This window comes from Tachypleus tridentatus, chromosome 7 (assembly GCF_004210375.1).
Source record: "Tachypleus tridentatus isolate NWPU-2018 chromosome 7, ASM421037v1, whole genome shotgun sequence".
Lineage (NCBI taxonomy): Eukaryota > Metazoa > Arthropoda > Merostomata > Xiphosura > Limulidae > Tachypleus > Tachypleus tridentatus.
In genome coordinates, this window is record NC_134831.1 from 4,741,215 (window position 1) to 4,862,789 (window position 121,575).

The 121,575-nt window shown below is 35.1% G+C and overlaps 1 protein-coding gene and 1 long non-coding RNA gene across 2 annotated transcripts; one reads left to right on the plus strand and one right to left on the minus strand.

Annotated features, from left to right (window-relative positions):
• Nucleotides 1-25,890: 25,890 nt before the first annotated feature.
• On the plus strand, nt 25,891-117,648 carry LOC143255029 (guanylate cyclase 32E-like). The gene is given in 23 exon segments (XM_076510042.1): nt 25,891-26,046; nt 33,268-34,162; nt 54,800-55,103; nt 59,848-60,000; nt 68,366-68,538; nt 70,154-70,289; nt 77,728-77,876; nt 78,608-78,701; nt 79,838-79,907; nt 80,880-80,997; nt 82,235-82,272; nt 82,274-82,388; nt 84,041-84,145; nt 90,617-90,688; nt 91,122-91,287; nt 96,484-96,633; nt 100,057-100,243; nt 104,029-104,169; nt 105,345-105,468; nt 106,440-106,683; nt 109,989-110,087; nt 110,773-110,864; nt 113,435-117,648. Coding segments are annotated over 22 exon segments (3,255 nt in total). The 5' UTR covers nt 25,891-26,046; nt 33,268-33,769; the 3' UTR covers nt 113,567-117,648.
• Nucleotides 72,423-110,299, minus strand: LOC143255030 (uncharacterized). The gene is made up of 3 exons (XR_013030415.1): nt 109,960-110,299; nt 86,132-86,328; nt 72,423-73,032 (listed from the first exon to the last, which is right to left on the minus strand). It is a non-coding gene; the product is annotated as an uncharacterized LOC143255030 (long non-coding RNA).
• Nucleotides 117,649-121,575: the final 3,927 nt, after the last annotated feature.

Genomic DNA, 121,575 nt, shown 5'->3' on the forward strand with positions numbered 1-121,575 from the left:
ATCCCAGATGATATCCAAGATGAATTTCTGGATCTAAGAAACGACTCCTCAGCTCGTGATCTCTTCAAGGTGAAATCCGTGACTCAGTTCTGGTGCGCTATGTATGAGTCATACTCTAAAGTCAGCATGATAGCTTTACGTGTCCTTGTTCCATTTGCTCCTACCTACTTGTGTGAGGCAGGATTTTCCACTCTTGTCAATATAAAAACAACGAATAAGAACAGATTGGATGTTGGAGATGACATGAGACTGGCTCTAATAAACGCTCGGCCACGAGTTTCAAAGCTTGCTGCTGAAATGCAACATCAGGCATCTCACTAGCTGGGTTGGATAGCTGTTCAAACCTATGTTAATATTATTTTAAGAAATATATGTTCTTTTTGTGAATTCAGGTTGGACCAATGTGATTTAATTTGCTAATAAATAATTACAGAATTTTTAAATATTTTTTAGATGTTTCTTTCCCTCTCCTTTACAGAAAATAAAAGAAAAATTAAGCTCCTGATAGTAAGCTTTAAGTAGGGGGTCACATGGGTTTCAAACTTTTAGGTAAGGGGTCGCGAGTGCCAAAAGGTTGGGAACCCCTGGTTTAGAGTATTCTATTTTTGTAAAAGTGAAGAGTATTAGTTCCTCCCATATCCCATAAAAATTATGCCCATGATATATCGTACAAAGTAATTATCCAGTTATATTGCTTTATTAACTCGTACAACCCTGCCTTTTACGTAATATGGTTTATTCTGAATTTCGCGCAAACTACACGAGGGCTATCCGCTCTACACCTCCATAATTTAGCAGTGTAAGACTAGAGGGAAGGCAGCTAGTCATCACCACCCACCACCAACTCTTGGGCTACTCTTTACCAACGAATAGTGGGATTAACCGTCATATTATAATGTGTATACAGCTAAAAGGGCGAGCATGCTTGGTGTGAGAAGGATTCGAACTCGCAACCCTCAGATTAAGAGTCGAGTGCCTTAACCATCTGGCCATGCCGGGCCTTTTAAGTAGTTATTTATCGTTTTATTAACATTTTCGCTCACCAGGTGGTGGGTTTATACCAAGAGAAACCTGGTATCGGTACCTGTGGTGGACATACTTTATACATTACACTTCTTGTTACACAATAATAATTGTTTTGTAAGAGATCTTTAGAAGAATATTTTTTATGTTAGATAAAAAAGTTAATATAAAAACTCAAAGATGAGACCCTGTGTAAAATTTATAAATCACAGGATAAGGCAGACCTTACATTATAAAACCTTGCTTAGCTGTTTATTTAACAGAAACTGTATTTTTCGTCTAATTTTGCTGACTAACGTTAAGCTCCTGCTTAACAATTACCGAACTATCTCGCTCCGGAAGTGACGTAGTGGCTAGCTGTGAATCTGAGGATTCGTGGTACACCTCTCGTTACCATAACAACGCGCCTCACACTTTATAAGAGTGACAATCAATAGTTCTCAGGTTTATAAGAAGTTTGTTTTTCTTGTACAGTGCCAATGTGTAAGTGGCGAATAATTAATTATTTTTAGGGATAATAGTAAAAGTAAGAATAAATAGTGCTGACAATCGAATGAGCGATATTATTTCCACTGTTTTAACTTTCAAATACACAATGTATCCCCTAAGTCAGATATATATCTACACCAAAGCTGAAAGGGTTTAGGTTTTTAAGAATCGAGTTTTTTAAAAGTACCTCTTTATTTACACTAACACGGGTCTCCATAATAAAATACTAAATGTTTCATCACTTTAACCCTTCTGTATGCTATTACTTTTAATCGCTTACACTAATGTTGTATGTAAACTTCAAAAGTGTACGTTATTTCAAAAGTTAATGAAAAGTTTGATCGCGTGATGGTAAGACTGGACGAACACGTATTTATAAAACACGGGTTGACTGGGTTGTGAAAAAACACGAAACGTAATTTGTCAGGCACATTTCTTTATTACTTTAGATAAGGCTTACTATAATTTATAGGTTCTATACAGTAACTTTATGATCTTACTATGTGTGCGAATCAAAGTATAAAAGAATTATGGGTTAATACGATTTTATGCTCTCATTTCTACCTGTAAGACTGCATTATACTAACCCATTACATGGCGTCAGTCGTTTTATATATATATCGGAAGTCTTGAGTCGTGCGAATGGCCCTAAGCTTTTCTTGTGGTTTCAGCTGTTGAAGAGGTTATCTTTTACGAAAGTCAGCTATTTAGGAGACTTTAGAGTCAGTAAGTTGTGAAAAAGAAGAATTACGGGCACTACATGAAATCTCACTAACCGCAACATCATATTTTCATATAAACGATGCCCATGATATGAAGTAATGACTCACACAGTGAAGGTAGAGTTTAAAAAAGATAGCTTCCGTATAATTATAACTGAATAATTAGGTAAGTAGATAAAATAACACGTACGGAAACACAAGTGCAGATAAAGACCTTAGCAATATAATTATTTATTTGGAGCATTTCTGATTGTCCGTTCGTAGGCCTAAAAGGTAATATAATTAATACAGTTTTCAGTGTGTATATTTTTTTTTCTTCTCACTGCACAGATTAATAAAAATAACCTAAATGTGACAAATAGCTCCTCTCGATAGAACTAACAAATCCAACAACTGCTATGACGCTAATAAAAATAAACGATAAAGCTCATAACAGAGTGAGTAACCTGTGAATATTACAATGATGAGAGTCCCAAGCGCCATTTTCTATCTTGAAACTGTGTTTTGAAATGCAGTGTAGATATATGTTCATGTAAATATTCGATTATAAACATTTCTGTAACATTTTAATCCATCTCGTATTTCAATCATTGTTTAAGATTTATTCATTAGAGAGAGTAATCATCTGAAATATTTGTTTGTAATTAAGCACAGAGCGACATAATGAATTATCTGTGCTCTGCCCATCACGGATATTAAAGCCTGGTTTATAGCGTTGTAAGTTCACAGGCACCCTCCTCTGCCACTGAGGGGCAAAGTAATAGTGCCCTCGTGAACCGGTATTCTCAGATGGCCACCCTTCGAAGTCTTAACCAGACCTGACTTTTGGCGTCTACGGAAACTCAAAAGAATTGTTTGACTTTCGCGCAAAGCTACACGAAGACTATGTGTACTAGTCGTCTCTAATTTAGCAGTGTAAGACCAGAGGAAAGGCAGCTAGTCATCACCACCACTGCCAACTCTTGGGCTATTCTTTTATGAACGAATAGTAGGACTGAGTATGTCATTATAACGCCCCCATGATTGAAAGGGCGAGCATGTATGGTGTGACGGGGATTCGAACCTCCGACCCTCAGAATACCAATCGGGCGCTCTAACTACCTGGCCACGCCGGGCCAATTTAAAAAAAAAACGATTTTTTTTAAATATTGTATTAATGATGGTATGAACGTATAACAATTGGTACAAATGTTATCTTTCAAAGTTGATGTCTCAGATGTTTATCATCACAATACCATTAAAGAAATTTTTAACATAAAGTTTTATACAGCATATTTGTCTTTAAAAATTAAATGAGTTTATTATTATTTTAAAAATCACATGAAGTACGTTTGTAAGTGTGTACGCTGTTTCTTATAGAAAAAACCTATTTAAGCTATCTGCTATGTTTACCGAGGAGAATCAAACCGCTGATTTTTAGCGTTGTAAATCACAATATTTACCGCTGTCCCAGAAAAGAAAAATAGATATTCATTCTGCAGTAAGTTGGGCGTGGCTCAGTAGTTATCGTGCTGAGTTGGGAATCTGAGACTAAACACTTCGGATCTGTTGCTTCAAAACTGTTTCGCTGTTATAGGCCCTGGTTTATACAGGTTTACTGTATAAAACTATGCAGGTGTTGTAGGAGTGAAGTGTTTCTTGATTGGGTGATTATTACCAAACTTTAAGGCTCTTAAATTCAGTTAAGCTACTTATAGGAGAAGTGAAGTGCTTTTTAACTGGGTGTTTATTTTTTAAATGTAAGATTCTAAAATCCAGTTAAAGAATTTATAGAAGATGCGAAGTGTTTTTAACTGGGTGTTTATTTTCGAAATTTAAGGTTCTTGTTTGTTTGATTGTTTTGAATTTCGCGCAAAGCTACTCGAGAGCTATCTGTGCTAGCCGTCCCTAATTTAACAGTGTAAGACTAGATAGAGGGAAGTCAGTTAGTCATCACCACACACCGCCAATGCTTGGGCTACTCTTTTACCAACGAATAGTGAGATTGACATTATAACGCCCCCACGGCTGAAATGGCGAACATGTTGGGTGCGACCGGGGTTCGAACCCGCGACCTTTAGATTAGTCGAACGCCTTAACCCACCTGGCCATGCTGGACCACCACAATTTGGTAATTATTAACTGAAAACATAACACGTTACTTTACATATAGGAATCAAATAGATTGTTTGTTAATTGAGATATCTACAAATTGTCTATTTTAGAATGTTCTCATACTGCATTTTTCTGGACTCAACATTTGAACCACATATAATAAAATCCTCTTTAAGTAATATAATATGAATTGCTCAACATTTTCGGATATTTCTTTCTTTACGGATTTACGATACTGGTGTACTCTAGTGGCAGTCATATGAACCAAATGAACTGTTCAGATAAGTTACTCTGGACGTCTCATAATACGAAAAACCTACTTGGTATTTTCTTACTACCTGGTGCTATTTATGTACCAAAGACACACAATTTTTGATTTAAATAGGCATTTTATTATCAAAGACTTGAAACAGTTACACACACAATAAAATTACTAATTATTTTCAACACACCTTTCTATTTTTAGCCTCATACGTACATCATATTTTTCATACGTACTGCCGACGATGCCTTTTGTTCAATACCAGAAATTGAGCACAGAGCTACACAGTGGGTTAGCTGTTCTCTGCCCACCGCAAGTATCGAAACCCGGATTCTAGCATTACAAGTACATAGAAATGACGCTATTCCACTGGGGAGGGCAGAATTACTGCTGAGTCACTTGAGAAGAGAGTGGGTTACGATAGGGCTTCAGTGGCTCAACAGTAAGTTGAAGGGAATACAGGGCTAAAATAATGGGCTTAGACATACGCGGTGGGAAACCCACAAATAATCCAGTGTAACTTTGCTCATAACAACAAACACTAAAATAAGTTTCGTCTGTTAAACAATGTAAGAAACAGAAGGTGGTTATAACTAGTTTTAATGTTCTACCAAGTTTAATGACAACTATTGTTTTAAATAGTTGGTTTATTAACTGTAAGTTAAATGCAGCAGTTATTATTTTCGTCGCTTGTTTATGTATCATGTTTGTCTTGTGAACAACGCTGTTTGTTAGCTGGTTAATGTTAGATAAGGTGTATTATACATCCAAAGAAGTAAAGTAATTATATAAGTCTAATAGAATAAGAAATTTAGTTTCAGTGAATTTCTATATGAGAATAAACTATTTAGAGTATATACCGTCTTCTAATATTCACGTCTTTCCAATAGCGGTTATAGTTGACGTATATCTAAATGTTCGTTCATTATTTGTTGTTGAAATTCGCCCAAAGCTACACGAGGGCTGTCTGCGCTAGCTGTCCCTAATTTAGCAGTGTAAGACTAGATAGAGGGAAGGCAGCTAGTCATCACCACCCACCGCCACCTCTTGGGCTACTCTTTTACCAACGAATAGTGGAAGTGACCGACACTTTATAACGCCCCCACGGCTGAAAGGGCGAGTATGTTAGGTGGAACAGAGATTTGAATCCGCGACTCTTAGAGTAAGAGTCAAGCTTTTTATTTCTCTTTATTAATCCACCCTCATAGAGAGGGTTATAAAGAAAAATACATTAATCATTCAAGACTTCTCATGATTGTGATTGTATTTATCTGGATAATAAAAACATATTAATTAAAGGTAATTACTTGGAATACACACACTGATAATTAGTAGTAACAATTATATATAAATATTTATTATATATATATATTATATTAAGAATAAGATGAACTATAATAAATTAAAAATCATTAAAAAAACAATAAAATTATCATACCAGATCACTGAGTAATATACAACTTTTTGTACCCTCACTTAACAAATTCCCAGAATCATGGTAAATTCTATAAATATCTGACAACAGGAGTCAAGCGTCAGGACGTGATCATGCCGAGCTACTCGTGGTTGATAAAGATAGAAAGAGCGTCATAAGAATTGGAGGTGGTGGGTACATCTATTAAAAATTAAGAACTCCTGACCAAATGAAATCATCTTTTCTTTATACATGCGAATGTTGAGTGTGACCCGTAGATTAGCGTGTCTGGACTGTGAATCCAAATGTCCGAGTTCCTTTTTTCGCAAACAAGGCGTTCTGCACTATGGGACCGTAGGAACACTAGAAGTATAAAGGCCAAGTCTCATTATTTGGTCATACAAGAGTAGTCTAACAGTTGGCGGTAGGTGTTTTTCCTTCTTCTCAATGATTTTAACGTTAGAAAAGACTATATAAAGATAGTTCGTAGTGTCGTTTTTTCAAAAACAATATAATAAATATATAAATCTTATACTGTGCATCAGAACAAACTGTTATTAGGGTAATCGACAAAATAAGCCATAAAACTCATTTACTAGTCTCAAGTGGAGATATTAAAAATATTACGTTATACACATACCATAATAGTTTTTAATATATTTCTACAGCATTGCTCTCAAACGCGGCAACAAATGTATTATTGTTTTGTTTGTTTTTAATTTCGCGCAAAGCTACTCGAGAGCTATCTGTGCTAGCTGTCCCTGATTTAGCAGTGTAAGACGAGAGGGAAGGCAGCTAGTCTTCACCACCCACCGCCAACTCTTGGGCTACTCTTTTACCAACGAATAGTGGGTTTGACGGTCACATTATAACACCCCCACGGCTGAAAGGGCGGGTATTTTTGGTGCGACCGGGATTCGAACCCGCAACCCTCGAATTACCTGCCGAACGCCTTTACACGCTTGTTATTGTATTATTAAACCAGCTTAAACTTAGGAAGATCAATGATATAAAATACCATATTTTGAATATAAGGCGACCCTCATTTTTCAGAAATCACAGGAAAGAAAGATAATGACGTTATTTCTAGGTCCGCAGAATTAATAGCCTAACTAAACAGTTTGCAGGCGAATTAGCTGCATGAACTAACTATGACTTTGAGCGAACACCTGGGGAGCAGACCGATGCTACATGAACATTGAGGAATACCACAGGCATGTGATTAACCACGATTATAAGGCAACTATAAATTTTTCAACCCAGTTATCTATCACAAACTTCGCATTGTAATTGGGCTAATATAAAATACATATTTTATCAAATACGTCCCTCATTTATAAAAAGAAATAATAATTTGTAAAGAACTCAGTTTTTGTCATTATAAGCTTTAAGATATGTATTTGTAACATAAAAAAGGAAAAAAATGGATGAGATTGCAATTTTCGTTGAATTCTGGTGTTTTTATATAGAAAGTCTATTTTCTTCGAGACGGAAGAAAACTGCATAAAGATACGCTCTATTTCTTACTTCAGCTCCAAGCTTTAAGTTTTTTGTGTGAGGAAATAGACAACTGTCGACACAGTGACAAGAATTATACTGCGGCATTGGTTACGAAGAACAAGAAATCTTATTTTTCTGTCAACTAGGCCTAAGAAGCTTGGCATCAACCGATATGTAACAACCATTTGTTCATCGATCATAGTTTTGTATGTAGTTCCCAGTTAAAAACCAGAAACTTTATATAGTGTTATTATAAATCATTTATTTTAATTTTCTTTATTTCTATAAAGAATTTAATACAATAGCGAGTCATCTTCTATACGAAAATTACAATGTGTGAGTCGCAGGTTCGAATACCGTCAGCATATTTTCTCGCCTTTCCAGGTTTTGAATGTATGACGCACCAAATATCCTCGCTTATTCCGCCGTAGGGGTTTTATAAAGTGACGGTCAATCCCACTATTCGTTTATAAAAGAGTAGCCTAAGAGTTGACGGTGAGTGGTGATGACTAGCTGCCTTCCCTCTAGCCTCACACTACTAAATTAGGGACTGCTAGAGCAAAAGCCCTCGTGTAGCTTTGAGTGATACTCAAAAACAAACAGAATGACTTTTTGTAAACCAGCTTCAATAAATTACTTCTGTTTTTTGCAAAGAAAAAAAATAGCTTAATGTTAAAGTAATCTATACGGTCTATATAGATATATCGGCTTTATTATACACGTTTCTTTAAACCATTTATGCACGTGACTTCTAACACGTGGTGTTGTGGTTATTGAAACTGACATCTACTTCCGGAAATATAACCGAACAGGACAAAATAACATCGAACATTAAAAAGTAGCTACATTAAAGTTGAATAAATGTTTCTTGCTTTATGTGCGTATTACTTGACTTAGGGGTGAGATAAACAGCACAGATAAGTCCATTGTGCAGTTGTGTGCTACAACAGAAAGAAATATTTAAAGTGATTATAAATTATTTATTTATCTGGAATTCACATACACGTATATATATACGTAACTGGTTAATATGTAGATGGGTGTACATGTATATGAGTTTCATAAATAATATATATATATATATATATAACTATACGTGTGTGTATACATAACTAGATTCATCAGGTAGATAGATATATATCTTAAGGATGTCACAAAGAACAACTATTAATCTAATGTTACAAAGTTATGAAACCAATATAATATATTTACCACATTTGTGATGCCTCATTTAAGGCCTTCTTATGAAAAATACATTAACTGAGTGTACGAACCAGAACTAACATGACAACAGTTCAGGTTTTGAACTAAGAAAATCAATTCTTCTTAACAGAATGACTGAAAAAGACCAGAATGCTAATTAGATTTGTTCTATTAAAGTTTGAAGCCATTTTGTAAACAGTTTTGTAAAGTCCTAGAGTCGATTCCCATGGTAGATAGAGAGGACTGATACCTAATTATGTAGACTTGGGCTGAAACAAACAAATGTGTTTCATACGTGGTGCAACCTAAGAGTGTAGATAACATTCCCATTAATATTAATTCAACCATAAGTTAAATGTCCTTCTCAACATGACCTACGTGACTTCACAACTGTCCAAAGAAATATTTTAGATTGAAGAAACTTAGATAACCAACTTCCTCGAGTTGAAGAAGTAATTTACGTTCAAGGAAAATACGTTTAATTGTTTTTTATGTAAGAATTGGACAGTAGTAAAATATCAATATATATCCATGTAGATAATCTAACAGTATTTATATGTAGCTAAGTATATAGCCACACAATAGGCTATTTTTGCTGTGCCCATAACAGGTATTGAGCAGGTTTACAGTTTTGTTTCTCTGTTACTATGAGGGGAGGCAAATGAAGAGTAGAACAGATTATTTAAATTACGTAATTACTGTTATTTGAGGTTTCCACACTCCCCTTTCAGTTACTTATCTGACATGTTTATTTTACTTTTTGAAACTTAAGGAAATTTGTATCTTAACTACAAACATAGTTGATTACTTTATTTAAACCTTGGATGTGTCTTAACAGCTATCAGTTTTTATAATTTACTCATACGATTGTTTGTTTATTTTTAATTTCGCGCAAAACTACCCGAGGGCTATCTACGTTAGTCGTCCCTAATTTAACAGTGTAAGACTAGAGGGAAGGCAGCTAGTCATCACCACCCACCGCCAACTCTTGGGCTACTCTTTTACCAACGAATGTGGGAATGTCCGTCACTTTATAACGCCCCCACGGCTGAAAGGGCAAACATGTTTGGTGTGAGAGGGATTTGAACCCTCGACCCTCAGATCACGAGTCGATACTCATAGGAAAATAGTCTCAATTTTTGGTTTTACTCTTCCAATTTAAACATTTCTGCCCGTTCAAAATGACAGATGAGAACGATATATGTGTGTGTGTATTACCTAAGAAAACAAAACTGAACTTTTAAGATTAGTACAAGAGAAAGCTTCAGATTATATAATGAAAATATTAAAAAAAAACATTAATTTTTTTTTCTTATTTAAATAAAACAAGAAGTTAAACTATGCCAGAGTAAACGTTCTTCTGCTTACCAAGTGCTAAAAGCTTTTTAATGCAAATTGTCTCTCAATAGTTATATATATATATATCAGAAATCTTTTATCTTAGGGAAAATCACGCGCTCGAAACGTGTGAGACCTCGCGCAAACTAGCATAACTTTTATTGCATTGCGTTTACACAGGAAATAATAATAGTTCACTAATATAAAATTATTTCTTTACATTATATTGGATTGAATAAGATACCTTACGATTAGAATTTTTAATTACAACAATGGTTATTAATGATAGCAACAAAAACACAAATATATGTATAATGTTTTGTAACAAAGAAATACAAAGGGGGAAAAAGACATTATAATGATAGTTTAAGTTATTAGATAATTATATAAAGTAATTATAACATTGTCTGTAATTGCATTAGTCCTATATAAATTTAATGTAAGCCCTGGAAGATTAACATTAATATAAGTGATAACAGAGTGAAAACTATAAGGTTTTAGACAGAAAGTTGAGCCTTAGATGAGTGTCGACAAAGAAAATACAGAACAAATACTGAAAATATAGTTGTATTAAACACTTTACACGCAATTATAAAATATTCTATATTTGTTTTGAATTAACACTGATGTATACATTTATATTTTTGCAGATAATACATTGAAAATGGAAGACGTTTATAATTACGTGTTCAGCATAAAGTTTTATAATATGATATTTATACCGTATTTATTACAGGGATAGAACTCTAAATTTTAGAGTTATGGGCTCTCAAGCTTATTGCTGAGACACTGAGAACTGCATATAATTTACACTCGACAATAAATGTAACATTTTAAAATATTTTCAAAAAATAATTTGAATTTCCGGCTGCCTCCTGTTCAAGTAAAGTGCGAAAGTACAGAAATCATCAAAGCAGTTTTTGCTACATTTATGGAAAATATATATTACACTATGTAAAAAAAAACTTTTTTTTGTTCCTAGGCAGAAAGTGTTATTTCTCAATTGCTTATGCCTAAAGTAAATGGAAAAGACCTAGCTTTCTCTTCAAACGTTGTTTTTGTGGCCTGGGAGCAGAAACGAAAACATGATGGGAGACTAGATTTGGAGGCTGATATGTCAAAGTGATTTATATTACAGTCGTAAATCTCGAGAAACCACTCACTTTTGAACATTTTTGTATAACTGTAGTATAAATACATGTAAATCTTGATTCATATGTTGTTTTATTCAAATCTTATGCAAATTAAAATATGCAAATTTGCCCGCTTTTCATAGAAAATAGGTTAATTTCTAAATTTCATTATCCAGGTCACAACATAAGCAATTAAGAAATAACACATACTATCCAGGAACAAAATTTGTGTTACATAGTGTTATAGTTTCACAAAGGAAAACATGACACACAAGGTAAAGGTAGTTTACTACCACTATCGTGGATGTAAACTTGACGGCAAAGAAAACATTGGGTTCCACATGTGTATTGCACAGTTTGCACATCTGGCTTAATACAGTGACTGAATAAGAAGAGAACAGTTTCACACGATATGGCGTGAACTTAAAGATCATCTAACTGACTTATTTTTGCACAGCTAATATTTCTGGATGTTTAAGGAAATTAAACAATACAATAAATATCCAGATGTTGCAATTCCAATGAAACCAGTACCTCATACCAGTGATCCTCCAGTACCACATCTACCAGTGAATTGAGAAATAGAAGACAATGAATCATTTTTACCATCTTCATCTAGTAATTCTATTCCTGTGGCACACAAGAAGAACTAATTTATCTTATTCGTGGCTTATCTCTATCAAAGCAGCGTGGGAAACTTCTTGGTTTTTGTTTACAGTAATGGTAAGTTTCAATTTACAAAGCCGCCATCAAAGTCTTGTTTGTCACTTCACTGTGCAAGACTATATGTGTATCTGTATAAATGTTGATTACTAAGAGAAGAATTGGGTAGTAAACTTTGTTCTCAAGAATAGTGAGTTGTATTAGCTCATATGAAGCTGGTCTAATAGCTGTACTTTTACACATTGCAAACACTAAACCATGGATTCCTGTTGTTCATACTGTGAACATGAAAGAAATCATCAAAGAATGCAGATTATATAGTTATATACACGTAAATGCAATTTTTAATAAATAAAGTTATTGAAGAAAAACTTGTGATTTTTGCGCTATATATGAAAATACTTTGACCAGATTTATCATGACTGGAAACTAAAAGTATCAGTAACTTTGAACAAGATTTTTAGAATCGTCAAATTACTCGAAAACAGTTGCAATTCTTTCTAGTAGCAACGAAACGTTTTTGTTGTTGCCAAGTTTTATTTGTTCTTCTGAACATTTTACCTTTCGGTAAACATAGTAGTTTTGGTATGTTCTGTTTCCCATCAAACTCTATATTTTGATGAGTTGAACATCCCTAGTTGGAGAAACTCATCAAACTGTAGGCTTCACGTTGCCAGATGACCCACTATATGAAATCGTTGGAAGTTTCATTATGAACCCACACGTGTAATTTCCATCTAGAAAACTTGTTTACCGTGCTGAACTGAAAAATTATTAAAACTCAAGATAATAATACGTAAAAATATAAATTCTAAATCAACACATGCGATATCTTCTGACTGAAGAAGTTAGCTTGGGTTGGATTTAGGTCTTACTTGTAGGTATAATAAACAACTGACAATGATCAAAATAAGGCACCTACGTAATCAGAATTAAAATTAATATTTTAAAGAATGAGTATAATTTAGTATATCAACGTATTCTTGAGTTACTTAGATTGGCCGGTGGTCATCCCGGAGAATGTGTCTAGCGGGTCACAAATCCTCTTCGCCTTGACCCTTTCAGTCAACAGGAGGTCGAGTGTACTTCTGCTAATGTTGCCGGTGATCAGCTGATTCCTGTGACATCTGTCCAGGCCTTTGCTGTTGCTGTCACGAGAGATGCCAAAAGGGGCATTGAGGCTGAGAATTCTATCTCCCTCTTCTGAGTGCATGATTGCTGGCACAACAGTGTTATATCTTGAAGAAAGAGTGACATCTGGTCTGTTGGTTCTGCTTCTGCTTCAAGTTGGTCAGCCTTCTCATTGTACTTGATACCAGCGTGGCCTGGGACTTACACAAAGGTGTGGTGACATCAGGCGATTTTTGGACAAGCCATCCAAGAGCTTGTTTGACTGCTTCAAGTTCCAATTTGGTACTACTTGTGCACAAGGAGAGTGATCTAGACTTCTCAATTATTATGGGTGTGCCATCCATAAAAACAACAAATTCCCAACCTGCTCTCATGATCTTTGGTGTGAACGAGCTATCTGTTACAATGAGGAGGTTTTCCTTCTGGCCAAGTTTCTGGAACACCCCTGGTATGCCGCTTCCGCTGCATCTTGAGGCCACTCTCTACAATCTCTGTTGAATCTGACAATCACTGCAGGTTAGCACAGCCATTCCTCTTCTGCAGTTAAAAGCCATGGATGCTGGTTGGAAAGAAAATATGAACTGTAGATCATCGTGCAAGCCAGTGCAGCTACTTCAAGCCACGACTTCCTCTTTAGGTAAGACCTAGGTACTACTTCAAATCTTGTGTGGCGTAAAGAACGTCTTCGTTGGTTGGATGGTTCAGCAGTGAAAGAGTATTTCCTTGTAAGGATGTGAAGTCCATGCCTTGGATTTTGCCAAGCCTTGGCAAACAGTATGGTTCTTTGTGACGTTTGCCTGTCCTTGATAGTTGGGAATCCAGTGAGATGATGGAGTATTGGCACTGGAGTTGATTTGTGCAACCTGTGATGATCCTGAGACATGCGTTCTGCAGCCTTTCCAGCCTTCCAAGTTGGTTTTCACTGAGTTGTGCCAGGAGCATTGCATAATTAACCGCTGAAAGTACGAGGCTTCTGTACAGCATGTTCAAGTGACATTCCTCAGCGCGCCTGCCTGCTGCAGCACAAAGAGCATTCACTCCTTTTGTAGCCCTGACAATGAGTTACATGCTTGGAGAAGTTCAGATGCCTGTCAAACACAAGATAGCACAATGAGCCCTCCTGCATAATTTCTGTGCCTCCGAAGGTTGTAATGGGAATATCTGATGTGTCAGCACGGTTGTTGAGAGTAAGAAACAGTGTTTTGGCTTTCTCTGAATTATCAGCATATCATCATCTTTACGCCAGTCTCTTATGTAGTCCAGCCTGGGTTAAATCCTACTTGTGATCATTTCTGTAGATTCTCACTGGTATGAACCAAGGTGTCATCAGCAGAGGTTTGATTCTGATGTCAGGTCCGTCCAGCCTTGCTAGATCAAGGATGTAAATGTTAAAAAGAACAGGTAGCAGAAATGAGCCCTGTGGGAAGCTAGTGCTTATGGTTGACTAGTCTGATTTCCATTCACCATATTTCATGATGACACGGCGTTGATTGACATAACACATCTGATATACAAAGTTGGGAGTCCCAAGCGCAACATTTTGTCAGCGAGGAGAGAAAGTCGAACCCTATTGCAGGCATCTTCAAGATCAAGGGCAACTGCTAGAGTTGCAAGGGCAACTCATTCTGTTTAAAACCAGACCACGTTTCTCTGGTGTTGAGGTTGGACTTATCATATAATCTATCCCATTGTGCTCTGATGGTTCTCGCTGCCGTTCTCTTGAACCTTGAGGTAGCATGGTAACGTACAATCCTTAACTTGTTGAAGACTTCCAAGTTAGTAGTGCTTCTGCACTGCCCAAACTCTCTTTTCTTTCTGTTCATTCTTTCCAGGATGTATCCGCGTCAGGATTCCACCAGTTCGGAGCATTCTTGCGTGTTATTATGGTCCTTGGAGGTTTCTCTTTTCTGATTCTGTCCTTGGTAGTAGCCCAAACTCCGGTTTTGTCCCTCTGCCTGTACAAGGCCTTCTTCTTTGAATGAGTGACACGATTGAGCTGGTAAAAGAAGCGTATCTCACACAGGAGGTGATCACTTTCAAATTGGTAGCTCCATCTCCAAACGGCCAAATCTTCGGCGTCTTTATTTATCAGAGCCAGGTCAATCACTGTGTCAGGGTTCCCATATCTCTCCGCAAGCCTTGTAGGTTTATCAGTGTTGAGGATGCAAAGATTTAACTCAGAAAGGGCCTCAAACAGTCTTAGGTCATTCCTGTTGCAGCCCGTGGAATCCCAGCTGGTGTGGTGTGAATTAAAGTCACCCACAATAAGAAATGAACTATAATGGAAGCTCAGGTCCTGAAAGAATTTCCACTCTTTACCTCTAGGTGCACTGTCACAGGCTATATAAAGGTTGGCCATGGTGAGTGGGCTGGGTAGTTTTGGGTCGAATACTCTCACTTCCTGTTGTGGGTGTTGTATGCTTGGTCATCCAAATGTTCCACTCTGATATTGCTATATATCCTGCTAGCGATGGCTAGTCCACTATTCTCTAATAGTCCATCCAAAGTCCATCTTTCCAGATCGAATTCAATATTGTCTTGAAGCTTGTTCTCTTACAGAAGTAACAGGTCGAATGCTCCGATTATCTTCTCCAATATAAGTTTGCTTTCTCTTATTTCCCTTATGTCGCAGTATGCAGCCATGAGATGTTTCCTTCTCAATATTTCACACTTTCCAATGAGTCGTCTCTTTCCAGCTCTTTTCCCAGGCCTCTTTTTCTTAGGGCCTCTTTTCATCCTCTTGCCCCTATCCACTCTTCTCCTGTTGACTATTTGGGTCACCAATCCAAGTACACGCACACCGTAGTGCCGACCAGCATCCTCATGGACGCTAATTGTCGAGTTTATCGTATCTGTAGGCGACAAGTTGCTGTCCATTTACTGGGGTACTGTCCCTAAGCGCCATACGCCCAATGAGGCGGGTAGACAGTTACAGGTCAATGCCTGTTGCCCAGGGGCTTCCTGGGTTAGGCGAGCGGAGACTGACCAATGGCACTAAATACCACTCCTACCGTCGTATACGACAACTGGCGTATATTCTTACGCGATATTCAAGTTGAGCCGTTGGTTGTCTGGAAGACTTCTCATCCGCCTGGGGGAGGGTCACTTGTCCTCCTTTCTGTCAGAGCCAGTTCTGTTAGCCTTTAGATAAAAATCCTAATCCGCAAAGCAGCAGAATTATTTAACCCATAGTTGAGTCTCGAATGATGGATGTCAGGGCGTGTCCACACACCAATGGGCCATGCACATCACACCTCTGGGGCTCAAGATGCTCCGAGTTCTCTTGTAATTTAGTGTGGAGCCGTGAGATGCCAAGTTACTGTGTGTTGATATGCAGAGGCACTGCAAGAGTCCTGGTGCAGGAGAGGCTCTGTTCTGGCAGAGGGAGACTTATACAGTCCTCTCCCTTTTCCATCTGTAAACTACCCAGCAGAGGCAGCTGAAAGCGAGAATGTAGAAGCACTACAATAAATTACACTACGACCACTACCCCGATAGTGGCATCACTACACCCTGTGGGTGCACCACCAGCACTATGTATACACGAGTTTAAAATATCAAAAAATAAAATATCGTGACAATTAGAATGTAATGGTTTAGGTTAAAGATGTTTTCGGTCATAATCCCAATAATATCTCATGAGGTTCGATCAGCTTAGAAGACTTAACCATAAAATCCACGTGAAAAATACCGTATGTTTTTATCGAAATATTTCTTTCTTTTTTGAAATTCCCGCAAAGCTACACGAGGGCTGTCTGCTCTAGCCGTCCCTAATTTAGCAGTGTAAGACTAGAGGGAAAGCAGCTAGTCATCGCCACCCACAGCCAGCTCTTGGGCTAATCTTGTGCCAACGAATAGTGGGATTGGCCGTAAAATTATAATGCCCTCAGGGCTGAAATGGCGAGCATGTTTGGTGTGACGAAGATTCGAACCCTCGACCCTCAGATTACAAATGGGGCGCCCTAACCACCTGGCCATTCCGGGCCTATGGACGTAGCACGTAACTCAATGTGACCTTGCTCTAAAAGAAACGAACATAAACATATCTGAATTTAGTTCGTATCTGGATGGTGATTGACTCTCGAATCAAATACATATTGTTTAGGTGTGAATGGTTTTTAATATTTAGCGAAGCATGATTATAATTAACCAATTATGTCACAAACCATTAGAATTAGATCAGCTATATTTATAACACTAAATGTATAGTAGTGTTTCAACAACATTATGTCCGCCATAACCGCTGCCCACGACGCGTTTCGCTCAGTACGGAGTGCATCAGGATAATATGATAAAGGTCGTTGTCGGTGGCTATGACGGACATAGTTTGGTTAAAATACAATTATGCACTCTTCTTCTCTTGGAAAACGAAACATTAAGAGACTGAATAAGAAATTCAGTGTTGGAAATAAAAAAAATGTCTGATAATAAACTTTTAAAAAGTGCAATTAATTATAATTTTGTTTTTATCACAGATGTACGAAACATTCATCAGTCAATTTTGGTTTTTTAAAACTGACGTTCCCGAACACAAATGTATGTGCAGTTTGGTTTGAAATTCGCGCAAAGCTACACGAGGGTTATCTGCGGTCGCCGTCCCTAATTTAGTAGTGTAAGACTAAAGGGAAGGCAGCTGGTCATCACCACATACCACGAACTTTTAGGTTACTCTTTTACCAATTAATAGTAGGATTGACCATAACATCATAACGTCCCCACGGCTGAAAGGGTGAGCATGTTTAGTGTGACAGAGATTCGAACCCGCGATTCTCAAATTACGAGCGGAGTGCCTTAACCACCTGGCCAATCTGGGCCTATGCATGTGTTTGTCACGTTGGATAAATTTAACGTAGATATAGTAGTAAATATTTATTTTTTAACAAATGTAAATCTAAGTTAAAAAAAAACTGTAAAAATATCTTGCGAGTATATTGAAGGCTTGAAATGTTACATTAAGTTAGAAAGTTTGGTAAATTGGTGTGATCAGTGAATGATATAGCGTCACAGCAACCTAAAACAAATTAAAAAGTAAAAATTAAGGAACATTTCTAAGATTTTTTTTTTACTTTACGGTGTGAACATTGCTAAGAATACTTAATGTTTAACTGATAAGTATAGTAAATTATTATGAGTTTTAAAATATTCGTATCCCTGTGGTATAGCCTGGTGGTTAAAGCGCTCCACTTGCACACTGAAGTTCGTAGCTTTGAATCTCGCTGATTGAACATTCTCGCACTTTCATAAATGAGAGCGTTCTAACGTGACGACCAATCTCACTGTTCTTTGGTAAAAGAGTATATTTGCGCAAAATTCAAAACACAAACACACACACATACAGTATCTCAGCGGTAATTCTGATGCCTTATAATATACAAACCGTTCCAGGTACAGCAAACATATCCACGTGTTAGGGTAAAAAGCCAACGGGAAATTTGAGCTATGCAGTTCACTGAAGTTGAAAAATGGAAACATTGAAAGTAAAAGCAACAATTTTATTGAGTTTCTCTTGGTTTTATTTTTAATTCATATTATCTCTGAACCAACGATTTACAATCAAAACTTTAAATATTTTTACCATGTCAAAATCATCTCGATAAACAAATATTGTGTTAAACACGGGCTCAAAATACGGAGTGCGCTTTTGCGGTTGAGGTACACAAATAACGAACCTTTGGATTCACAGTCTGGGTACGCCAATCACTAGGCCACGCTCGGATTGTCTCACATACGAGGACAGTAGATCTTCTGCTAAGTGTACAAGTATAGTACCTTCTACCAACGTAAAGTAGGCCTAACCGGTTTATTTTTCAAATTGAACATCCCTCTGGAAGTAAGGTTAAATTAATTTTATTTTTAATGATGTAAACAGTAGTATTGTTACGTTAAGCCTTAAATTGAATTGATGGATATTTAATAACTGTCACAAGTGAAACTACATTAAAAAGGTTTACGTTATCAAGGCAAAACGTGCTGATTGAACGTATATAAACAGTAATAGTAGACCAGTGGGGCATTAATATATTAATCAGAATTTTGCGTCAGGGTATCGACAGGTTAACAGATTCAGATCAAAAAGCACTCTCTAACGCCAAATAATCTGCAGTTTGGACTAATATTTCTTAACAATGTGCTTATAATACCTACCATCTTGCAACTAACAAACTCACATGTGATTTGACTGCCAAGTTGAACCACAGGCTTTAAGAAAATAAGTAAAGATAAGCAATGAATCTGTTCAACTGTACCTCAAAGTTTTATAGTTTAACACGTATAAACTCTACAGAAGTAGACACACATTTCACGGTATATAATGATCCTTAGTTTAACACGTGTAAACTCTACAGAAGCAGACACACATTTCACAGTATATAAAGATCCTTAGTTTAACACGTGTAAACTCTACAGAAGTAGACACACATTTCACGGTATATAATGATCCTTAGTTTAACACGTGTAAACTCTACAGAAGCAGACACACATTTCACAGTATATAAAGATCCTTAGTTTAACACGTGTAAACTCTACAGAAGTAGACACACATTTCACGGTATATAATGATCCTTAGTTTAACACGTGTAAACTCTACAGAAGTAGACACACATTTCACGGTATATAATGATCCTTAGTTTAACACGTGTAAACTCTACAGAAGTAGACACACATTTCACGGTACATAATGATCCTTAGTTTAACACCCCTGAGTATAACATAATTATAAACATGTCTTACAACATATAATTATCTATAGGTTAACACCTTTCATCTCCACAGGAATAAGAAAGTTTCTTATGGAACATACCGATCTTTGAACTGGATCAGTGTCCTAAGCAAGTGAGTACTGGACACGTATACGTGCATTCCTGCTGACAATAAGAATATTCTAAAGGCTAGGTGTTCTTGTCACATGATTAATGGTATCTGTTATTAATTAAAGGAAACTGGATCCTGGTTCATTCTCTGTAACCTAATCCTACACCTCACGAAGCTAGGTTCTGAGTTTTGATCTTTCATTAAGCTATGAAACTTCTCACTAGTGCCAAGCGTAAAATATTAAATACGCTGTACTCTAATAATCAATCATATTCATAACTTGTAAGCTTAAAAATCACACGCCAATTTAAAGAACTTGGGCTGTTTACAACATTTCCCAAGGTTACACAGTAGCAGTTACCCTGACGTTGATTAATGAAGCCACAGTTTTTGCATACGTTACTTATTGATTTTGTTCAACATAAGAGATACTTGTTTTATAGGACAAATGTAATAATGCTTCTAACATAGCACCTCAATAAAAACTAATTATAATTCAACTTAATAACTGTAGACTTGGTAAAAAGTATTTAAAAACATGATAAAACTGTGGTTATATTAGGTCATGACAATATTTCACAGCAGAGCTCCACAATGGACTTTGTAAATATGGCTGGAATCGACGTTATAAGATAGAGATATGAAGTAAAAAGGTTCATGAAATGTCTGATGATTGCTCAGTTGCAGTAAAAGTTATTATATCATAAACCTATGAGTCTGAGTTGCTATTCTGAATTTCTTGGAACGTAAGATAAACAGCTTTGATAATTTCTATTTGTAAAACTAAGTTAGCTGTAAAAAAATAGCTTTGCCACAATTTTTTATGAGTTTTAATTTTAATGCTACATTTGATGTGAAAATTATAAGTATAGTTTAACAGAGTGTTAGACCCTCAGAGCGCTCTAGCCACCTGGCCATGCGGGGCCTCAGGGAACCGAACCCAGGAGTTAAACGATATAAGTCCGTAAACTTATCGCTGACCCTCTAGCGTACACTTTTAAATTAAAAAAGAAATGAATCAGCTAATTACAAATTATTACCCAAAATTGCACCATCTGGAAATAAATGGTTCATTCCGACATGGTCTGGTGGTTAAGGCACTCGACTCGCAATCTAAGGGTCGCGGATTCGAATCCCCGTCATACCAAACATGCTCGCCTTTTCAACCGTAGGGACGTTATAATGTGACAGTCAATCTCACTATTCTTTGGTAAAAGAAAAGCCCACGAGTTGGCGGTGGGTGGTGATGACTAGTTGCCTTCCATCTACTCTCACAATGCTAATTTATGGACCGGTAACTTAGATAGCCCTCTTATAGCTTTGCGCGAAATTTGAAAACAGACACACATACACTATGTATAAAATGGAACATTAAGAAATACATTTTTAATAATAAATAATGGTTTGTTTGAATAATATTGAAGCTATTTTATGTTCGTGTGTGTTTGTATCGTAACTTTTTTTCCTGTATTCGTTTTTGGGAACAGCTCGGATCTCCAGAACACCTTGAAGCTCGATTTGGATTTTATAATGGAAAATGTTATGAGAACTATGAATAATACGTGTATGCAACACAACCATCTCCATAACGAAACTAAATGTCGCGTGCAGAGGGGGAAACTGCTGGTGGAACTAAGACTTATATTTTGTAAAACTTCTACTCCGTTTCAAAAGTTGTCATCGGAAGGCTTATGATGCTAATGTTAACGCCCGATGTTCAATAAGTCATACGCGATTCTAATGACTACGACTAGTATTTAAGGTAAAAGTTTGAGTATTTTGCTTAGGGATGTTAACCACAGGAAAGTTTAGCTGAATTTTGTTTGTTTGTTTTGAATTTCGCACAAAGCTACTCGAGGGCTATCTGTGCTAGCCTTCCCTAATTTAGCAGTGTAAGACTAGAGGGAAGGCAGCTAGTCATCACCACCCACCGCCAACTCTTGGACTACTCTCTTACTAACGAATAGTGGGATTGACCGTAACATTATAACGCCCCCACGGCTAAAAGGGCGAGCATGTTTGGTGCGATCGGGATTCAAACCCACAATTCTCAAATTACGAGTCGAACGCCTTAACCCACCTGGCCATGCTGGGGCTCCAAACAAACTGTAGCATGGCATATAAATTACATAGACTTTTTTTTCTTACCTTCTGGATTAGTATTTGTCGCAAATTTAAATGTATTAATATAATAATCTATTTTTCATTTATTTTTTCACTTAGATAAATTTATATCAACGTTCCACAACCAGAAAAACAAAAACTGTTCCTTGAAAGAAATAACAGAAATTTCCAAAACAAATATTATTGTAACGTGTGTGCGAGGACAAGTCAGTGTCAGCTGAGCAGTAATACTGAGACAGGAAGGTCAGGTGTTTTTGTGCCAGAGATTTTGCTATCTTTGTGTGTCTTCTCTACGTCCAGTGAACAAGACGTAAGTGGAATAGAACAAGTAATAAGATGGCAGTGATTTACGCCTGTGTCTGAACATCGCTTAGTTAACAAAGATTTTTATTAGAAAAGAACATAACTGGTAATCTTTACAACGTTATCACGTCTTCGGTAAACAGTGTGTAAATAACATATATCTCCATCAAGACAAAAGGAGTCATGAATATTCTGTGATTTCGGCGAAGATAATTCTCTTTGAAGTCAGTCAGTTCCTGAAACAGGTAGGTGAGTGTACGAAACATACTCTGGATAGCAATGGTAATCTTTCACAAAAACTTTACTATATCTCCTAGGTGGCGCTCGATGTCTACCTCAAAAAATCAGCTAAAACCGACAAATAAATGCTGGCACAAACAGTTAAAAATATTTTAGTACAAAAATAAACAAGGCTCTACAAAGATGAGGATAAGATGTAGATGGAATTCGGTCGCGTGTCAAAGAAATGTTTAATTGTGTAACGTTTCTCGAGTTTGTTATATTGGTCTTTCTCTTTTATCGGTTTTACAGAACAAGAAAATACTCTGTTTTTAAACAAAGAGAGAATTCTAGAAGCACCATATTATTTATAAGACATCACATTAAAAAGTGCATTTGTTTATGTAAGTTTTTCAAAACAGCCGATAGAGGTAAATAACGTGTAATTAATTGTATTCGTATTCTAACACAGGCACGAGTTAGTCGTAAAGTGAAGTTCTGGATTTAAAACCAAGCGATTTGGGGAAAATAGCTACCCAGTACAAACATATTATCACCATTTTAAATACGTTATAAGAGGGACAGTCGATCTCTGAGAGTGAAAGGTGGGTGGTGGTAACCGCTGTTGATTTGTTGTCTTTGCTCTGGTCAAGAGTTCAAATTTCCGATGGCGAAAGATCGCTCTAAAAATTGGTTTACCATAAAGACCGTTCAATGCTCGTAAATATAATAATGATACCAGTACATGAAAGTAACCAGTTTAATACTATATTTTGCAAATAACTCACATGAACGTAATCAGTTTAGTACTTATATTTTACAAGTAACTCATGTAAAAGTACCAGTTTAATACGTATATTCTACAAATAACTCACGTAAAATAAATCAGTTTAATGCGTATATTCTACAAATAACTCATGTAAAAGTACCAGTTTAATACGTATATTCTACAAATAACTCACGTAAAATAAATCAGTTTAATGCGTATATTCTACAAATAACTCATGTGGAAGCATCCAGTTAAATATCAATATTCTACAAATAACTCATGTGAAAGTACCAGTTTAATACGTATATTCTACAAATAACTCACGTAAAATAAATCAGTTTAATGCGTATATTCTACAAATAACTCATGTGGAAGCATCCAGTTAAATATCAATATTCTACAAATAACTCATGTGAAAGTAACCAGTTTAATATGTATATTCTACAAATAACTCATGTGGAAGTAACCAGTTTAATATGTATATTCTACAAATAACTCATGTGGAAGCATCCAGTTAAATATCAATATTCTACAAATAACTCATGTGAAAGTAACCAGTTTAATATGTATATTCTACAAATAACTCATGTGGAAGCATCCAGTTAAATATCAATATTCTACAAATAACTCATGTGAAAGTAACCAGTTTAATATGTATATTCTACAAATAACTCATGTGGAAGCATCCAGTTAAATATCAATATTCTACAAATAACTCATGTGGAAGTAACCAGTTTAATATGTATATTCTACAAATAACTCATGTGGAAGCATCCAGTTAAATATCAATATTCTACAAATAACTCATGTGAAAGTAACCAGTTTAATGCGAATATTCTACAAATAACTCATGTGGAAGCATCCAGTTAAATATCAATATTCTACAAATAACTCATGTGGAAGCATCCAGTTAAATATCAATATTCTACAAATAACACATGTGAAAGTAACCAGTTTAATGCGTATATTCTACAAATAACTCATGTGGAAGCATCCAGTTAAATATCAATATTCTACAAATAACTCATGTGAAAGTAACCAGTTTAATATGTATATTCTACAAATAACTAATGTAGCACTTATACATTGTGAAGAAAGCGTTAAATTATATATATTTATAAATCTGAGCGCTAGGTTACGACCATAATCAGGTGAGGAAGTTGATATATTTTTTAAACCATTAAAATTGGTGTTGTTTCCTAAGTGTATGGCAAACCTATTTGTTTGTAATTTAACATTGTTAAAAGAACATCACTCATTGATGTAAAGAGTAAAAAAAAAAGTAGCTAGAGACAAATATGCTCTTTATCTGTGTGATATTAATAAATATTCTTATGTTTATAGAAACTTTTTGCGGTGTTTTTGACATGCTGAAAGCTCATTTCCATCCATATAGATTATCAGATAATACTGTTTTAACTCAATATATATGATTAACTTGGTATATTGTGCTTAAGGAATTAGGTATGCAAACAAGATATAAATTATATTGACCTTTGGCTGTTATCAGAGTCAAACCCAATTGACGTGTTTTGTTATTGAAAGAACAAACCTTTTGGTAGTTATATGTAAAGGTTATTTGTTATTTTGAAATTTCGCGCAAAGCTAGCCGTCCCTAATTTAGTAGTGTCAGTCTAGTAGGAAAGCAGCTAGTCATTACCACCAACCGCCAACTCTTAGGCTACTTTTTTACCAACGAATTGTGGGATTGACCGTCACACAGTGAAGAAATGCACAGGCGACAACAAACATCTGTAGTATAGTGAGGTTTTTCCTTAATAGAATAATATATTTTGATTTATTCATGCATAAACACAATATATGTATAATTTTGCCTGTAAAAAGGCGTTTTGTTAGGTTTTTGCTTACTTTTAGTTTCCAAAACATTTATATGTTTGTTAATCGAAACTAGAAATGCAATAGAATGTACCTTAAATTACAGTAAATATTAAAAACGAACGATTAATATTAATATTCGTCGATTTTATTCTGAGGTATATTGTATGTTGTTTTTCTTGTTAAAATGATGTAATTTTCTTTTCGGAACACACATTTGAAACACAATATTATATCCTACTCTAACAGTTGTTCCAACCTATAATACTGAATAATAAATTTAACGCAATACCACGATATAATTCCAATACCTAAATCAATTTTGGTTATAAAATTGTAAATTAAAAGGATTTTCTAAAATAGATAGTTCAAATATAATTAATTATTATTGAAAATAAAAATGTAAAACTTTGTTTTTTCAATTAATTACGTTTCTAATGACTCGGCATGACCAGGTGGTTAAGGCATTTGACCGGTAATCTGAGGGTCGCGGGTTCACATCCCCATCGCGCCAAACATGCTCGCCCTTTCAGCCGTGGGGGAATTATAAAGTGACAGTCAATCCCACCATTCGTTGGTAAAAGAGTAGCCCAAGAGTTGGCGGTGGGTGTTGATGACTAGCTGCCTTCCCTCTAGTCTTACAATACTAAATTAGGGACGGCTAGCGCAGATAGCTCTCGTGTAGCTTTGCGCCAAATCCAAAACAAATCAGTCAGTTTCTGATAATATTACTTTAATTTGTTGTCACTAGATGTCGCAAATCATAGTGGCAATTCACACGTGAAAACTCGAGAAGCTAGTTGCTGTCGTTCGTAGTTGAAACGTGCGTACCTCATGCTCTAAGTTCCAATCAAACATATAAGTTCCAACGGCTTCTATGTACGAACATTCGCCAACAGAAACAATAATCCACAATTAGAATCGCGAGCTTTAGCGATATTTTAAAGTCAATTTGTTATTAAGTATTTGGAACAGAGACTTAATACCATAGAGGAAATACCTTCAGTAAGCAGGTAATTTCTAATTATTCGGCTGATTAATAATATTAAAAAGGACGAGTTTTATATGAAAAGCAGCAACTTGAAAATGTTATTACAAATTTCAATGTTAATGTCTGTTTGAACGAACATAGTGTTTAATCAATAATGTTCATATTAATATGAACTTTAATTGTAGTTTAAATCTCAGAAACAAATATTAATTTCATCAGTTCAGGTAAGAATAATTAAATATCGTCAACTACGAAGTCAGAATTGGTTTATCATTTTTAAATACGTATCTGTGTTAATTCTCCAAATCAGAACTTGTTTATCATTTCTAAATACGTATCTGTGTTAATTCTCCAAATCAGAACTTGTTTATCATTTCTAAATACGTATCTGTGTTAATTCTCCAAATAAGAACTAGTTTATAATTTCTAAATACGTATCTGTGTTAATTCTCCAAATCAGAACTTGTTTATCATTTCTAAATAGGTATCTGTGTTAATTCTCCAAGTCAAAATTGGTTCATAATTTCTAAATACGTATCTGTGTTAACTCTTCAAATCGGAAATGGTTCATAATTTCTAAATACGTATCTGTGTTAATTCTCCAAATCAGAACTTGTTTATCATTTCTAAATACGTATCTGTGTTAATTCTCCAAATCAGAACTTGTTTATCATTTCTAAATACGTATCTGTGTTAATTCTCCAAGGCAGAATTGGTTTATCATTTCTAAATACGTATCTGTGTTAATTCTTCAAGTCAAAATTGGTTCATAATTTCTAAATACGTATCTGTGTTAACTCTTCAAATCGGAAATGGTTCATAATTTCTAAATACGTATCTGTGTTAATTCTCCAAATAAGAACTGGTTTATCATTTTTAAACACCTATCTGTGTTAATTCTTCAAATCAGAAATGTTTCATAATTTATAAATACGTATCTGTGTTAATTCTCCAAATCTGAACTGGTTTATAATTTCTAAATACGTATCTGTGTTAATTCTCCAAATAAGAACTAGTTTATAATTTCTAAATACGTATTTGTGTTAATTCTCCAAATCAGAACTTGTTTATCATTTCTAAATATGTATCTGTGTTAATTCTCCAAGTCAGAATTGGTTTATCATTTCTATATACGTACCTGTGTTAATTCTCCAAATCTGAACTGGTTTATAATTTCTAAATACGTATCTGTGTTAATTCTCCAAATAAGAATTAGTTTATAATTTCTAAATACGTATCTGTGTTAATTCTCCAAGTCAGAATTGGTTTATCATTTCTAAATACGTATCTGTGTTAATTCTCCAAATCAAAATTGGTTCATAATTTCTAAATACGTATCTGTGTTAACTCTTCAAATCGGAAATGGTTCATAATTTCTAAATACGTATCTGTGTTAATTCTCCAAATCTGAACTGGTTTATCATTTCTAAATATGTATCTGTGTTAATTCTCCAAGTCAGAATTGGTTTATCATTTCTAAATACGTACCTGTGTTAATTCTCGAAATCTGAACTGGTTTATAATTTCTAAATACGTATCTGTGTTAATTCTCCAAGTCAGAAATTGTTTATCATTTTTAAATACGTATTTGTGTTAATTCTCCAAGTCAGAATTGGTGTATTGTTTCTAATTACGTAACTGTGTTATTTCTCCAAGTCAGAATTGGTGTATTGTTTCTAATTACGTAACTGTGTTAGTTCTCCAAGTCAGAACTGCTTTATTGTTTATAAATACGTATCTGTCTTAATTACCCAAGTGAGAACTGCTTTATTGTTTATAAATAGGTATCTATCTTAATTACCCAAGTGAGAACTGATTTATTGTTCAGTGTTAACATGTATCTGTGTTAATTCTTGTACCGTAATCATTTATAACAAAGTTTGTCAGCAAAAGATAATCTGTGAAAGATAATCAAAGTATTTGTTTCAGCAGGAATAGCTTGTCATGTTCATTTCTTAATACTGTTGGTAGAGTAGTACAATTAAAAATAATTTGACGTGTATGTTTACAGCCTCTTTTCGTCCTATTGCGTCTCTTTTCTGTTACTTCAGTTTCCTCGGACTTACTTTTACAGTCCAGTGCTTGTCTTTGTTTGTTTGACAGTTTACACGTGTCATAATTTATTGTTTGTTGAACCATAATAAACCTCGTGACCCACATCCGATGAAATGAAATGTTAGATTGAGTTTAGCTCAATATTAATAGCAGTAAATATTAGAAACACTACAGTCAAAATGATTAACAGTTTATGGATTCCTCAAAAGTAATTTTAGTTAAAATTAAATCAAAATTTTAATGTTCTTAAATAAGTACGTTTAACAATACCGTCAGTCGATTATTTTCGATATTCTTGAAATAAATCCATTGAAAATGCTGTAGTAGGATAATAATTTCCCACAATACACAAAGCGTTGAAGCCCGGCTTGGCGAGGTGTTTAAGGCACTTGACTTCGTAATCTGAGTGTCACAGGTTCGAATCCCCATAACACCAAACATGCTCGCCCTTTCAGCCATGGGGGCAGCTTTATAATGTGCGGTCAATCCCACTATTCGTTGGTTAAAGATAAGTCTAAGAGTTGGCGGTGGGTGGTGATAACTTGCTGCCTTTCCTTTAGTCTTACACTACTAAATTAGGGGCGGCTAGCGCAGATAGTCCATAAGTAGCTTTGCGCGAAATTCATAACAATCCAAATAAACAACAAAGCGTTGAAACGTATTAGCAATGTTACGTTGGCATTGTATCATATCTTCAAATCTGAAGGCTTCATATCGTTGGTTATACAATGGGTGGTTAAGTAGTCTTTGTTAATGTTTAAGTAAAGTTACGACTATTAATTGAAATTATTACGATTTAATATTAATTAAAAACAATATTAACATGCCTTTATCCGTTATCAGAGTGACTTATTAGATGGCTCCTGTCTTTACAATTATTATGTTTGTTTGTTCTGAATTTCGCGCAAATCTGCTCTAGGGCTATCTCCGCTAGCCGTCCCTAATTTTATAGTGTAAAATTAGAGAGAAGGAAGCTAGTCATCACACCAACCGCCAACTCTTGGGCTACTCTTTTACCATCGAATAGTGGAATCAATTGAGACATTATCACGTCCCCATAGTTGATATGGCAAGCATGTTTGGTGTGACAGGATTCGAACCCTCGACCCTTAGATTACGATACCCATACGAAGACATTCTCAATTGGCTTTACTCTTTTAATTAAAACATTTCTGCCCCTACGAACTTGCAGTAAACGTTTAAGATTAGTACAAGAGAAAGCTTTAGGTCGAGCGTCCCTAACCACCTGGATACGCCGAGCATGCTTTGTCGAACATTATCTGTATACTAGCAATTAGTTCATCAGGTGAAACCATCCTTTCTTGGTAAACATGGAGGCTTATAACGTTAAAGGTTGAGGTTTGCTTTAGCAGTAAAAAAAAGAAAAACCCAACAAGTATCGAACAAAAATCAATGTTTAATAATGAACAGACGAGCAACAACACCAGCAGCAAACGTTTACTGCTTGAACGTTTTGGAATTTATACGTTTCATATTCAGCAAGCTCCAGGATGTACTCTAAGTTTAAAGTTATAACACGTATTTATGGGGAATTTAGATAGAAAGTAAAGAATATAGACTAGAATTAAAGAGAGAGGGGTACAGCGTTAATTGCTTAGGTGCATTTACAGAACTGTTCACAAGTATGTAGAATAGGCAATAGATGTAATGCTACTTACATGGGTAAAATAATACGTCAATTACACTCAACCTTGAGAAACACAGAATTATAAAACAAAACTAGAAATTAATTTTCAAATTCTACAGATTTCGGAATTCGTACACAAATTGAAAGTAACAAACCCTGAATTTTGATTAGACTTCAAAGTGATTTCATTTGGATCACCAAATATCAATTTTTTAATTAATAACTGTCTAATTATAAAAAAACAACAACAAAAAACTAACCTCGAACTTTAAATAATAACACAATCGTACCCCTCAGTGGCTTGTTTGTTTGTTTGTTTTTTAATTTCGCACAAAGTTACTCGAGGGCTATCTGTGCTAGCCGTCCCTAATTTTGCATTGTAAGACTAGAGGGAAGGCAGCTAGTCATCACCACCCACCGCCAACTCTTGGGCTACTCTTTTACAAACGAATAGTGGAATTGACCGTCACATTATATCGCCTTAACACGATTGGTCATGCCGGGCCAACCCTCAGTGGCACAGCGGTATTTCTGGAGACTCACACTGATAGAAATCGGTTTCGATACCTATGGTGGGTAGAGAATAGATAGGCCATTGTGTATATTTATGCTCAATTTCAAACAATTAATCAAATGCAACCATTTATCAGTTAAGTCTATTCCAAACGACTGATGTAATTTCGCAAAAACTGTAAAATATATTTATATTGTAACGCTCTTTTAGAAATGTATACTGCTTTATACGCTTACCCTCGTTTATATATTTATATTAACATAATATATAGTGTTATACGCATATCTTTAATTCATGTATTTATACTTGTAACATACACTGCTGGCCAAAACTTTAAAGCCAATTAACATGAAGAAAAAATATGCATTTTGTGTTGTTAGACTCAACCACTTATTTAAGTAGAACTTCGAAAGGTGAATATAAGAAAAGGAAAAATAAAAGTAAAAAAAACGTTTTCCATTTAATAGGGAAAATGTGAACACTATGAAATTAACCTAAATACTAGCTGGTCAAAAGTTTAAGACCAAACTGAAACAAAGCGTTAATCGGTAAACATGTAACGAAATTCAGTCATTTGCGTTCAAGCATTAGCGTTGTCAACATCTTCCACCGACATCTTTTGTGTTACATTGGGTAAAAACATGGGAAAAGCTGAAACGTTAACAGAGTTTGAAAGTAACAGAATTGTCGAGCTGCAAAAGCAAGGTCTCTCTCAACGTGCCATCGCTGGTGAGATTAAGCGTAGTAAAACTGCTCTTGAAAATTTCTTAAAAGACCCTGAGGAATATGGAATGAAAATTTCAAGTGGTCGGCCCAAGAAATTTCGCCGGCGTTGAGCAAGAGGATTCTTCGACAGGTTGTCCGGCAAGACACCAACCTATCGTCGAACCAAATTAAGGTCCTTACGGACGCAGAATTCAGCTCAAGAACAATAAGACGGCATCTACGAGAGAAAGGCTTTAAAAAGCGTAAACGTCTTCAAAGGCCACACCTCCTTCCACACCACGAAACAGCTCGGTTAAACTTTGATGAGAAGCACCAAACATGGGACGTAGAAAAGTGGAAGAAGGCTTTGTTCTCTGATGAGAAAACACTTAATCTGGATGGTCCAGATGGCTTTCAACGTTACTGACACGATAAGGATATCCAACCGGAGACATTTTCTACACGACACAGTGCAGGATATTCCATCATGATCTGGGATGCTTTCTCCTTCCATGGAACAATGGAGATTCAGGTTATACAGGGGCGTCAAACAGTAGCTGGCTACATTGGCATGTTGGAGAGAACATCCTAATTGAGTGAAGGCCCTCGCTTGTGTGGAACTGACTGGATTTTTCAGGAGGACAACGCTGCAATTCACAATGTCCGCAGGACAAAGGCGTTTTTCATGGCGAATAACATGATTATTTTGGACCATCCAGCGTGTTCGCCCGAACTGAACACTATTGAAAATTTTTGGGGTTGGATGGCAAGGGAAGTCTATAGAAATGGACGTCCATTCCAAACAGTGCATGATCTTCGTCAAGCCATTTTCACCACTTGAAGTAACATTCCAGCCAGCCTTCGGTAAATGCTTATATCGACCATGCCAAAGCGAATGTTTACAATTATTCGCAATGACGGCCATGGAACTCATTGCTGAGACCTCTTATTAGGCATTTTCTACCCTGTTTAGGACTTGGTTTTGGTATGGTCTTAAACTTTTGACCAGCTAGTATTTAGGCTAATTCTATAGTGTTCACATTTTCCCTATTAAATGCTGAAAAAGTTTTTTATTTTTATTTTATTTTTTCTTATTTTCATCTTTCGAAGCTCTACTCAAATAAGTGGTTGAGTCTAACAACCAAAATGCATATTTTTTTCTTTATGTTCATTGGCCTTAAGATTTTGGCCAGCAGTGTATATATAGTGTAGTACACATATCCCTAATTTATACAAATTTATATTATAACATACATATATAGTGTTATTCACTTATCTTCACTTTTTCCTTAAATTTAAAAATCTTTATAATGTATTTTTACCTTGTATAACATATCTTGCTGAGCATGGAATGTACACGTTCCAAAGCCTTCAAGTATTAAATGTCTGTTGTCAAATATCTGCTGTCATCGTGTATAGTTTCCATAGCAACAAGATGTGTGAAACAGACACGAAAAATGGACGCTTCTTTTTTTAGTACCACAAATCAGTTTCTTGGTAAAGCTTTGTAAAAAATAATGTCCATGTGCGTATAAAATTATTTAACTCATAATCATAACACAAGCAATGCTATTGGCTAAATGGTTTACACAAAACTGGAGATATGTGAGTTTTTTTACTTGTTTCTTCATGATCGTTATTTTGAAAATTCTTTCTACTAACAAAAGTTTTGGTCGAATAAAAACGTTACTGGAGTTATTTAAAGCCTAAGTCTTTTTTAGTAAATCCGTAAAAACAATTTCGAATGTTAATGAATTAATTCTCCAATATTGAACTATAGGCGACCTAAATCGGACCATCGCCAATAATAATCGAACATTTTCTGTTCACTTGAATTATGCTTCTATTTTCTTCCTTATCATCCGGCCAAATCTGAGGGTGGCGGGGGCTCGAATCCTCTTTCATCTGTGGGGTCGTTATAATGTGACGGTCAATCCCACTATTCGTTTGTAAAAGAGTAGCCCAAGAGTTAGCGGCGAGTGGTGATGGCCAGCTATATTTCCTCTAGTCTCACACTGCTAAATTAGGGACGGCTAGCGGAGATAGCCCTCGTTTAGCTTTACTCGAAATTCAAACCAACCAAACAAATAAACTTTACCTCTTGCCTGTAATAGAAAAAATCATATCTCTGGTATTAATCTCAATATTTATGTGATCAAAATGTGAAATCTTAGATTGTTTGATCCACATGTTCTAAATATTTTCTGGGTTGATTAACTTTTGTGTTATAAAGATGTAACACACTGCTACAGTCGTATTAGTTAATATTTGTTTGTGTTATTCTCAAGCCTTATATTAGTTTTACTTTTCATTCCATCTAGGTTTTTCATGGATTACTGAGCTCATCGAATTCTTGCTGATATTTTAACAAGTAGATCATAGAGTTCACTTGTATCTCTGCTCACGAAACATTTATCTATGAGAACCGAATATTGATGTTTACCGTTGTCATTTTAGCAGAGGAAAGTGACTAGATGAGTCAGTAAGACGTTCCTATTACTTTGTGTGAACGGTGACATCAAATGTGTGATAAATTTAGGAGAACTCTGAAATGCTCTGAAATATCATTCAGTGCTAAAGAGATGAATTAAAACAATAGTAGTTCAAACATACGATGTTTTATTGTGACATGGGAACGTCTTCATTTTTATGAACAAGAGTATAGGAATTTTTTGGGTTTTTTTTTACGATTAGAAAGTCATACGAATGTTAATGTATCATAACACAGATGGAATTATTTGATCCTTGGATTTGAACTTTGGTTATATGAAAGTTACTACCCATTTTGATTCCATATCTATGACAATATAACGATCCGTCGTTATGGAGATTCTATTACAGTGTTTAATTGTGCCCTGGTGTTTGAAGATACAATCAGTACTGTCGCACGATAGTTTTGTTAAAACGAACCATTCCTTCTCCAAGCCTAACATCACTATAGGATTTCTAACAACATTCACCGGAGACGGTATAGGACGGCTAATCGCTGGGGCCATTCCCGCTGCTGTGGCCACAGTGAACGAGAGACCCGAGCTGCTTCCTAACCACACGTTACAGTTTATTCCGGCCGATGCTGGTAAGCGACGCACTGCCATGGCTATCAGGAAAATGACGGTAATGCGAGAAGCTGGGGTGGTAGCCTTCATTGGGCCTGATGAAAGCTGTCTCTCGGAGGCTTTGGTCGCCACAGCCTGGGGCTTTCCTATGATTACATATGTAAGTAGATGAACTATGTAAGGAAACAACGATAGGTTAAAAAAAAATGTTTATTTCTACACAATGAAGGAAACAATGAATGTAAGCTGAGAACACTGTTTATTTCTTAGCTGAGAACACTGTTTATTTCTTAGCTAAGAACACTGTTTATTTCTTAGCTGAGAACACTGTTTATTTCTTAACTGGGAACACTGTTTATTTCTTAGCTAAGAACACTGTTTATTTCTTAGCTTAGAACACTGTTTATTTCTTAGCTGGGAACACTGTTCATTTCTTAGCTGAGAACACTGTTTATTTCTTAGCTTAGAACACTGTTTATTTCTTAGCTGGGAACACTGTTCATTTCTTAGCTGAGAACACTGTTTATTTCTTAGCTTAGAACACTGTTTATTTCTTAGCTGGGAACACTGTTTATTTCTTAACTGAGAACACTGTTTATTTCTTAGCTGGGAACACTGTTTATTTCTTAGCTGGGAACACTGTTTATTTCTTAGCTGAGAACACTGTTTATTTCTTAGGTGGGAACACTGTTTATTTCTTAGCTGAGTTTATTTCTTAGCTGAGAACACTGTTTATTTCTTAGCTGAGGAACACTGTTTATTTCTTAGCTAAGAACACTGTTTATTTTTCTTAGCTAAGAACACTGTTTATTTCTTAGCTGTTTATTTCTTAGCTGGGAACACTGTTTATTTCTTAGCTGAGAACACTGAGCTTAGAACACTGTTTATTTCTTAGCTGGGAACACTGTTTATTTCTTAGCTGAGAACACTGTTTATTTCTTAGCTGAGAACACTGTTTATTTCTTAGCTGGGACACTGTTTATTTCTAACTGGGAACACTGTTTATTTCTTAGCTGGGAACACTGTTTATTTCATAGCTGAGAACACTGTTTATTTCTTAGCTGAGAACACTGTTTATTTCTTAGGTGGGAACACTGTTTATTTCTTAGCTGAGAACACTGTTTATTTCTTAGGTGGGAACACTGTTTATTTCTGTTTATTTCTTAGGTGGGAACACTGTTTATTTCTTAGCTGAACACTGTTTATTTCTTAGGTGGGAACACTGTTTATTTCTTAGCTGAGAACACTGTTTAACACTGTTTATTTCTTAGCTGAGACCACTCTTAATTTCTTAGGTGGGAACACTGTTTATTTCTTAGCTGAGAACACTGTTTATTTCTTAGGTGGGAACACTGTTTATTTCTTAGCTGAGAGCACTGTTTATTTCTTAGGTGGGAACACTGTTTATTTCTTAGCTGAGAGCACTGTTAATTTCTTAACTGAGAACACTGTTTATTTCTTAGCTGGGAACACTGTTTATTTCTTAGCTGAGAACACTGTTTATTTCTTAGGTGGGAACACTGTTTATTTCTTAGGTGGGAACACTGTTTATTTCTTAGCTGAGAACACTGTTTATTTCTTAGGTGGGAACACTGTTTATTTCTTAGGTGGGAACACTGTTTATTTCTTAGCTGAGAACACTGTTTATTTCTTCAGAATGTTTCGTGTTTAAATACCATTCTCGAAACGTTTTCTGTTAACTTTAGCGATGAAACGGACAACTGTAATGTCTCTTGACACATGCCTGTCGTCCTTGCTTAGAAAATTAACCCACATTTAATAAGGTTAACCCATAAAAACGTATGATATAATTTTGACTTGTTCTATCATTTGTTCATATTTTTAAGGTTCAGTCATTGCGAGACATACCGAATTATCGATAAATATACGCATAACTACATCTTAAGAATAAAGCTCTTGCTAGTAGAAACTTGGAAACGAAAAGAACTCTTTTTTTACATAGCAGGTTCAACTATGATATAACCTCATCCATCTGTAGCTTTGATACAACTAATAATAATAACAAGAGAATAATTTAGATACGTATATAATTGACATGCTACACGCTTTCAGAGATAATATTTCCCAACATGCACCGCTTACTATTCTGTCACATCACAGTGAGTGATAGCACTTCGATCCAACAAACTCAGACGAAACGCTTTAACTTACTACGTTTATTAACGATAGACATGAAAATGTAATGAATTCAGTTGCACTAAATTAATGTTCACTTTTATCAGCATCAGTAACCAAGTCTAATTCTTCAGTCACCTAAACTAGACGTAACTTAATTATGAGTCTTCATGGCCAATAACACTAACAGTCACAATTAGTGCTGTCAACATAGTTTTAATACTAGTGCCAAGTTGAAGAGAAGCAGTTATTCCAGACTGAATATCCCATGTTCAGTAATCAATCAATTATCATATAAATAACAGTACTGCTTATAGGAGTTATTCCTTCAACAATAGCAGTGAACAATAAGCTAATTTTAGTAACAGTGTTTAATAGTAGACCTTTCCTTATACGTGTATATAGTATTTTTTTAATAAACTGTCCTTTAACCAAGAGAAGCACACAATAAGCTATTCTTTTATCAATAGGCCTTTCTTCGAATAACAGTATATTGTTTCATAAGCTGACCTTTGAACAACAAGGATGCTCAATAATCTATCTTTTGGGCAGTTTTAATAAGCAATCCTTCGAGTACGTTAGTTTTTCGAATTAACGCCGAGCAACTATATTTTTTCACCAATGACAGTGTTCATAACTTAATACCAATTCTATCCCATTATTCAGTTCTGCGATTAGAAAATTTGGATTAAAGATAAACTCCAAAAGTAAAAATCTATGTTAATGCTAAACAATAAAATATTTCCAGTTATTTGTGAATAAACTTTGATTTGTCAAGTTTTTATCTATCAGGTCACAGATTTGCTCAGTTGGGTTTATGTCAGTTGAATAACTCCAGCAACTTCTTTCTGAGCTAAATAATTCCTATTTAGGTTGGTTGCGTGTTTGGGGTCAGTATCTACTTGGTAGTAGAATTCTTCACCAATAATACACAAACCACTGAGTATACCGTAACGTATCAGTACTGATCTGGAACTTGCGCTGGTCCATTATTCCATCAACTATGTAAATACTCCTTTCACAACAGAAAAACACTCCCAAACCATCAAACTGCCTTCCCCATGCTTAATGTTAGGTGTTATTTATTAATATAAGTGTCTTTTACCTTTCTTCTGTGAGACATACAATCTACGGTTTAAACAAAATATTTAAAACTTGTACACCCCTGTCTATAATACCTCTTTTTCAATCATCGACAGTCAAGTTTTTATACTTCCTAGCAAATTTCAGTCTCTTGACAATATTTGAAGATCGAAGTTTTTAAACTGCTGCATGACTCGTTGAGTCTTTTTGATACTGTAGATCTGGACACTTTTCTGTCGTTTGGTAAATGGTATTTTATATCACGATTAAGATGAATGGCAGCGTTCCTTCTGTTCTAAATGCTGCATAAACAAAAATATTTAACCTCAGTATTATTAAGTTTAGGTGTTCTGTCTCTTCCTTTTCTATTTTAAAATTAACCTGTCTTGGTCTCACGATCTAGGGTGTACTTGACAGTGTTTGGGGAGTAATTGAGGTCTGCAGTAATTTGTCAGAGTCCAGCCAGCATCATGTGAATTCTCTATGTTTTTTTGGGCCGTCGCATGACAACAAAACTTATTATACAGTGTTAAACGCTGTTCTTATCAAGGTTTATTTGTGGAGAGCTATTAAATTTATTTATTATAGCACACACCGGTACCATATGTTAACGCCTTACTAGCTTCTTTCTATATAGTTAAGGCAGTTATTTTAGACCCTAAATTTCATCAGTATGTTCATTCGAATAGAATCCTTATGACATGCCCTTGGAACAAGGGTAATTCTAAAGAAAAATTCGTATTCTCACCCTGGCTCATTCGTTAACAGAAATCAGTGAAGCATTACTATTTTTCTCCATATACCGAGATCGAATAAGTTGTAATAAAATGATTTGGGACCTTTACCACGTTGTTACGATGTCCAGTAATACTCTATCCGATGATAGTGCATACTGACAATACCCCTGCAACGTTGTTCTTACTTACAGCTACTTAAAGCCATGTATATCTTATAGACTGTATTACCAAGGCATTTAAATCCAGTTAAGAGGTTTATAACGTAGGGCGTTTTAAGTTTCGGTTTCATTGTAATCAATTATCTATATTATTTTTATTTACAGAGCTAGAAGTTACATTTCAACAACTTATTTTTTGTAGTAAATTCTGGTATTATATCAAAATCGTTAGACTTAGGCTGTTTACTCATTGTGTTTGTAAATTAATTGAAATATTTGATGATATATTTATAAGGTATGCAGGATAAAGATGATTCGTCATATGGTTTCTAATTATTTTATCCCCTTCTATATGTTACTTACTTATTTCCTTCAGTGTATTAGCTATTTTTTAGCCTATAACTATTGCTGTTTGTTTATTTATGCGTTTGGACAGCTCATAGCATATATTCACGTGCGTAGGCTATTTTATACGTTAAATAATATTGAGTTTATTTATTTTTTACTCTCATGCTATGGAGTTAATACTCTAGATAAGCTCCCGAACATCTGTATTCGATAAATTATTTAATTAGCTAACTCACGTGTCGACTGAAACTCGTATTTTGGTTTGTGTATTTTTGGCTTGTTCGTCAATGTTTCCTTTAAAATCTGTAATCCTTTCAAACTGAAATTTTTTATGGCAGCTGCCACAAACTTATTATATCAAATCTTGAAGAAAGAGAAACTAAACGCCACTTAAACCTATAAGTAGAAATGTGTTTTAACAAATATTTAGGCTAAAAAATCTAGTTCATCTGAAACTTTCAAACAGACTGTTGACGTCTTTTAGAGCTTTCCTAATTAAATGTGATTTCAGAACTTCTCTCTAAAGTTTTGACCCCATTCTTTTGTTTATTCCCAATTGATATTAGATTATAACTCATAACTTACAAACGTACGCATATGAAATATACAGAAAAATATAATACAAAGATAAATGGGCTTTGCATGGCCAGATGTTTAGGGCGCTTGACTCGTAATCTTAGGGTCGCGGGCTCGAATCCCCGTCACACCAAACATGCTCGCTCTTTCAGTCGTAAGGACGTTATTATGTGATGGTCAATCCAACTATTCATTGGTAAAAGAGTAGCTGGCCATAGCAACGTTTACTTTTAGGCCCGGCACGGCCAAGTGTGTTAAGGCATGCGACTCGTAATCTGAGGGTCGCGTGTTCGCATCCCCATTGCGCTAAACATGCTCGCCCTTTCAGCCGTGGGGGCGTTATAATGTGACGGTCAATCCCACTATTCGTTGGTAAAAGGGTAGCCCAAGAGTTGGCGGTGGGTGGTGATGACTAGCTGCCTTCCCTCTAGTCTTACATTACTAAATTAAGGACGGCTAGCACAGGTAGTCCTCGTGCAGCTTCGCTCGAAATTCAAAAACAAACAAAGATAAATTATAATTAGTAAAATAGACAACTCCATCTTCAAGACTCTTTGTTTGTTCTATATTCATCTGTAAAGTTCAGTACGTGTCTATAAAGTTAATCCTACTTCTCTTGAGGCTGAATATCCACAACGTATTTCCATTATTTGGAATTAGAACAGAATGTTGGCATTGGTGACACGTGTGAACATGTGGTCGCGTTCCTCTGTTTCGTTTATCCGTGGTAATGTGATTTTCTCAAAACGCCAACTTTTAGTTGCAGTGACAATAACAGACCTGTTATGAAGTGCGAGCTTACACCTTAAGACCTAAGTATAAACCAATCATTGCGCTAGATTCAATTATCAACTGTTACGTCATCAGTTCCTCTATTTTATGTATTTTAATCGATAAATTAAGAGGGCGGTGCTTTATAACCCTCTTGAAGTTTTAAATTGGCAATGACAGTATTGACTTTACGAATTTAAAGCAAACATCTCTTAAGTACTTTAAGTGAATACTTAAACCACTCTTTGAAGAGAGGAACAAGAAATTTACGTCTCTTTTTCTTATCACCGAGTCATAACTATAATTAAAATCTTGGTAGGTTCCTCATTGTAGATAATTAGCAATTAATTAATTAATTTTTGTAATATTCGTCACAAATTATTTGATGATTAATTATGAATATATAAAACGGTTTATAAAAATATATAACGCTATACCTTAATTACGTTTATGGGATTCTCTTTTTATATTCAAATATCTTCGTGTCTACCGTAATAAACAGTTCCATGAGCAGTTCTTGAAAGGGAGATATATGAAGCCATTAGTAGATTGGTACATGGAAGGACTTGTGAAAGATTCAAGATTTTAATGGAGTGATTAGTGGAAAGTAATATATTATGGATTAAATACTTCTATTTTCTTATTGCAAATATATAAACCCTGTATACCGTAGGTAATCGAATATCAGATTTTTAGCTGTAAACGTTCGTAAATTTACCGCTGAGCCGCAAGGGCATGGACCAAATATCTCACCGTATTTTGTAACTCAGTTTAGAGAGAAGACAAAATAAAAACATACTTTGAATGGTCTGTTTCTATGCCGACTCCAGAGAAACCTAAAGCTATAGAGTGTATGGTCAATACAAAACTATCAGTGTAACTATTCACATCTCAAAAGTATTGGAGGAGTTATAAAAGGTCATAACAAGGGAAGAAATATATTCCACTTTATAAAATTAAGAGGAAAAGTCGCTGAAGTGTGAGTCCGGCATAACCAGGTGGTCAGAGCGCTCGACTCGTAAACAAAGAGTCATGGCTTCGAATCACACCAAACATGCTCGCCTTTTCAGTCGTGGGGACGTTACAATGTGGTTGTTAGTAAAAGAATAGCCCAAGAGGTAGCCTTCCCTCTAGTTTTACACTGCTAAATTAGATACAGCAAACACAGATAGCCCTCGTGTAGCTATGCGCGAAATTCAATAAACAAACAAACACAGAAGTGCAAAAATGCAAATAAATCACTAGTTATGCTTCATGGATTTATAAGAGGTGTTTGACAGGGTTAACCGTGGTAAGTAAATGTAGATCCTGCAGTAAACTGGAATATATCAAACAGCTATCAGAATGTTGACGAATTTCTACTGGAGTCGAAAAGCAGTCGTTCTAATTGATGGAGAAGTGGTTTACGGTTAAGATAAACTTACGAGAAAAATGTGTGTAGAACGATAGGTGAAAGTGGCGAGCACTGATGTGGAGGGGATCAGTGTTCGTGGTAGTAAAATTTCTAATAATGAGAATGCTAATGTTACAGTGTTTGTGTGCAAACCTGAAGAAGAAATACAAGATAAAACTACGGATAAAGAATGTAATATCAACCATACAAAGAAAAAAACAGTATTATCTGAGGAAGTTTTCAAATCACGCAGCAAAGTAAAAAAATAAACAGCTGTGAAAATTAGGAGAGGCTAGGTTTACTTATATAATGAAGAATGTTAATAGTGATTAAACATATAAAGAAAACAGATAAAAAGGGATTTTAGAAATAAAGAGAAAAACAACAAAGAACTGCTGAGAAGAAGCTTCAAATTGGAACTGAAAAAACAACAAAGAACTGCTGAGAAGAAGCTTCAAACTAGAACTGAAAAATAACAACAAAGAACTGCTGAGAAGAAGCTTCAAACTGGAACTGAAAAAACAACAAAGAATTGCTGAGAAGAAGCTTCAAACTGGAACTGAAAAATAACAACAAAGAACTGCTGAGAAGAAGCTTCAAACTGGAACTGAAAAATAACAACAAAGAACTGTTGAAAAGAAGCATCAAACTGGAACTAAAACAAAACAACAAAGAACTGCTGAGAACTGGAACTAAAAAAGGAGTTTACCGAAGTGTTACGTGTGGTCAGTCCTTCTCAAAGTGATGGAAAAACGTTTCCAGAAACAAAACAAAAGTTGAAAGCACTTGAAATGTGGTATTAGAGACGAGTGACGAGGATGAACTACGTAGAAGAAATATAGAAAGTATTGGAAGACACGAATGTAAGGATAATAATTGTATGCAATGGAAGATGAGTTACTTTAGGTATATAATAATATCTAATAGAAGGTTTGCAGAGATTCGTATGAGTAAAGTCGGAGGAAGAGAAGCGAGAGAGAGATACTCGTTTGGCTTGAAAGCGTAAAGAAATTTATTGGAGTGAGAAATCTGACCTTCAGAACTAGGAGGTTAAGGTAACCGACTGATGTAATTACACTGTTATTTACGTATTAATGTTTATTTACTTACTAGCCTCTGACCTTCAGAACTAGGAAGTTAAGTGACCGGCTGACGTAATTACACTTTCATCTACATATTAATGTTCATTTACTTATACACGTGTGTGACTCAATATTAAGGAACCTCAACGACATTTGATGAGGTACAAAATTTGTTACGAATCGAGTGTTATCATTTGTTTTAAGACAGAAATACGCGTGCATCATTCGTCGTACAAACTCTCCGAGAATCAAGTGTTTTCCGTGTGTTTTAATATAGAAATACATGTGCACCATGTATCACACAAACTTACAGCACAGTAAATTATTAAACACGTACTTATAATTTAATAACAATCGAATCATTTTATAGAATAACGTAAGGTGTATATGTGTATGTTTTCTTATAGTAAAGCCACATTGGGCTATCTCCTGAGTCCACCGAGGGGAATCGAACCACTGCTTTTAGTGGTGTAAATCCCAAGACTTACCGCTGTGGAAGCGGGAGACATAACGTAAGATAAAAAACAAACTAGCACGTGTTCCCAACATTAAAAATTAAAACGTATTGTTATTGTTTTATTGGTCAATAATTATGATCGTTTATATTATAGGTTTAATCTTCTGCTTGCTATCTTTGGTAGTTTTCTTGTAATGCAAAGAAAAGCGTACTTTCCACCTTTCCAGGTTCTTATCCAATTAGGACTTGAATCAACTTGCTTCTTGGCTTTATTTGTTTTAATATGTTCGCGAAAAGCTACACAAGAGCCATATTTTGAAATTATGTTTGTTTGTGTTTGGAACGAAGCACAAAGTTGAAGAATGGGTTATCTCTGTTCTATTCACCATGGGTATTGAAACCCGGTTTCCAGCGTTGGAAATCCGCAGACACAACGTTGTGCAACTTGGAGGCTTTGGAAATGACAGACTAAAGAGAGGGTAAGATAGTCAATATACCCGCCAGTAATCTTTGAGTTACATTTGTAAAACCGAATAGTGTAATTTGTCCATCACTTGTACAGCATTTTGATAGCGTTTTGACCATTCAGCCATTGAATGACAGACTTTAATAAAGTTACTATACCAGTGAAAAAATCAGAGCCTCGACCCTCTCAAGGGTTTAATGGGTAATATAGCTGCTGTGAAGGGGGAAAAATCGAGTTAAGTCAGATGTAAATAAACTGAAATGGGGGATAAGCCAGTCATATACATGTGAAGTTTGACTGGCTAAGCCTAAAATAGGTTGTTTAAAAGCAGTAAAAATTGATATGTACTAAGTAATTAACACGAAAGAAAGGCCACAGACTGGAAAATAAGATGTCTCTGTTCTGTTGGCTTTCCTCTGACAGAAAAAGGCCAAGTTTAATACACTGTTGTGTGATCTATTTCTTTCAAGTCTAGATGCTTACCTTAACGAACTTTTTTAGGAAAACTATAACGTAAATATCTTAGGTTCTATTTTTTTTAACGGATGCAATAGAGGTAAGTTTACTAGCTTACAACCCTACAATCCTATGTTCAATTCACTGCAGTATATATAGAAGACAGCCCAATGTGGCTTTGCTCTAAAACAAACAAGCAACACATTGAATGTAGAAACGAATAGAATATTTCATTATAGAGAAATCTTTCTACTGTTTATTTTAAGTGTACTTAAAGACTGAAATAAAGTTAATACAAATAATTTTTATTTACAGCAATGCGACTTTTGTAAGCTATAGAGATAACCATAAACTCAACTCTAGACGCCACTAGATACAACAATGAATGTTTGAAGTCTCAAGTTTTGGTTCATGAATCTTATCTCGGTGGTGGATTGTTTTTGTTTGTTTTCTAATTTCGCGCAAAGCTACACAAGGGCTATCTGCGCTAGCCGTCCCTAATTTAGCAGTTTAAGACTAGAGGGAAGGCAACTAGTCATCACCACCCACCGCCACCTCTTGGGCTACTCTTTTACCAACGAATAGTAGGATTGACCGTACATTATGACACTCTCACGGCCGAAAGGGCAAGCATGTTTGGTGTGACAGGGTTTCCAACCCGCGACCCTCGGATTACCAGTCGAGGGCTTTAATTACCTGGCCATGCCGGGCGTACCCTCTAGTCTTACACTACTAAATTAGGGACGGCGAGCGCAGACGGCCCTCGAGTAGCTTTGCGCGAAATTCAAAACAAACCAAACCAAACCAAGACTTGAGGGAAGGAAACTAGTCACATTATAAATCCACCACGGCTGAAAGGGCGAGCATGTTTGGTGCGATGGGGATTCGAACCCGGACTCTCAGGTTACGACTCGAACGCCTTAACCCACCTGGCCATGCTGGGCCTATCGGTGGTGGAAGATAGCCTTGTTAGAATGTTGTGTGAAAATATATTACATCATAATCTTTCGTGGGATTAACTTATGAACAATAATAAAATGGTTAATCTAAGATAACTGGTTATGAACTGACGATATTATCTTTCAGCTGTTACTCCCCCCCCTCTTAATATTTTATGACGACGACATTAACACTAGATCCACTCGGAGGTTGGGTGTTAGAAATAACTCTGCGAGTAATAATATTTCTTTTGTACTAAGTTCAAAATTTCAAAATTTTTAATTGTTTTCAGGGTTGAAGACTACACCCAAAAGGCAAATTGTAGTAGTAGGCGTTGGTACATTGTGGGTTAAAACACCCAACACCTAACCCTTATTTCATCTTCCTGTTCGGCAGTTTTGTTGTACCTCTACGTTTTCTGGGTTATCTCTGGTAGGCGGGATATTCTTAATGCCCAAGGTAATAGGGCCAATGGTAATAGCACCTTGAGCATTTTTATTTTAAAAATTATACCTTTCGTACTTTCTTCGGAAATGTTATAACTTGAAATTTTCCTGTTTAATGTATGCTACTAGCGCGATGATGGGTATATTTTATCTTCAAACATTTTGTAAAAGATTATTTTTAAATTTTATTGTGAATTTGACTCTTGGTATTTTGGTTTTGTTTTCTGTGTATCTTCGTCGTTACTATACAGAACTAAAGTTATCGTCTGTATGTTCCAGACATAACTTGTAGCATTACACTAGTTTTATTTCTGTATTTGTAATTTAATTCATTTTATTTATAGTTTGTTTGTTTTGGAATTTCGCACAAAGCTACTCGAGGGCAATCTGTGCTAGCCGTCCCTAATTTAGCAGTTTAAGACTAGAGGGAAGGCAGCTAGTCATCACCACCCACCGCCAACTCTTGGGCTACTCTTTTACCAACGAATAGTGGGATTGACCGTCACATTATACACCCCCACGGCTGGGAGGGCGAGCACGTTTAGCGCGACGCAGGCGCGAACCCGCGACCCTCGGATTACGAGACGCACGCCTTACGCGCTTGGCCATGCCAGGCCATTTTATTTATAAAGTTTATTCATTCATTCACATTCACCAGAATAACTACTGAGTTAAGCCTAATTTTCTCCGCCATCTTTATTTAATGAAGGTAAGAAAAGGAGTCCACAGTTTTGTTGGCCTTGTTTTAAAAAAAATTACGACGAGGTAACGAGTAATTCATGTACAGATAGATTTAATGGTTAGCATGTTTGACTATGGAATGGAAGTTCCAAGGTTCGAACCAAAGATATACTGTTGAACAGGAAAAAAACAAACACTTCCAGCTGTAGATATGTTATAAATGTTGTATAAAATAATACGTAAGTTGTTAAAAAGCGAAACTTCAAATCCTCAAATTTACTTGAAAATGTTTACTGATAGAGTAATTAAAAATATCATTACCTTTGGATTCATGAAGCTGAGGATCCACTTAACAACTCGTCCCTCTGTGCCTTTTCCTCAAGTGCAGACTTACCACTGAGTCACAATATTTGTGGAGGGTTTACAACACTAGAAACCGAGTTTCGATACCCTTGGTGGGCAGAGCCAAGATATCCCAATGTGTAGGTTTGTGCTTATTTTCAAAACACACAAACAAACTTATGGTGGGCGCAACACAGTTAATCTATTGTGTAACTTTCTGCTTATCTTCAAAACACATAAAGAAATTCGTGGCGGACACAACACAGTTAGCCCATTGCGTAACTTTGTACTCAACTGCAAACAAACCCTCAGTGGGTAAGCATTACGTTTATGGACTTACAAGACTATAATCCTGGTTTCAATTCTCTGTTGTGGATAAAACACAATCTATTACATATCTTTTTGTTAAAAAAAGAACTTTATTAATAACTTACATACATATAATAGATTCTTGAAATCAGCAGTGATCGTTTAAACTCCATGTTTGAATTATATAGTTTTTCGAATGGAGTTAAACTCATAGAAGTCTTCAGAACTGTTATACTGTCAATTTTCTCTTCTCTCTGGTTATACATCAATCTGGAGAAAGTCCTGTAGCACTCCATTACCAAACTCTAATTATTCCGATTAGGTTATTGACCAAGGTTTACTCCTTAAATATACAGGTCTCTACAAAATTGTAATTTCAATAGAACCATTAAATGTTCTCTTTTCTCAGTAAGTCTCTAAACGTGTTTTAACGCCTACAAAATCGGAGTATGGGAGACGGAATAGCAGCAAGTGGCTGGGTGATGTTTAACTTGGCAAGAAAGTCAACCTCATAAGTCAAATAATGTCGTTCCTATCTATATTAGCCGCACAAATAGCTTACCCTGACGAACACACATCTTATGTAAATAAACGTGTAATTTTATGGGTTGACATAGTAACCACGTACGATTGAATTTTTGTTTCTTGTTCTCTGTTAATAGGGCCCTAAAGAGTAAATAGATCTAAACAAGTGTATCAGTTTTCTCTGTGTCCTCAACTTTTCCTTTTTTGTATTGTTCTTTAAATGATAATAAATGAATGTGTATTGTTATTGTAGGGACAATTTTCATGAAGACAATAATAGCTTCTGACCGGAATAAGCTAATTACTTAGAGTGAAACTAAATATCAACATTATATTCAGTACTGTTGGTTAAGTATACTTTTCTCGAGTTTCTAATTATAAATATTACAATGCATTCTTTCCTCCGCCGGGTATTCTTGCTGATAACGATGTTTTCGGCCGTAAACCCAATAATATCCCACAATATTCGGCAAACTTCCGATCTAAACTGACAGTACAAAATAATCTTTATAAAAAAAACATAGTAATAAAGGACAGATGAAAGTTAAGAAAAAGTAATTACATTCGATATGCTAACCAGTGTAATCATTATTATTAAAGAAAACAACATTAAAGTCAAATACAGCAATTGACAAAATATTAACAACAAAACGATTTTTATACAATATTCAACAATGTTGGTCTTAATTTGTGCAGAACTACAATAATCAATGATTGATACTTTTTTGTTACTAACACTCTTAAACTTATTAAAGGCACTAAAACTTGAAAGTATTTAGAATTTAAATGATTTTAGAATTTAAATGGAATTTAAATGATTATTCCACAAGTGAAAAGTGCTTCTAGAAACTGTGCATATATTATTCACGCTGGCGAAACGTGATTATAATAAGTCACTTGTCATTAAGATTTCTCTATTTTAAGCATTACATTCGTTGTCTAAGGTTTCCCCGCTCGAAACGAAGAATGTATAATGTTATTTAAAAACACCGAATATAAAAATATGGCGGACTTGGTGTGGTAGAATTCCTTATTATTATACACACTTATTTTTGTAAATTTTCCGTGGCGAGCAATTTGTTTTAGAACAAAGTTAGTATTTTTTGATATACGCTGGGACTGCTCTTACCCAACCAAATAATAAGGTTTGAAGGTCATTCATATGTTGTATACTCAGCTCTAACGTACAAAGTGAGGTTTTTGCGATAACGGGACGCGAAAATGGCATTCGCGGATTCAGATTTTAATCCGTATAAAAATATACTTGGAATCTCCTTATTAAATAGTCAAATAATTAGAACTTCTTTCATTTGATTTGTATGGGCTAAACGTGGTCTAGCTGTTAGTTTGTTGGACTGTGGATCAACGGATCCGAGGTCCCAGACGTGTTACTTGCGAATGCCTTCAGCAGTGGGTACGTTAGAAAAGCAGTATTGAATTATATTTTTCGTGTCAAAGAGCCGGGCGGAACCCTTTTATTAGTGAGTGCTGCTGATCAGTAGTTCAAAGTTAGGAAGGGGTGGACGGCTATACCTGTATTTCGAGGTTAATGACCTGTCCGTTTACCCACATGCAAAGAGGGTGCTGATAACTTTAAAAATGACCAAATTTAAATTCTTTTAAAATCTGTACTATAATATTTCATTGTTTAACTCGAGTTTACAAAGACTTAAACTTATTGTTGGGCATGGTATGGTCTGGTAGTTAGGGAGCTCTGCTCGCAATCAGTATATACTGATGTTGTCTAGCTGCTTCCTTGTCTCTAATCTGTTACCCCTAAGAAAGAAAATCAGGAGAGGATTGACACCAGGTAAATCTGACTAACAGTCACCCGCGATGCATCAGTATCTGAGGTACCACTAACAATCTTAATCGGAACTAAAGAATATTAAGTAATTAAATATAAATTATGTAGATTTTTTTTAAAATCTTAAATACCCTAATTAATATCCAAACATCAATTTAGATAAAAAGTAGGTCGTTTTTCCTGATGACTAATTTATACTTAAAAAAAAAACGTTTTTTTTTGCAGTATTGGCAAAAAACATATTTTCTTTATCCTTAGCTAATTATAACACAATAAAATAGGGTCCACTGCAGTAAGTAGGAGTGATTAGCTTTCGGAAATTTTAGTTTAATATCTGTGTAATTAAATATCTTCCTCCCTTTGAAATAATAAGAGAATATCTGAGTATACACAAAATATTGAAAAAGAAACGGCGTAGCAACACGCTCCTGACAACATATCCTCTGGTGACAATGTATGGAACTTTGCCATCATTGTCTTCGATGACGTTTCCGTTTACACGTATAACGCCCTCTAGTGGCTTGCCGTAAGGTTTCTGGGCTAACTGCTTTTGAGTATATATAAAACACTATTTTGGGAAAGTGGGTCGGCCTATGTGGTGTACAATAATGGTTTCTTTGTTTATATATTTAAGGCAGATTTGTGAGCTACGTTTAATAATTTGATTAAATAACATAAAGCTATGTTTTTCTCTTCTTAGGAAAAATAAACACTTCTACTCATGTGGCTTAGACTGACGTCAAACTCTACAGATTGTCTGTTGTAATTTTACACCATTCATTCTAAACAGGGTGAAACGTACAGGGATTATAGGGTCTTCGTTGGATCACTTTTAAATACAGACTATAGTAAAGACTAAAGCATGTAACCTCTGTGTTTACTGCTTATTGTAAAAAGAAAATAATTTCAACACCCTTGCAATCGCTATGGACTTTCAGAAGCGGAAACGAGTTGACTTACAAGAAATGACAGTTTTAATTGTCCACGAGATAGACCTTCAAAAGCTTCGATTATAGCAAATATCAGACACCCACATAAATAAGTATGAAAATCATATGACTTACTTACATAATCCATAATAAATGACCGCGAAATTAAAGAAAACCGAATTATACCATTCTGCCAGATGGAGCCTTACATAAAGGAAAGTAGAGTTTAGGGGTTTTTTTTTCAAGCGTATAAAAGGTTTAAATCACTTTCATGTCTTTATCTTAACTTGTTTTTTTAATATTAAGCTATTTTCTATTAGGTATTTAAGGCGAGCCAGTTATCTTTATCATTAGTGTAATAATTTAATGATTGTACCAGTTATCTTTATCATTAGTGTAATGATTTAATGGTTGTACCAGTTATCTTTATCATTAGAGTCATGATCTAATGGTTGTACCAGTTATCTTTATCATTACTGTAATGATCTAATGGTTGTATCAGTTATCTTTATCATTAGAGTCATGATCTAATGGTTGTATCAGTTATCTTTATCATTAGAGTCATGATCTAATGGTTGTACCAGTTATCTTTATCATTAGAGTCATGCATGATCTAATGGTTGTATCAGTTATCTTTATCATTAGTGTAATGATTTAATGGTTGTACCAGTTATCTTTATCATTAGAGTCATGATCTAATGGTTGTACCAGTTATCTTTATCATTACTGTAATGATCTAATGGTTGTATCAGTTATCTTTATCATTAGAGTCATGATCTAATGGTTGTATCAGTTATCTTTATCATTAGAGTCATGATCTAATGGTTGTACCAGTTATCTTTATCATTAGAGTCATGCATGATCTAATGGTTGTATCAGTTATCTTTATCATTAGTGTAATAATCTAATGGCTGTGCCAGTTATCTTTATCATTAGTGTAATGATCTATGGCTGTGCCAGTTATATTTAGAGTCTAAATTCTGATGTAATGACGTGCATACATCCTTCAATATTGCTTTCTTGTCTCTGTAGTGGTTTTTATAACACTTGCAATTCTATCATTTAACTATTAAAGTTATCCCACTTTATTACTTAACTTAACCTTAAAAAGCGCAAAATTATCGCCAGTCATCACCCGGCTTTTCTTTAATATATACATGTTATTTTTGTCAGCTTCTTGTCTTCTGAGGCTTAAATTTCAAACAACGTGATTGGTCTTATCAAGAGATGTTTCTTTAACCTGTCAGATTAACTGTGTAGTACAGTGATGACTTCGATATAATTCTGCCTGCTTATTAGAAACAATTTGGAATAACAATGTTTTTAGCTTTCTTTTAGCGTTTAAAACACGGAGAGAATTTAAGTTACTGGTATTATGAATGACGTTTTTTTCCTATTCCTTTTCTCTTCTAATTATTAGGATTACTGAAGAGTTTCGTGTAGCAATGCCCTCAGTTGTAATTGTCTCTTGTTAGTTTCTCCTTATATGGTATTGAACAGATGATTGGCAGGTCTAATTTGAACTGCAGCTTTTATTCTATACATTAACCTTATAATTTTAACAGTATATGCTAAGTTTAACAAAGTGATATATTTGTATCTTTCGAAATAAGTTAGTATCTTCATTAAATTATGGTTGTTTTCTTTCTCGTGCTATTTCCAGACACTTAGTCTAAACGTGTTGTAAACATATATTTCATGATTCTCGTTTATTATTAGTAGAAATATTACTAATTATATACATATCTGAATAAAATACTATGGATGATTAATGTTCGGCATTCGAATATCTACAAGTTTGATCACATAACTTACAAAAGCATAGGTTTTTAAGATATGTTTGTGAATTGATAACGTCAGGATGACTCAGGCTCTGAGAAGTCCGAGTGCAACATGATGTTCATGTCAAGATTAAAAATTACTTTTGTCCATCATAAAATTTGCATTAGGTCCAGTATCTCCGAAACGCATAGTTACATTTTTTTCTCAGTATCTCTACGTAGTGTGTTTATTGTTTTGTTTATCATTTAATGACAACCACTAAATCAACAATGTTGAGTAAAATGTTTCTTTATTTGTTTGTGAATTTAGCGCATAGCTACACAAGAACTATTTGTGCTAGTCATCTTTAATTTAGCAGTAGAAGACTAGAGGGAAGGCAACTAGTCATCACCACCCACCGCCAGCTCTTAGGCTACTCTTTTACTAACGAATAGTTGGAGTGACCGTCACAGTTTAAGGCCCTTACGACTGAAATCACGAGAACTTTGGTGAGACAGGGATTCGAACTTGTGACTCACAGATTTTGAGTTGAGTGCCCTAACCATGTGGCCATGATGGGCTGTTTTTATTTAGATAAGAACTTTTATAAAGCAGTTCAATTTACCTGTCTTTAAAATTCTTATTTTGGTTTGTTTTGCTAGAGTGCAGAGAAAGCCACACTGGGCTATCTGCTGTGTTCACTGTGGGAAACCAAACGCTGAATTTTTGCGTTGTAATTCGTTAAAATTCCCGGCTGTACATCTGATGGACTTATTTTGGAGAGCAAAATACTTGTCTACTTGCGGTAATTTTTAGTTTTGTGTAAATAGCTCCGAAGGTTGCCTGATGTTCTCACAACTGATCCTATCTCAAGAAAAACAAAATTTAAAATTCATTTTTAAACATTTTATTTTGTTGATAGAACTTCTTTTTAATAAATAATTTTATAAAATGTCTGGCTGTTTTTTTTAATCTGGACCACATCTTACGCGTGATCTGGACTAAAAACTCAAGTCCGGAATACCAGTGGTGTGAGCACAAGTGTTCCTAATTTAGAAACGCACCCGAAAAGTTGTGAAAGAGTCAGTTGCACTCGCTGCCTATACAAAGCTGGATTAATTATCACAATTACATCATTCCAGAACTGAACGTATAAAGAGTATTCAAAGACATATTCGAACTCGAACGTTAGACCTATGATACGTAGATAGCATACTCATTTATATAGTTTATGAATTAATGCAATATCAGGCAACGTTGAGAGCATTTAAAAGTTGATTTGAGAGTGCTTTTGTTTTGGGTTAATTTAGATAACACGTTTTTGCTAAAACAAGGATATTCAACCAATTTTGACCATGTATAAAAACAGTTATAAAACTTTTACAAAAGTAAGCTAAAGAAGACATTGTAATAACAAATCAAATTGTACATTTTAACATAATAAACATTAAAAGTGCAATGAAATTACTAACGTTGAAAAGAATATTATATTGTTTTCGAGATTTCTATCAACAGTGGTTACATATTTTATTCTAATGTTGAGGGATACACAATATTGGTAGTTTTACAAAATTAGAGGAGATTTAACCCCCTTGACCTTTCTCATGTCGTCCTGTATCACCGTGTCAAGTTTGGTGATGATAAATCAAGAAATGTGGAAGCGTATAACGAACAGACATACAGACATACGTTTATTTGTATAGCTAGATAATACTAGAAGCATCAAAGCAAGTGTAAAACTGTAGTCCACGTATCGACTCAAACTCGGACAACCGTTACGTACCGAGTGCAACTGATTGCAAGTCACAGTGCAAAGCGTATTTGAGTCGTTATGAATGTTCACGTTGATTATTTAATATGTTACTAATTAACACTTGTAGGACATCAGTCGATATTGTTAATTTTCGTATTGGCCATTACACTAAATGAAATAGAGATTTCTCATGATATGAACACTAGAGGGCGTTTTAATAAGCCTTTTGAGGAAGTCTGTTGCCAGAAAAATTGTACTTACACCCTTACGTCCGTAGTGTTTACTTCACTAATGGGTTCCATGTTTTCTTTTGATAATGTGGGATGAATAACTGGACATAGTTCCTTCAGAAATGGCTCGGCATGGCCAGGTGGTTAAGGCACTAGACTCGTAATCTGAGGGTCGCGAGTTCGAATCAGCGTCACACCAAACATTCTCGCCCTTTTAGCCGTGGGGGCTATATAATGTGACGGTCAATTCCACTATTCTTTGGTAAAAGAGTAGCTCAAGAGTTAGCGGTGGATGGTGCTGACCAGCTGCCTGTCCCTCTAGTTTTACACTGCTAAATTAAGGACGGCTGGCGCAGAGAGCCTTCGTGTAGTTTTGCGCGAAATTCAAAAAACAAACAAATGAAAAACCATCTGAAACTGCAGATTTATATAAGCCACAGTATACTGCAGTGTATACCCAGCCGTTTTGATTTTTATTAACGTTGGAATTCAGTCTTACTCTTAATAGCCTAAGACTACTATTGTTTGAGACTCTGTGAGTGGTATTTAAAATCTAACGACACTGTGTGCAATGGATGGCCTAAACGACCAGCTTAGAGGTCAATCCGTAACATGAAACTGCTGATCAGTCAATAGATAACCAGTAAGAAGCAGTTACTACCTGTTTGGCTAATCTTAACCGACTATCAAGATTTACTGTCACAGTTAAAAGGCCACCTACAACAAATATGCTGCCTTACTTTCATACGATAAACTGTGTGTTGATCTCAAACATAATTTACATTCGTGGGGCTTTTATATTACAGCATTAATTAACACTCAGAGGCTCATTTGACATAAGATGTTTCAGACGTCAGTGACGTTCAGAGGACCTGAAGATTATTGTCAGTGCTGTTCTTCTGTTATATTGTAGCTAGTATTACAACGATATAATATTGTAATATTATTTATTATGAACAGCAAGCTAGCTATAAGCCTTTGTTTTTAAATGCAACACTTCTTATTAATTTTTCAAAAAGTATAATTGTTTTATTTCAGTAATATCAAGTCATATTTTGAGAGAAATAATATAAATAAAAGCTCAGTACAAGTGAATCTTTCAAACTATCGTTTCACAAATTCTCTTTTCTTATAATAATTTCAAAACCATAGAACACAGGAGATTTTAATACACAGTTAAATTTCACATTGTTTTTGTTAGTCAGAACTGTTAACAACAACGTAACTCAAACTCTGAATTGAGACACTAACAAAGTTTTCTGGTTAAAACCTCATGCAGTATCTCATATTTCTAACGAAAACGCACAGCAATCTCTAAAAAAAGCACATAATAAGAAACAATGAAAGTAGAATGTATCAAGCCTACCATAATAATATTTAATAAAGGTGTTTTCTGTGTTTATATTTTCTAGAAATGTTCCGACCAAAAAGTCTCCAACAAAACCATCTATAAAACGTTTGCTCGAACATTGCCTCCAAGCTCCAAAGTCTCCAAATCGGTAATTTCCCTACTAAAACACTTCAGTTGGAACAAAGTGGTTTTGGTAGTGTCAGAGAATCATTGGGACAAGCAAGTGGAAGAAGCTCTAATGATTCTCTCTGAAAAAGAAAATATACAAATCACCAAAACCTACTACATACCAGGATTTTACATCAGTGGAAGTCATAAGGAAAATATAAAACAAATTATTCATGAATCTTACCAGATAACAAGAAGTAAGTCATTTTGTTTAAGTAAATGTTTATTCAGGTAGAATTTTTGTTTCTAATTTTACTAAAGTGTATATTATTACTTTTACAAACATTTCTCTTAAATTAAAGCTAAAGTTATACAGTGGTCCATAAAGAAACGTCGTTGGTTCGTTTTAAAGCACAGTGGACTGATCATGCTTTGTCCACGTCGGTTACCGGAACACAATTTTTAGGGTTACGAGCCCATAAAATACCATCGTGTTAATGGAAAGTGCAAACAGAAGATAAAAAGAACTGATTTAGTAAATTACATTATTAAATGTTTTAACTGTATTCCATTATACTGGTTATATCGATAAAAGCGCCACAGCAACAGTCTGGCTAAAATTCCAGTTAGGGTTTGCGATAGTACCGGCGGTACCATATTGCTGGTATCGGTACTCGAGCATCTCTAATCATGTGACACGAGCACTTAAATATACGGCTATTCTTTCCAATGTGTTCTCATGGTAATTTTTTTTTTCACATCAAACTCAATTTGCAATTATCCGTAAGCTCACGTGGTATGACGACCATGGAAATAAATTTTTCAGTTGAAATATCGGCTTTCTATTGGTTATAACTTTAATAGCAGTGACCTTAGAAAAAGCTATTAGCAAATTGTAAATTAGAGCATGTCAGACGTAGGCATGAAAAGTGGTTTCTAAATTTTCATTGGTTGGTCTTTAGTCCTATAAGATTGAAGAATATAGAAACATGCCTTCAAAATATTGATGACGAAACTATATTGAAATTTTACGTCATATTTCATAGTTTTCTATGGTACTGATACCAACTGCAAGCCCTGATACTAGTCTAATTGAATATGTAAAGCGTAAACATTTAAACATTTAATATTAAGTCAAACGTGATAAGCAAGTAATTTTCTGTCAGACTTAAAAGCTAGAAACAACAACAAAAGTTTCAAAACAGCATTAAATCTTATACTTGCATTTAGCTTTACTTCCGATTTATAAACATCAGTACGCACTCGTAGTCACATCAACAAAGCACATATTCACACACTTAGACGTCATACGCTTGCTACACGTCTTCGCACGTGCACACAATCTAATTATGTAAAAATAGTTAAAGTAATAAACTTTTAGTGGCCATGTTTATATACGGTATTTAATTGATAGCAGTATTTTCAGCCATAAAAATATATTGAAGACGTACCTGCAAGAAAAACACAAATTTTATAAATTAGAAACTGAAGTGTCTCTGCGTTGTTGATTGTAACTTCATATAATCATATACACGTATGAAGCACTATTGAAGAAATCGAATTAACTACAGTATTGTCTGATATATAATAATATTTACGTTTCATAGGGAATAAAAACATTGCTAAGCAACATTTATTTGCATTACAGCTGTGTTTTTCAAATATATACAAATAGGATATAAAATTGAGAGTGTAAAACATGACCTAGAAGGAGCCGTTTGGTTAGGCTTAGCGGTCAGGGCACTCGATTCGCCAGCTATGGTTTGTATGTTCTAGTAACCGTCATCAAACATGTTCGCCTTTTTAGCCAGAGGCGTTATAACGTAACAATCAATTCCATTTCTTGTTGATAAAAGGGTAGCCCGAGAAATGACGGTGGGTGGCGTTGACTAGATGCCTTTCCGCTGATCTATCACTTCTAAGTTAGGGACAGCTAACGCAGATAGCCCCCTAGCAGCTTTGTGTGGAATTAAAATCGACTAAAAGTTAGGCCAATCAAACCAGAATACACAGCTGTAAGTCATGCCAATCGAATCAGAATATACAGTTATAAATCAGGCCAATCAAACTAGAATATACAGTTACAAGTAAGGGCAATCAAACCAGAATATACAGTTATAAGTCAGGCTAATCAAACCAGAATATACGGTTGTAATTCAGGCCAATCAAACCAAAATACACAGCTGTAAGTCAGGCCAATCAAACTAGAATATAGAGTTATAAGAAAGGGAAATAAAACCAGAACTTAAATACATACGACATACCACTTAAATCAAAACATAAAGTAATAGTACATGCTAATCAAACCAGAACATAAAGCCATAAAGAAGGTTAATTGAAGTCAGTACATAGAGCCATAAGGCATGCCAATTAAACCAGAACATAAAGCCACAAGGCAGGCCAACCAAATTAGAACATAAAGCTATAAGACAGACCATCGAACTAGAATATAAACCCGTAAAGTAGGTCAATGAAGTCAGAACATAGAGATAAGGTATGCTACAGAGATGGCCTTTCAGTAAAACTAAAACATAAAACCGTAAGGCAAGCCAATCAAATCAGAACATAATATACAGAAATGACATGCCAGTAAAACTAAAACATGAAGCCATAAGCCAAGCCAATCAAATCAGAACATAATATACAGAAACTGTCATCGTTTTTGTTATTTAAGGGCAGAAATTCCTTAATTGAGACTGCTTAATTATTTTCTCACTTGATTAGAATCAAAACATAATTATATTCCTGGTGTTCTTGAGGACTGAGGAATAGGAAAAGAACGTAAAGTGTTAGCTGCTATCGTATACCACACTAATCTTTATAATACAGCACAATCAGGAAATTACAAGATCCTTTTATATACATTTAAAGTTGTATCGGAATCCTAGAAAGGGAAAATCCCTGGAAAATGAAATGTGTGGGAAAGAGAGAGGTGAATGGCTGGTCATCTGGTCAAATCACAAATGTTCGTTAGAGCTGACATTGTATCAGGTCATCCCGTGAGTAATGTACGATTTTAGGTTCACTAAAAGAGATAGGATTTCAAACTAAACCTTTTCGTGGTCATTTACTTTCATGTTATTAACGATCCCATGATATCCAGCTCTCTCTGATGACTGGTATTCTACACATGTAACGTTGAAATTATGTAAGATTCTGACTTAGACAGACAACAATCAGATTAAAGGATTAGATATATTAAATATATTACCTAATATATATATATACACTTAGAAAAATAGTATTTTTTATACATTTAGTTAGAGAAACTTTTGTTGTCTGAAAGAATAATGATAAAAATCTCTTTTAGGACTATTATATGTTTACTGTTTGTAATGAGACGATTCATTAGCTAGCTAACTCTCTATGCGTTCTTGAAGTTATTTGTTTTTTTGCATTTCGTGCAAAGCTACACTAGGGCTATCTGCGCTACCCATCCCTAAATGATCAGTGTAAGACTAGAGGGAAGGCAACTAGTCATCACCACCCACCGCCAACTGTTGGGCTACTCTTTTACCAACGAATACTGCGACTGACCGTAACATTATAACGCTCCTACGGCTGAAAGGGCGAGCATGTTTGGTGTGACGGGGATTTGAACCCACGACCATCAGATTACGAGTCGAGTGCCTTAATTAAGTTATTTCCTAACTACGTCTAATCCAAAACCAAAATATTGTATTTGTGCATCTGTTTTCGTGTGAAGGAGTGACTATTTGTTGAGTTCATATATAAGAACACGTGGATGAAGTTGCACAATGGGAGAAATGTGGGCTCCTTCTGCCGCGGGATCGAACCTTGAGTTTTAGGGCTTTAAGACTAAGTGAAAATTACTTCTGACTAATCGCGGGATGTAGAATACATTAATAACAGTATGACACTAATTTTTTTTTCAGGTAAACCTTTCTGACGAAACTTTCTAAACAGCAGATTTTGTATTTTTGATCCAGCTGAGAAATTTCAAAGTATAAATAAACAAATAACGTTTGTCCAGTTTGTTGCTACTCATTTTATGTGGTGTTCTCGGGAACTGAGAACCGAGGAATAGAAAAATAACCTCAAGATATGTTGCTATCGTAAATCACCCTAGAGGCCCGGCATGGCTAGATGGTTAAATTTGTTTGTTTGTTTTTGAATTTTGCACAAAGCTACTCGAGGGTTATCTGTGCTAGCCGTTCCTAATTTAGTAGTGTAAGACTAGAGGGAAGGAAGCTGGTCATTACCACCCACCGCCCACTCTTGGGCTACTCTTTTACCAACGAATAGTGGGATTGACCGTCACATTATAACGCCCCCACGGCTGAAAGGGCGAGCATGTTTGGCGCGACGGGGATGCGAACCCGCGACCCTCAAATTACGAGTCGCACTTCTTAACATGCCGGGCCGATTTGTGGTTCCCCAGGTGAGGCCCAAACTCAGATGGTTAAGACACTGGTCTCGTAATCCGAGGGTCACACGGTTGAATACCTGTTACATCAAACATTCTCTCTCTCTCAGCCGTGGGAGCGTTATAACGTGGCGGTCAGTCCCACTATTCGTTGGTAAAAGAATAGCCCAATAGTTGGAGGTGAGTGATGATGACTAGCTGCTTTCCCTCTAGTCTTACAATAGGGATGGCTGGCGCAGATAGCCCTCGTGTAGCTTTGCGCAAAATTCAAAAACAAACAAACCTCCACAGTTTTTTTATAATATAGCACAATTAGGAAGTCGCAATATTCTATACCTTTAAAGTTTTGTCGAAATGCTAAAACTGTAACGTAATAATTACGTTACAGCAACGTTTTTCACTTCTTTGAAATCTGATTAGTGTAAGCCAACAGAATTACTGAAAATATTCATAATGAAATCAATCGTCTGAATCATTGAAAGAAACAAACACAACACCTACAAAACACACTGTATTCTTTTTTCTGTCCAAGAAATATTGTACCTGAGTGTTTACATAATTTTAACATAATTATATACCATACAAGGATGACAATGTTTCATCTCTCTCTACAGTCTATATTATCCTGGCTGACATCGATGCTTTGGTGGACTTCGCACGTTACATGGGAAAACAAAAACTACTGGACGACGGGAAGTACCTTATCATATGTGTAGAAGACATAGAAGTTTATGACCCTGCTAAATCACAACAGTATCTAAAGAAAGGTTAGTACAATAAAACGTTTTGTGTGGTGTAGAAAGAGTGACAGATCGTGAATTAGCAAGAGGCCCTCTGGTACTGAAAAATATTGTCCGGACCTGAAGCAAGTGTTTTAAACTTTACGATATGTTGTTGTAGATAATATAGAGTGAAGTTTATATTTATCCACGTGTTCAAAATCACTGTGGATTTATTGGTTAAATAAAGGGAAATACGAGCACTTAATATAAAAAAGAAATTTGACGTTCAACGAGTTTGAAGTAGTGAATATACATGTCAAGGATAAAACCTGCACTTCTATAATATAGTATGAGATATTTGAATAATATGAGCTCTGTCTCTTAAAATATAGAGTCAAAGAACATTTGGTTTTTCACTTTATTTTTGTGTTTATTTCAACTGTATTTAGGTCACAATACATCAATAAGTGTATAAAACGATGATTTTTTTCACACGGTACTAAGCCTAATCAAGTTATTTTACATAACTTTGATTAGTCTAAAATTTTATCTGCTTCCGCTAGAGAACAGCTTAAAACTAGTTTAGTGCTGAGCCAATTTTGAGTGATAACGACGTTATTGTTTGTTTGCTTTTTGAATTTCGTGTAAAGCTACACGAGGGCTATCTGCGTTAGCCGCCTCTAATTTAGCAGTGTAAGACTAGAAGGAAGGCAGCTAGTCATCACCACCCACCGCCAACTCTTGGGCAACTCTTTTACCAACGAATAATGGGATTGACTGAAACATTATAATGCTCCCACAGCTGAAAGGGCGAACATGTTTGGTGTGACGAGTTTTCGTACTCGCGACCCTTGGATTACGAGTCGAGTGCCTTAATTACCTGGCCATGCCACGCCGATAACGACGTTCATTCATAATAATATATTATTGATGTTGAAAATAAAAATAAATTATTGATATTAAACGTAATAATAAATAACAAATACATTGATGTTAAAAATAAAAATGAGTAAATTATATTATGTTATTATTCTTTTCCTTAAAACCAGATTTCTGAACAGGTTAAATATATCTGTTAAGAATTACAATCCACTTGTTAATAGTTCATGGTATAAATACAGTCTAGATCATTACTACGTCTATCGTTATTCAACTGATCTGATGAGTCTTTTCATTGTACCAAAGGCCTCGTTGGCACTGGATACGTTTCGGGATTATGTATATACATTACATGGCCAAAGGTATGTGGACACCTCTTCTAATTAGTGGATTCAGCTACACCCATTGCTAACAGGTGAAGAAAATCGAGCATACAGCCATGTAATCTCCATAGACAAACATTGGTAGTAGTATGAGTCGTACTGAAGAGCTCAGTGACTTTGAACGTTACACTGTCATAGGATGTCACCTTTACAACAAGTCAGTTCTTCAAATTTCTGCCCTGCTAGAGCTGCTCCGGTCAACTGTAAGTGCTGTTTTTATGAAGTGGAAACGTCTAGGAGCAACAAAAACTCAGCCACGAAGCGGTAGGCCATTCAAGCTTACAGAACGAGACCATTGAATGTTCAAGCGCGTAAAAATCGACTGTCCACAGTTGCAACACTCACTGCCAAGTTCCAAACTGCCTCTAAAAGCAACGTCAGCGCAAGAGCCGTTCATCAGGAGCTTCATGAAATGGGTTTCCATGCTTGAGCAGCCACACACAAGCCTAACATCACCATGCACAATGACAAGCGTCGGCTAGTGTGGTGTAAAGCACACTGCCATTGGACTCTGGAGCAGTGGAAACGCGTTCTCTGAAGTGATGGATCACGTTTCACTATCTGGCAGTCTTATGGACAAATCTGGGTTTGTCAGATGTCACGAGAATGCTTCCTGTCTGAATGCTTAGTGCTAACCATAACGTTTTGTGGAGGAGGAATAATGAGCTGGGGCTGTTTTTGCATGGCTTAGGTTGGGCTCTATAGTTCCAGTGAAGGGAAATTTTAACGTTACAACATACAATGACATTCTAGGGAATTGTATGCTTTCAAATTTGTGGAAACAACTTAAGGAAGGCTCTTTTTTGTTTCAGCATGACAATGCCCTCGTGCGCAAAGTGAGGTCCATAAAGATACGGTTTGCCGAGGTTGGTGTGGAAGAACTTGAACACCTTGGAGATGAATTTGAACGCCGACTGCGAGCCAGACGTCCTCGACAGACAACAGTGCCCTACCTCACTGATGCTCTTGTGGCTGAATAGGAGCAAATTCCCGCAGCCATGTTCCAAAATCTAGTGAAAAACATTCCCAGAAGAGGGGAGGCTGTTATAATAGCAAAGGTGGGACCAACTCCATATTAATGTCCATTGCGTTGGAATGAAATTTTCAACAAGCACTATGGATGTGATGATCGGGTATCAACATAACTTTTGGCCATGTAGTATATATATGAAAATAGTGTTTTTAATATCAAACAGGCCTGGCATGGTCATGCGGGTTAAGGCGTTCGACTCGTAATCCGAGTGTCGCGGGTTCAAATCCCGGTCGCATCAAACATGTTCGCTCTTTCAGCCGTGGGGCGTTACAATGTGACGTTCAATCCCACTATTCGTTGGTAAAAGAGTAGCCCAAGAGTTGGCGGTGGGTGGTGATGACTAGCTGCCTTCCCTCTAGTCTTACACTGCTAAATTAGGGACGGCTAGCACAGATAGCCCTCGAGTAGCATTGTGCGAAATTCAAAACAAACTAATATCAAATAAGTTTTAATTTTTTGAATTTATGATGTGACGTTTAAAAAATCTCGAATTTCCCCTAGTGGGAAAAATGTGATATTTTTTGTCTAAGAAATCCCTTCTTTCCTAATTTATTCACCAACCCTCCAATAAGTACAAATTTTAACGTAAATTACTCACTGTAACATCGTCATTGCTCAAACGAAGCTCTGTCTTTGCTTACAGAGTTATAAAATAGAAACTGAAACACCCTTGTGCCACATTCACCTGCCACATCCTCTCTTACGTTTAACACTGTATTATTTATAGCCAATAGAAAGCCAAGATTTTAATTTATCAAATGACATATTGTATTACGTTGTTTGTTGAAGGCTGTAGCTAGTTTACAGCGGTGATTACTCATATGTCTATATAGATATACATTATATATATATAAGCGAAATTTTGTTTTTTACACTTTTTTTTCTTCTGATTATGATTTCAAAACCAAAGAACATAGAGGATTTTACCAAATGATTTGGCTTCAACCTCTACCAAACGTAGCATGAGTGACTGCTACGGTACCTAGAAATGACAGGGAGGGATAAATAGCCGGATTTGAGGGTTGGACCCCATAAAATATAGTTAGTATGTCTGTGTGTGTCTGTTCCTTACATCTTTCCCTATTTCTTGACCAATCAGCAACAAACTTGACAAAGTAATATAAAATGACATGGTATGAGGGGGGTTACTCCTATTTAATTACTCCCCAGTGGCATGTCCGCGGACTTAATACGCTAGAAACTAGGTTTCGACACACGTGGTGAGCACAGCATATATAGCTCTTTGTGTAGCTTTGTGCTTAATTACAAAGGAACAAACGAACCTATTTAATTTAATATCTAATTAGACTCCATCTAATATATATATATATAATGGAAACTGTACGTTTGTTTGACCAATCACCACCAAAATTGACATGATGAACCCTACGTCCTCAGAAATGACAATGAGGGAGTGAAACTCCTACTACGGTTTTCACAAAGAAGATGCACATTTGTGTGTGTGTGTTTTTTATAGAAAAGCCACTTCGAACTATCTGCTAAGTACAACGAGGGGAATCGAACCCCTGACTTTAGCATTGTAAATCCGTAGACTTATCATTGTACCAGTGAGGGATTTCTAGTAGGGAAGTTGATAACTAGAACTGATCGCCTCCCGTGGTATAAAATTCAATAAATGACTTTAAGCTCTCGTTTGGTGAATACGAGATGCTATAAAAAACAACGTCTGAACCTTTATCAAAATACCAGTTCGGAGGATGCAAGGAAAGCAAAACGTAGAATAACCGAATCAAAACAGGAGAGACCAACAACGCTGAAAACAATTGGTTAGAAAAGCAGATAAGAAGAGATATAAATACAGGATAAAAGTTTATTTGTTTGTTTAGAATTTCCAGCAAAGTTACTCGAGGGCTATCTGCGCTAGCCGTCTCTAATTTAGTAGTGTAATACTAGAGGGAAGGCAGCTAGTCATAATCACCTTCTGCCAACTCTTGGGTACTTTTTACCAACGAATAGTGGGATTGACTGTCACTTTATAACGCCCCCATGGCTTAAAGGGCAAGCATGTTTGGTGCGATAGGGATTCGAACCCTCGACCTTCATATTAAGAGTCCTACGCTTTAACACACTTGGCCATGACGGGCGCAGGATAAAAAAGAAATAAGATTTGAAGTTGAAAGAGCTAGAATAATTGAAACACATCCACTGAGTGAGAAGGTGAGAGAGAGAATGCAAGAATTCCATGTAGAGTTCATCACCATGATTCTCAGTGTGGTATATCAAGAAGTTTAATTTAGATGGTATCATTTTTCTTTTAAAAATTAGTAATTTAAATGAAAACTAATATTACGAAAACTGATTTTTTTAAAATGGCTTTAATATAAACTTCTTTGTTTCTCAAGTTATTAGGATAGCCGTTTATGGAACAAATAATTTGGCTAGTATACAATAATCAGTAAAGCGGAACGATCACAGTAGTACAGCAGTATATCTAAGAACTTGCAACGACATAAACCGGGTTTCGATACCTGAAGTGGGCAGAGCACAGAGAGCCACTTGTGTAGCTCTGGGCTTAACTTTAAAGAAACAAACAACTAAAGTAGAAATAAAATAAATCAAATGAAAACTGAGCTCATTTAATTTCGGAATTTTGTCAGTCTGTAGGCACTTTTAATTTATTATATTTTATTAGTCTGTAGGCACTCTTAATTTATTATATTTTATGGTCTGTAGGCACTCTTAATTTATTATATTTTATGGTCTGTAGGCACTCTTAATTTATTATATTTTCTTCCTTGCCTGACGGGCCCCGCATGGTCAAGCGTGTTAAGGCGTGCGACTCGTAATCTGAGGGTCACGGGTTTGCATCCCCGTCGCGCCAAACCTACTCGTCCTTTCAGCCGTTGGGGCATTATAATGTACGGTCAATCCCACTATTCGTTGGTAAAAGAGTTGCCCAAGAGTTGGCGGTGGGTGGTGATGACTAGCTGCCTTCCCTCTAGTCTTACACAGCTAAATTAGGGACGGCTAGCACAGATAGCCCTCGTGTAGCTTTGTGCGAAATTCAAAACAAACAAACAATCCTTGACTGATCACACACACCCCTAAATTCGTGGGAGACTCGCGGACTGCATGTTTACTCATGTCCTTCCTTTAAGATAACCCTATAATCACTGTTTGTTATCAACGTTTCGGACGTTACTGATACGTTTCTTCTATTTTGATAAGGACTGTTGTAGGAGCCTGGATTTTATCCTGGAGAAACCTCCTTAGAAAGAATATCAGATGCGTTGGCCATTCTGTTTATAAGATTCTGGCTTAAATCCAACTCGGTCAGATTAAGAAAATATTTAACCGTGAATGTCTCGTGAGTGACACTGGGATAATTAAATTTTCTATAGTTTTTTTTTTTTTTTAACACCCCAACAATAACATCAGAATTCCAATCTTGTATAGCACTACCGACTCTCCAAATCAACTTGGTGAGGACCTTCTACTGTTTTTTTTTTTCTGTTTCCAGATGCAACAGTTCATTCCGTAAAAATGATGTATGCTGTTATTTATAGAACCACAATGCACGAATACCAAATAGTTTACTACGTACCGTACACAACGTAAAGAATGAAGTGAAAGCAAACGCTAAAAGCTCCGCCTAGTGTCTCTGCTACAAATTACATAAATCCGCATGTTTCTTCTATGTACAGTATTTTGTGTTCTTCCACCCACCATCATTTATTTTTAACTAACTCTCCTATAATCCCAATGTTGTTATCATTCGACCCAGTACAAGTTTCGCAGATGCTCATCCATGAATTAATCCATTTTATCCTGTCATTACAATACTCGACTCTCTCTAGAATAATATTTTATGTTTTATCTCTGCTTTATGCTGGATTAACCTTCCCAGAAACTGTAGTCCTGAAAAAGGAAAACCTAAGTCGCATAACCTCCAGGAGAGGGAATGGGCTATCTAGGATTTATTGAGTTATTTGCTGGAGTGACTGGGGATATTATTAGATTGTTGTGTGTAGAAGGATTTTATTTTCATTTCGTGTGTAGCTCGTATCTGTTTTGACAACTATTTATTTTCTATAGTCATTACCTTACCTTCTCTCGGGGGGATCGGTATTAGTTATAACTGTACTTTGTTGGTGAACGTTCGTCTACTGGTTTGCTTCTGTTAGTGTTGTGTTTCTTCCGTGCACTGGAATACACGCATATGCGGGATTTTGTTAATGGTGTTTTTTCTCTAGAGATCATTTAGACAGTTTGGTGTCTGATTACTGTTGTGTTGCGGCTGAATTATGATCCGATGTCTTTGTTCACGTACCACCTCTTTCCAAAGAAACCTCTTGTATAGGGAAATATGTCCGCGTGTCAGTAATTTTCTACCTAGCTACTGTGATGGTTGTTTGTTTGTTTTTTGAATTTCACGCAAAGCTACTTGAGGGCTATCTGTGATAGCCGTCCCTACCTTAGCAGCGTAAGACGAGAAGGAAGGCAACTAGTCATTACCACCCACCGCCAACTCTTGGACTATTTTTTTACCAACGAGCAGTGGGATTGACCGTCACATTATAACGGCTGAAAAGGTGGGCATGTTTTGTGCGACCGGGATTCAAACCCGCGACCCTCGGATTACGAGTCAAACGCCTTAACACACTTGGACATGCGGGCCGGGCTCTACTGTGATGCAAAAGATAATAAGCAATTAGCAACTACACTTCAGTTATCATACTAATTATTTAGGGGAAGCAAATTGTTATCCTATTACCACAAACTTTGAGTTAGTTGTTAAGCCTAAAGTTTCTGGGGTCGTAGGTCTTCAAACTTGTATCTGAGCCACCGGGGACGCTATAAACTTACAGTAAGTACTTAATGTGTGTATGAAAGAAACAGTTGTATATATTTAATTTTGTTGCATTTGTCTGAAGTAGTTTTATAAGTAACGTAACAGTGTTTCTTTATTTAATAATTTATCAGTTGATACAGTAATCCTATCGTGATTGATTGAAAAGTATAATCCAATAGATGTTATATTAATTATCATATTTCTAATACTTCTAACTTTATTGTTCGTAAGTTTTCATCAAAACTGTTTCGTACAGTTTGTACAAAATAAAAATAGTCTTTCTTTGATAAACATTTCTTTATATTAAAAGTTCTAAGGAAGACCTTCACATAGTTGAGAGATCTGCGTTACAAAAAAAAAAAAAAAGGTTTTAAATAAAGCCAACAATACACTGGGTCTATCTGGAATTATTTTTGAAAGGACTGAACTTAACGTTTGTTTGTTTGGCTTATAAGTAAGCACAAATATATCATCTGGTTATATGTGCTGTCCTATCACAGGTATCGAAGTCCGGTTTTCAGGGTTATAAGCCTTCAGATTTACCTCTGAGCCACAACGGGCATTGCATTTGAAGTTCAAATGAACCAATATGTTTCTTAGGGAAAGTAATTTTGCTGTGGAAAAACTTATAAGAGAAGGCTGCAAAGCAAAAATCTATTTTCTGGTAACTTCTCTTTTCTTCGTATGTCGAAAAAATATTGTAAAGCTGTCTCCAGGTAAAGGGTTTGGATAACACGAAGCGAGTCAATTTTGTTGTTGTTGTTTTTGTTGTTGTTTTTTTAGATTATTAGGCTTGGCACGCGCTTGAAGTGATACTTATTAAGATCCAACCGCCTTAAGAAAAAACGTTTTTTCCGCCATGGACAGGCTTGGCATGGCCTAGCGCGTAAGGCGTGCGACTCGTAATCCGAGGGTCGCGGGTTTGCGCCCGCGTCGCGCCAAACATGCTCGCCCTCCCAGCCGTGGGGGCGTTATAATGTGACGGTTAATCCCACTATTCGTTGGTAAAAGAGTAGCCCAAGAGTTGGCGGTGGGTGGTGATGACTAGCTGCCTTCCTCTAGTCTTACACTGCTAAATTAGGGACGGCTAGCACAGATAGCCCTCGAGTAGCATTGTGCGAAATTCAAAAAAACAAACAAACAAACAAACCGCCAGGGACGATGGTTAATAGGGAGTTATATGGTTGAGTAAACATTTATGAAATAATAATAAATTATTTGGGGTTTTATAGGGACACCTTCTGATTTTATGTACTTGAAGATGTTGTTGTTGGAGGTTTTTAAAGTAAAAATTTATTTCAGTAACCGATGGCTCTGGATCCAAATCGATTGACTTCAAGCCGTTTCGGTCAATTCTTATTGTAACTCACCAATCTCCAAAAAATCCACATTACGACGAGTTCCTTAAAACTGTGCGAAATTATTCTCAGAAGCCACCGTTTCGTATTCCATACCCCGAAGGACTAGAAATCAGGGTAAGATGGTCTTCATGTTCCTTGTAATTTTTTCTCGCAAGTACGATATTTAGATCTAAAATCGACCACAAGTTAACTTTAATATTTATATTGTTATACGCTTCTATCGCAGATTCAATAAATATTGTTACATAGTAAAAACGAACATTTAAAACATGTTTCATTAATTTAAACATTCATTTTGGTAATGGCTAAATGCCTAATAAAACTGTTTATGATAGTGGTTTCAAAATTATGATAAAAGTTAAAACAAATAACTATATATATGTATATAATATAATATAAAATGTGTAAATCCCACCAGTGTGCACTATAAGGTTTTGAATATTAGTAGCTAAAGAAATAAAAAACTGAAACTTGTAACTACGAAATTGATGAAAATCTAAACATTTATACGTTTCATAAATATTTCATTTATTTCTGCCATGGTTCTGCCAGTAAAGGTTTCATCAGATTCAGCATTCACTCTGAAAACAATAAGTAAAAATTTCATCAGGTTCAGCTTTCACTCTGAGAACAGTAAGTATAGGTTTCATCGGGTTCAGCATTCACTCTGAACACAATAAGTAAAGGTTTTATCAGGTTCAGCATTCACTCTGAACACAATAAGTAAAGGTTTTATCAGGTTCAGCATTCACTCTGAAAATAATACTTTGTATCTAAAAAATAATATCAAATTTTCCATTAACGAAGAAAGAATACAGTTTATTTGCTGTTGAAATAGTAGATTGTTGTATATTATGAGTGATATCAACTCTACAGTTTATAAAATAATTAAGATAAGTTCTCTCTGGTTGTAAATACTTAACTTGTATATTTGTACTTCATCAGTTTAATCTACTTTACATCATAACAGTTGTTTATGCAATTTCATAAATGGCGTCCTATGTCAGTCATACTTCAGTGGGCCTGGTGAGTTTTGGTATTTGTCGAAATGCCTCGTCGGTACCATATATAACATATATAGTTTTGTTACCACACTGTTTTAGCTTTTCTTTACCTTTACTCGTAAGTTCTTAGAATTTCATGTTTAAGGTATCTTATGCATTTACGAAAATTGGGTTAAGTTGCTCAGGGCTCAGCATGGCTAGGTGGTTAAGGCGCTCGACTCGTATTCCGAGGATCGTGGGTTCGAACCAACATCACCAAACATGCTCTTCCTTTCAGCCGTGGGGCGTTATAATGTGACGGTCAATTCCACTATTCGTTTGTAAAAGAGTAGCCCAAGAGGTGGCGGTGGGTGGTGATGACTAGCTGCCTTCCCTTTAGTCTTACGCCACTAAATTAGGGACGGTTATCGCAGATAGCCCTCGAGTAGCTTTGCTCAAAATTCAAACCAAACCAACTTGCCCATAAGTACCTTATTTTTTATTTAATACTAATAATTGATTTGATACTAGCTTTCTATATCATATTACCTCAAAACTAAATCAATGAAAAAAACGTTTGATCCAACAATAACATTGTGAAAAGATGTGTTATGTATATGATTCACAAAACACAAATGTTTTTGCAGTGTGGTTACTTTCTATCGTTAACAAAATTGTGTAATTTTAACTTCTAGTTTTATCAGGTAGTAATCATTATTTCTAACTTCACCTCTGATCTCTTGTAGATCCCCATTTACGCCAGCCTGGCGTATGATGCTGTTATGATATATGCGTCTGCTCTGACTAAGGCCTTGGCTGTCGGCGTGAGAGAAGATAATGGAGAAGAAATATTTAACTACATACGGGGATACAGATACGAAAGTAGGTTCTGTGTTTTCAACTATTACATACTTCATAAGGCGAGAAGAGTGGATAGATGGACTTTTTTCTTGCGTTACGAAATTTCTTATTAAGTATTCATTATTTTGAACGTTCTTAACATAACAAAACTTTCGTTATGAGAGTTTTCTCTAAAATATTGGTTTGTTCCTGCGCGTACAGAAAATTAACCAGTGTATGGATGAACTTTTTTCTTGCGTTACGAAATTTCTTATTAAGTATTCATTATTTTGAGCGTTCTCAACATAACAGAACTTTCGTTATGAAAGTTTTCTCTAAAATATTGGTTTGTTCCTGCGCGTACAGAAAATTAATCACGCATTTAACTCACTTTACTGGTATTGGAAATAACGAAGCACGGATATTAACTACACCTACGAGCTAATGAATTCAATCTCATTTTTCTCAAATGTAAACATACAGCTACTGTTATTTTACCAGATTATATCAGTTTTGTATGACGTAAAACTAGTAAATTAAGGTCTCTAAGCTTTCTTAAACTTAGTGTTATGTTTTATAAATATTTTTATTGAAATTGGAAATACGTTTTAGAAGTTTTCCTTGACTAATGGTTACAGTAAAATATATATTTATATTTATGCGGTTATTGATATAATATATTTTTACTTGAAAGTAGATTAGTTTTAAATATTTATTTTATATAACTGATACATGAAACTGTATAATTACAGAATTGAGGACAAAGGAGACAACTGTACGTCTCACAAATACACGCTCTCTAGTGGCACAGCGGGATGTCTATGGACTTACAACGCTAATAAGTTTTCGATACCAATAGTGGGAAAAACACAGATAGCCCACTATGAAGCTTTATGCTTAACTATAAACAAGTAAACGCAAGTAAATTATTTATTTACGATAACGATGATGTCGTTACTGATGAAACCATGGTCGTGAATTTATGATGTACAAATTTCTCGTTTTTCCTCAATTTTAAATATGTTTATTGTCACTTTATTGAGTATCTTAAAGCAAATATTAAATTAACCTATCATAGTTGCCATTCATTGGATCAGCGAGAGGTCTGAAGATTAATAACGCTAAACATTGGGTTTTGATTCCTGTAGTAAGTATAACGCAGACGGCCATTGTTAACTTTGTGCTTTGCTTAACAACAAACATAGTAATCAGCTTCGCTCTGGAGTTAAAACGTCGAAATCTTTTGCGTTAATTAACGGAAACATTTCGAACTGGAGGTTTGGTTTGTTTTGAATTTCGCACAAAGCTGCGCGAGGTTATTCGTGCTAGCCGTCCCTGATTTAACAGCGCAAGATTAGAGGGAAGACAGCTAATTATCAACACCCCAAGCCAATTCTTGGGCTACCCTTTTTACCAATGAATAGTGAAATTGACGGTCACATTATAACGCCCCAACGGCTGAAAGAACAAGCATGATTTGGTGTGATGGGGATTTGAACCCGTGACCCGCAGATGACGAGTCAAGTGCTTTAACCACCTGGCTATCGGGCCTGAGGGGAAGCGATATTAACATAAAATAATTTGAAGAGAGTATAAAAAAGAGTTCTTCAGAACACGTTGCAGACGGCCAATACATCGTGTAGCTTTGCTTGCACTAACGAAACATCAAGTACAAGAATATTCTATGACGATATACTGACATTTTCTAGCTATGGTAGGCTACAAATTCTACATTTCTAAATGTTATAATTGCGGGAAATAATAATGGGGAGCATGAATAAAATTGAGGTTACAAAAATACTGTTATAACATATGGGTACTGACATATGTTATAACATATGAGTACTGACATATATGTTACAACATATGGGAACTGACATATATGTTACCACATATGAGTACTGACATATATGTTATAACATATGAGAACTGACATATATGTTATAACGTATGTGTACTTTTCGAAATATTATAGTCCAATCAGGAGTGAGCTCTGTAGAATAATAGACATAATGAAAGAAGCAAATATGACGTGATAAATGTTTAATAATGTACTATATTCAGCCAGAGTAACAGAGACCAGTGTACAGTGTTGATAAGAAGTTTATCTAATAGAGACCAGTGTACAGTGTTGATAGGACATTTATCTAATAGAGACCAGTATACAGTGTTGATAGGATTTTTTTCTATTACAGACCAGTGTACAGAGCTGATAGGACGTTTCTCCATTAAAGACCAGTTCAGAGTGTTGATAGAACATTTATCTAATAGAGACCAGTGTAAAGTTTTGATAGAACGTTTATCTAATAGAGATCAGTGTACAGTGTTGATAGGACTTTTATCTATTACAGACCAGTGTGCAGTGTTGGTTGCGAGATATTAAACATTATACAACTTGGTTTTTAAGTGTTAATTTTCTTTCTGTTTTCTAATACAATAAATAATATCGAAATCAGATTTCTGAAAGATGTTAACTAACAGTTTTTGTTTATATTTACTTATGTATAGTTTATACTTTAGTCCATTTTGCACAAGTATTATTTTTTTTTTTAGTATTAGTTTGGTGAAGTGAAGGATAGCAGACTCGTTGTTGGTAGTTTTCTTTAGGACAATATCACGTTAGTTTATCAATTGCCCACTGCGAGGAATCGAATCTTGGATTTTGGCGTTCCAGATGCATAGATTTACCGCTATCCCATAGAGTCGATTTATTTTTCTTCAAATCCATTCATTACGTCTTCAACTTATACTTCATCTAGCAAAGCTCGATATCTAGGGGATGATCCTGAAAAGGACAATATTAAAACGAATTTTGAGCTAAAACTTTTAAGAAATAAAGATATTATCAATAAAACAGTTACCTTTCCAATACTTTATGTATGTTTTTACATTTACATAAAGTGTTTAATTTATATGTTCGTGACACATATTTTTTAGTTACAACAGAAGTTTTCCTCGGAGCAAAGTTTTCCTTCTTATTTTTGAAATCGTGTAAATTTCTAAGACCGAGGTTTAAATTTCTGAATGACAAGTTTAAAATGTTTTCAAGATAGTTAGTTTTCATTCATATAACAACATAGATGTTTTTACCGGATTTTATAAGTAGATGTAAAAGGTTTGTTTGGTTTTGAATTTCGTGTAAAACTACGCGAAGGCTATCTACGCTAGCCGTTCCTAATTTAGCAGTGTAAAGATAGAGGGAAAGCAGCTAGTCATCACTACCCACCACGAACTCTTGGACTTTTCTTTTACCAACGAATAGTGGATTGGCCCATGGTTGAAATGGCGAGCATGTTTGGTGTGAAAGGGATTCGAAATTGCGACCCTCAAATTAAGAGTCGAGTTCCTTAACCACCTAGCCATGCTGAGCCAGAAGTAAAAGGCAAAATAGAAATTTGCGGTAAAAACAAAAAAGATACTTACGAGGTATGGAATATTACAGAAACTACAGGGTTACTTACATAGGTAGAAAATAAGTATTCAGTGCTGGTTCACCAGTTCTGAAGATTTCTATTGACAAAAAAATATATTGTTTATTCTGCGAAAGGCTTTTCAACATCGTGAGTACCATTACGTCCTTAAAGCTTCGAGTGCAAAATTTCATCTTGTGATTACAGCATTCTCTGGAGTTTTTGATGTAGTTCGACGTTCTAGGCACGCGCTAACATGATCAGTCGCCATGTCGACGAAATCTGTCACGTGAACGTGATTTGCTTAACAACGTCACGGATAGAATGTTCCACGTGAATTCGTCAGTGTATAAGTTACAGCGAACGTTGATATTTTTGTATACTATGAACTTTTTGCTAATTATAACATACCCAATCATTACAAAATTTGTTTTACTAAATTATTTGAAGAACATATTTATTACAGCTGTTTGAAATTTCAGACCAAAAAATATATATATGTCCACAAAAATACATATGTAGAGAATTCATTTTAATCCGTTTAGCATATGTGCAGTTTTTAGTTCGTCTCATTTTCCCTTACACAGCATATAGAGTTCACTCAATTGTGTCTTTGTCATAGATGTCAAGTGTTAAAATCAAAATATTCCTTTTGGTTTAGGAACTTACCACCCCACAGTCCGAGGGTCTATTTCCCGTGGTGGACAAGACACATATCTTATTACGTAGCTTTGCGTTATAAGAAACAAAGCCTTCATTTAGAATTTCATGACTGTACATTTATAAAGAACATCTGTCTGTTATACAATTTATAACTCGTAAATCAAGTATTTTGTTAATTATGTTAACTGTATTATAACTGCGGGTTCTTCAAGTCCTTATAAAGTTCGTATTACATAATTCTAAACTTAAAAGTCACTTTATAATTATGTGTAATCCCGGCATGTCCAGGTGGCTAAGGCACTCGACTCATAATTTGAGAGTCACTGGTTCGAATCCCCGTCACACCAAACATGCTCGCTCTTTTAGCTGTGAGGCAGTTATAATACGACATTCAACCCCACTATTCGTTCGTATAAGAATAGCCCAAGATTTGGCGGTGGTTGGTGATGACAAGCTGTCTTCCCTCTAGTCTTACATTGCAAAATTAAGAATGGCTAGCGCAGATAGCCCTCGTGTAACTTTGCGCGAAATTCAAAAATAAACGAACAATACTTTTTCTGCTGACTTTGTCCATTGTTAACTATTGTTTCATTATATAAATAGTTCAGCTGTAACCATATTAAGTACTTCCTTTCGTAGCCACTAGTCTCTCACTCATTGAAAAATAAAATACTGTCATATTTTTCAAAAATATTTGATAACTTAAGACATTTTCAGATTCCCGTAAATAATTCGGCTAAGGTAAGACAATGGCCGGTTTCAACTTTCTGATCAGATTAATTAAATTATTTACGACATGGCGTTTCCTAAGAACGCTTTCGAACGTTCTAGGTTGACGGTCTCCTGCAAAGATTGTTTACTTGTTTTTGTTTTTTTAATTTCGCGCAAAGCTAGACGAGAGCTATTTGCGCTAGCCGTCTCTAATTTAGCAGTGTAAGATTAGAGGGAAAGCAGCTAGTCATCACTACCCGCCGCCAACTTTTGGGCTACTCTTTTACCAACGAATAGGGATTGACCACACATTATCTCGCCCCCACAGTTGAAAGGACGGGCATATTTGATGCGACGGGGATTCGAACCCGCGATCCTCAGATTACGAGTCGAACGCCTTAACCCACATTGCCATGCTGAGCCTCACACAACGAAAGGAAACTAAATGTATTTACAATAAGTTATTAAATTACTTTGTGTTAGTGTCCGACATGACCAGGTGGTCAGGGCGCTCAACTCGCAATCTGATGGTCGCGTGTTCGAATCCCCGTCGCACCAAACATGCTCGTTCTTTCAGCTCTGAGGCCGCTATAAAGTAACAGCAACCCCATTATTCTATAGTAAAAGAGTAACCTAAGAGTTGGAGGTGGGTGGTGATGACTAATGGCCTTCGCTCTAGTCTTATACTGCTAAATTAGTGTCGGCAAGCGCAGACAGCCTTCGTGTAGTTTTGCACGAAATTAAAAAAACAAACAAACAAAACAAACTTTGTTTGTATATCTCAAGGACGAGGTGCTTAAACCTAAGACGTATTACTTTAAGACCGTCGTTTGTTCTGTGTGACGCTAAAAGAATTGTTGCTAATGTATCCAATGCTCAGTGGGTTTACACTTATTCAATAATTATTATATATGTTAATGAGGTTTTAAACATTTCTACGTGGTTGTTGATAGAGTCGAGAATTTTTTTTTCTCTGTTTTGGATCATCATTCACAATTCACCCATTATTTAAAATTACGTGGTTCTATTCTCTTCATTAGCTTATGTTAAGAGTTGGTCGCTGCAGTTGAACCTATCAGGCATTTCAAGTACACGAGACACTAAAGAAAGGCTAATGAGAATCAAGTGTTAGCGCACCCTGTGTTCTGGAAAATGCATCAATATAATGTACATATTTTTTTCATTCTTGATAAATTTCGTTATTTTTACAAATTTTCCCAGTGCTTTAAAGTGACACGTAAGTTGAACTTACAAATAAAACTTGACCTGATTTATTTCTTAACCTCCGGCCACATATTTATCTCTTTCGGCCTTTCTTGTGACACATAGTAGGTTTTCGTTATTGTTGTACCTTATGTCGACAGGTACGCGCTTCTGTTCAGTTTAACAACTGTAATATATATATATATAACTGAACGTCTACACTCTTGCCTAACAGACAATTATTGCAATTATATTAATAGAAACTGGAGAATCTGTATTTATGGCTTCAGTCCACATTACGACTGATTACAAATCGGAAAAAATATCACTACGAAATCTACGTGTGAAAGTCGAAGTCCAGCACCAAAGTGTACCGTAACATGTGTATAGAATGTACTTAAATAGACTCCAGCAGGCTAGATTGTGCATATGTAATCTATGGTTCATGTCCCGTTTTTGGAGAAAAGAAAAAGTCGCGCTTAATATTTTGGAGCCTTGGGTGTTTCTTAAGAATGGCGGGTTAAAGCCAATCATTTGGAGAGACAATACCCCAAGAACCGACAGTGAGTTAACTAGCTATTTTCTTCTAGTCTACCAGACATGACAATCTTTGTACATGATCATAGGATAGTCAGGGATTCACTGAAACATAATCATAAACTTATCAGGTATATATTACAAAAACAGTATTTCGTGATCTTAACATGATCAAAGGATGCGTTATAAATACTTATGTGATAACGTTGCAAAAAAGAACAAATGGTAAACAGTCTCTGTAGTGTCATAAGACATTCAGAGTTTTATTAAGAAGAGTCGTGCAAGTCGTTATTATGAACAGAAGCGCGCGTTTAAGACGTAAATAGAAGTTAAAATAAAGGAAAATAGCAGTAGTTTTTAACTTCAGTATATCGTAAGTCTATAAATTTACTTACTAGGACTATTGTTAACAGCTTTGGATGCAATAATATGTCTGTGAAATGCAATTAGTTCGTCTATTCAAATAATTGATGGAGTCTTTTAAGAAAGTGGTATTGTAGTCAGTGGCTGTACTTTGTCTTAAATGTTATTTCGAACAAACATAAATCTTTAAAATAGTGTTCATGATAAAAATAACAATTTAACAATTGTAACATATATATATAATTGAGCGTTTAAACTCTTCCCTAACAGACAATTATTGTAATTATATTAACAGAATGCTCTGTAAATTATTGTTTAACAACCCTTATGTACTTACATTAATAAAATAATTGGTAGACTATTGTTTAACAAACAATTATATACTTACATTAATAAAATAATTGGTAGACCATTGTTTAACAAACAATTATGTACTTACATTAATAAAATAATTGTAGACCATTGTTTAACAAACAGTTACGCACTTATTTGAATCAAATACTGTTGGTTAGTTTTAAACCTATTTTCTTACTCATTACAATACGTAGGTTCGGTTTTGTTGCTATAACGTTTGAGTGGCTTCTGTCTATTAGGTATATTGGGATACAATATAACTCTTGATGACAACGGTGATGCTGAAGGAAACTACAGTTTATTAGCTTTAGTGCAGAACTCTAACGGAGTTGGTAAAAGTATGCAGCCTGTTGGACACTTCGTATCTGAAGCTATGCACTTACTTCCAGTAAGGTTTTTGAAACTTGGGTCAGTTTGTATATAAAATCTTACTCTTAAGCCAACTAAGGTTTCTAAAATGTTGGTCAGTTTGTAGGTAATTTTTTACAGTTGCTAAAGTAATGTTTACTTTTGCGTTACTCTACTTGAAATGTGATTTTTTTAAAGTCGACAATGACTTGTGTTATTAAACTATTTTCTTCTTTCGTCTGTTATTATATATCATCTTGAAACATAGCCGTCCCCATGATTAAATAACGTAAACCTCCTCACCTGGAAATGTTATAATATAAAGTAATATCACCAGAATACTGGTGTGCATACTGAAATAAATCAGACGTAAACAGGAGTCAAACAAAAGGATAAATAATAGTTCGTAATTAAATAATAATGGTTATAAATAAAATTTATTTATGAATACTTAATCTTATATAATCAGTCTATCGTTAAGTAAATGTTTTTCACTTCGTGATCACAGTAGTGACATAACTTTAAATATTGTCGTCATATTGTGAGGTTTCTAATATGTTGATCAAGTCATGGTTATTTTTAGTGGATATTATGAAAAAAGTGATAAGTGATTACATATTTAGACACTACGTATAAGATTAACACGTGTGCAGTATATAAAATATTAATCATCTTATTCTTTATAAGAAAAATTCTAGGTTTTGTGGCAATAGTAAAAAACAAATAAACATAGTGATCCATTTATAATTTTTGATTTTTTTCTTTTATGAGGAACTGAAACTGAAAAGAAATATTCAGTGGATTAATGGAAGGCCTCCTCGAAGTGAACCAGAATGTGGATTCCATGGGGAGTATTGTAAACCAGGTAAGTGAAATTAACTTATTATAATCCCCTCACTCAATGTAAAATTGTTTTTATTTGTTTTTTGAATTTCGCGCAATGCTACACGAGTGTTAAGTGCGCTAGCCGTCCCTAATGTAGCAGTGTAAGACTAGAGGGAAGGCAACTAGTCATTATCACCCACCGCCAACTCTTGAGCCACTCTTTTACCAACCAATGTGTCACTGACCATCACATTATGACGCACCGATGGCTAAAAGGATGAACATGTTTGGTGTAACGTGGATTCGAACCCGCGCCCCAAAGATTATGAGTCAAACGCCATAACCACCTGGCTATACCGGGTCAAGACTAGAACGAAGACAACAGAAATCACCATTCGCGGCCAACTCTTGGGCTAAATTTTTTTACCAATGAATAGGGGATTGACCGTCACATTATAGGGCTTTAAGGTCTATCATGTTCAGTATGACGAAATATATATATATATATATTGTGTAAGAATAAGTCCAATGTACAATAAAATACTTAAAACCAACATTTATTTCTACAAACTAAATACGATTGAAGAATTAAACTAATGGACATAACGGTATGTGTTGAATTACTTTAAACAACGCAGTGAAGATTAGTTTAATCCATTAATTCGCGTTCGGTGGGGTTGAAAGTGATTTTCGAGCACAATGTAACCTTAATAAGGTTTAACTTAATCCATGAATGAGCATTAGGGTGGGAATTATGATTATCCTTGTGATCTGTTTAGATATTTTAAACCTACAATTTTCCATTCGTAAGGATAGAACTCACTTTTCAAAGTAATTACTTTAAAGTCTGGTAATAAAAACTGTCAACAAAATGGAAGTTGAAAATGACATGCGCTCATCTGTCCTAACACGTAGGTAGACAGAGCAATCATGAAACTGATTTCTCGTTGGTTAAAGCTCCTAATATAAAATAAACGAGAGTTAAAACTTGAGAAAATCAATTCAATTTTGTTTATAAAGTCTTACGGTTCTAATAATTGAACTTTCAAAAAGCAATTAGATATGAAAACTAGTGCTATATTATTGGAAGTTCAATTACTTCTGTTTATAAAGTGACGAGACTGGATTAATTGGAAAGTTTAGGCAATAATAAGAAAATAAATAATATTTTTCCAGACTGGAAGATCATCTTAATTGGATTCGTTTCAGGAGTTGTTGTTGTTGTTGCTGGAACTTTCAGCATTCGGTAAGTTTATGATAATGGTACTAAAGTACACTTATATTGTTTATCATATCACAGAGTTGTCAGGTAAACAATATTAGTATATTTCAGTTCTAGGTTTCTCTTGATAATAATTAGAAATTCAGTACAATATTGGTGTCGTATCATTGTAGCAAGTATAGAAAAGGACACTACTTCAATATCAATATATGTTTAAAATGCACCGTAATACTAGTTTAAAATATTTAAGACTGAATAATATATTTAAAAACATGACTCATGAATATCTTCAATGTTCACTTATTTTTAGCTACGTTTATGTTGCCAGTTTGAACGAAACACATTGTAATACCTCAAGATAATTAGCTTTGCAAAGCCTACTAGGGTAATATGACCTATATCTTTGTTATGCAATAGCAAAATATATAACTCCATTTGATGTTTCTCTAAAACAAAAAGACAATTTTCTACCAAATTCCTAGTCTCCTAGAAGCTTATATATAACATAATAATGATTGGTTCGCACAAAGTTTTACTAACTTTTATTAGACATTTACAAAAAAATAGTTTAAGTTTTATATTATTGAAAACAGCCAAGTGGTTGGTTAAAAAAGCCAATGTAGTTTTTTAAACGAATGATTTTTCCAGAGAAAAGAGCACAATATTTTAAAAACTCAAAAAATGATAAAATATTTCATTAATTACTTCATAAAAGTGACATGTAAGTTGAAAAGGAATTTTGAATAAATTTAACTAAACATATAACAAAAAACCAATTAATTTCTTTGGTAAGTCTGACGTTATTTAATTACGTTTTAATGTTATATATGAAGAAAGTTTCCGTTTTGGACAACTATCTTCAGAGTTTTATTGTAGTAAATGAAAAATGCGACGTTTTTTTAAATAATTTAAGTTATGGTAGTTTTATTAAAGCTTCAATTTTATTATCTTTACCAGCGCCATATTGGATAGGTTTAATTATAATTCTTTTTTCAGTCACTATCGCTATGAACAGAAAATGACACGTAAACTGTGGAAAGTTAACATCAAAGATGTCATGCCACTTAGAACACATTCTACATATGCATTACAAAATATCCGGAATCAGATGAACGTAAGTTCAGTTATTTCTTTTTATTTTACTTTTATCCATGTGGTGTGAACATATGAAACTAGACAGTTTTTACAATACGAAGGAAAAAAACCATCAAGTTATTATAAAATTTATTTATGACATCTTTGGTAAAAAACCTCAAGTACGTTCCATTACACTTAGTTGTATATTAAATTAAAATTATAATAAAATATATGTCATTCTTAAAATATTTGGAATATATATATCATATTTTATGTAATTTAATGCTTAGCTATTTGATTTCTCATTGTTTCATATTAAGTTGTATTTGATTTCCAGTTGTGCTACATTGTTGTCTGCATACTTCGCAAAATGAATAAATAACATTACCATATATACGTGTGCAACTACTGAAATGGTTTAGTACTTAAAATAAGCTGGAAATAGCCTGTACTTTCAAAAGCGAAACGGAGAACGCTCTACTGACATAAATATAAATTGGTCTTGTAAATATTAAATAATCATAATATTTCAGTATGTCAGTTGGATCTAACAAGAAATTGTGACTTACTACATTAGTTAGGTGATTGTTTCCAACAACAGCTATGGTTAAGTATTTATGTTGAAGCTTGTAAGTACAAACTCCCGAGTATTTATTGATATAAGTATTAACTGATATACTTATATACATTAACTGATATACTTACATATATTAACTAAAATACTTACAGGTATTAACTGTTATACTTACAGGTATTAACTGTTACACTTGCAGGTATTAACTGATATACTTACATATATTAACTAATATACTTACAGGTATTAACTGTCATACTTACAGGTATTAACATTAACTGATATACTTACATATATTAACTAATATACTTACAGGTATTAACTGTTATACTTACAGGTATTAACATTAACTGATATACTTACATATTTTAACTAATATACTTACAGGTATTAATTGTTATACTTATAGGTATTAACTGATATACTTACAGATATTAATTAATATACTTACAGGTATTAACTGATACACTTACAAGTATTAGCTGACATATTTACAGGTATTAACTGATATAGTATAGGTATTAAATGATATACTTACAGGTATTAGCTGATACATTTACAGGTCTTAACTGATATACGTACAGGTATTAGCTGATACACTTACGGTTATTAACTGATATACTTACAGGTATTAGCTGATATACTTACAGGTATTAATTGATATACTTAGAGATATTAACTGATATACTTACAGGCAAAGGAATACGATATTAAAAAACAACGGAAGCTTGGAGTCACTCTCCAATACAAATAATTATAATGTCGGTTTCTACAAAGGCAACGTGGTGTTCTTAAAACATATTCACAAACGTACAATAGATGTGACCAGAAGTTTGTGTAAGGAACTTATTCAGGTAAGGCCTAATAAATGTTTACTGTCATTATTAATATATATATATTCCTAGCTGTTTTCATTAAATTTTAGACTTTTCCCTATGAACATCATTACCACATTAATTTCAGCTTCTAATAGCTTTAATTATAAAATCAGTTAATTTATCGTGATGAAGTCATTAATAAATGTTGTAAAAGTTAATTTGAAAACTGTATTTAATAAGTTGTCTGTTCCAGGTTGATTTGCGAAGGTTAAGGCTTGCTTATAGTATGTGCGATAACGGAATATTTCATTGGTGGCTTTATTTCAAGTATGATGCTCCAATCAACTGAGTTGTTATAATGACCGCTTTATTTAGAATGCGTATAAAGATGGCGACCAAATCTATTATTACATTTTCTGACCTTCTTTATTTATTTTTTATTGTACTTACGTCTTAATTAGTCCACAAAGGTTACCTTAAACCTAGAATCTCAGTAATGATTGCATCTTTCCCCCTCAGAACAGCTTGAGAAATTTACCATTTCATTGTTTGTAGTAAACTAGAAAGCTACACAACAGGCAACCAGTGCGGTGCCCAGCACAGCTAATAGAAACCTAGTTTTAGGATTACAAGTTCGTTGGCTTGTCGCTGAGCCATTGAGATGCAAAATTTGCATCAATGTTTGTTTTAAAACATTGCTGTGTCCACTGCGGAAAATCAGACCCGGAATGACCAGGTAGTTAGAGCACTCGACTCGCAATCTGAAGGATGCGAGATCGAATCTCCGTCACGTCAAATATGCTCGTCCTGGAGCCGTTATAATGTCACTGACAAACCCAACTATTCGTTGATAAAATAATAGTCCAAAAGATGGAGGTGGGTGGTGATGAGTAGCTGCTTTCCTCTAGCCTTACAATACGCAGATAGCTCTCAAGTAGCTTCACGGGAAATTCATAACAAAGAAACAAACAACCTAAAAGTCAAAACCTATATTCTAGTTTTGTTTTGTTTGTTTATTTTGAATTTCGTGCGAAGCTACATGAGAGCTATCTGCACTAGCCGTTCCTAATTTAACAGTGTAAGGCTAGAGGGAAAGCAGCTAGTCATCACCACCCACCGCCAACTCTTGGGTTACTCTTTTACCAAATATTAGTGGGATTGACCGTAACATTATAACGCCCCCTTGGCTGAAAGAGCGAGCATGTTTGATGTGACGGGAATTCAAACCCGCCATCCTCGGATTACGAATCGAGTGCCTTAACCACCTGGCCATGCTGGGCGTTTTTAGCGTTCTAAGTTCATAAACTGACCGTTATCTCACCGATATAGGAAACCCAAGATCCCCTGTAATACATTATTTACGTTTGATCGGGTTTCTTGTCAATCAATATATTTACTTTATTATCTTATACGTTGTTGTTGATTTCAGTGACACCTTTTATTCATCTAAAAGTTTGATTTCCTGAAAATTATTTTTGGCATGAAGTAAATATATTAAGTTTGTCATTATAAAGGAGGCTTCAGTTTCGTGTTGACTCTCAAAATCTCATATGGTAATTTGTTCTATAGTTTGCATGACTAATTCCAGAGTAATAAATATTTTATAGAGTCGAACAATTAGAAATCAATTATTTTATTTTTTATGGCTTTTAAATGACTGATTCGTTTTTGTGTTTTTTTTAAATCAGATTCGTGAAATGAGACACGAAAACATCAATCCAGTTATTGGCGCATGCGTAGAACCTCCGAATATTTGCATTTTAACATTGTTTTGTGCTCGAGGAAGTCTGGAGGTAGGTTTATAAAGTTCTGTAACACAATTTGAATATATATATATATATACATAAACATTATTGTGCTTGTTCTTTTTTCTAATATCAAATAATTTTTCTTTTAAACATTATTTGATTTCTATTTTGTAATAGTTTCTATATAAAAGAAGAAAATAGAAAATATAACACAAGTACTTAAGTTTTTTTAAACGAGTCTCAGTCAGTCATAGGATGTATCGGTTCATAAACCTTAGAATATGTTCTCATCTGAAAACCCTAAAATGCTACCATAAGGTTAAAAAAAAGAAAAAAAGAAAGTATAAATTTTAATTGTCATGTCCGTATTGAAGTCATGCTGCGTTAGGACTAGTAAAAAAACCAATAGTTTTGTGGCCAAAGTAAAAAATGAAAAGAATGAACAGAAACACTGTAGACGTAGACTTTACTACACATTAGGTAGATCTATAGCAGGTTTGATGGACTAGTTTAAAACCTAGGGACTGCAGCGTAAGTGCCTTGGGTTGAAGGAACAAACAAAAATACTTGACATCCAATTCTGAATGTTTTCGGATTAGTGTGAAACTAAACGAGGAAATATAGTGGTACAATCAATCTTCACTGGTAAAAAACTCATTTAATATAGCTAGTTGACTAAAGGATACAATTATCTTTTGTTTTGGTGATAAAAGTAGTGTTTTGGTATATCAATAAGAAACGAAAACTTTGAGAAAAACAACTAAAGTTCTGCTTTAGTTCAAACAGCAAGTGATATCTCATAAACAAAACTAATTAAAGCAACGTGTCAACATTCACATTATATCATTTTATTAATGTGTTTTAAAACTGAATTTATAATAAGCAGGGCGTTTAGTTCATCAAATAATCATCAGTGAATTATACTGAGCAAAGTGTTATGTGAAGTCAAGTTAAACGTAAAATTGAACATATTACAGCACACGAGTAAAATGAGGCAATGGCGCTGATTGAAAAGGTTATGTTTGTTTGTTCTGGATTTCGCGCATAGCTACACGAGGGCTACCTGTGCTAGCCGTCATTAATTTAGCAGTGTAAGACTAGAGGAAAGGCAGCTAGTCATCACCACCAACGCCAACTCTTGAGCTACTCTTTTATAAACGAATAGTGGGACTGTTCGTGACATTATAACGCCCCCACGGCTGAAAAGGCGAGCATGTGTGGTGTGGCGGGAATTCGAACTCTCGACCTTTAGATTAAGAAGGGAGTGCATTAACCACCTGGCCATGCTGGGCCTTTTTAGCGTTGTAAGTCCATAAACTGACTGATGTCTCACCGATATAGGAAACCCAAGATCCCCTGCAATACATTCTTCACATTTGATCGTGTTTCTTGCCAATCAATATATTTACTTATTTACAATATATTTTACACGTTGGAACCGAATCTGATGTTAAATTAAACAGAACAGAAACAAAACACGATAACATCAAGAGTTCCAAGTTGAAACTACTGTATAGTTACAAATGTATGTTGCATTCACAAAACAAAACACAGTTTCTAAGAACAGAATATATAATTACAACATACACACAAACATGATTTGACTATACCATGTAACACACATAAACATGACTTGACTATACCATGTAACAACACACAAACATGACTTGACTATACGACGTAACACACACAAACACGACTTGACTATACCATGTAACACACATAAACATGACTTGACTATACCACGTAACACACACAAACGTGACTTGACTATACCATGTAATACACACAAACGTGACTTGACTATACCATGTAACACACACAAACATGACTTGACTATACCACGTAACACACACAAACATGACTTGACTTTTCCATGTAACACATACAAACATGACTTGACTATACCATGTAATACATACAAACGGAAATTTTTTATTTATTAATTTATTTTAGAAAAACGTTTCCATATGTATGCAAAAACAACACTTTTAAAACTGTTTGTTTAAAAAATATATATTTCTACAGTACCTCAGAAAGCTTGTGGATTATTAATATTTTGTAGTATTCAGCTTTTCGTTGAGTTATCAACTGAAGAGTGTCTAAACTACGAGTCCCAAGTGTTTAATCCGTGAGTCTTAAGTGACCGATTTATGAGTCCTGTCTTTTCTACTTTTCGGGATCTTGAAAACATTTCTGAAATCGATTCTCTGATCAAAGGTCGCATCCTGGAACATAAAGATAATTTTCTCTACTGTGAACAATTTATATATATATATTACATTTCTCCACTGTGAGCAAACTATATAAACATCACATTTCTCTATTATAAACAAATTGTGTGTATATATATATGTATATATATATATATATATATCACATTTCTCCATTATGAATAAACTATATTCATCACATAAACGTACATTACCAAGACAGTTTTCTATGTTATAAAATATACTGTGCAGCAGTTTGAGACATTAAGTCAATTTTACCCACGTACAGTTACGTGGTTTAAAATATTCGTTGTTGGTTGAGACAGATGCAAGTTTATTTTTATGTTACGACTTCAGATTAAGGTGATTGTAACTTCAGAGTTCTCCTAAAATTAACATCATCTATGGAACCTAAAAGTACTATTCTTAAATTTTAAAATATTTCTGCTTAATCTAGAAGTCATGATTATTGTTCCACTTTCAATACAACACTCATTCGCTTATCAGACTTAAGGCTAGATTTTTATTTCATGTGTAGAAATATTATTTGCAATTTTAATAATGGCAATCATAATCGAAGCTTAGCAGACATAGATTTAAACAAATAATTATAGAATGTTTAAATATTATACTAGGAAAAAAAAAAAAAACTGACAAGAATAGATAGATAGGTCGATAAATATATAGATAGACACAAAGATAAGTAAATAGCTATACAGATAGACAGATAAATGAACAAACATGTACGTAGATATATAGTTAAAAAGACGTATAGATATATAGGTGGGTAGATTTATATATAGAGAGATAGGAGAACATTATTCGAAACATAAGATTTCCTGTTCTGTATCATGAACAGGACAGTAGACAATATTATTTGTTATCTTCTCAAGCTACTCAATCTATTCATTTACCACACGTGTCCTCGTGTTGATTACAAAAAGAGCTGTTGTGTTAGATGTCTTATACTGACGTCATATCTATGTGTGTATATATGTATGTATATAATCTTAGAAAATTAACACGAACAGAAAGTACAAACATCTAACATAAAGCAAAAAACAACAACAAAAACAAAAAAACGTGTAACATTTATTACCACTACATTATTTGTCACTGTTATTCATAATTGCTTCAATTTATGTTCTTTGTCTTGAAAGTGTAAATAATTAACTGAATAAACACGTTTCACTTTTAGTTTTGTTGCTATTTGTATTATGGCACGGTGGTTAAGGCGCTCGACTCGTAATCTGAGGATCTCGGGTTCGAATCCCAGTCACACCAAACATGCTCGCCCTTTCAGCTGTGGGGGCGTTATATGTGACGGCCAATCCCGTTATTTATTGGTAAAAAAGTAGCCTACGAGCTGGTGGTGGGTGGTGATGACTAACTGCCTTCTCTGTGATCTTACACTGCTACATTAGGGACGGCTAGCGCAAATAGCTCTCGAGTAGCTTTGCGCTAAATTCAAAAACAAACTATTCGTATCATGATTTCCCCTAAGCATTTATAACTCGGAAAAGGCAAAGAAAACTGGACTTTCTAAATTATAATGAAGATCTTTACGCCTTCTCTCAAGGAGATATCATCCTTAATCTTTTGTGCATTTTATTCAGTAGTAGTGACATTTGAGAACGTGAGTACAGAAATTATTAAAGGTTCGAACGAAAGTAATCGAATGTCTTCTTTCTTCACACACCAGCACGGGTAAACAGCTATTTTCTTTGTTTTAGCGCGAAAAGCTACACAATAACCAACTTAGGCTTTGTCCACTGTGAAGACCTGAACCCCAGATTCTGGTGTTGTAAGTCCGTAAACTTAGCGCTGATCCCCCAGTTGACAATTGTTGTAGAACTTTGAAGCTGGATAGAGCAGATTTCGAATCCATATGACACCACCAAATATTCCCCGTATTTTAAGCTGTGGGTGCGTTACAAAAGTGGCAGTCAGTCCCTTAGCGTGGACGGTAGGATGTTGCTGACCGATTGCCTTATTTGTGGTCAGTAGTTCAAAATACAAATTAATCTCACGTACACGTAAAGGTTTACGCTGATTCCTAAAAAAATCAAGTTTCGCAATTGCTATAAGTTTAACCGTGATTACTGAGGAACTTTTTAGATCATTTTACGAAAACAAGAGTTTCGCCGACTAATTTAATATTATTTCGTAGAATATTACATTCGTAAAATGTGGTTGTTTTTAACTACTATAAAGAAGGCGTACTGGTTAGATTACAATCGTATATTATAAGAAAACTAGAGGGAATCTTCAATAGCCGCGGCGTATGAAATGCATTTAGGCAGGGTTAGAGTAAATTAATCTACAGGACCTTTGTTTCCCTTTTTATTATTTATGGTTTTGTACGTCTTCAATATCAAGAATGGGGTGCGCACACCCTATTCCATATTATTTGCCAACAGAATTTTCACTAGCATGCCCTCTGACTGAAATTATTTAAGGCAAGATTAAAGTAGATTGATATGCAAGATTTCAGGCGTAGTCAAATATATCAATCGAAAGGATTTGACATCCTGAGTACAACACTGTAATTAAATTTCGAATCGGTCAAGAAATGACGGTGATGTAAGAACCGTTTAATGAGCCTTTATGCCGCGGCTAAAAATGCAATTAGGTCTTTCGCACTCCAGCATCTCACATTTAATTAAACTAAAACATTATTTATACAAAATACTTAGATAGATACACTTAAAATTTGCTTCAAAATTAACAATATTTTTTGTATCATTTAAAAAAACACAACAGAGTTCATTATTTTTTCAACAAAATATATAGTTTGTTACACGATAACACAGTAAACCTTTAACATTCAATAAATTGGGTTTTAGTAACTTAATTTGAACTAATGGGACTTCCCGTTGGGTCATTCAACGTTAAAAACTGGGGTTTGATTCCCCACTGTGGACAGACTGGAGATAGCCCACTGTATATCTTATGTTTTCACTAAGAAAACAAACTAATTGGTGGAGGGGTGTATTAAACTAAAAAGAAACTTATGAAGAAATAAATAGATGTAGTATGTTAAATTTATAAAAATCGAGTCCTCTATTGATTTCGTTTTCTAGTAAAACTGGAATCTAAACATTACCGATACGTACTGAAGAGAATTCGGACATATTCTGTGTATAGCATTTTTGTACGAATACCTAAACAATTAAAATCAGATAAATAAACAATCAACAGTCGCAAAAAAATGATTTTTTTGCCACGTCAGCACTTCCTGAAAATTAATTTGCGTACATTTTAACATGTTGCTATGGTAACAAGATATTGTGCATTTTTTCACGTACACGCAAGAAACGTGATTTTTATATTATATAGATGCATAACATTGTACATTTTGTAGTTTTAAAATTACACCATTCAGTTATTTTTGATGGAGATGGCTTCCCCCCTTCCCGTTGTAAAAAGTTATTTAAACTATATTCAGATTTTTAACTCCCCTAGTGTGCAGGGCATGTGAAGAATGTCACGTAAGCCTAACGCTTTAAATATTACATTTATCTGCTTGTCAGGCTTAGCAGTCTCAATATTCTTTTGATTTACATTAATAGCTTGGGTTACTTCAACTTGAGGCCCGGCATGAGCGGGTGGTTAAAGAACTCGACTCGTATTATGAAGGTCGCGGGTTCGAATCCCCGTCACACCAAACATGATCGCTCTTTTAGCCGTGGGGACGTTATAATGTGATGGCCATTACCACTATTTGTTGGTGAAAGAGGAGTCCAAGATTTGTCGGTGAATGGTGGTGACTAGCTGTCTTCCCTCTAGTCTTACACTGCTAAATTAGGGACGGCTAGTGCAGATAAAACACGTGGCCTGGAATGGCCAGGTGGTTAAGATACTCGGGTTTGAATCTCCGTCACACCAAACATAGGCGCTCTTTCAGCCAGGGGGCGTTATAATGAGAAAATCAATCTCACTGTTGGTTGGTAAAGGAGTAGCTCAAGGGTTGGCGGTGAGTGGTGGTGACTATCTGCCTTCCCTCTAGCCCTACACTGCTAACTTAGGGACGGCTAGCGCAGATAGCCCTCGTGTAACTTTGCGCGAAGTTCAAAACAAAAAAGCGTTGCAATGTGTATATATATATTTCATTTTAATATTTCAGAGGCAGTAGATCTGCTTTGGGATGAAGCATATGGTGTTGAGAATGTTCACTCGTTAGATTTAACTAGAACGTTCATGAGACACTACATCACAGGTGATTTTACTTTCTTTTTCTGAAATTACCTGTCATTGTCATTGTTTTTTACAAAAAGTTCAATTGTTGTTTCTCTGGCTACAGGACGTTCTGAAAAACAAAGATCTGGACTTGGACAACATGTTCGTAGCGTCATTAGTTGCTGACCTTATTAAGGTAATGTGACTTCACAAAACCACTATTTATTTATCCAATTAAAATGCTTATAATGTTAACTAAGGCGTGGCTTATAGTGAAACCTATGACTTCACTACTGATTTATATAATTTCATATAAGAGTTTTTATATTAAAAATTACTAATAATTAAATTCTCAACATGGAAAACATTTTCGTGTAAATGTTTAAAAAGGAATAAACAACTCGACATTAGGGTGAAGTACCCTTAACATGACGAAGAATGAAGAAGGTACATTTAATAATGTAATAATAAGATAAGCGAATTAATGTTAATGATTCGGATAAATAGTGAGACACACATCAGATAATTGTTTTGTTTTAGTACATTTATAAATCTTTCTGTTTACGCGAAAACTTAATTAGTTGGATGATGAAAAGCAGAAAAGGAAATCACACTTGTTTATCTCCCAGGGTATGATTTACCTTCACGAGAGCCCCATCATTTCACACGGCAACTTGAAGTCGTCCAACTGCCTGGTCGACACCCGCTGGGTTTTACAGATCACAGACTTCGGTCTGCACGAGCTCCGCGAGGGACAAGAAATGCCTGCGAGTCAGGCAAGAAAACACGAAAGAGGTTGGTTTCTAGCAATCATTATAGCGAAATAGAGAGATAGCTATAAAAGAAATAATTACTAGAGATATAAATATGTATGTTTATAGAAACGCATCCTTTCGTGTTGACAATGAAACATTTTGTTTTTGTGTCTCCATAGTATGGTTTGTATGTATTCAATCGAATATGTCATTAACTTTAATAAAATTGCCTACTGTGTGACACTTTTCATCACACATAACCTGACAATTATCTCAATAAATACAATCTGTCTTTTATTACACAAAAGAATATTAATTGAAAGTATCTAATACAAGTGATCTGATTTTAATCGAAACAAAAAAACTGCTACCGATAGAGTTTCTGTCCACACAATGTATTGCGTATTTATTTAGGTCTTATATAATTTTCGATAAGCGACTACCGTAAACCAACATTTGAAACTTAAGGATATTAATTTGTGATATCAAATGTAAATAGTGATTTGTTGGTATCAAATGTAATTATTAATTTGGTGGCATTAAATGTAAATAGTGATTTGGTGGTATTAAATGTAAATATTAATTTGGGGGTATCAAAGGTAAATAGTGATTTGGTGGTATCAAAGGTAAATATTAATTTGGTGGTATCAAATGTAAATAGTGATTTGGTGGTATCCAATGTAAAGAGTGATTTGGTGGTATCAAAGGTAAATATTAATTTGGTGGTATCAAATGTAAATAGTGATTTGGTGGTATCCAATGTAAATAGTGATTTGGTGGTATCAAATGTAAATATTAATTTGGTGGTATCAAATGTAAATAGTGATTTGGTGGTATCCAATGTAAATAGTGATTTGGTGGTATCATATGTAAATATTAATTTGGTGATATCAAATGTAAATAGTGATTTGGTGGTATCAAATGTAAATAATGATTTAGTGGTATCGAATGTAAATATTATTTTGGTGGTATCAAATGTAAATAATGATTTGGTGGTATCAAATGTAAATAGTGATTTGGTGGTATCAAATGTAAATATTCTTGTTCTCATATGTATATATATATTTTTCCTGAATAGGAATGAAACACGAGAAAATGTTCCTAGAATAGAGGAAGAATATACTTTAAATATGTTTGATTTTATACAGTTGTTTGAAATAAGGAATTGTGATTTCGGTTAATGAATAAAAAATAGGAATATTGAATCAAACATAAGTTTGTTCTCTCAAATACGACATCTGAAAACATATAGAAAATCTACTAAAAAGTTGTTATTGCAACAGCTAGTAATTTTATACCTACAATTTACGAATGTAAATTTACTAAAATGAACTGGTTCGAATCCCCGTCACACCAAACATCCTCGCCCTTTCAGCCGTGGGGGCGTTATAATTTAACGGTCAATCCCACTATTCGTTGGTACAAGAGTAGCCTAAGAGTTGGCGGTGGGTAGTAATGACTATCTGCCTTCCATCTAGTCTTAAATTGCTAAATTATGGACGGCTAGCGCAGCCTCGTGTAGCTTTGAGCGAAATTCTAAAATAAACAAACAAACCATAATTTAGTTTAGTTAGGACTAAAGTTTACCATTCTTAATATTATCAATAAATAAACACACAATATTACTGTACAACATAACGCTAGATATTAAAAAAAAACTTTTATAATATTTCAATAGTTTAAAACACACTCTTATGTTACGTAAATATAAGATGTCGCATTAATCACGACTTTCAAATGCTTGGGTTACACTTAACACTTACATTTAATCTGCAAACCGAGGAAGTAACATAGCAGGATCAAAATCATATATATATTTTCATTTGAACAGAGAGATACACGCTGTGCTTATCTAATATGTGGGATTAAGAAAATAATGGGTTCGAAATATAAAAAAAACAAATAAACACGAATTCCCATGTATTGTACAAAGTACATTATACACAAATTTATTTGCAATTTAGCCTGCCATGATCTGGTGACAAGGGTGTTAGACTTGTAGTTTGCGTGTTTAAATCCCGTCACCATATCTGCTCGTCCTTTCAGCTGTAGGGAAGTTATATTATAAAAATCAACCCTACTCGTTGTTGCTGAAGCGTAGCCCATGTATTAGTGTAGATCAGACACTAGTGTAGATTAGTGTAAATTAGAGACAGCTAGTGCAGGTAGCTCTCGAGTAGCTTTACGTGAAATTATTTAATAAAACCTTCCAAGGATATTTTATTACACTCTATAGTTTCCAGCTTCCCACTTCTGTTTCGTTCAATCCTTTTATATCCTTTAATATGGATTTACATCATTGTTTATCTAAGTTTTGTAACCCTAATTTTACACTGGTAGTGATCCAAACTTGGTAACGCTGGTTTTACATCGTTGGTAACCTAAACTATATAATCCTAGCTTTACATTATTAGTGGCCTAAAGTTTGTAACACAAGATTGAGATGTGTACTTACATGTATACACTGCTGGCCAAAATCTTAAGGCCAATGAACATAAAAAAAAATATGTATTTTGCGTTGTTAGATTCAACCACTTATTTGACTAGAGCTTCGAAAGATGAATATTAAAAAAGGAAAAATAAAAAAATATTTTTAGCATTTAATATGGAAAATGTGAACACTACGAAATTAGCCTAAATACTATCTGGTCGAAATTTTAAGACCATACTGAAACGAAGCGTTAATCGATAAACACCTAACGAAATTTAGTCATTTGCGTTCAAGCATTAGCGTTGTCAACATCTCACACTGACATCTCCTGTGTTACATTGGGCAAAAACATGGCAAAGGCTACAAAGTTGACAGAGTTCAAACATGGCAGAATTGTCGAGCTGCAAAATCAAAGTCTGTCTCAACGTGCCATCACTGGAAAGATTGGGCATAGTAAAACTGCTGTTGCAAATTTCTTAAAAGACCCTGAGGGATACGGAACGAGAATTTCAAGTAGTCGGCCCAAGAAAATTTCGCCGGCGTTGAGCAGGAGGATTCGACAGGTTGTCCGGCAAGACACCAGCCGATCGTCGACCCAGATTAAGGCCATTACGAACGCAGAATGCAGCTCAAAAACAATAAGACGGCATCTACGAGAGAAAGGCTTTAAAAAACGTAAACGTCTTCAAAGGTTATGCCTCCTTCCACACCACGAAACAGCTCGGTTAAACTTTGCTGAGAGGCACCAAATATGGGACGTAGAAAAGTGGAAGAAGGTTTTATTCTCTGATGAGAAACAATTTAACCTGGATGGTCCAAGTGTCTTCCAATGTTACTGGCACGATAAGGATATCCCACCGAAGACATTTTCTACACGAAGGAAGTTCTATCTTTTGATGTGGGGTGTTTTCTCCTTCCATGAAACAATGGAGATTTAGGTTTACAGGAGCGTCAAACAGCAGCTGGCTACATTGGCATGTTGGAGAGAGCATCCTTATTGATTGAAGGCTCTTGCTTGTGTGAAAATAACAGGATCTTTCAGCAGGACAACGCTGCAATTCACAAAGCCCGCAGGACAAAGGACTTTTTCATGGCGAATAACATGATTCTTTGGACCATCCAACGTGTTCGCCCGAACTGAACATCATTGAAAATTTTGGGGGGTGGATGGCAAGGGAAGTCTATAGAAATGAACGTCAATTCCAAACAGTGCATGATCTTTGTCAAGCCATCTACACCACTTGGAATAACATTCCAGCCAGGCTTCTGCAAACGCTTATATCGACCATGCCAAAGCGAATTTTTGAAGTTATTCGCAATGAAGGCCGTGCAACTCACTACAGAGACCTCTTGTTGGGCATTTCCTACCCTGTTTAGAACTTTTTTCTGGTATAGTCTTGAACTTTTGACCAGCTAGTATATTTAGGCTAATTTTATAGTATTCACATTTTTCAGATTAAATGTTAAAAATACTTTTATTTTTATTTTCCCTTTTCTTATTTTCATATTTCGAAGCTCTACTCAAATATGTGGTTGAGTCTAAAAACGCATAATGCATATTTTGCCTTTATGTTCATTGGCCTTAAGATTTTGGCCAGCAGTGTATATTACTTTTTTAGACCTTGTTTTGTGCCTAAAAGATGACAATAATTTAGATAGTTTTTTTAAGTGAATCTAACAGAAAGACATCTCTCAGGTAGTACAGAGATTCACCAGCTATAAATGATATATTACGAAAAGGTTCACTATTTTAAAATATCCTTTTGGTACGACAGCCAGTCATAATGAATTCGATGTGTTTTGGAACATAGTTTTGATTTGATGGGCAATGAATAATGAACATTAAAACATTAAGTAAGTTAGCCGCTTGCTCTCCAGAAGGAACTGGGTTTCATATAAATCATTTAAACACAAATTTTGTGAATGGAAACATGGAATGACAAGCCTGACGTGAAAGAAAATTTCATATTGAAGACAATGTAATACATATATTATTGTATATCGTTCAAACTTTAACATGTTAAAAAGGTATTAGCATGACGTTGCTCTTCTATATATATATATTTGTTTTAAATAAATCGACAAATTAAAGTTTTATTTGAGCTTCAGTTCTGTTTACATTAATATTATCAATAAGGTTTTATTAAGATACCTTGTTTAAGGCCCGACATGGCCAGGGAATTAAGGCGCTCAGCTCGCAATATGAGGGTCGTTGTAATGTTACACTCAATCCCATTATTCGTTGGTAAAAGAGCAGCCCAAGAGTTGACGATGGGTTGTGATGAGTTACCTTCCCTCTAGTCTTACGCTGCGAAATTATAAACGGCTTAGTGCAAACAGACCTCATGTAGCTTTGAGAGGAATTAGAAATACAACAACAAACAAATCTTTGCTCGAATTCGAACAAAAAACCAACGTTTATTCCAGATTTAAGTATTAATAGAGCTTTTTCACACAACGTATTTCAGATAATACGTAAAATGAAATGCATTTTACAACGTTATTAACGTATCGTTGCTGAATCTTAATATATGTTTTACAAAAATCTTTAAACTTGACCATTCGTAATTTTGATATTTTCTTTGATACCAAATACCATTTGCTGTATGAACTTTATGCCTTATTTCATAGCTTCTATGACATACATATATATGTGTGTGTATAAATATATATATACAGTGCTAAGCGGTTATTTAAAGGTAAAGTATATAATAACCGCTTTCACTTTTAAAGATCGACAAACGTGTTGTATGTTATTGTATCTAACGTATAAAGTCAATCAAACTTTCCACCTTCTTTACCCAGGTCTTCTCTGGAGAGCTCCAGAACTGCTGAGAATGCTTAATCCTCCCGCTAGAGGGACCCAGAAAGGAGATATTTATTCTTTTGCTATTATTTTGTACGAAATTGTTGGTAAAATGGGTCCTTGGGGACCAGTAGCACCCCCTGAAAAGGGTAAGTATATGAAGTACACGTGTGCGTGTGTGTTTGTGTTTTATCATAACAAAGCCACATACGGCTATCTGTTAAGCCCACCAAGGGGAATCGAACTCCTGCTTTTAGCGTTGTAAATCCGTAGACTTACCGCTTTACTAGCGGGGGGCATGAAGTACATATAAGTGTTTGATAAACGAAATAGAATTAGAAACTTTAGAATAATTTCTCCTGTATCTTGACGTCATCGGAGTTATGAATATATCAGCAATATTTCGTAAACAAACGTCACTATACATGTCTATTTATTCCTAAGTTTCTACATATCTTGATAAGTCTGCACCAAATTTGACACACTGGTGCAGAACGACAAGAAAGACGTCATTAGTGCGTTGACCCCACATCTAATTTCATATAGATAAACATTTTTGAAAACAGTGTCACTTATTTCACTGTTGGTACCTTTATGTATTTTTATTACTCTGGAACGGCAAATAAAGACGGTGATAGAGTAAAATAATTACATTACATAACACAAATTTTGTTCCTAGGTAGTATGTGTTATATTTAATTGTTTATGTTGTAAAAGTACAGAAAATGTCCATTATTCCCTTCAAACTTTGCTTTTATAACCTGGATAACGAAATTTAGAAGTTACCCTATTTTCTATGTAAAAAACGGGCAAATTTGCACATTTTCATTTACATAAGGTCTGAATAAAACATATGAATCAAGATTGACATGTATTTATACTAAAGTTATACAAAAATGTTTAGAAGTGAGTAGTTTTTCGAGATTTGCGACTGTAATGTAAATCACTTTCACGTATCAGCCTCCAAATATAGTCTCCCATCATGTTTTCGTTATACGTTCTCAGGTCACAAAAGCAAAGTTTGAAGAGAAGACTAGGTCTTTTCCTTTTACTCTAGGTATAAGCAATTGGAAAATAACATTTTGTGTCCAGGAACAAGAAAAAGTAAAAATTTTGTAACATAGTGTTATAAATAGCATCTGATTACGAAAGCCCAATTTCAAGATCAGAACTGAAATGTGACCAATAGAATTTCTGAAGGTAATTCTACATAACAAACTGATAAGAAGTTGGTAATGTCACAGTTAATTTTACAAAATTAAAATCCACTGAGTCATCAGTTGGACACTGTAGCTTTTAATCACGCTTTCAGATTAACAATACAAAATAATATTAATTATTGTAATAAAAGAAATGAAATAAAAAACTGGCTTATAACAATGAATAGGATGTGCTGCTATTTGTTTTCTTAACATAGTAAATAATATAACATAATAAATAAATAAAAGGGTGCAGTAGAAATACATAACAAGAAAGTAAATTATTTTAAACATCGTAGCAAATAATACTCAATAGAAATTAAATGACAATATTAAATAATTTGCTTAAAACGCCATAATTAAAAAAGAAACATTTATTGGCTTCTCAGATACACAAACTTCACCAATACACGACTGAATATGTAATTATAAAAATCTATATATATTTTTGGACAATGCAAATCGAAGAAAAAAAGCAGTCGGAAATATATATATAAAAGAACAATTCATGTTTGTTCGTTTTGTTGTTAAGCTCAAAGCTGTTCAACGGGCTGTCAGAGCAATAGCCAATACAAATGGAGCCCCGTATTTTTAGCGTTATAAGCCTTCAGAGTGACCGATGAGTCACCTAGCGGCAACGTAGTAACTTAAATTTAGTTAATTATACACATAATAAGGTTTTTCATTATCAACCAATCACTGCATGACAAATTAAAGCTTTAATGTCTTTTTTATATTTCTTTCTATTGATCTATAATGTTGTGGTTGGTTTTGATACTTATGTTCCTTTCAGTATGTATAAAATTGTTTTCATCATCTAACATTGTTTATGAAAGATTATGGTTTATAAGAAAATTCGGTAAACTAAGTCTAAGAAAGGATGTTACAGGTATGTTGTTGTTGTTTTAATTTTCACTAAATAGAGTTAATTCTGTGAAATATGATAATGTTTTTAATTTCTTTGTCTATATAAATATACGAGGTCTGTTAAAAAAATACGCGGACTGAGTCATTAAACAAAATGTACTTTATTTAGAAGTTACAGGTCTGGGACCCCTTCAAAGTACTCTCCTCCCCAACGCACACACTTATCCCAACGGTGTTTCCACTTGCTGAAACAGTCCTGGTACGCTTCTTTTGTAATGTCCTCCAGCTCCTTCGTCGCATTTGCCTTAATCTCGGGAATCGTCTCAAATCTTCTTCCTTTCAAGGGTCTTTTGAGTTTGGGGAACAAGAAAATATCTCAAGGAGCAAGGTCAGGTGAGTAGGGGGGTGGGGAAGAACAGTGATCGAGTGTTTGGCCAAAAACTCACGAGTTCTGAGGCACAAATTTCGCAGCAACGCGGTGCATCTTCAATTTTTCGGTCAAAATCTCGAAACAAGATCCAACTGATATCCCACACTCTTCAGCAAGCTCCCTGACAGTCAGACGTCGATTTGCCCGCACCAGGGTGTTGATTTTGTCGACGTGTGGGTCGTCAGTTGACGTGAAAGGACGTCCAGGACGCTCATCATCTTCAATGGACTGTCGACCATCCTTAAAACGTTCATGCCACTTGAAACATGCCGTACGCTTCATAGCAACATCACCGTAAGCCGTGTTAAGCATAACAAAAGTTTCAGTCGCAGATTTTCCAATTTTAACACAAAATTTCACAGCAAGTCGTTGCTCCTTCAGGTCATTCATTCTGAAATCCGCCAAACGAAAAAATCGCATTTCACTTAAAACCGCGTAGCTAATACACAAATGAAGATATCTGAAATCGGGAAATGGCGTCGTAATCAGCTGATCTGTGCAAACCTAGCGACACCAAGCGGATTCCCCTGGAACCAACTGGAGCCGCGCAATTCAAGCAGTCCGCGTATTTTTTGAACAGCCCTCGTATATAAGCACTGCATGTCCGTATAACTACTTCGCCCCTTCTGATGGTATGGAAGTTTATTGGGTCTTTGGAGAGATACATACCGGAGTTGTTACAATTACATACAAGGGAGGCAACTTTTCATGTCTTAAAATAGCCTTTTGTTAGTCATGTATTTACATAAGTTTCGTCCAGAGGACAGGTATCCCATATAGTTAATCATGTATTTACATAAGTTTCGTCCAGAGGACAGGTATCCCATATAGTTAATCATGTATTTACATAAGTTTCGTCCAGAGGACAGATATCCCAGATAGTTAATCATGTATTTACATAAGTTTCGTCCAGAGGACAGGTATCCTAGATAGTTAATCATGTATTTACATAAGTTTTATCCAGAGGACAGGTATCCCAGATTGTTAATCATGTATTTACATAAGTTTCGTCCAGAGGACAGGTATCCCAGATAGTTAATGAATAAACTGATGATATTCCTTCTTTTAATCGCTAGGTATCATCGAAAGAGTAATGAATACCCACCTTTATGACCAAAGACTGTTCAGACCACCGTTAACCGATCTGAGGCATTGTTCTGACTACATTATCCGATGTATGGAAGAATGTTGGGATGAAAACCCAGACAACAGACCAGATTTTCGTTCGATCAATCACAAACTGAGAGATATGCAGGCTGGTCTGTGAGTTACCTCTTTCCACTTTTTACGCCCACAAGTGTATAATGCACTTACTTCTATCAGTTAAAGTCAGATAATACAGTTTACTCCTTCCTACTGGCTATAACCAGATACATTACGTCATTCCTCCCTACTGGCTATAACCAGATACATTAAGTCATTCCTTCCTACTGGTTACGAGCAAATACATTACGTCATTCCTTCCTACTGGCTATAATCAGATACATTACGTCATTCCTTCTACGAGCAGATACATTACGTCATTCCTTCCTACTGGCTATAATCAGATACATTACGTCATTCCTTCCTACAGGTTACGAGCAGATACATTACGTCATTCCATCCTACTAGCTATAATCAGATACATTACGTCATTCCTTCCTACAGGTTACGAGCAAATACATTACGTCATTCCTTCCTACTGGCTATAATCAGATACATTACGTCATTCCTTCCTACAGGTTACGAGCAAATACATTACGTCATTCCTTCCTACTGGCTATAACCAGATACATTAAGTCATTCCTTCCTACAGGTTACGAGCAAATACATTACGTCATTCCTTCCTACTGGCTATAATCAGATACATTACGTCATTCCTTCCTACAGGTTACGAGCAAATACATTACGTCATTCCTTCCTACTGGCTATAATCAGATACATTAAGTCATTCCTTCCTACTGGTTACGAGCAAATACATTACGTCATTCCTTCCTACTGGCTATAATCAGATACATTACGTCATTCCTTCCTACAGGTTACGAGCAAATACATTACGTCATTCCATCCTACTAGCTATAACCAGATACATTACGTCATTCCTTCCTACTGCCTATAACCAGATAATTACGTCATTCCTTCCTACTGGCTATAACCAGATACATTACGTCATTCCTTCCTACTGCCTATAACCAGATACATTACGTCATTCCATTCTACTGGCTATAACCAGATACATTACGTCATTCCCTCCTACTGGCTATAACCAGATACATTAAGTCATTCCTTCCTACAGGTTACGAGCAAATACATTACGTCATTCCTTCCTACTGGCTATAACCAGATACATTACGCCACTCCTTCCCACTGGCTATAACCATATAGGTTAAGTTTCTCTTTACTGTTAGTTGCAATCAGATATATTAAGGTTCTTCCAATTAGTTGTACACATTGTCTGTGTTTGTTTCTTGTGTTTACCTTTTATTCCAACTATGCATGCTTTATTTCACTTTTCTTGTCGTTAATTATCTTACTAATAATTATAGCTGCTAACGATATTCACTTACCTAAACAATCTAGTGAAACAAGAATATAAAAATGTTAAACTACACTTTAGGTTGTGATTAGTGTATCTGGGTGTACAGACTAAGTTAAACCTAATACTGATAGAGCGATAAAACTGAATATATGTGTGTGTACAGTCAACGATAAACCTTGATACTCATATGGGTAGAGTGATGGAACTGAAGAAATAGAGAGAAAGATGACAAAGAATCTAGAACAACGATACATTTTTCAGTGTTATATATAAGTACACTGTCGGTGATCCTAAGTGTAGTAGCTCAGTTATACAAATACCCTGTTGGTCATCTTCGGTTTTATTTTTTGTCCTCGCACGCATCAGCATTCGAGTGGACAAACTGATATAAGTTGCATTGACCATTAATGAAAAAGCCCAGTAAATGAACATGAAACTTTAGGAAATGTACAACGGTAAGGAAGGGACAAAAGATGACAAATGTCAACATATTTATGTCATGTACGTCATGAAATGTCTTATCAAACAAACATTACTCGTTTGTTGTTCACTGTATATTTATATATGTTTGGTGGTGGAGTTGATGTGTACAATAGTGTAAGATTACTACGTATACCAAGTATTCTTATTAATTTTAGAGAGTTTAACATTAAGGACAATAAACACTTGGAACTAGTTTTTTAGGACGAGGAAATAAACCTAATATTTTTTCCCTTTAAATCATGAATACTAAAACTATCAGGCCCGGCATGGCCAGGTGAGTTAAAGCATTCGACTCGTAATCTGAGGTTTGCGGGTTCGAATCCCCGTCACAACAAACATGCTCGCCCTCTCAGCCATGGGGGCGTTATATTGTGACGGTCAATCCCACTATTCGTTGGTAAAAAGAGTAGTCTAAGAGTTGGCGGTGGGTGATGATGACTATCTGTCTTTCCTCAAGTCTTACGCTGCTAAATTAGGGACGACTAGCGCAGATAGCCTTAGTGTAGCTTTGCGCGAAATAAAAAAACCAAAAAACTAAAACTACGTAATATTAAGGACACGGATAAAAGTGAAATTAAACTGCGTTTGTTATACAGTATGTCTTAGTTACAATGCGAATCAAGAAGCCAAGCTCAAGGAAAATTACGGACAATAAGGTGCATGTACAAGAGATAAAAACAAGTTAAGAAACAGTGAAAGGAAAGAAAATCATAACTAAACATCGATAAGGGAAGATAATATTCGTTTGGTTTGAATTTCGCGCAAAGCTACACGAGAGCAATTTGCTCTAGTCGTCCCTAATTTTGCAGTGTAAGACTACGGGGAAGGTAGCTAGTCATCACCACCCACCGCCAACTCTTGGGCTATTCTTTTGTCAATAAATAACGGAATTGACCATCACATTATAACGCCCCATCGGTTGAAAGGGCAAGCATATTTGGTGTGACTGAGATTCGATTGGTGTAAGACAAGAGAGAAAGTAGCTAGTCATCACCACCCACCGCCAACTCTTGGGCTATTCTTTTGTCAATAAATAACGGAATTGACCATCACATTATAACGCCCCATCGGTTGAAAGGGCAAGCATATTTGGTGTGACTGAGATTCGATTGGTGTAAGACAAGAGAGAAAGTAGCTAATCATCATCAACCACCGCCAACTCTTGGGCTACTTTTTTTACCAGGGAATAGTGGGATTGACAGTCACATTATAACATCCCCACGGCTGAACGGGCGAGCATGTTTGGTGTGACGGGGAGTTGAACCCACGTCCCTCCGATTATGAATCGAGTGCCTTAACCATCTGGCCACTCCGGGCCAGGAACATGATGTATTTTATATACTTGGAGTAGCCAGTCGCTACACAAACAAATGTCTCAACTAATGCACAAAATACAATGAGAAATCTGTTGTGATAGGGAATTTAAGGGAATAACAGAGGGAAAAAACATTAGATTTGAAAATTATTGTAAATATATTTTACTCGTGATGAGCATGTCTCAGTGGTAAGCAAGTCGGGCTGTAAGGTCCAAGGTTCGATCCGCGATATGCCACTAAATACGCTCTGCTCTATTAAAAATATAAAAATACTGCATAGCAAAGAAATAATTGAAATAATAAATAAAAGTTATTTAAAAAAATAATATAAAGCTGGTTGAGTTGTTTGTTTTTAATTCGCGCAAACCTACACGAGAGCTACCTGCGCTATCCGTCCCTAATTTAGCAGTAAGGACAGAGGGAAAGAAGCTATTCATCACCGCCAGCCGCCAGCTCTTGTGCTCGTCTTTTACCAATTAATACTGGGATGGTCGTAAATTGTAACGCCCTCACGGGTGAAAGGAGCGTGCATGTTTGGTCAAACGGGGATTCGAACCTGCGACCATCAGATTACGAGTTGAGCGACCTAATCCAGCCGTGCCGGTCCTAAGCTGGTTAACCATGCGGCATAACGAACGTTGTGGGTTTAAATTAGCAAATATAATTGAGTTATGTATCTCATCATGGGAAACTGCTCTATTATTGTGTTTATTAGTATTGTTATATTCCAGGAAGAATAATATTTTAGATAACATGATGGCCATGATGGAAAAGTATGCCTACAATTTAGAAGGCTTGGTACAGGAGAGGACTTATCAGTTGATGGAGGAAAAAAAGAAAACGGAAAACTTGCTTGTCCGAATGCTGCCAAGGTACGTTTATTCGTCTGTTTAGCAGAAAGCTACACGAAAGGTTATGTACTCTCTGATCCCGTAGGAAATTCGAACTTTATATTTTAGCTTTGTAAGACAGTAGACTTTATGCTGATCCACTGGATAATGGAGATGTAAGTGTTAATAGGAGATTGAGTCTCAATGTGTTAAGACGTAAGTGTTAATAGCAAGTTGAGCTTGAATGTATGAAGAGATATAAGTGGTTATTTATTACTATTATCTGAACAGTTAAAGACGAATATAATATTAACATGGACTAAAAAGATAACCAAATAACTACCAGAGGTCTTCAATAGGAAATTTACTTATATAATGCATTACTTCGTGGTAAGTGTGAATGTAAATCGTTCGTATAAAGTTCTAAAAGACATTTCAGTCGGGATTGGCCCATTGCTTAGCATCTGAGTTTTCGTATCTAAAAACTAATTTCGTGTTATGACGGCACTTTTATCTATGAGTGCGTTATTAGAGTGACACTCGCTTATAATATTTGGTCCAAAATCAGGTAAAATATTTGTGGCGGTGTATGTTGCTAACTGAACACATTCTCTCTGGTAAGCAGCTGAAGAGTAAAGAGGGTACTGGCTGACCCCTAAGAATTTCTAACCTTGAACATTTGACCCACGAGCAAAAAAGTTGACATTCAAATTAAACACAGAATATACTGAAAGAGAATTCAAGGTTTAACTCCATAGTTTGAAGCTGGTTTTCTTAAAATCAGAAGTACAACTTAATACAAATATATTCACGGAAAGCAATTGAATAATGCAAAAAACAAAACGGAACAGAAACAACCATTTAACGATTTCATCATAGGATTGCGAGTATTTTATATTCAACATAAAACACATAAATATTCAACATAATTAGTTCTGTATTTAGAAATTCTATTCCGTAGTGGAGTTGAAAGTTTCTATTTTGTTAAACAATTTAGTACATTCTATTTACCCACGTATCTTCACTTACTTTAAACGAAAAATTACACAATTGGCTGAATATTATCGATCTGCCCGTCAGTTGGGTATAATCCAGAATTTTAGCGTTATAAGATCTCAGATTTACCGTTTCCTGAGCCACTAGGGAAGGAGCAGATTATTGTTGTAATAGGTTTGGTGTCTGTTACAAGAATTAATAGTTATTTTATTATATTACAGACCAGTAGCGGAACAGCTGAAACGTGGAGAACAGGTGGAAGCCGAGAGTTTTGATTGTGTCACCATATATTTTAGCGACATTGTAGGTTTCACAGCTCTTTCAGCCATTAGCACACCTTTACAGGTGAGCACTCAGCAGCTCGAATAAAGCTCTAAGAAAAATATGGCATCACAGTGGAGGTTCAGCTATTTTTGTAATGGTTTGAAACATCAAGCTGTTAGGTTATTGTTGAATATCACGGTATATATTATATGTAAAGGCCTGTTTGTTTTGATATAACACTTTTCTGTGACTATACGTCTGTGTGTTAGGTAATATTGTTGTCGTGTTGGATGGTATCAAGAAATGTAACATTGTAATTTTCATATCAAAACATTGAAGGCCACATCTGGACACAGTACTAAGAAATGAAGACTGTATATTGGGTTACATTAATTAGCTAAAACATTAGTAAAGGAAACTATAATTACTACAATGGCTCAATACTTCAGGTTTCATTGTGCTTGAAAATTGTATTTTAGATGTATATCAGTTTATATTAATTAAATACACCGTTAATGTACAAAGTTCTATACTTTTTAAATAGTTAGTGCAGAAACATTAGGATAAATAAACACGTTTTTTTTTTCTATATCGTATTTATTTTTATTTCGTATTTTCTTATTAGAATATGAAATTTTTATGTTTTGTAGAGCAGAGATGGTGAATTTTGACGTTTTAGTAGTAAATCAGATTTAAACGAAACGTCTTTTGTTCTATAGGTAACAGTAACTAAACCCTTTTTTATTTCAGCCAACGTTTCACCTTCGCAGCTTTATTGGGACTGGTAATATATGAACTGGAAACTACAATTGTTCTTACGAAGCCGTTAAGGCGAAACGTTGGCTGAAATAAAAAGTTTTATTTTTCATTATCGTTAAAAAATGAAGAACATTTCTTTCTGACGTCATTATGAGAATTGAAAGTTACAACACAGAACTAATCAATACCGTAGGTATTGGATGGTGGTAACTTCGTTTTAAGAGATAACCCTACTTTTGAATAACTGGTCATTACGCAGGCGTTCCATATTTAGATAATATCTCTATCACAAGGTTGTTGACTTGCTGAACGACCTGTACACATGTTTCGATTCCATCATCGGTAACTATGACGTTTATAAAGTGGAGACAATTGGAGATGCGTACATGGTGGTAAGTGGGCTACCTTTGAGGAATGGTGACAAGCACGCTGGTGAAATTGCTTCCATGGCTCTACACCTTTTAGGGACGATCCAGAACTTTGAAATAAGGCACAGGAAAGGAGAGCAATTGAAACTAAGAATTGGTGTCCATTCTGGTAAGTTGTACATACTACTGCGTCTGTTTGTCATCTACTGTTATATAGGAAAGACGTAAGCATGTTTAAGGATAGTTCATAACTCAGAGGACCAGTTAAAATTAAGAATTGAGACTTATTTCCATAATACATATGTTTTTTTTCATTCTTAAAGAAACATAAGTATATTTTGGAATAATCTAGACACCGAAATAAGACTCGATGTACAGGAAGACCGTAAGAAAAAAAATATTGGTTTTTGAATCGTGGAGTAGTGAATGAGTAAAATGGTTTGAATAATGAGCTATTTTACGTATTAAACGAATTACTCCTGTACCAGAACACAAACATTATTCTATTTTACGTATTAAACGAATTACTCCTGTACCAGAACACAAACATTATTCTATTTTACGTATTAAACGAATTACTCCTGTACCAGAACACAGACATTATTCTATTTTACGTATTAAACGAATTACTCCTGTACCAGAACACAAACATTATTCTATTTTACGTATTAAACGAATTACTCCTGTACCAGAACACAAACATTATTCTATTTTACGTATTAAACGAATTACTCCTGTACCAGAACACAAACATTATTCTATTTTACGTATTAAACGAATTACTCCTGTACCAGAACACAAACATTATTCTATTTTACGTATTAAACGAATTACTCCTGTACCAGAACACAAACATTATTCTATTTTACGTATTAAACGAATTGCTTCTGTACCAGAACACAAACATTATTCTATTTTACGTATTAAACGAATTACTCCTGTACCAGAACACAAACATTATTCTATTTTACGTATTAAACGAATTACTCCTGTACCAGAACACAAACATTATTCTATTTTACGTATTAAACGAATTACTCCTGTACCAGAACACAAACATTATTCTATTTTACGTATTAAACGAATTACTCCTGTACCAGAACACAAACATTATTCTATTTTACGTATTAAACGAATTACTCCTGTACCAGAACACAAACATTATTCCATTTTACGTATTAAACGAATTACTCCTGTACCAGAACACAAACATTATTCTATTTTACGTATTAAACGAATTACTCCTGTACCAGAACACAAACATTATTCTATTTTACGTATTAAACGAATTACTCCTGTACCAGAACACAAACATTATTCCATTTTACGTATTAAACGAATTACTCCTGTACCAGAACACAAACATTATTCTATTTTACGTATTAAACGAATTGCTCCTGTACCAGAACACAAACATTATTCCATTTTACGTATTAAACGAATTACTCCTGTACCAGAACACAAACATTATTCTATTTTACGTATTAAACGAATTATTCCTGTACCAGAACACAAACATTATTCTATTTTACGTATTAAACGAATTACTCCTGTACCAGAACACAAACATTATTCTATTTTACGTATTAAACGAATTACTCCTGTACCAGAACACAAACATTATTCTATTTTACGTATTAAACGAATTACTCCTGTACCAGAACACAAACATTATTCTATTTTACGTATTAAACGAATTACTCCTGTACCAGAACACAAACATTATTCCATTTTACGTATTAAACGAATTGCTCCTGTACCAGAACACAAACATTATATATGACGATCGTATCTAACACTTTATTATTATAGATATTTTTTCTCTCACTCTTATATTAACAAAGCTTGTTTTAAACTAAAGATTATAGTGATGGCATTTATCTGGCGGATAAATGATTTATCTGCTTTGTAGGTATGATATGTGAGATTCTACGTATAGGAAAACGTCATTTAAGTCATTTTTGTACAGTAATACGAAAAGGTAAAAACCAAAGTTGACCAGTACATTTATAATGGTAATTCCAATATCTGGATTGTTTGGATTTGCTTTCATGTATTTATTATAGTTCTAACCAGTAGGTTATATAAATATGGCTGTATGAAGTCTTTGTCGTGTGTTCTATTATGTTACATTAATTAATGTGTTTGTAAGAAGTCCTTGTTATGTATTCTAGTAGGTTAAGTAAGTATGATTATATGAAGTCCTTGTTATGTATTCTGGTAGATTATGTAATTATGATGTCCTTGTCGTGTACTATAGTAGGTTACGTTAGTATGATTATATGAAGTTCTTTTTATGTACTCTGGTAGGTTATGTAGGTATGATTATATGAAGTCCTTGTTATGCACTCTAATAGGTTACGTCACTACGATTATATATAGTCTTTGTTATGTACTCTAATAAGCTATTTGAGTATGATTGTATGAAGTCATTGTTATGTACTCTAATAAGTTATTTGAGTATAACTGTATATAGTCCTTGTTATGTACTCTAATAGGTTACGTCAGTATGATTGTATGTAGTCCTTGTTATGTACTCTAATAGGTTACGTCAGTATGATTGTATGTAGTCCTTGTTATGTACTCTAATAGTTGTTATTGTATACGTTCCTATTTTTAGTACTTTAATCGTGCACGTTACTTCATAGAGGAAGAAAGTCCAACGCTCGTGCTTGCTGGTATCTTGTCCATGTCAGCCTATTTTCTGGTGACCGTGAGCACTTTGGAATATCCCAAGTTAGATATATAGATATGATTATAAATACGGTTTTTGTTGAGTGACTTGGATCTCTACGAAAGTCCATTTACTTTCAGGACCATGTCACACACATTTGTTTTTGTTCTAAGACGAGGTATATTTTATTTTTGTAATAAATAACCCAGCTGAGGAATTAAAAAAATATATTTGCGACTAGGATTTACTATTTAAATATTTGTTATATATATATATATATATATATGTACACACACGTATAATCACTTCTTGTGTTGTGATATAATTCATGTGTATACATGTGTTTTTTCTGCCTATTCATTAGTTTTGTTTTAAAACCATAACAAAAACTTAAGCCTTACGAACTAGACTCAAACAGCCTCTTACAAATTTAAAGTACCGTGAAAAACATTTGCGTGACGTGGCTTTAACAACATATTTTGCGTCACTCGTGTGTGAGTCACACGGAACGTTACGGTATAACCATATCACATATATTAGCGACGGGGTAGTGAAAGTGTTAATACATATACTATCAACAAAGTAGTGCTGTAATTTACTTAGACGAACGTACATACGTGTTACCTAAACAATGGTAACTAGACTGCTAACTAATATGTATTCTTGTAGGCTTATTAAATATAAGTGTATGATATGGTATAATTTAAGAATTAGGCTAAAACGAAACAGTAAAGTTAACGTTAAAGATATTATTATCGCCTGTGTATTTACATATATTCACTCGTTAATGTGTACCCCAGGTCCATGTGTGGCAGGCGTGGTCGGACTAACAATGCCAAGATACTGTTTATTTGGGGACACAGTCAACACAGCTTCCCGGATGGAGTCCACTGGGGAAGGTACCAATTTTAACTTCTCTCAGATTGCAGCTCCATCTACATACGTTATACATCTAGCTTCGAAAACCAGCAAAACACCTCTGACAAACAAACAAGCAACAGTTTGATATTTACTACAAACAATTAATATATAATTCGAACTAAATACGCGACTTTTTAATCATTCTGTTGTTACCTTGAAGCGTATTTAAAAGTGTTATATCAAACAAAGTTCTCAGTTTTGTTTTTGTTTCAAAATCTAGACTTTTACGTGAATAATTCTTAATTTCCAAGATAAGAAAAAAAAGCGAAAAATTTGCCTCTTTTACATCTTTAAATATTTGGTTAAGAGAAACAAATTAATGTTTTACACTCATCTCTTTTAAGAATTAAAATAATTGTACCAATAATATATCTGACCCGTTTTTAAAGTTTCAATCAGAAAAAAAAGTTATGTATTTATACAAATGTTATCGTTTATTTTAAAGTGCTTTATCAAAAGCTGATAACCACTTGTTTCATAAATTATTGCCTGTATCAAATACAGCAGGTGTTTCTTATTTTGTCCAATGTTAGAGATACTCTGATATTTTAAGTGAATGTTATAAATATCTTCGTGCCTATGTTTCTGATTATTTCACACGTCTGTTCACTGTTGTTAACGAAATTGTCAAAAATGGAAACATATTTCTTGCTGTATTTTTAGCGTTAAAGATTCATGTAAGTAAAGCAACGAAGACCATCCTTGACAAAATTGATGGTTATGTTTATGAAGAAAGAGGGCTGATAAACGTAAAGGTAAGATAAATCAGAATATATCTAATGAACCTATAATTACATTTTTTTTGGATCCTTGAATAATGTAAGTAGTGTTTGGTTTTTATGAATTGGAAGACACTGGACAACTAGAAGTCAGTGAACCTTCGCCTATGTTTATTATTATTTGTGTTGGGGAGAAATAGAAAACAGAAATGCTACGTGAACTATGCGGAAAACTAAAGTTAAGCCTAAAAATAACCAACATTGTGCTATCAAGACTTTTTTCTGTGTTATAAAATTTGTACGTAACTTGCTTATTTTTTCACTTCAGTTGAATTATTGGAAAAAAGCTCTTACTGAATAAACTAAGCCTTTAACTAAATAGCTTTCACTGAATAAACTAAGCCTTTAACTACTTCCATTCGTTTTGTAAAAAAAAAAATATTTAAACGTACAAAGACTTAAAACTATATTGATCCTAATGGCGAAGCACGTGTATGTCGTCTCTTTATCTATCGTCTGCTGTGTGTTCTACGTCTGTATTCTTATTACTGGTAACCCTATATCACGTTACTATTGTAAAAAGTATTAAATTACAGATAAAAATAATGAATTATTTTTAGTTGGGACACACTCGTTTATACCAGCAACTGTTTAAAACTCCACAAACAGCTTAAGCTAAAATTCTAAGAGGGAACAAAATAATAAAAGGGGATTACCAGTCAATACCGGAACAGCTAACGATTTCATTTCTTGTATTTTTGATATCAGTGGTGTTCATACTTGGTATTTTTTAACGTCAACGACGTCTTATACGACACACGTGATAAAAGGTCCTGACAGGAGGACTCAATGTTCAGTCCTAGCGGTCTCTAATTTAAGTATTTGACCAAAGGAAAGAAAACCAGTCTAACTGCCTACACAGCTACACTTAAGCGAGCATCGGTACTGACCGTCAGTCTTATAATGCAGCTCAAAGCACAGATTTTTTTATCAAAGTGTTGCTGATTCGAACGTTGGGCTTCACATATGGTATACCGACATGTTAGCCACTACATCACTTCCGAGTCAGCAATTATAAACAAATAAGAACTAGATACATTGTTAATATCTGTCGAAAGAGCTATTTGTCTTGTTATTACATGATCAATAAGAGATCCCTATGCATGGGCCGGTAAACAATATTCTAGCACGTATGAGTTACCTTTCTCGCTATCTCTTGGACTTTTCCAAACATAAACTCACCCATTAACGGTTGGAACTGAATACTTACATTACAGAAACTGTGAAATTTGATTATGAGAACACGTTTACTGACACTAGTTGGGTGTAAATTATATTAAATAATTCTATTTATTATTTCATATAATTTACACCCAACTAGTTTTGGTAAACGTCATATTTTGTAATTGTTACTCTTAACACATCAGCACAATGTGTCTTAGGCCCGGCATGATCAGGTGGTTGAGGGACTCGACTCGTAATCCGAGGGTCGGGGGTTCAAATCCCCGTCACATCTAATATGCTCGCCCTTTCAGCCATGGGGTGTTATAATGTGTCGGTCAATCCCACTATTCGTTGGTAAAAGAGTAGCCCAAGAGTTGGCAGTGGGTAGTGAGGACTAGCTGCCTTCCCTCTAGTCTTACGCTGCTAAATTAGGGACGGCTAGCGCAGATAGCCTTCGAGTAGCTTTGTGCGAAATTCAAAACCAATCAAACCAATGTGTCTTAAAGTTAAAAATAATTAAGAATTATTGGATGTATGATAATTTTACTACACGTTGAAATTAATGTCGAATAAACTTATTAACTGTACTGTCACATGTGAACGTCTTAGCTCATTTTTGTTATAAACTTATTAAACTGCATTTAAACTGACTCTTATAGAAAACTACATCAACAAATAACTGTCTTAACAGGTTGGCTTTTGAACCAGTGAATCTTTGTTTCTTTATTGTTAAGCACAAAGCTGCACAAAGTTAAGCTCTTGACGAATTTAAAAACTCGGGTTGTAACGCGTTATAAAAGTCTTGATTTACTGCTGAGCTACTGTAAGATTCTGAAAGTTAGAGACGATAGTGACTAGTTTATATTATGAATGAGAGGTAGGAGGTGCCCGTTCCTTGTCTTCTTACTACAAGAAAAAAATAAAACAGTAAAAACCATACAACCCGAGCGCTTTCGAAAGGTGGATCTTTCGTTCTCAGGGGAGAAATATGGCTGCAGGAGAAATGCCTGAATTTCAAAAAATAATTATAATGGGATCCTATGAATAATTCTAACGCTTTAATGAACTTGCTAGAGTATACACCTTTCAAAGTTGTTTAGGTGTTAAGTATTGTATTGCATTTTGATGAACCTAACAGAGTCTAAACCATTCAATTGTTTTTAGGTTCTAGATGATGTACTGATATATATATTGTATATATATATATATCTAACAGAGGAGTCTAACAGAATACCAACCTTGCAAAATTACGTGTTTCACTGATATGTCTGTATTTCGATGAGACTGACATAATATAAATCTTTCAAAATTGTTTAGGTGGTATACTGATATGTCTATTGTGTTTTGTTTCTGCCAATTGAACATTGATTTTGATGTTCCAGGGAAAAGGGGAAATGCAAACCTACTGGCTTCTGGAGAAGACAAAACATCGATCTTCTGATGTCTACGAGTGTACATCTGAAGACAAAGGAAGCAGTTCCAGTGTATCTACAACCGGAGATAACACGTTCTAAGAAACCGGCGTATCGGGGAACTCAGTTATTCACTAGTCTCAGCATTGTCCTGATTTACGAGTATTTTTTAATAAGGAAACTGTGAGAAAGAAGGACAAGACCGTTGGAAGTGAAACATGTGACAGGAGAAGGCTTAATCAGGACTTTAGCAGCTGCTTAACCCTCTTCAGGAATATAAGACTACTGGGAAACATTCAACATGGTGACTCAAACAAGGGTTACAGATCTGCAGAGGTAATCTCAGTAACCGAGAAAATGTGTGAACAATAGAGGAGTAGTTCAAATGTCAGAAAGGGGCGTGGCAGCTGTTTGTGTCCTAACTTTTGTCTTAAAGGAAAGTTTAGCTTTTTGAAGCTGGCATTTTTATGACTTCGTATTTCAAGTTATATATTTGAAATAACTTTAAGTTTATAAGTTAATCACTCATATTTGCTGTAAGCAATTTATTTTAGTATCGCCACCTTTATTTTTTGTTTGTTTTTTAACGCACAAACTTTCAGCTCAGTTATCCGAGTCTTTTTTAATGTACTAGATCAGTCTTTAACTTATTTTAGTTAAATCTTGCTTCACGATTTAATGGAACCCGGATATAATGTCTGTCGTAAAAGGAATACAAAATAAATAAGTTTACAGGTACATGAAATTATATTATTTACATTTACGATATAATTTTCTTTCTAATGTGTTTATTAACTTCGCTGTTTGTTTTAAGCAAAATCTTTCATAATTGGCTATTACTGCTCTATCCACTATAGGTATCGAACTCCTAACATCAGCATATTTAAAAACATAAGGTAAAAACCTCCCTACTAAAAGTATTTGGTTTTCTCTTCACAGAAGGAATCCTTATTCCGATATGGTGTGACACATTCTTGGGTTTAATTATTGTTGTAATTTTGCATAATAGGTTCTCTATGGATTCTGAAAAGTGACTGGCGTGTCTCCTTTATTGTGTTTCACAAACTCAACCAACGGGTGCTGTTTTAACACCACTTGATGCTCTGTGAACTTTTGTCAAGTTAGTTTGTTTAAAACTTGTCAACAAATAGTTTAACTTGAAAAAGTTCGAGAGAACTTTTAATTTTAGAGTTCTGTAACGCTCTGGAAGTTTAAGAATACGTTTATCACAAACTTTTTGATTTCTATAGGCAATTAGACATTAAGAGATTTTACTCGCAAAGGTCTCGCATCAAGTAACGCCACTTCAGAATTCTTCGTGACTGGGAACAATACGAAAATGTTCAACTACCTATCTGTGTGTTTTATGACCCAGCTCATCCGTCACCTTAGAAAGTGGCCGAACCCGTTATTTTTATCTCAGAAGGCGGCAGTGATGGCTTTTTCGCACGACGCAAAACGTGAATACCAATTTATCAAATTAGCAACTTCCTCGCGAGCTCTCAGGGGTGGTACCACATGCTCGTGGCCACGTCGGTTATAGTAATGTTTTAGCGATTATGTTGCAAAGAGGATTTCTTGATAAGTGAACGTTTGTAGCGCTCTAACATCACGTTTGATTAACCCTGACGTTTCTTCTGTTATTAAAGCTACAATAAAGGTATTTAATTTCTTTTCCTTCACGTGCAATTCACGACTTTAACACGTTGGCTCCCAAGCCTATTTTGAAAATACTTTCCAGGGTCTCTCTAGTCATTTTACAATTACTTGTTTTAGAAAGAGTGTATATGTAGCTGTTGTGTCCCAGCCAATAAGTGGTCCTTAAAAAGAAAATAGAGCAAACCTCGCTGGTGGATCGTGTGGAGCACTTTAACAATACTAATCTACCCTTCTAATTTCTTTGCAGCTGCTCTCATTAAGGTATCTTGCAACACATGTGAACTGACTCATTCTACAAGTTCAAGGGGTGTGTTGGATCCTACGGCTGGGTAAAGTAAAGGTTTATGTATCTTGCACAGTTGGTAACTGGTAGTTACGTGTAATGATTAAATCCTATAATTAATCATGGTATGTTGTTTATTAGGGCTATCTCAAAGTTTATTTAATACTCGGCACTTCTCATACCTTTTCAGTTTATCTTCTTAGTATTTTGCCATACTTAAACAAAAGTTTGGTGACTTGTAATATACAATGTAATGCTTTAGCTATGGTCAGGTGGTTAGGGTGTTTAACTCGTAATCTGAGGGTCTCGGGTTCGAATCCCCGTCCCACCAAACAAATTCGCTCTTTCAGCAGTGGGGACGTTATAACGTGACGGTCACTCTCACTATTCGTTGGTAAAAGAATAACCTAACACTTGGCGGTGGGTGGTGATGACTAGCTGCTTTTTCTCTAGTCTTGCATTGATAAATTAGGGACGGCTAGCGCAGATAGCTCTCGTGAAGCTTTGCGCAAAATTCAAAACAAACAAACAAACTTTAGCTATGATCACTAAAGAAATAAAACATAGTTATATACAGCCAAACGTAACGTTGATCCTACATAAGTTGCAAATTGATATATGTGTTGTTATTTTAGTTGGCTTTACGGGTATGTTTAGTTACGTGATATCCATCTTTAAACGTGCAAGCGAAATCAAGTTAATAGTTTATCAGTTGATTGACTAAATTTGCTAGCTGATGTTCAACTGCACTTTTTTTGTGAAATAAGTCAAAATCTATTTCTTTATAAATTATTGTAAGTCTTCACTTTGGTCACATAAACCTTCGATTTACGTAAATTTTAAGCGCTAGATATATATAAAAAAACATCTACCGTAACAGATTAAACACCGCTGTATATGTACTATTTCATTTGAGACAATGAGAGAGTCCCTCGTTGGTACAGCGGTAAATTTACGGAGTTACAACTCTAAAATCAAGAGTTGCTTCCCTTTGGTGTCTCAGCAGATAGCCTGATGTGGTTTTGCTATAAGAAAGACATACGCTGAGAGAACTGAAAAATCAGTTTTAATGGAGACTTTAGTTACGTCATTATTCACGGAGTTTACTCAGTTTTCGCTCGACCATAGTGCTTAACAATCGGAACAGAGTTGATAATTTGTTGGACGTCTTACTAAACATCTAGAAACACGAATGAGCTTCTTTAGTATTTTCTTCATTTATTGTCCTGAACCCATTAGCTGGGAAAGGAAAAAAGAGTAGTAGTTGCTATTAGGTTTGTTTCACTCTGCTCGAGTACAGGAAAATGGAATGGACCATCTGTTGGCTGGTCCTCATAATCTGATGAATCTGGTAATGAAATTCTTACGTATTCATAACGTAATCTTTGCACGTTGTATTCTCTTATTACGTGCTCTACGTCATTTCAAAGTGCTCTAAACAGTACTGAAAAACATTCTCATTTTATATAAGTGTTACTAGGATATATATATATAAACAGAGAAACGACGCGTTAGTTTTATGAGACACTGCAAATTTTTCAACGAACATTAATTAACCTGTTTGAACTACATTGTAAACCGTTCCAACTCAAGAGATTGTCGGTCTTCATCACTTCGACACGTGTTTGCCAATTTCGCCTGTGATTATAATTGATTTGTTTAAGTATTTTATCGTATCAAGCACATTTCGTTACGATGTTATTTTAGTTTTTTATCATCTAAGTTTCCTGTTTTTATACTTTTATCATAAAGTTTATTTTAATAGAATTATTTATGTTAACTCTTTTCTACTGGTTATTTTATAACTTACGAAGTACGACTTTCGTGTCACATTTACTCACATTAGTTAACTTTAAACAACTCGGAAATAATTTTGTCAAGCTAGTAATAATATTGTCTTATAACAACGCAATATGTTTGTAGCATTTCGTACTTCATACCAAAGTTTTATTTTTCAACGTTTGTATAATTTTCGTAGAGTTAAAGTTGAGGAATTCACTGTTCATGCTGTAATTGAAATTGATTGTCACAAAGTTATGAGAAGTTAAAAATATTTTCGTTACTTGGTTCCATGCTTTCAAAAATATCGACTATTTATTTACCGGTTTCTGTACGTGTAATTGATAACTCTGTCTGATTTGTTTTTATTTAAAAACGTGAGCTAGTTACGAAAAAGTAAAGTATAATGTAGATTACGCAAATGTGTTTTGTATTGTGTACATATATACATTAAAGTGACTTGTTACAAGTGTCTTGTGTGGATGTATCATAATACATTATAAACACCAGTCACTCGCTAACAATACAGTAGTGCCTATTTCTTATCTTTTGTAAATAATTGTGGCAACAAGTGGATATAGTACGTGTAACTTCAAGCTAACATATATATATATGATTCTTTACACTTAAAACTTTATCTAGAAAATCAATTACAGGTTTGCCTTAAATGTAATAATTATTTGATCGCAATAAGTTTTATAACTGAAAGGCTTAGTCTGGTCTAGTGGTTAAGGAACTTCCAATTTGCGAGTTATAAGCTTCCTCAGAGATCGTGTTTACCTTTTCAGCCTTTTCTGCTAGATTAGGCAAGGTTAGCACTGATGTTCTTCGAATAGCTTTGCGTGAAGTTCAAACGAAACTTGTTTGTTTGTGTTTGAATTTCGCGCAAAGCTACACGAGGTCTATCTGCATTAACCCTTCCCTCCTCCCTAATTTAGCAATGTAAGACTAGAGGGAAGGCGGCTAGTCATCACCAACCACCGCCAACTCTTGGGCTTCTCTTTTACCAACGAAAAGTGGGATTGATCGTCACATTATAACGCCCCCACGGCTGGGAGGGCGAGCATGTTTGGCGCGACTCGGGCGCGAACCCGCGACCCGCAGATTACGAAGCGCACGCCTTAACGCGCTAGGCCATGCCAGGCCTATAAAAGTAAGTCCGAGGAAACTGAAATAACAGATAAAAGACGCAACAGGACGAAAAGAGGCTTGTATTTGAAAAAAAATAAGTGGTTTAGTCTTTCTTTCTAATTCTTTATTCTAAAAATTGCTATAATTGATGATTTAGTTAGTTATAGTGCAAAACTGTGCAACAGGCTATCTTCGCTAATGTTTAAAACGGAAGGAGGGTCTTGGCAAGGTGGTTAGGGCGCTTTACTCGCAATCTGAGAATCGCGGGATCGAATCCGCTTTACACCAAACATGCTCGCCCTTTCAGCTGAGGGGGCGTTATAAAGTAACCGTCAATCCCACTATTCGTTGGTAAAAGAGTTGCCCAAGAGTTTGCAGTGGGTGGTGATGACTAGCTGCCTTTCCACTACTCTTACTCTACTAAATTAGGGACGGCTAGTGCAGCACTGCGTGGAATTCAAATACAAACAAAACAAATCACAATCTAACCCAGGATGGTAAGGACAACTAACTAAATGTTGCAACTATTCTTTGTTTTTGTCGTTCATCATCAGCAATAATTATCTAATGTAAATGAAGAATTGTTTATTAAAATCGGTTGGCCCGGCATGGCAGGATGGACAAGGCACTCGACTCCTAATCTGAGGGTCGTGGGTTCGAATTCCCGTCACACCAAACATACTCGCCCTTTCAGCCATGGGAACGTTATAATGTGACAGTCAATCCCACTATTCGTTGGTAAAAGAGTAGCCCAAGAGTTGACGATGGGTGGTGATGACTAGCTGCCTTCCCTCTAGTCTTACACTGCTAAATAAAGGACGGATAGCGCAGATAGCTCTCTTGTAGCTTTGCGCGAAATTCAAAACAAACCAAACAAAATTATTAAAAACAAAAACACATAAGTCTTCTACCAAAAACTGTGGAAGTTGCCACAGAATTATACTTATTTATATTTATTACAAATTCAAATCTCTCACAATGCTCAAAAGTTAGACAGATTTCAAATTTCGAAATAATTCTATGAAACAGTAATGATTCCTGTTTTTTTGTTTTATTCTATTTATTGTTTTTCCAAATGCGTAAATTAGCGATTTAAAATTTTAACGTAATAACAATTTAGTATTTTTATATAAATTCAGAAATGTGAAAGAAAAATCAAAAGTTTTTCATCTCTCGTTTAAAGTGATGTATATTTGTTTTCAGCCATAAACTGTACAGTTATAATGTTTCAGAATCAGAACATTTTATATTGGTTCTAATCAGTTCCGTAGTTTTCAACCACTGTTTTAAAGTATTGTATATTTGTTTACAACCATAAACTGTACAGTTATAATGTTTCAGAATCAGAACATTTTATATTGGTTATAATCAGTTCCGTAGTTTTCAACCACTGTTTTAAACTGTTGTATATTTGTTTACAACCATAAACTTAGAGCTTTAATTTATCAGAACATTATATATTGGTCTCAGCTAGTGCAATATTGTTAGGGTTAGAATTTGAAAATGTATTTAAATTTGAGTTTGAATGAAAATCGAATTTCCTGATTTAGTCGTGAAATTCCTGTGATATTATACAACTTTTCTTTTTGAATTCAATATAATTTATGCACAAAAGATATGTAACACTAAATTATTGTCACATAGACGACTTTGATATATTAAATCAATTTATTATTTTTATGTTAAAGTTTAGTTCTTTTCAAGTTAATAAACCAAGTGAAACGAATTGTAAATTCAAATATTATCTCAAAAAAAAACCTGAAACATTGCAACGTTAGCTCTAAAGAAACGTAGAAAATGGAAATATATATTTGACAAAAAATGAACTTACAATAATTTATTTTCATAATATAACTTATATTTGTGGAAAAATAATATGTTGATAATATATGATTCTGATAAATGCAAATCTATCATACGATTCATTCTATTATGCTGTGACATAGTTTTTAATTCATTTTGTGTGTGTGTGTGTGTGTGTGTGTTTGGTATAGCAAAGCCAAAAAGGGCTATCTGCTCAGCCCACCGAGGGGAATCGAACCCCTGATTTTAGCGTTGTACAATTCATCTTGTATTTCAAATATTTTAATAAATGTTTGCATTTTTAGTTTCAATTTCAATGCGTTTGGAATTTTAAGGAAGACCTTGTGTGTTGTGATAGAAGTTATATAAATATTAACTGTGTGTATTAAATATTAAAAATCACGTTTAAAAGCCGAGTTGATGGGCACCGTTATCGGGGAAACGAAAGTAATTTTATTATTCATTGACTGAAGCTGGGATCCGGACGTAAGGGTGAGAATTATTAACTTTTCTCCTGTTTTTGATCAATTTATTTAGCACATGTTTTTCAGAACATTTTAAGCTAATTACCACTTTCTAAAGACTATAACAAATTAGTCGACTAATAGCGTAACGTATCAATGAGTTTCACATGAAGATTTAAAGAATTGTTTGGTTTGTTTTGAATTTCGCGCAAAGCTACATGAGGACTATCTGCGCTAGCCGGCCCTAATTTAGCAGTATAAGACTAAATAGAAGGCAGCTAGTCATCACCACCTACCTCCAACTCTTTGGCTACTCTTTTACCAACGAATAGTGGGATTGACCGTACATTATAACGCTCTCACGGCTGAAAGGGCGAGCCTGTTTGGTTTCACCGCGATTCGAACCCTCGACCCTCGGATTACGAGTCTAGAGCCTTAACCACTTGGCCATGCCGAGCAGAAGATTTAAAGAAGAGAAACATGTTTGTCTCAATGTAAGTATCTGCTATCGTAAAAAAGTGACGTAATATAATTTGTTGTACAAACTATTTTTATTATATGTCACTATTAAAAAAGTCAAAAAGTCTATTTAATTGTTAAGTAGTTTGATTATAAGTTTTAAAATATCATTTTTGTGGTGTAAATGTTTTCTTAACATGCAGTTAAATAAATGAAGAAAACACATAAAAAAAAGCCCTGTCATCGTTCTTGATAGTTATATGTTTAGTTCAATGGCCCGGCATGGCCAAGCGTGTTAAGGCGTGCGACTCGTAATCTGAGGGTCGCGGGTTCGCATCCCCGTCGCGCCAAACATGCTCGCCCTTCCAGCCGTGGGGGCGTCATAATGTGACGGTCACTCCCACTATTCGTTGGTAAAAGAGTAGCCCAAGAGTTGGCAATGGGTGGTGATGACTAACTGCCTTCCCTCTGGTCTTACACTGCTAAATTAGGGACGGTTAGCGCAGATAGCTCTCGAGTAACTTTGCGCGAAA